The sequence below is a fragment of the Giraffa tippelskirchi genome, chromosome 6 (genome assembly GCF_054371585.1).
Source record: "Giraffa tippelskirchi isolate mGirTip1 chromosome 6, T2T-mGirTip1v1.2.pri, whole genome shotgun sequence".
NCBI classification, from domain to species: domain Eukaryota; kingdom Metazoa; phylum Chordata; class Mammalia; order Artiodactyla; family Giraffidae; genus Giraffa; species Giraffa tippelskirchi.
The window spans coordinates 125,929,047-126,035,404 of NC_137280.1; the positions used below are offsets into that span (position 1 = coordinate 125,929,047).

At 50.9% G+C, this 106,358-nt stretch overlaps 1 protein-coding gene, 2 long non-coding RNA genes and 1 other non-coding gene across 8 annotated transcripts; 1 reads left to right on the plus strand and 3 right to left on the minus strand.

Annotated features, from left to right (window-relative positions):
• Positions 1 to 38,703: 38,703 nt before the first annotated feature.
• On the minus strand, positions 38,704 to 43,474 carry LOC145511434 (uncharacterized). Its single transcript, XR_014057851.1, has 3 exons — positions 43,345 to 43,474; positions 40,659 to 40,714; positions 38,704 to 40,032 (listed from the first exon to the last, which is right to left on the minus strand). It is a non-coding gene; the product is annotated as an uncharacterized LOC145511434 (long non-coding RNA).
• An 8,569-nt stretch (positions 43,475 to 52,043) lies between these two features.
• On the minus strand, positions 52,044 to 78,592 carry PCDH1 (protocadherin 1). Of its 5 annotated transcripts, XM_081504639.1 has the most exons (6): positions 78,358 to 78,592; positions 68,893 to 69,755; positions 63,707 to 65,902; positions 58,172 to 58,391; positions 57,193 to 57,231; positions 54,984 to 56,066 (listed from the first exon to the last, which is right to left on the minus strand). In XM_081504639.1, the coding sequence occupies exons 1-5, from the start codon at positions 78,395 to 78,397 to the stop codon at positions 57,206 to 57,208; spliced, it is 3,345 nt and encodes a 1,114-aa protein (XP_081360765.1). In that variant the 5' UTR covers positions 78,398 to 78,592; the 3' UTR covers positions 54,984 to 56,066; positions 57,193 to 57,205. The 5 variants fall into 5 exon arrangements, with proteins under 5 accessions (XP_081360762.1, XP_081360764.1, XP_081360765.1 ...); XM_081504636.1 differs by lacking the exon at positions 57,193 to 57,231 and having other exon boundaries at positions 52,044 to 56,066; XM_081504638.1 differs by lacking the exons at positions 57,193 to 57,231; positions 78,358 to 78,592 and adding an exon at positions 76,067 to 76,230 and having other exon boundaries at positions 52,044 to 56,066.
• Positions 56,850 to 67,942, plus strand: LOC145511433 (uncharacterized). Its single transcript, XR_014057850.1, has 3 exons — positions 56,850 to 57,022; positions 65,099 to 65,295; positions 66,580 to 67,942. It is a non-coding gene; the product is annotated as an uncharacterized LOC145511433 (long non-coding RNA).
• On the minus strand, positions 74,131 to 74,203 carry TRNAC-GCA (transfer RNA cysteine (anticodon GCA)). The gene has a single exon. It is a non-coding gene; the product is annotated as a tRNA-Cys (tRNA).
• Positions 78,593 to 106,358: the final 27,766 nt, after the last annotated feature.

Genomic DNA, 106,358 nt, shown 5'->3' on the forward strand with positions numbered 1-106,358 from the left:
TTTATTAGCTATTATGTTCTTAGACAAAGTACTTTACCTCAACTGAGGTACTGAGTACTGAGCCTCAACTCCCTCATCTGTAAAGTGGGGATTCTAGTGCCTAGTTCACAGGGCAGTTATAAAGCTTTAATGAGATAAAATATCTAGCATGTGGTAGGTTGCTCAGGGTTGCTATGATTTGTCACTATTATTACAGATAATCATTTGTGTTGTTATTATATTCAGGCCCAGGCTGAGATGTCACCTCCTCCAAAAGTCTTCCCCCATCCCTAGGCTGAACCATTTGCCTCCTCTGGGTGGCAGTAGCCCTGAGCTTCCCCCGTCCCCATGCTGGTTCCTCCCCTGCCTCTCACAGCAGCCTGGGGCTCCATGAGGGCTGGCTGGGGTCTTGCTCATGACCGCATCCCAGGGGAACGTGGCAGAACTTGAATATCTTGGATTGAGAGCCAACATGCTGGAGGGTGATGTCCGTATACCCTCTTCACGTGGTCTGCAGATCTGTGCCATGGCACTGGGTCCTTCCACACAGCCACGGGAACTCAGAGTGCCCATCATGGAGATGGCTGTCCATCCAGCTCCCCAAGGCCTGGTCTCCCTTGTCTGCATCTTCCCCGGGTCTCATGTGCACTCTCTGGAGCCCACTCCTTCCTCCCTGGCTTCAGGGAGGTGCTCAGACCAAGGTCCTCTGGAATTAACTCTTCTCTCCCCACTTCTCTCTTCTTTCCTCTGTCTCCCTGCTTCCCCCTCTCTTCAGCAACTTCTGCTGAGATCCCAGGTCTCCCTCACCTGGATTTGGCCCTATGGGCAGATGGAGGAGGCTATCTGCCCTCTGCCTAGGGTGAGCATCCCTGAGTGTCCCTGCATAAGCCTAGGTTAGGCCCTTAACATCCCTGGCTGGGCAAAGCCATGTCCCTGCCAACTTAAATCCAAGTTCTTCTGGTCCTTCCCCAATGACACAGGGGCTCAGGGCCCCTATGTTGGGTCCAGGGGAGTATCTCCATTCTTGCCAGTCATCCAGAGCCCTGTCTGCTCTTTTTTTAATAAAAAAAATTTATTAAAGTATAGTTTATTTACAACGTTTTGTTAGTTTCAGGTGTACAGCAAAGTGATTCAGTTATACATGTACATATATTCATTCTTCTTTCAGATTCTTTGCACATATAGGTTATTACAGAATACTGTGTAGAGTTACCTGTACTATACAGTAGGTCCTTATTGGTTATCTACTTTATATATAGTAGTGAGTGAAGTGAGTGAAAGTCACTCAGTTGTGTCCGACTCTTTGCGACTCCATGGACTGTAACCAGTCCATGGAATTCTCTAGGCTGAAATACCTGAGTGGGTAGCCTTTCCCTTCTTCAGGGGATCTTCCTGACCCAGGAATCAAACCGGGGTCTCCTCATTGCAGGCAAATTCTTTAGCAACTGAGCTACCAGGGAAGTGTTTATGTTAATCCCAAGCTCCTAATTTATCCCTTCCTACTACATTTCTCTTTTGGTAACAATAAGTTTGTTTTTAAAATCTGTGAGTCTATTTCTGTTTTGTAAATAAGTTTATTTGTATAATTTTAAAAATTAGATTCCACATGTAAGTGATATCATAATGATATTTATTTTTCTCTGATTTACTTCAGTTAGTATGATAATCTCTAGGTCCATCCGTATTGCTAAAAATGATATTATTATGTTCTTTTTATGGCTGAGTAATATTCCATTGCATATATATACCACATCTTAGTCCATTCCTCTACTGATGGACATTTAGGCTGCTTCCATATCTTGGCTATTGTAAATAGTGCTTCAGTGGACATTGGGGTGCTTGTATATTTTCAAATTACGGTTTTCTCTGGATATATGTTCAGGAGTGGGATTGCTGGATCACATGGTAGATCTATTTTTAGTTTTGTAAGGAACCTTCATGCTGTTCTCCATAGTGGTTGTACCAATTGACATTATCACCAACAGTATAGGAGGGTTCCCTTTTCTCCACACCCTCTCCAGCATTTACTGTTTGTAGACTTTTTGATGATGACCTTTCTGACCAGTGTGAGGTGATACCTTATTGTAGCTTAGATTTGCATTTCTCTGATAATTAGTGACGTTAAGCATCTTTTCATGTGCTTTTTGGCCATCTGTATGTCTTCTTTGGATAAATGTCTGTTTAGATCTTCTGTTCATTTTTTGAGTTTGTTTTTTTTTTTGACATAGAGCTGCATGAGCTCTTTGTATATTTTGGGGATTCCTATCTGCTCTTGAACCATTCACATTCTAACATTCTAGACATAGCTCCAGTCCCTCTCTCTCTGATACACACATACAAACACACAAATACATCCATTTGTGTGTCACACAACCAGCGCTCTGATACTCAGTCACACAATCACTGTTGTCACAGGCACAGGGCTCAAAAAAGAAGAGGAGCCCCTGTGGACAAGGGGTGGAGGCGGGGGTCTGTGGAAGATCAGCTTACCTGCTGGGGGCACTGTCCTCTGGAGACCCCTCCCCAGCCAGCCTAAGGCCCCCTAGCAGGAAAATGAGAAGCTTGAGCAGAGGGGTTAATTTGGGGAAAAGCAGCAGCTGCTTGAAACAGTGAGGGTGGGCCCCAGGGCAAGAGCTGTTCTTGCTGAGATAATGATTGTAAGGGATACTGGGGTGGGGGCCACCCACACACTCCCCCAAGCCAGCACACTCCCAACTGCCTTCACGCTCAGGCAAGTTGTCAGTTTGGGCATGTACTTGTGCGCGTGCACACACACACACACACACAACAGAAAGAAGCATTCTAACCATCTGGGCGTCAGACACAGTCCCTTACACACAATTATATGAGCACTGTCCTTACTCTCTGTGTTTGAGTATAAACCTATTTGGAGACACAAGCTGCAGGCTGCCCTGGCCCTCAGAAGCCAGTGACACACACAGACACATACACAGACACATACACACCACGGCTTTCCAGTCTGTGTGTCAGGGTCTGACAGCATGCCAAAGTGACCCCATCACTTTTCAAGGTCAGAGAATGGCTTCTTGTAAGAATGAGCAGAGAGTTAGGGACCAGAGTGGGGAGGGCTCTCTGTCATAGCTCAAGGGACTGGCCAGGACAGCCTCTACATCTCCTTGGGTCTTCTTACTCCTAAAGGCTGTACCTCCCATAACATCAAACAATAAAGCACAGCCAGATCCCATATTACATATGATTTGTGTATAACCATATGAGTTGAGCAGCTTTGCAGTTGGCGTAATGTTCCATTTTGGAGACTTATATTAAGCATTCATTACTTGTGATTTCTTCTGTTCATATATGAGGTGATTGACATTTTTCAGCAGAACCTTCAAAAGTCTTTGGGCCTTTGGGTCTTGGCCTTTGGTGCGTGATAAGAAACAGAGCCCTGTGGGACGGGATAGTGGGCCTGGTGTAGGGGGCAAATTACCACTGGGTCTAGCCCCTGTTCAGTGACAGTAGGCATGGATAGGCTAGGGACCCATGGACAGGAGACCCTCTGGGGTCAGGGCCCAATTTGATCCTCACCAGTTACTGTCTCTCGGAGCCAAGAAAAGGGCTGAGTGAGGACTGTGGGCTAGAACTGCCACATTGAGACCCAGACCACGCCTGGACAGCTCCGTGAATGCAGACACCAATCCAAATGAACATTTAGATACAGGTCCCAACACATGCTTGGACAGATGCACACCCTCACCACCTGGAGACATGCCGCAACAGATGTGCATTACCCCAGCACCTAGGCACACACCTGGACAGACACAGGCTCCCCAGTGGACTGGCCCATAGACGGACTCTGGTAGATCCCCACCCGCCAAAATACAAAGACCCTCCTGGAGTGGCACAGAGGTTCTCCTGGGCAGAGTCGTCTATGGACACCCCAACATGGTACTCAAGTCCGCACAGCAAGACATACTCAGGCATATAACTACAGATACCCACATCTGACCATCTTCCCTTCCCCTTCTTCTCACACCCACCCACACTTGCTCCCTGTCCCGTCATGGGGAAACAGAGCATTCCAGCCCCACAGAGCCCAAGGGGCCTGATTAACAGGAAATTCTACGAATGCCAATTAGAGCAAAGTTTACTGAACAAATTGTTTGCAGTTGTGCCCCGGAACCATCATGAATTTTAATCTCGCATTGATTTGCACTGATGGGAGGTTTGCAGATGCCAGGGCCCTCTGTGCCTCCTGCTCCTCCCTCCACCCCGTGTGGGAAGAGTTATCACTCAGACTCAGGAGCCCCGGGGGCAGTCATCAGTCTCTGAGGGTCCAGAGACATCAGCCTTGGGCTAGCAACCCTAGCCCAGACTGGAGAGACCAAAGATACCTAGAAGATGGGCAAGAGTTTTAGAGATGCACAGGGTATACCCATATGATGTGAATAAAGAGGACCGTAAGTTTTAAGGACCCCAGTAATCTGGGAAGGAACTGGAGGTCTTGGAGCTTCTGAGCCTGGATACAGAAGCAAGGATGCAGATAGGGATATAGACACAATTTGTGGCTGAGATACAGAGATGGGAGCAGATGTTGTAATAGTTCCAATACCACCTCAACTAACATGTGTACAGTATGTATACAACCTCAGTCCAAATGCCCTCTTCCAAAATAAATTTGACCTTGCCCTCCTCTTCTTTCCACCAAATCTTTTCCCAAACCATTGCATGGTTTCCCACTGCTTTAAAGAAAAATCCTTGTCTGATCTGCACCACTCAGCTCCCTATCTCACACTTGTCTCTTTTCTCCAGCCACTATCAGCCCCCTTGAAGGAGCCATGTTCCCTTCTAGCCACAGGGCATTCTGTTCCTTTATCTGGAAGAGTTTACCTAATTAACAGCTATTTACCCTTCAGGTCTCTAGACTCCCTGGTGGCTCAGTTGGTAAAGAATCTGCTTGCAATGCAGGAGACCTGGGTTCAACCCCTGGGTTGGGAAGATCCCCTGGAGAAGGGAATGGCAACCCCCTCCAGTATTCTTGCCTGGAGAATTCCATGGAGAGAGGAGTCTGGCAAGCTACAGTTCATGGGATCACAAAGAGGCAGACACGACTGAGCAACTAACCCACAGTCCTCAAGGAATCTTCTTTGACCCTCTGCCTGGGTCAAGCCTCCTGTCACTAAATGCTTTCATAGCCCTTTCATCATTAGAGTACAAGCTCCAGGAGGGTAGGAAATGTACCTGTATTTGCTCACTCCTGTATCCCCTGTACTTAGTACAGGGCCTGCCATATAGTTAGCTTTTGCCATAAATAATTTTTTTTTTTTTTTGCCATAAATAATTATGTGTTACAAACCACTCCAAAAATTTAGGGTTCTACAACAAGGAGTTTTTCCTGCAGTCTGACTGGGTTTTGGTGGATCTGGACTGGGCCCAGTTGAGCTTGGTTCCAAACCATGGATTGGGTGCTGGTCTGCTCCGCGAGTCTCTCATCCATTTTGGACCAGCTACTACTTGAGGCATCATCTTCTGCAAAAGGCAGGAATGCAAGAGAGTGTGCCTAACCACTTCCCCTTGACCAGAGCAGGTCCTGAGGCCTTGGAGGGGGTGTGCATATATGGTCAAGGGAGTGAAGAACTGGGACCAATGGAAACTACCAGCTGCTTCACAAATAAAGTTGAGTACTAACTTTGTGCTAGGCATTGTGTTAAGCACTTTATATGCATTAATTTATTTAATTCTTGAACCAACTCCATAAGTATTATTAACCCCATTAAAAAAAGTTAATTGAAAAGAATAAAAACCTGCACAAAGTAAACAATTCAAACAGCACCAATTATATTCAATGAAAAGTAACTCTTCTTTCTACTTCCACCCCAGCTCCATTCCCCACAGGATTGTTCTGTGGGCTTTCTGATATAGTATCTGTATATCCAAGCACAAACACACATGCATGAGAGATCCCTGTTTAAAAATTCAGTTTGGTGCATATTATATTAAAACTGTTCTGCGTCATGGGTTTCTTCTGTTCTGCATTTTTGTTTTCAACAAATAATATGTCTTGGAACTCCTTCCTTATCAAGATTCTTGATCTGATCTACATTATTGTTTACTTGTCTCCCATCTTGCAGATGAGGAAACTGAGGCTTAAGTTAAGTTAAACTTGTCCAAGGCATTACAGCTCAAAAGAGCAGGACCGGGAATGAAATTTAAGTCTGCCTGACTTCAGAGCCTGTGTTCATAGCTGCTCTGTTCTACTATGTCAGTAGCAGTACCCGTGGCATCCTGAGCACGGCCAGGGTAGACCCAGAAAAATCTCTGGTCTCCAGCTAGGGGCACTCTCAGAGAAGGATGGCAGTGGGGACCCTCATGGTGCTCGGCCCACCAGTCAGCCAAGGAACCCACCAGCAATGGATCCAAAGAGTTGGGCCCTTGGCCCCAGCCTTCACCCTCAGACAACCCATCCTTCTTGCCATCCCAGCACTAGCTCTAGGCACTGGGTCAATCCTCATCTTCCCGTCCATTGCACCAGCAAGAGGCAAATGCCTACAGCAGGGAAACAGAGGCCCTGGGGCCATTCTTATCTCTGTCTCTAACTTTACTTCTTTGGGCAAGCCCCTTCCCCATCTCTGAAAGGGGAGAATAGTTGCCACCCACTCCTTTCAGAGGGAAGCAGGGAGACCTTGCTGAAAACTTGGAGTGAATGCAGCTCTAATTGGAGGCATGTGGGGTGTGGGTGCTATTGCCTGAGGTCTGATCACTGCCTGGACTGGGTTTACTCACAACCCAGCTTTCCACAGAGGGGGCCATTGTGCTATTAGGAGATAGAACAGATCAGAGGCTTGAATCCCGCCTCTGCCACTTATTGACTCTGGGGCCTTGGGTTCTGCTGATAATAGTTATAATATATTGAACTCTTGGGAATTCCAGTGATTAGAGCTCTCCATTCTCACTACTCAAGGGCCTGGTATTCAATTCCTGGTCAGAAAACTAAGATCCCACAAGTCACGTGGTTTGGCCAGGGTGGGATACGTATATATGACTCTTATTATGTTCCAAATGTGGGCAAACCTGCTTCATTTAACTCTCCTGAGAATCCTATGAAGTAAATACCATCCCGATCTACACACACAATAAATGAGGCTCAAAGAAGTATAAAGGATTTCCACAAGGCCAGGAAGTAGAAAAGCAAAATATTTTGCTTTTCTGAATCATGGTTTCCTCTTCTATAAAGTGGGTGCAGTAGTATCCCTCTCTCATAGTTGTGGATTAAGAAAATAAATGTGAGCCAACTAAATTGGCTTCTCTGCAGACATGCAGTAGGTGCTCAGTAAATATGAATTTCCTTCCCCATCCTTTTGGAGCTGGAGACTGGATTGGAAGAGTACTTTGGAATCCCCCGGGATGCTTTAAAAATGACAAGTCCTAGGTCCTTCCCTCAGAAACTCTGATGTAAGTGTAAGTTAGCCAAGACTCCCTGGCTGACTGGTGGGCCCAGCACCATGAGGATCCCCATCTTCCTCTGAGAGCACCCTCAGCTGGAGACCAGGGTGCAGACTGGGATTCCTAAGATTCCCAAGGTGGTTCTAATGTTCAGCCAGCATTGAAAACAGTTGTATTCTAGACCCTAAGTGGGTAGAGGGGGACATCATGGGAAGCCCCCTGACCTATTAGCTCCTGAAATAGCCTGCTCACTGTTCTTGCTACTTCTGCTTTCCTCCTCCTCCCTAATCCATTCGTCACTCAACTGCCAGAGAGATGATTAAAAACTTAAATTAGATCGCTCTCCTTCAGTAACTTCCCACTCCGCTTAAATATGAAGAAATAAAAAAAAAAAAAAATCCCCCCACCTTCCAAGACCCTACCCATCAGCCTTGTAGACCTGGCTCCCACTGTCCCCTCTGCCCTCACTCCCCAATCTGCTCCTGGCCATTCCCACTCCCCTTTAGGTCTTATATTACCCAGTAGTTCCACAGAGAGGTTTCCCCTGGCCATCCTTCTAGAGTTGGCCCCCTTAGTTTTGCTCTCCTGGAAATAGTTAAATGCATGATGGAAGGCACAGGTTGCTTTTAAAATCATTTCTTTATTTGTATGTTCACGTGTTTAAAGCCTGTCTCCCTCGGTAGACTCTTTAAGTTCCGTGAGGACAGGGTCCATATCTGTTTTTTATTTGTTTTTCTCTAGTGCCTTACATGGGCTTCCTTGATGGCTCAGTCGGTTAAGAATCCGCCTGCAATGTGGGAGTCCTGGGTTCAGCCCCTGGGTTGGGAAGATCCCCTGGAGGAGAGCATGGCAACCCACTCCAGTATTCTTGCCTGGAGAATCCCCATGGACAGAGGAGCCTGGCAGGCTACAGTCCATGGGGTTGCAAAGAGTCGGACACGACTGAGCAATTAAGCACACACACAGTGCCTTACATAGGGTCTGGCATAGAGTTGGTGCTTAATAAATATTCATTGGATAGATGCAATGGATAGATGTACCAGCTCCATAGCACCTTGGAGGGCTGGGTATTTTGGAATTTCTTAATTATTTAAGAAATATGTATATATAACTCCCATCTCGTGAGTACCTGTGGGGCTTCCCAGGTGGCTCAGTAGTAAAGAAACTTCCTGCCAATGCAGGAGATGTGGATTCTATCCCTGGATCAGAAAGATCCCGTGGAGAAGGAAATGGCAATCCACTCCAGTATTCTTGCCTGGAAAATCCCATGGGCAGAGGAGCCTGGCGGGCTACAGTCCACGGGGTCGCAAAGAGTTGGACATGACTGAGCAACTGAGCATGCACGCACTGTGAGTGCCTAAGCTGCCCCTCCAGCTCACTGTCCTGTTTATACTGTCCCTCTTCCCTGCCTTTCGGACTCTGGTCTGCAGCATCACTTCCACCTCCAGTGTCCTCCTTTGGGCTCCTCTGCAGGGGACACCCCCCCACCTGCCCATAGTCACAGCAGAGGAGTCCCAGGACTTCTTTAAAGACTGGGTGCACCAAGTATCCTTGTCGGAGCCCCAGTGGAGACTCAGGGAGAGGTGCCAGCTAGAGGATCAGGAGGGGATGCAGCCAGTCAGCACTTAGAGCATCAGTTAAGGTGCAGCAGGGGAAGATCAGAGCGGCGAAGGGGATTAGAATGAAAGCCACGGTCTGGTGGGCCTGGGGTGGTGAGGGAACAAAGAGCAAAGACCATCATACTGTGTCTTTAGACCCTGCTTCATCCTTCCCACCCAAATCTCCAGCCTGCCAACTGCCCCTGAGTCCTGCCCAGGTTGCCTAGTATTTGAGAGAGGCTGGGCTGTTAGAAGAAGCTCGAAGGAAGGGTAGCCATATAAAGGGTTCTAAGCACCCAGTTTCAAAGAGTAGTGGCGGGGGGGGCTTCCCTACCCCAACAACAACTCTACAACACCAGCTAGGGATCCTGTAATTCAATTCAATTCTGACACTGTCAGGAAATACCATCAGATTCCACAGGCCAAGGGCTCAGTCCTGCAAGACTGATATCCCCACCCCCACTTGAGCCACCAATGGAAAGTCAAAGTTGTCACCTGGTCTACAGATGAAAGGTTCCAGTGACCGCCTCCTCCAGTTCAATTACTTTGCTAGAGCAGCTCACAAAATTCAGAGAAACATTTTACTTGCTAGACTACTTTTTTTTGTTTGGCCACATTGCATGGCTTGTGGGATCTCAGTTCCCCAACCAGGGATTGAACCCAGGCCACAGCAGTGAAAGCTCAGAGTCCTCACCTCTAGACCATCAGGGAACTCCCTAGATCACCATTTTTTAAATAAAATACTCAGTAACAGCCAGATGAAGAGATGTATAGAGTAATGTATGGGGAGGAAGCGTGTAGTTCCCATGCTCTTTGCAAGCAAGCCACTTTCCCCAAATCTCTGCATGTTCCCCAACCTGGAAAACTCTCTGAACCTTTCCTTTGGGTTTATGTGGAGGCTTAATTACGTAGGCATGATTGATTAAATCATTGGTCATTGGTGATTGAACTCAATTTCCAACCTTTCCTCCCTGGAAGTTACAGGGTAGGGGGAGTATTAAGGGGAGTATTAAAAATTCCAAACTTTTAATCACATGGTTAGGTCTCCTGGCAACCAGCCCCATCTTTAGGTGACCAAGGGCTTTTCCAAGAGTCACCTCTTCAACATAACAAAAATATCTTTATGACTGCCACCAAGGATTTTATGGGCTCTGTGCCAGAAACAGGACAAAGACCAAATATATATTTCTTAGTGTAAATTACACTATCACACCAAGTCACCAGCATCTGCATTGCCTCTTCCTCATCCTCACCATCTTCATGACTGACAGTGCCAGGCACTCTACACACATCCTCTCAGTGTGGCAGTTACGTAATTTCACTGTGCTGTCTGATCTCAGAGCCCAGCTCTTAACCACAATACTATTCTTGGTTATAGCCTAGAACCATCACCAATTCCTAATCCCAAAAGAACAGCCTCCACTAAGGTGGGGTCTGCATGCCTTCTTCTCAAGATAATGGCAGAACAACTGAGCCCTTCCATCATTTTGATAGTAGATTTCCTTTCCCATTTAGTGAAGGTGCTGTAGTTACTGGGACCACCTTTGGCAAGAAGAAATCTAAAGGAAGACAGAATCATGTCAGTCTGGCAAAGACCTGATGGCACACCTCTCAGGTCCCAAGTGAAAAATAAAGAAAAAGGTCCACAGAGGCTTCCCACAGCCATTGGAAAGCAGCCATCTATATTTGCAATTCGGTTTTTCTTGATATTTCTGCCCATGTTCTCATGCCGGAGCTGGGTCTTTTGCAACCGGCCTACTTGCTGCTTTGTTATATTTCCATTTTGAATTTCAGCTCTCTTATCCGCAAGCCCCTGGGAGCCTCCTGCTCCCTCTCATTTCTTCTGTCTTTAAAAAAAACTCTCCTTGCCTGAGCTCCCTCCCATTGGATTTTGTCCTTTGCAGCTGGGTCTGTCACCCTCCCTCTCTTCCTTCTTCTCTTCCTTCTCCGACCCAGACATCTTCCTCTTCCTCATTCAGCAGGGGGAGCAGAACCATCGAAGGCCCCCCCCCCCCCCGGCTCCAAGTGCCCTCAACCCAGCAGGGGCCACGTGCCCACCCTCCCTGGTCTCAGGGGCGAGGGATGTGGGGGTTCTCTGGCTGTACTGCAGTGCCTCTAGCTGCAGCCTCCCCCACTCTCTCAGGGTTGCTGGAAGATTATTAGATAATTTTCAAATTTGTAAAGCGCCTTAAGCTCCTCAGAGGAAAGGTGGTATATGAGTGTAATAACAATAACAATCCTATCTGTCAGAGCCATTGAGAAAATGAATCTTGTTATCCTCAGGAACCAGCGGTAGGAACCTCAGCAAGAAACAAGAAAATAAAGTGTGGAGTGAGGTCTCCTGACCAATCAGAGGAGGGGGAAGTGCCACCCAGGGGCTGGGAGACCCTCCCCTCCTCCCCGTAGCTCAGTGCTGGTGGGAAGGGGCTCTCAGAAAGTTACCCAAATTGCCTCTGATGCTTCACCAATTAAAATGACTTTAGGACAAGTTGAAATCAACTTAGGGAGCAAAGCATTCTGATTTCTGAAACTCTCTGAAGGCGTCAAGGAAGACAAGTGTCTGAGCAGCTTGTCAGTCACTCAGGAGTAATGATGGGAAAATCCATCCCAGTAACGTGATTGAGTTTGGTGAATTAGTGAGGATGTTTACACTGCATGCTGGAAGCCAGAGTGGGGCTGGCTGGGCGGTTGGGTTTTTGACATGTGTGGCAGCTTCACTCCTAATGAGGTTCTCGGACTCATCACTCGTCCTGCCTGGACTCACTGTCGCTGACTTCAAGTCAGTCTGTCTCACTTTTCAAGCAAGTGGCTGGAGGCTGGATGGGCTCTGGAGTCAGATGGAACTGGGTTTAACTTCTGGCTCTGACACTACCAGCCCTGTGACCTTGGGCAGAACTCTGTACTGCTCTGAGCCTCAGTTTTCCCATAAATCTGTAAAAATCTGCGTGCTGATAGCACCCAATTCATGATGCTGTTGTAAAGGGAAATGAGATGAGCTTCGTTTTTAGTTTTTTATTCATCTCACCAAGACCAGCATGGTCATAGAGAGAAAAGACAGTTGGGTTTCTGTCCTCTTTTCTGGAATATTCACTCCTCTCAGAACCAAGAAGAGACAAGGAAGGTAGTCCATTTTGGCACACATAAGTCCTGACGCTGCATTTTGATGGCTTTGTAGTCTCAACCAAGTCACTTAACCTCTCTGAGCCTTGGTTTTCTCATCTGTAAAATGGGGACAACAATACAACCTCTCTGTGGGTTTCTGAACAGCCTTTCTAAAAGTTCTGAACAGATAGTTGTCAGTTTGCAAGTGGAATTGAAGTCTAGAAAGGGAGGACGAGAACAGATTGTCTTTCCCAGTCACCATGGCTACCTGATGGAGGAAGGGGAGGCAGAGGACCATTAGGGTATATTGTGAACCTCAAGTAGGGAGCCATAGGTAGGAGGGGCCCCTGGAATTCATAGGCCAGGCTTGCTGGGAACTCACCAGAGGAAATTACACGGGGCTACAGCATGAAAGACTGAAGTCAGATTGCAAACAGACTTCCAGACAATAGGGCAACAACAAGCCTACTCTTTCCTGGGGTCTTTGACTGTGCCTGAACAAAATCTCCCCTGAGAGAGAAGGGGGAGGAATGCATTCCTGGAAGGAATGCAGAAGGATGGACAGGGCAACCCTGAAGATGCTCCCCCACAGCCCGAGAAGGAGGTCATTGTGGTCCAGCAGGCTGCCCCCAGGCCTCTTTGAGCTGCATCCTCTGGAGGCTGGCCTTGTCAGAACCTCCCATGACCTTGAAGGGAAATTGCTGGGCCTTCTCCAGAGCTAGGGCTGTGTCCTCACAGACACGGCCCAGGTCAGCGCCAGGCCACAGCTCTATTATTTAAGGGTTTCATAAAAGAGTGAACCTCCGGGCCTGGAAGAATGGCCGGGATCCTGACTCTTCCTGCACAGGAAATGTAGCAGCTGTGCCCAAGCCCTGGCTCGGCCTGCTGAGGACTCAAAGCCCCTGCAGAAGTTTCCCAGCCGGAGGGCCCCCCGCTGTGGCTGGGCTGGTGACACCTGGGCCCAGACTGGGTCTGTCCTATTCCAGCCTGAGCTGAGACCCACCCACCACCGGGCCTACGGCTTATGGACTCTGCAGTGATTTTATTGTAATTTCCTCGTTGTCGCAGTTAATAGCATTAGTTTGTTAATTACTGTATATTTTAAAAGTAAGAGGAAAGGGAATTCCCACTGGAGACTTGTTCTTGGCTGAAACGCTGCGATGTGAGGGAAGGGAGAATGTGCACGGGGTAATGAGCTTGCTCTCCTGCTTTCTGCTCCTCTTGACAGGGCCCAGGGCCAGAGATGGAGCTGCCTAGCCGAGACAAGGCCTTCCCTCCTCTGCGGCACCACCTCTCAGCCCCCAAACCTCTACTTGAGCCCCCTTCCCCCTAGACTACACTCTGGTCAGATTGAGGCACTAGGCCCAAGGGGGAGGGGTGGCTACTGCATCGAGGGCCCTGGGGCTGAGGGAACTGGACCAGAGTGAAAAAAGTCACTAAGCAGACTGCAGGTGAGAGGGGCAATTGATTGAGTAGGATGAAGATTAAATGAAAACAGAGCTGGAATTTGGGGAGGGGCTCTCATGTTTAAATTCAGAAGGAGGCCAGTCCTAGAGGGAGAATGGAGGTAAAGATAGCACAGATCTAGGAAGAGGCAGGGTTGCTCACAGAAACCTAGCTGAACGGGCAAGCGGGGCTTGACACTCAGTCCCCACTCTGCTGGCTGAGCCGGAGACCTGGTGGGGCTGGATCAGCTCAGAGGAAGGGTGCCTTTTGGTTAAGTCTTCTGACTGCTGGGGCTCAGTGTGTGCTAGCCAGGGCCCTGAGTGTTCAGGCTTCTCCCATTTTTCCACCTGGAATCCTTATCAGAGACTGAAACTGGGACCAGCCACAGGAACCCAGGAGGAGTTGGCAAGGATGAAGAGCAGATAAGGAGAGAGAAGAGGAGAGAGGGAGGGAGATGTAAAGACAGAGAAGGATGGGGGCTGCGCAAGAACTTCATACCATCTAGAGGAGCTGATTAAAATCCTGGAAGAAAATGTGATGGGAAGACTTTCTATCTTCCTATTGAGACATTTAACCTAAAAGAAATGAGTTAAATAATTTATACAGAGAACGAGTGAAATTTGCTTTGATCAAATTAAAAAATATGACTCTGGAAATAAAGTGTCCGCTACGTCCCTTCCAGGCAGCAGAAAGAGCTGCCGAGAAACAAAATGACGAAGACATAAAAATAACTAACCCTAACCCGGCGAATATTAGTGCCATATTTTTTGGGAGATTACATGGCATCACTGTGGGCCACGCAGAGAAATCCTCTCTAAGCACCAACAGGAGAGGTTTTGCTCATTGAGGAAGCCCCATAAAAACCAGAAAATGGATAAAATTTTCCTTTGCAAAAGCCAGCTGCCTTCACTCAGGGGTTGGCCCAGAAACCACAAGGGATCAAGTTAAATTTCCCATTCGTGCCTTTCAGAAAAAGAAGAAAGTTCCTCACCTCCCCTCTTCAACTCTGTGTTTCTTGAAGCCGACCCCCTGTTCCTCTCCCGTTTACCCTTCACATAACTCTCACACTCTAAAGAAGCATCCCATTTAAACTCCAAGACTCCTGAGCAAGGGGTAAGCATGGTTCCCTTTAAACTTAACCTGCCTGAGCCTCAGTTTACCACTCTTTAAAATGGGCCTACAGCCCCTGCACAGAGTTGCAATGGGGATTAAAGGAGATGATAGAGCCTGGCCTGTGGGGGCAGTCAGTAAGTGCAAGGGATTATCTCTTCCTCTCTGACCTGATAAAATGTCCAGTAAGTGCAGAGCCCCTCACCTGATCTACACCTCCAAATGGACAGCCCACACCAACATGGTTAGTCCAATTCTGGAGAGTTAAGCCTCAGGGACACCAGTCTGTCTGTCTTTGGGGGACCAAGGGGCCAAGAAGACACTTAGTTCCAATATCTGGAGAGATCTGAGATTAGCCCTCTACGGCTGCAGTTTCCTGCTGAATTTAAATGCTTTGGGCAGTATCAGGTTCAGATCCTGACTTCACCACTTGCTTAGCTGCATGACCATGGCCTTGTCAACCTAATCCCTGTATTTGTCTTTTTTATCTGCAAAATGGAAATAATTTTAAAATGGATCGCATAGGATTGAATGAGATAAGGGGTATAAAGGGCATGCTTAGCATGTAGTAAAAGTTCAATACATATTATTTTTCACAATGACCTTGGGAGAGACATTCAAGGTCAGAGTGAATTTTCTTCCCAAGCCTTCAGTTATGGTTTCTGATCCCCAGATGGGAGGAGCTAAGACGCTGGCCTGTTCTGGCCTCTCCATAGGAAGGGCTGTGGTCCACTTTAGGACCACCTTGAAAGTCTCTGACTCACGTTGATGGCACAGAGCAGGGGAACCAGGATGAAGAGGGAACTCACCCCACTGACACAGGAGGCCTGGAGGACTGTTTGGCTGTGAGACTAGAGGTGTCAGGGGGCTGGAATGGCAGCCTTCATGTTCCCAAAGTTCTGTCACTTGCCAGAGGGGGTCTGACAGTGAATATAGGCTCTTACTGAAGCACTCTTGAATAATAGGAGTTTTGCAGCAATAAGAGTTTGCCCCCTCCTGAGGTAGTGATTTCCCTGTCCCTGGAGTAGGGAGTGGAAACAGAGGTGTCTGTGGAGGCAACCTGGCCCCAGGAGCAGGGAAGAGCATTTACTCTCTCTGTGCCAGTCATTTCTGTATCTACCTGGGGGTAGCATAGAGGGGCAGTGAGCATCCCCCAGGACAGCCCTGAACAGCCCCTGTGTAGCTCTCAGAGGGTGTCAAGCAGGTTCAAGGTCAGAAACCACCAACCTGTGGGGTCTTGGGGTTTTTTGTACTCCTCCTTTTCCTTCTCCTAAGGAGCTCTCTTGCCTTTTCCCACCCCAGCCCGCAGAGAACCTCTGAGAAAAGCAGAGACCATATGGGAATGGAGTCTGTACATATTGTGGGGCTGTTGGTTGAATGGTGTGAAGGTAAAGGAGGGAGACGCAGGTGATGTAGGGGTGTGTGTGTGTGTGTGTGTGTGTGTGTGTGTGTGTGTGTGTGTGTGAGGGAGAGAGACAAAAGGAAGGATGGGAGAAGAGGAAGAAGCAGAGAAAAAGCAGATACAGAAAAAGAGAGAAATACTGAGAGGGAGGAACAGAAATGAAAGAGAAGATTCAGAGCAAGAGGCAAGCCCGAGAGTGGAAGCAGCCCCGTGTCCGAAGCTGTGCTCGCATCTCTGGTCCATGACATGAAGTGGAGTAAGGTTGGGGGTGGGTCTGGGGAACACGCATGTGTGTGCACAGGCCAGGCCACAGAGCCACCATGTCAGGGCAAGCATGTCAGCCCCGGGATGGGGATGAGCTGGCTTTTATCTCCTCTAGCTGCGCAGGATTTACAAGCTTTTGAAATGCAGGATTAATAAGAAGAGGCCGGTGTTTTAATCTATAATGGAACAGAAAGTATCATTATTGTTAAATAATGCACAGCCTGTCGTTTATTAAGAATTAATGGTTTATCGAGTGCTCAGGTTGCTGCAGCCTCCTCTGCCCTCCCAAGCCTGGGCTCCTAGCCACTGGCCTGGCCACGCAACTGTGCCCCCCAGAGCCCAACTGGCTGCGGGCAGGCTGGAGGGGCCGCAGCTCATCAGTGCAGGGCCGCCAAGGCTCTGTGCTCTTGTACCCAGGCTTTTCTGAGGCCTTCTGGGCTCAGCTAGGGGTGGGATCAGGGCTTTAAAGTCAGGAAGACATGATGGGGAGGAATTCCCCTCATGTCTTCATTCTGGATCCACTTACCTCTTCTAGGGAGACAAAAACATGTCCTCATCACATGAGGCTTCCCCCATCCAACCTCTTTTTCTAGGCCTGTGACATTCAATTTCCACCTCTCACACCAAGTCCTCTGAAAGTGGTGATGATACAGACACTAGAGATGCAGGAAGTCCCTTCCCGCCTTCACCCCTTTGGAACCTGGAGGAAAGGATCACACAATCTCCAGGAGAAACAGGCACCTGCAGAGGCAACCTGACCCCAGGAGCAGGGAAGAGCGTTTACTCCCGCTATGCCAGTCATTTCTTTGTCTGCCTCATCACCCTAGGAGGTGTCATTTCTCCTTTTTATAGATGGGAAAACTGAGGTTTGGGGGAGTGAAGTAATCTATCCAAAGCCAGGCCACATATTCTATTTTATTGCAAAGCCATTTCCACTCTAGACCTGGAGTGTCAGTACTGAGCTCCATCTGAGCTCATCTGAAAATGGGAGACCTCGGGACAGCACTGTAAGAACTGCTATAGGGTCTGTCACAGGGAGAGAGCTGTGACCGTAGTAATGCCCCAAGCAACAGCATAGCCCTCGGGAAAAGTGACTCATGGAGCCAGTGAGTAGCTGAGGCAGGATTGGCAACCCAGGAGCTTGATGCCCAACTCAGCATCACAGCTGGACTCCCTCCTTGAGCCCCTGTAACACAGACTCCCTGTCTTTCCCTGCTACCAATCTGTGTAGATTGGGCCTCTGGCCAGAGGTACCCATGTCCAGACAAAAACTGACCATGTGTCCACCACATCTGAGGCTGGGATCAGAGTTGTGTGACCTAGGGCAAGTTAGTCAGCTTCTCTGAACCTCTGTCGAATGGTAATAGTGCCTGCCTCAAAGGATTATTGAAAGTACTAAATGAGAAGTACTCAGTGTTGATACTGGGTAGAAAGAGAAGCATTGGTGTCACTGTCATTAATTCCAGCGCATGCATGCTCCCAGCATCCAAAGCCCACCAGTTTTCACTTCATTCATTCAGACCACAAACATGTTTTGAGCACCAACTATGTAATAAGCATATACTCACTTAGCACCTACTCTGACCAGGCTGTGTGCCAGGGATAAGTGGTGAACAAGCCAGGAACTATGCCTAGACCCAGACATTCCCCATCTCATCCTTCACTGCCTGTTCCATCTTCTCGCAATTCTTTCTTTTCCATTTTACTCAATCCCAGCTGCCACTCCAATCTCTCATCGCTACCTGCTACCTTCAACCCCATCCCCTTTCCACCTGGCTCCCTCTAGCAGCTCTCCCTCTATCACCATCCTGGCCTCACCTCTGTCCCCAATATCTGCCATCTTCCACCCTCCATTTCCTCCCTTCAGCTCATTCCTTCTTCCCTTTAGCCTCATCCCTAAACTACTTCCTCATCTTTTTCTTCATCTTTTCCTCCATCCACAAGCTCAACTCCCCTCCCATCTCATCTTCATCTCACTCCAATCTCCTTCCTGATTCCCATTCTAGTCTTTCACTGCCATCTCTCTCCTTTCCCAGCCCCAGCCCCCGTGGTCCTGATGGAGGAGGAGACACTGCCTCCAGAGGCCACTGCAGAAAGGTGCACTCCGGGGGCTAAACCCCCAGTTTCCCCAGGGCTAGGACAGCCCCAGAACGTGCTGTGGGTCGAGTCCACTCAATCGGCTGGAGTGGGAAGGGCACTGACTGGGCAGCAAGCCATGTCCTCACTCCCCACCCCCACCCTTCCCTCTTTCCTCTGGGCGGGCCACCATGCTGGGACCTCGGCCCACAGCCGGGCTCCTCACGCGGCTCCTGTTTTATTAACCTGCCTGTCGCTGCTCTCGCCACTGAATGGGGCCTATGGGGGGGGGGGGCGGTGGCTGGCAAGGGGGGCCTTAGGCTTTGCTGGGGATCACCATGGAAACAGCAGCCTCGGCCAATCAGAGGGCCAGCAGCACCAAATGCAGCAGGCAGCTTGGTCTCCGAGCCTCGTTCAGCCTGCAGGCTGACTCCTGCCTGACAGCCCTCGCATTCCCAGCACAGGGAGAGGAGAAAAGGGGGGCACAACCCTGGGGGAAGAGGCATAGGCTGGGGAGTGGTGGGAGTATGAGGCCAGAGGATGCTGAGGGCCCGATGAGAAGAGGAGAGATGGTGGAGGGGATTGGAGCCTCCTGGGTAGGGGTTTGGAGGAGGAACCTCAGAGGCCTGGGGCAGAGGCTGAGTTTCTCCCCAGCTGCAGTCTTGGTCTCAGCCCAGTTTCTCAGCCTCGGCAGTACTGACATTTGGGACCAGGTACATCTTTATTGTGGGGGACGCAGTTCTGAGCATTCTAGGATATTTAGCTGCATCCTTGGCTTCTACCCACTAGAAGTGAGTAGCTTCCCCTCACCATCCAATCCTAACAACCAAAAATGCCTCCAGATGCTGCCCAGTGTCTCTTGGTTGGGGGAGGGGGGGTGGGTACATAATCGCCCTTGGTTGAGAATCACTGGCCTAAGCCCTCACAGGGTAGTGGTCATCATTTGTACAACTTGCTCCCTCTAAGCTTACTTCCCAGAGGGAAAGCAGGGAGGAGGAGGAAGAGGAAAATAGTGGGGATGAGAGAAAGGAAGAGGAGGAGGGAGCCTGGGGCAGGGTTCCTGGTGGGTGGGAGAGCCTCGGGGAAATAGGGATGTAGGAGAGAGCACCGCCTCGCCTCAGGCTGCCAATTTACATTACAGGGATTAAAAAATAAATAAAGTAAGAGCTCTAAATGCCTTTCCTTGTTGAAGTTCCTTCTGCTGGGTGCACCCTCTCTGTCCTTCACCAGCCAGGAATCCTATCCTTCCTTCAGGCTCATAATTGGTACCACATCCAGGAAGCCCTCCCTGATTCTCTCAGAAGATTAATTTTTCTTTTCTCTAACACTCCTTGCCACGTTGCTTCTATCTCCACGTTACCACTCACATGGTTCATCCTAATGCGGTAGTTACCTTTGCGGAAGTTTTCCTGTGTGCCAGAAGCTGCGCTAAAGGATTAAACATATGTTCTCCCCACAGCTCCACGGGCTGGCTACTATTAACATCACCATTTTACAGATGAGGAAACTGAGACTTAAGTAAAATAACTTGCCTAAGGTCACCCAATTAGTAGAAGCACAGTGAGGACTCAAACCCAGGTTTTCATGACTCCAGGGCCAGCAGTACCTGCCACTGGAGGCTGTGCAAGTGTCCATCTCCCCTATTACATTTGGACTCACTTGCGATGCCCAGCCCAGGGCTGGTAAGTGGTGGGTGCTTGAGAGCTGTATGGATTGGTTGGCGGTCTCTGGAAAGGTCTGAGTAGGCAGCTGAGCATTAAGCCTGAGGAGGCTGGGATGGAACTGGCTGTGGCAGGGTGCTAGGTGCCTCCTGAAGGCCCTCAGGTTTTGCTGTGGCCTGAATTTGCTGGGTCAACACCATGCAAGGCAAGTTTCCTGGGGCCACATCCCAGCCATGCTGCTTCACTGGGCTGCCTGAGGTCTCAGAACTGACCTGTCCCTCAATTCCTAGGGATGCTGCACCATGCCCCCCCCCCAAGTGGCCAGAGGGTCACGGTGGCAGGTGGTGGGAGTGAGTGTGCAGTCTGAGTACTCACTTACAGTCCAGGCTTCCCTCTGAGCCCCATTCCCAGGCTCCAACGCCACCCTTGGGGAGTTGGAGACAGAGGCCTCAGATGACCATATGCTTGTGGAACCTGACCCCTGACTCTAGCATGGAGGACAAAGCAAAGCCCCATTCCCCACAGAGAAAGAACCCCTCTCCCTCCTGCCCCATTTGAAGCAAAGGGGGTAGTGTTGGCAGAGGACTTCCATCTCAGTCTCTCCCACAGTGTAGACTCCACCCCCATGCCTGCCTTACACTCAGCAAGAGAGGGTTTGAGGCAGAGAGGTGTCAGCCAGGAAGCATTGCGTGATGCCACTTCCCTCTCAGGTTAGGGTTTTGATCTGGAATCCAGGAGCTGGAGTCCCACGGGGCTCACATCAGAACTACTCCCCTACCCCAGACATGTATCCGCCATCCTTCTCCTCCAGGAACCTGCAACACTGGCACCTCAGCTTTGAAGGCATGGCTTCTGACAGGCTGCTGTTGCCATGGCAACCCCATCTCAGGCTGCCCTACCCAGTGCTTCTCTCCACCCACCTCCCTCCACCCTGAACCCACATCACCTTCATTCATAGAATGAGAATGGTTTAACATTAGCAGAGTGGACACTCCTCTGTCTCCCCGACTCCTCTCTCTCTTTCCTCTCATTCAACCGAGATCCATGAGCCAGGGAGGGAAATGACTGAATGAGTGGGAGCTGGGGTGGGAGTGAGGCTGGACTAGTGTGGGTGGAAAGGTAGGATAGGAATGGGAAGGAACCATGGCTCAGCCCCCACCCCCAGCCTGTGGTCCCCCAAGGCTTGGGCCTTGGCTCTTCCTGTTCCCAGCTCTGTCTCAGTTCACGGACCTATGTCTATCTCAGCTCCGGCTCTGTGACGATCCAGGGCCCAGACAGGCTGCATGATGGCCCCAGAGAAACACAGGGCCAGGTCTCAGCCTCCAGGCTCAGGTTTTCTCTCCAGGACCAACCAAACTGTAGCTCAGAGGCCAGATGCAATGGCTCAGCCCTGGAACTCAGCCCAGGAGCACCAAGGCTGCTCCTGACCTGGCGCCTCTTCCTGTGTAAGACATTGCCTAGCGGGATTGTGGAGGGGTGGAGGAATTCCAGTTTACAGCGGGATTAGAGGAAGGGATAGAGGGGAGCCTCAGACCCCAGCCCTGGTTAAACAATGTGACTCTTTGGTTTCTGAGTGTTGGCAGGTACTACTGGAAAGTCAGGCCAGGCCAGCTCAGAGCAGGCATCAGTCCCATCCCTGCAGGAGGCCTTGAGTATGGTCAGCAACTCAGCCTCAGAATCAGCCAGCCTGGGTTTGAATTATAATGCCCTCATTTATTCACTGTGTGATACTTACCTTTTCTGAGCCTTGATTTCCTTATCTAAAAAAAGAGATAGTAATTATATACAGGCACAGTCATCCCTCGGTATCCATGGAAGATTGGTTCCAGGAGCCCCTGCAGATACCAAAATCTGAGGATGTTCAAGTCCCTTATATAAAATGGCATGGTACAGTGAATACAGCCAGCTCTCCATATCCTCGGATGTAAAACCCATGGTAGGGAAGGTTGTCTGTACAAGGCTAACATCTATGAACTCGACATCCCTTTCGGACACCATACTTTAGGTGCATTATCTCATTTTATTCTTATAAAAGCCCAGTGACATAGATATCATTATTGTTATGTGTCCTTTACAGAGGAGAAACTGAGGCTCAGAGAGGTTAAGGTGAATCACCTGGCAGGAGGGCAGGGCTTTATATCCAGGCAGCATGAGATAATGTATGCAATAAATAGGGAGTCTTATTAGTAAGAGTCTGTGACTCAAAATGGGGCTGTGCCTCTTGCTTTCATTACTCTGAGGATGCACAACCTTCTCCAGCAACCAAGATGGCATACTGCTGGAAGAGGCTTGGGGGTGGGGAGTCACAGAGGGGCCTAAGCTTGGTGAGGTTGGGGATGAGATGGATAATGTCTGAACAGGCAGAACTGTGAGACCATCTCTAGGTCAACCCCTCAACCGAGAAAACAGCAAGCATGTGAAATCTCAAGGAGGAAGTGACTTGTCCAAGGTCACCTGGTACCTCCCTCCTCGGGGCTTCCCGGCTGGCTCAGTGGTAAAGAATCTGCCTGCCAATGCAGGAGATGCAGGTTTGATCCCTGGGTCAGAAAGATGCCCTGGAGAAGGAAAGGGCAACCTACTCCAGTATTCTTGTCTGGGAAATCCCATGGACAGAGGAGCTTGATGGTCTACAGTCCATGGGACACTGCAAAAGAGTCAGAGGACTTAGCAGCCAAACAACAACAAACTTCCCTGCCTCAATCCTTTGTCGCCTTTGGTCAACACATTAAGGTCAAGGTCAGTAGCCTCAGAGGCTTGGGGTCCCTTGGGAAGGGTCAGGAGGAGTGAAAGGGAGCAATTCTTTCTCCTTGGGGGGTACTACCCTGGAACGCAAAGCCACTCAGCCAGATTTGCAGCTTCCCTGCATTCCACCCACCCCTAGCTCCTCTAGCTTCCATCCTTCCCTGAAAGGGTCCCCCACTCCCGAGCAGCCCGCCCCTCTAAAAACCTCCAAACACTGGGGCTTAACCATCCCCCCCCCACCTCCCACCTTGAGTGAATGTGCTGAACAAACAGCATTGTTCCCTATACAATGGATACAAAGAACTTGGGAATTCACAGAATGGTCCTGAATTTCAGCTTCCTTCCCCTCCAAGCCCCAGAGAGATCTATTGTCTGTAAACTCCACTTAAAATATGCACCGTTGCTCCAGCTGGGGATCCACTTAAGACGTTCGGAAGAGCCTCCCCCACTCCCACCCCCTTCCCCAGCCCTTTCAGAGCCAGGCCGGGAGGATGGGAAGAACAGCCACCGAGAAGGAAGCTGGAAATGACCCAGCCCCCACAGTATTCCTGAGTGCCTGGGGCCCCTATTTTACAGCTGAAAGGACTGATTAGCAGTGGGGTTGAGGGACCTGGTTCCCTGGTAGACCCCAATCACAGTACCTTGGATTCAGGGGAGACTTCAGGGCCCCCCTCTCTCTCTTCTCCTGTCTGCTTACAACAAACCTCCAAGGACAGGGAGCTCACTAGCTTATAAGGCACCGGTTCCACTCCTGAATTTTCTCATTATTAGAAGACCTTCCTTAGAAGGAACTTCACTTACCTCCTGGTAACAGCCCAGTCCTCCACGTCCTGGCTCCCATATTAATGTGGTCTTCCTCTAGTGTGTGACAGGACTCCTAGGATTTGAAAGCTGCCATTGCAGCCCCCTAAAGTTTTCTTTCTCCTGAGTGCTGTTCACCCACACCCCATTAGCCCATGGTTTTTAGTCCCTCCCCTATCCGATTCCTCCCTTGTCTAAGCTCATCCTGTTCCCCTCGTCTATGTGTCACTGAGGACTTGTACTGGTGGGGCCCAGAGCTGACTCCAGAAGCCATAAGTATTTATTCAGCAAGTATTTAGTAAGTACCTTCCAGGTACCAGGCACTGTACTAACAGCTGGGGAGACAGACAAGATCCCAACTCTCCTGAGGTTCCTACTGGTGGGGAACTCAGATACTAACATCAGATAAGCACAAGAATTAATGCATAATTACTAAATAAGATAAGGGATCTGACTAAAGGAACCTGATAATGTGAAAACATCTAAAAAAGGAACCTGATTAATTGTGGAAGGGTGGACCACCGAAGGCTTCCTGGCATCCAAAGGAAATAGGCTTTAACTAGAGAAAGACGGTAAGGAAAAGCATTCAAAGTGGTGGGCACAGATTGTGCAAAGGACCTGTGGCAAGAAGCTTGTCTTATTCAAGGAACTGAAGAAGCCAGGGAGATTGGAGGCCTGTTGGGGGTGGGGATAGGAGGTCTGTGTTGGGGGCGGTGGGGGGGGTATAGGCCTCATTGAGGAGTTGAACTTGATTCTGAGAGCATCGGAAAGATATGTGTACATGCAATAAGGGCTGATTGAAATTTGCCTCAAAAAGACATAAATAGTTAGAGTGGCTGGTCCCAAAGCAGTTCTTCTGTGCTTTTGCACTTATGCTCGTTTCCCAGATTTTTCTGAGGTTTAAGAACTTGCCCAACCCACCCAGCCTAAAGGAGCCCCCACCACATGGCCTGTCACTCTCCATCCCTTGTCTTATTTTTTTTATAGCACTTTCACAATCTGAAGTTAAATTATCTCCTTCCATGTCTCCTCTTGCTCTCTTCTTTCTCTAGAAAGTAAACTCTGTATGGGCAGGAATTTTGTCTGTCTTGTCACTGCTGCATTATAGCATCTGACCCTGCTAGCACATAGTAGGCCCTCAGTAGATAATCAGTGAACAAATAAATGAATTACTGAATGTATTTCAAGATAAAAGGACCAGTGTTTACCTGCATGTGTGCATGCTAAGTTGCTTCAGTCTGACTCTTTGTGACCCTATGGACTGGAACCTGCCAGGCTCCTCTGTCCATGGGATTCTCAGGCAAAATTACTACAGTGGGTTGCCATGCCCTCCTCCAGAGGATTTTCCTGACTCAGGGATCAAACCCTCCACCACCCCCCGACCCCGTCTCCTGTGTCTCCTGCATTACAGGCAGATTCTTTACCGCTGAGCCACGGGGGAAGCCCAGTGTTTATCCACAGAGACATATGTATGTAAATGTATAGGTATTTATGAGCAAGTGCATATGGACCTGTGTGAACCACCTCTCAAGGGGCCTCTTAGACAATCCAGAGTCATGGCCTGAACAGTTCATTGTTCTGTTTCAGCTGATCAGTACCCACCCCTCTGACTGGATGACAATATGTACAAGCACACACGTCTCAGATCAGCTAGTTAATCAAAGATGAGGGTGGAATTTTAAGTACCCTGTGGAAGGGCCCGGAAAGAGATTGATTCATGTGGCCTGGAAGTGGTCGAGCTCCTCACGTGCTCCATCTCTTCCCACCCCACCTCACCTCCTCCTGGGGTCCCAGCCCACCTCCATTGTTCCATGTGTGCTGTTCTGCTGGCAGGGGGATGGGGGTGTGTGTGGGGGTGGGGGGTGGGTCTGCTGGGGGGAGTCTGAACCAGGTGTTTTGTGGTCCTAGAACAGATGATTTAGAATTCAGTGAGATTTACATGATTTGGGAATTTGACTCACTGGACAACTTTTTAAACAAACATTTATTGACTTACTGAGTATCCACTAAGTGCAAAGTTTGGCTAGGGACTGCCACATGCATCCATAAAGCTGATTCAGGACAGATTGTGAAAAACTACTTAGGTGGAAACCTTAGGATTTGAAGCTTTGTGCTCCCAGAATACTCATGGGCTGGGGGTGGGGTTAGAGGGGCAGGCACAATTAATTCCTGGTTGGGGAGTTCTGGAATAGCTTTTTGGAGTATTACTTAAAATAATGACCGCATAGAGTACTTACTACATATTAGGCTCTTTTTACATGGATTTTCCTACTTATTCTTCACTATAAGCCCCTTCTGTGTGTGTGTGTGTTTGCACGTGCACATGATTGCTATTATTATCCCATTTACAGATGGAGAGACTAAGGCTCAGGGTTATCCAACTTTTGAACAGCTGTTAATGGCTGGGTGGATTTTCAAGCTCAGAAAGAGGATCCACAGCTCCTGCTCTGAGCCATAATGGTGGGCTTAGCTATGCCTAAAGCAAAGGTAGGACATGGGTGGGCAGATAGAAGTCCATTCTAGGAAGAGGATGCAGCTTGAACAAAAGCTGGTCTACAGTGCTGCCAGATTTGTCTATTTTTTTAAATCTCTGGTAGCCTAAGATCCTAGGAGGTAGAAAAAATAGCTCTTCTGACTTTTTTCTTTCTCTGGCCTTTAGCAAACTAGCCCTGAAATGGATTCCTATCCTAAGGTGTGCTTTTCTCTAGTCCCCAAACAACATTTTATGCAAGAGTGGACCCAGAGATTGGGGGACAGTGCTTCTGGTGATTGATCTTCCGACTCTGGCCAGGGATGGGGGCCACTTGGGGACACTCTCTGGGCCAAGCTGGTCCTCTGCCCATCTGCATCCCTGCCTCCTGACTCATTCCGTTCCAACCAATAGACTCATAGCATGCAAATTTAATGAATAGGCAAAGAAATGATTGGCTCATTTTCCCCTGATGTAATAATGCCACTATTCAAGTAACTCCTATGTACCCTACCCCCACCTCAATTCAGGGCATTTGATCATGTTTCTGGCAAGAATCCTCCACTCCTCTATTTCCCCTTTTCCCATTCTGAGTTAGCAAATCACTTTAAAAGGCCCGACTCATCTCCCAAGGGATGGGATGTGTGGAAGACCAGGAAGCCAGCACCCTTAGGCTCAAACCACTGTGGTCCTCCTGGGAGGCCCCGTATGCCTCTGCAGGCTGTGAGTAGCATCAAATCCAGGATAACAGAGCCCATTTACTAAGAGATTTTGTGAGAATCCATGTCCAAAGGCTTCCTGAAACCAAACCCCAGCATATCGGCTGTTCCTTTCAGCCCCTAATTTAGTAATTCTATTGAGAAAAAGAGATTGTGGGTTTTTTTATTTGGTGTGATTTATTCTTTATCATATAAATAATAATAATTTACACAAAGCTCTTCCCCAAACAGAAGAGAATCTGTACATAAAAATAAACAAAAATTAAACTGAGCTGGGCCTGGTGCCCAGAAAACCAGCCAATTCCAAACACAACCAGGGGGAAAATCTCCTCTAGGTCCTGGGAGCTCTGGGGCTTTGGGTGGAATTCTGGGTGGAGGCTCTGGTCGGGGGAGTCAGTGCCCTCCCTTCTGTTGATCCTGGGTAAGACGATGGCACCCCTGGCAGCTAACACCTGGGGAGAGCCAACCAGCAGACTCTTTGGGCTGAGAGGTAGGTGGAATTTGGACCCAAAGGAATAATCAATTTTTAAAACTCCTGGGCAGTGTTGCTTGCTGCTGGCATCCAGGGACTGTAAGAGCTGCTGTGACTGGGAAGATGGGATACTGGCCAACACCCAAAGTGGGTGGAAGCTGCCTGTGCTTCCATCTTTCCCTTGTAGCTCATTAGAGGCATGGGTTGAGCAGAATATTTTCTGATCTTCTGTTCCCTTCGAGCTCTGACCACCCCCCCATCCCTGGAGGCTTGTTATTTCTATAGATATTGAAAGATGACAAGCAATCTCCTTGGCCATTGATTAATTTCCCTCAACAGACACTCTGGCTGTTTGCAACTTCTCTCTCCCACCTTTTATTTCCAGAAAAGTCTCTAAGAGGGAGACTGCCTTTCTGCATTCTGGCTTTATATCTTTACTTGAGGGCGTGCGTATACATGGGTGGAGTAGACTGTAAGCTCTCTTCTCTTGTCCTGTCTCATCTCATGGCAGGAGTTAGGTTTGCGTTGGTCCCTAGGGACACAGTCCTTTGCAATTATGGATTTATACCTGGTGAAGGTGGTGCTGATGCTAATACGATAATGCTGAAGATGATGTTGGCAAAGATGACAGGGACGATAGAGGAAAGAGGGGTGCAGTAACAACACGGAGCCTGCCCTGTATCTCTGGGGATTATCTGGCTTAGGCTGAAATAAGAAATGAGAAAATGAGAATTGGGAAGCTGGCAGTAATGGCTACAGAGATGGTGAACATAGAGAACAGGAGAAAGGGAAAGTGAGGATACGTTATGAAGCTCCAGGTGAGGAATAGCAACACAGGGGAGGGGTGAGGAGCCAGATGCCAGGAGCAGACATTCTGGTTTTAGATTCCAACTAACATTTATAACACAATCACTTACACTTATAGCTTAGATTAGTTATTCAACCTCTCTGAGTCTCAGCTTCCTCATCTGTCAAATGAGGATCATAATATCAGTAGTGCCTGTCTTAGAGGGTTGCTGAAACTGCATGTAAAATGTCAGCTCACGGTAAACTGTAAGCATGTGCGGTGTAAGGGCAGACGGGTTACACCTATATCCACAGTCAGGGAAGCAGAGCACAGCAGGCAGCCTTGGAATATTCTAGAGACCTTGGTCAGGCTCTTCCACTTACTCCCTGTGACTCTCCCTGTCTAGGCCTTGCTTGCCTTGTAAGTGAAAGAGGAACTGGAGTGAATAATAGTCAGACCTCAGAAGTCCCCTGGAGCAGTGAAACTTTCTCTGTGTGACCCATTCATGGGAACATCCAGGCCCAGACAAGACCCTACAGGCATGCAGGTCCAGGTGCACACTTGGCAGACATGCCTGTCCCTGAGGTCAGACAGAGGCGGACGCTGGGTTGCACCAGACTCCTTTCAGAGGGAAGGGAAAGGTGAGAGGTCAGCTCTAGCCTATGGAAGGGGGCTCCAACCCGTCTCTTGCTCCAAAGCAGCTTCCAGGCCCCAAAGCACAGCCCTGAAGGGGACTGTGCTGCAGATTTCAGTTATCCTGTGATGGACAGAAGCAGCCCTTCCCAGTTCTGCCCCTTGTTCATATTCTCCACCAGTCTCTTCCTCCCCCTAGAGCTGGAGGACAGAAATAGAAAACAAAAGTCACTCATGCACAGTGCCTAAGGAATTCTTCACAGACTCCTCTTGCTGGGCTTGCTCTCAGAAGGTCAGAGCCCTCTAAGTCTTCAGAGCCAACAGGTGGCTCAGAGACTAAAGGGGAGAATCAGCCACAGGAAGTTCTCCCTCATTGCTGCCCCAGAGGGAGCCCCCACTTCCAGCTCATTGGTCCCTGACAGTGAGGGCTGGAGGAGTGGACTTGACCTTCTGTGTCTAGGAGCCTTTGCCAGTCCCTCCCTCTCCCCACTGTCAGCCACTTATCCTCCTGCAGGAGGGAGAAGAGACCTGTCATGTCCTGGGTTCCAGTCCTTGCATCGTCACTCACATCATGGACTCTGGTCCTGGCATGATTTGCATCCAGGAACCAGGCCTGCATGGTGGGGACTGCCCTCCAGCCTACCCCTTGCCTCACTGGCCTTGGGGACACAGGTATGACTGCATTTGATTGGTGGTGAGAAGACAAACTACAAATACTCACAATTCATCTATTGAGCTCTGGCTATGTTCTGGGCTTTATGCTAGATGTTCCACATGCGTCATCTGCCTGAATCCTCATTTACAGAAGAGAAAACAAGCTCAGAGAGGTTAGGTCACTTGCTCAAAGTCACACAGAAAGCATCAGAGTCTAGATTCACAGAGTTCCTGATGCCAAAGTGTGCCCTTACCCCCTAAGCTATGCACCACCCGCTGGGATGGACATGAGGTAACCCTCCTGACCCTGAGTAACCAAGGTGTACTGAGGACACCTCAGTTACACCTCACACTGTACTGAGGACAGTGTGAAAAGCCAAAGGGTGACCACTCTGTGGCCTCAGATCCACCTGTCCACCCATGATCTTGTCCACCTGAGACTGTCCAGGGAGCCTCCCAGGAAAGCTGGAGCAGAGCCCAGCGCTGCCCGGATAGCTCCAGGAGGCCGGCAAGTTTCTGCTGAATCAGCAAACCACCTCTACAGGCCCTCATCATGAGAACTCCCCCCAGTACCTCTCCCCAGCCCCTGTCCATTAAGTTGTTTCTCCTCCTACCTCCAGAATGTTCCCTGCAGCAGCCCCTGCCCCACTTGCCTCCTCCTGTAGACCCAGCTTTGTCTGGTTATACCGGTCCAGCCTGCAAATCTTCCAGTTGGGCTTCTCTTTGGGGAGTCACAGCTTCTGAGACATCTCTGCATCTTGCCTGTCCTTCTATAAATCAAATGAGGACCCGGTCCCCTCCCAGCTCCTCTGGACCCCCTCCTCCCTGCAACTTCTCCCTGCTCACCAGCTGCACAATGCAGGCAGGGGAAGGGGGTGGACTGGCAGAAACCAGCTTGTTTTTGAGGCTGGGAAACAGAACTGTAGGAAATTAACAGGCTGAGAAATGTCTGCTGAGCTTGTGTTTGTTTTGCACCCTCAGTCTTTCTGCAGCTCCCCTCCTCCTGCCCTGGCCACTTCAATCTGGCTCCCCAACCCCCACCACTCAGCGTGGGTGCCTGGGGCTTGGGGGTTGTGTATCTGAGGCTTTGCAGGAAGGTGTGTCTTGGTGTGTGCGTGTGTGTGTGTGTGTGTGTGTGTTTAGAGATGGCAGGCCTGCCCCTCCTTCTCAGGCAGCTTAGCCAGAAATGCCAGTGGCAGAGACAATTGTGCGAGTGGGGATGCTGAGCCCAGAGCCGGCAGAGCCCGCGGGCAGGCAGAGAAGCACCACACAAGAAATTGATTCCATTAAAAAGTAATCTTAAATTTAATAAAAGTTATGATTTGATTATAGCCACAGAACCTACAGGCAAGAGGAAAGGGGGGTGAATTCTAGTGATGGATAAACAGAAAGGAAAAAAAAAAAAACCAGAAGGGAGAGGGGATGGGGAGGAGAGAGAGATGCTAAGGTTTGGATGGATGAGAGGATGGAAAGACCTGGGGGTGGGGAATGAGACCATTTTCTCTCCCTCGGATGGAAGAAAAAAGCCTGTGGCTGGTTTCCAAAGAGGAAGCAGAGTGAGGAGTGAGTGAAGAGATTCAAGGAGCTCTCAGGAGACAGCACTAGGAGGAGGTTGTGGGCATGGAGGCCAGGTCTGGGAGAGGTGGGTACGTAGGAGTGAGGGCCTGGGCCCTGGGAAGTCGGCGAGGAACACAGAGCATCAATTTAACAGTCAGACAGGCAGTCCTGGGTTTAGACCCCATGTCAGCCTTTTCCTTGCAGCATGACTTAACCTTCAGACATTCAGTTTCCTCCTCTGTGAAACAGAGCCACAGAGATAGCACCTACCTCTCAAGGGGGTTGTGAGGATAAACAAAATTATGCAGGCGCAGTATCCACCGTCTCCCAGGTGCCCAAGGAAGGACAGTTCCCTTCCCATCCCTCCCCTACTGGGATCCTCACCCCAGCTCTGGCCCCTCCCATTTATTGACAAGCACTGGTCAGTCCTACTCCTCTCTGTCACCCTTTTTGCAGTGATGGGAACTGAGTGGCCTTCGTCTCCCATCTCAGTGAGGAGAGTTGGTTTTCCTGTGTGAAGTCTTTGTCCTATGCTCATCTCTGTAGAGCACGAATAAGGGCATGGGCACGACAGGAAAGCCACTCGCTCTAGGACCCACCTCCACAATGGGCTAAGGGACCATTTGACCATTTGGAGGATACATTTCCCTACCTAACCCCCCACCATTCGATGCAGAATCATGCTTGAAGCCGAAACTCTCCCAACCCCTAGAGTGAGACTACTTGGGCCCAGCCCTCAACCCCTATAATCAGCTCCTGTTATGCACAGCATTTGGCTCTCAGGCAACCCTCCTGATAGTTCCTTCCAGCATGCTGCAGCTCTGTCTCCTGGCTGGGCAGAGGGAGCCAGGGGCCTGCAGGGTCAGCACCAGCACACCAGCACCAGTGAGTGGGGCCTGGGCAGGAAGCCAGATCATCACAGGGAGATGCTAAGGGAGGCAAGAGCCAGAGATCTCAGCTACCCCGGAGTCCAGGAATTGGGAACCAGGAAATAGAGTCACGGTAACAGAAGTCTCCAGGGGACACAAGAAATCATTCTGAAGATAATGTGACCAGTTCTGCTCAGTCATCTCCTCCCCTTCCAGGCTGTTTTTTTAGCGAACTAACTCCACTTGAATTTGCTCCTGCCCTTTGGTATAAAGACACCTGCTGATCAAGACATTGAGGGAAATAGGACTGGTGGTATTAATGTCTCCATTTTACTGATGAAGAAATTGAGGTCAGAGAGGGTAACCTGTTTCCTCCAGACCACACAGCTTGTAATAGATGAATCTGGGACTGAAAACCAAGTGTTCAGACTCCAATTACAGAGTACAGCCTTACCAGGCCCCCACAGTCTCCCTGACTAAGCCATCGCTCATCCCAACTGCACCTGTGGGGCCCTCATCACCATGGCTGTCACCACTCTGCTCAGATCAGCCTCTTTTTTTGGGGCACGTGGCATGTGGGATCTTAGTCCCCTGACCAGAGATGGAACGCACGTCCCCTGCATTGTGAGGCAGATTCTTAACCACTGGACTGCCGGGGAAGTCCCAGCTTTGCCTCTTTTGGCACAGTCACCCCACTGGGCCCCATCACAGCAGCCTCTGGGCTCACATCCTCATCCTCCTCCAGAAGGGCCGCCCGGTCTTGGATACTCATGTCCCATGCGATCTCCAGGAAGAAACAGCCCTGAAGGTCGAGGGAGGGTGCACAGTGACCTGAAGCTGAGGGGCTCTGAGCATGGCCAGGGATCCCACTGGGCCTATGGACACAATCTGGCCTTTACCTCAAAGGATGGCCACGCCTGCCAACTTTCCAGACCCCTTCACAGGGCCACTCTGTCACTGAATGGAGGCAGAAGGGCTGGCTCCTGAGCCGGGATCTCCAGCAGGCGGCCCTGACATTTTCCTCAGCCACACATGTTGGCTCTCCAGGACAGAGATCTCACCTTGCCGCCCAACTGGAGTCCTGTCTGCTGTGCATGTTCTGTTTTGTTCCGTGTCTGTGCTGAGAGCAATCCAGTCATGCCCTAAAATAAAATCTACCCAGCCCACTCTTTTTCTTCCATGAGAACATGAGGGCAGTGGCTGGGGTGAAAGGATCACTTAGTGAAAGGTCCTCCAGAGGATGGCCCCAGGCTGTGTTCTCCAAAGCAGATCCTTTGCTTTACTTGAAATGGTCCCTATTTCCGAGAAGTGCCTGGGTGACCTGTAGAAGGAATCACTAGAGTCCTGACTCTGTCCTAACACTCTTCATAAGTCACTTCTCCAGCCTCTCCCCAGAGCTGTCCTCCCACAGTGAACACAGAAGGGGTCCAGACAGGGAAAGGGTGCTACCTCGGCCAAGAGTCTACTGTGTACCAGGCTCACGCTAGTAGCTTGACCTACAGGAAGCCAGTTGACCCGTGCAACAGCCTGTAAGGCAGCGCTTAATGGTCCCACCTTGCAGTTATGGAAACTGAAGCTCAGATAGGTTAAGTGACTTATCCAGGGTCACACAGGAAGGAGACGGGAGAGCCAGGATTTGAACCTGAACACATCTGACTCAAAAGCTCATGCTTTTTCTCCCCCAGGTGCCTTTCATCCCTGGTTCAGCCCCTTCACAGGAAAAAGGTCTCCACTTCAACTTGGCAGTACCTTTCAAAATGAAAAATTCATACACACTTTGAGCCAGCAATCTCTCTTCTAGGAATGAATCCTCAAGAAACACTTATACGTGTGCACAAGGTGTATTAGGTGCTCACCGCACAAAACATGTGAGATGTTCTTGTTTGCAACAGTAAAAAAGTCAGGTACAACCTCAGTGTCCATCAGTAAGGGAGTGGATAAATAAACAGAATTACCATGCTGCTGTAGGAAAGGATGAAGTAGATCTTAACTGGAAAGCATGGAAATTTCTCTAAAATCAGAGTTAACGGGGAGAATGACAACTGCTTGAATATTGTATGTATTTTTATATATTGAATTTCATATATACGCATATACTACATAAATGTATTTTTAGGTCATTTTTTAAAAAAAGCATCAATCATTTCCCAATGAGGGGAAGTGGGAGAAATGGAGAAAGGTAAAGAGAGAAGTAACTCCCAGGCACCAGGCAACAGACCCCCCACCCTCTCTTTCTTTAGGGCCGTGTCCTCCCTCTCACCCCTGACAGGCAGACATCAGTGTGTCTGGGACAAGGGAAGGGAGTTTCTTATCAGCACAGGGCATGATTTCCTCCCACCATGCCCATCTGCACCTGGCACCTCCTCCAAGCAGCACAGACAAGGCTCGAGGTTGGTGGTCCCCAGGAGGTCATCCCATTAGGTTATAATCAATGGGGTTTCAGCATATCATACAGTAACAGCAAGGAAAGCTGTGATAACCCACCCTGGGCTGCATCTGGCACATATCGGAGCCAGGCAACCTGGACTGTGGATGAGTCAAGCTTGTGACTTAGTTCCTCCTTCTGTGTCTCTTGTTTATCACTTAGTATCCTGTAAATCAGATGAAATCTGGGGACGTCTGATAAGGAATGGGTTGGGAGGGGCAATGCTGAACACACGTGATAAGCAGGGATTGGTTGAATGTTTTCATTTGTCTTTTAAGATCTGTTTTGGAATGAAGCTTGTTATATGTCTTAAGAGCTGTTAATAGGGACGTCCGTTGCAACTGGCTGCTGACTGTCAAAATAAATACCAACTACCCTTGCCTTCCTCCTCACCCTCTGTTGACCTATACCCTGTGCAGGCTGGGGGCTCAGGTGGACTTCTGTTAGTACACAGATAGACAGCCTATGTAGCAGGAAAAAAGCTTTCACCCCACCTCAGATTAACCCACCTGCAGAATCGTCTTCAGCTGTGCTTTCTTTCCAATAAACTCTGGTATTCCTGTTTCACAGCTGAATGTCAGTTCAGTGATCCTAATGGACCAGCCCTCCCCCTGCTTCACTTTCCTTTGCTCTCCTATCAGACTTGGTCCTCATTCCTGCAACTGTCTCTGTCTCTGGTGGTCATTCTGTCCTCCTGTTTCTGTAAGCTGCCTTAGAGTCTCTTTGATGTAAATCCAACACAGTCTGGCTTAAGTTTTACTCCTATAACTGAAAAGTCTAAAGTTAGACTTCAGGTATAGCTGGATCCAGGCACTTAGACAATGTCATCTGGCATCTCTCTTCAGCTCTTTGCTCTCCTCTCCTTTGTGTTGGCTTTACTCTTTAATAGTCACTCCGCAAACGTTTTAAGCAGCTCTAGGCTTAAACTTACCAACATGGACAAATCCAGTGGAAAAAAAGCACTCCTTTTCCAATGGTTCCACAAAAAGACCCGTTGCTGATCTTACTGGATCAGCTGTTACCAACACTTGTGACCCAGGGATGGATGGCACAGATGTGCCAGCTCCAGTCATATGCCACCCTAAGATCTCATGGACAGAGGTAGGGAAGCAGTAGTTCTTAGGAAAAATCTAGGAGTGCTCAGCAGCAGAAGGGAGATGGAAAGTAGTATGCAAATCAGTGTGATACTGACTTGGGCGGGGTCTTCACTTCTCTGGTCTTCTATTAGTTTCCTTGTGTGGTAAACTGGGTGTGGTGTCCACATTGGATCCCCTGCTCCTGGACATTTTCACAGCCTGGGTTCTTTTCCGAGCCTTGGGCAGGTGATCGGCAGGAAAGCAGCTCCCAGATCTTTTGGTGTCACCTCTACTGTCACCACTCCCTTCCCCATTTCTGCTCTTTGTGGAGACTATAGTGGAGAGCAGTACAGGGAGAGGAAAAAGAGAAAGGAAGAGACAGGCTGGGAAAGGAAGACAAGGGAAAAGCAACAGAGACAGAGACTGGGAGGGAGGCAGAAGTTCAATAGCAAACCTCTAAGGCTGTGCTGATGCTGGGCACCTTGGCCCACGTCCCTGCCCCCCACCACCCACACCCCCTCGCCTGGAAGTGGTGCATCATGGCTTAGTGGTGCCAGCACCCTGGCCGGGCTAAGCTCCAAGCCCCCGCTACTTTGTCAGGGTATCATTATCCCTACTCTGCAGCTCTTGTCACCTGGAGGTTCTTTCTTCTCCTCTGGCCCACACACCAAACCTGCACAGGTGCCTCTGTGATGGTCTCCTAACTGCCATCTCCTCCAAGGCCCTCTCCACAACACAGTCAGTGCCTTGCTCCTGTGGGGGCCATCCCTGCCTCAAGACCATTTCCCCCTCCATTGCCTCCCTCTGACTGCGTTCTCGACTCTTTGTCTAGAGAGAGCCAGGGTCTCTGCTCCAGGGAGTCTTCTGTCCTCCCTGGGTGGACTAAAATGGAAGGGGCCAGAGGTCAGAGGTGATACAACCGGGGACTGGGCACATCCAGTCAACTGATCACCCAGTAAGAATTGAGCACTCATTCAGTGTCCAGTGTGGGATGCCTCCACGGTCTTCTCCACAGCTTCAAGTTGGCTGATCCTTTCCTGGTTATCCCATACTAAGGATCCACTTTCCCTGGGTCCCTTGTCTTTGTCTAGGATGTATCGTACAACTTTCACTTGGATTTTAGGAGACAATAAGGGCCCTGAGATCTGCTCCAATGTACAACCCTTGAACAGGTCTCTTCACCTTTGGGTTGCTCCAGAATGAAGAGATTGAAACTAGATCAGGGATGTAAATTCTGGCACCCGTGCTACCATTTCTAATCCAGTGCCCATGGCAGACATTGCTAATCAATAATGACACTCTCTTCTCAGGACACACTCTAGGCAGCTGCTATTCATCATTTAGCATTAACTTGAAACTCCTTTGCCACTCCTGGACTGGCTGATCTCTAAGGGCTATTCCAACACTGACAGTCAAGGATTCTTTTGGCCTGGTTGAATCGATATCATCTCCCCCATTTCCCATTTCTCCCTCCAGCTCATTCTTTTGATTGTCCCATCCCTCTCTCTCTCCCATCTTGCCTTATGTCTAAGTTCCTGCTGCTGAGTCCATGTATACCCGAGATGATGTCTGGGTCTCCAAGGTTCTGTTTGCTGTCACTCAACTTCAGTCTCTTTGAAAGTTACATTTTCCAGGCAGTCACACTTACACATGTTGGGAGGTTCTGTGGCATTGGCTCAGGGGAGGGAGGCAATGATAGAGACACCAGAGGCAGTCAGAGGAGAAGCAGGAGTGACGTCCAGAGAAATATTAAGAAAGAGATAACAGGGTGGGCAGACACAGGGGCTAGAGTTAAATTTCTGTCTCAAGGCCATATGGGTAGGAGTGGGGAGGGGGGAGTCTAAATGGAATTTATCCTGGACCCCCAAGGTCAAGTAGGAGGGAGGATCAGGTAGAACCTAAAAGCAAAGGACAAAGGGGACATATAAATTAGTAGCTCAGCTGACAAACAGGAAAAGGGAAAGGGGATTCTTTGGTGGGAAGGACTATCAAGAATTATAATAATGAGATGGTATTTTAGTGGGTGCTTTATGAACATAAAAGCATCCCCTAGTTATTGATCAGAAGAGTTTGATACAGGAAGATGAGTGCTGGCCAGCAGCCAACTGGAGGGTTAAAGCAAAGCCTGACCCAAGTTGCAGGACACTCCCATCAGAATTGCTTGGAGCAGTTTTGGAATTTCAGGAAATGCTGCCAACTATACCAGAGGGGCCTGTGTACTTGTGTGACAGGCACAAGGGCCAGTCATTCAGGAGCCGAGTGACTATAAGAAAGCCACTTACCTATAGGCCTGGGTTCAAATCCCAGCTCGTTCGTGTACTATGAGACTTTTGCCTCAGTTTTCTCATCTGTAAGATGAGGATGAGTAGCATCTAACTTATAGGTCATGGAAAATACTAAATGTCTTTAAAGTACTCAGCACAGTATCAGGTTTGAGATTGATAATAGCCAGTAGCTGATAAGCTGGTAATGCTAGCAATAGTATTACCATGGGTGATGCATCTCAGGGGCCCCATGAGGGACCCCCTAATCCACTTACTGTATATATATGCTGGGTGCTGGCCTAAGTGTTTACCTGTATTACTGACTTTAATGGTGGGATTCTCCCAGGCACCGGCACACCATCAAATTCCCATGTGACAGATACATTTTGTCTAAAACCAAAAGGCTGCAATTCAAAATGCCTGCTCTCTGGTTTTGATTGTGTGTGGTAGAGGAAGAGCTGGACAGCTCCTTTGGGCCTGAGAAGAGGAGCTCCTTCTCTTTAGGGTCAAAAGCGAGGTATGGGGAAAAGCACCACGGCCAGGCAAGAGGCTGGGAAAGGACCCCAAGATGCTCAGCAGAGAGAGGGGCAGCTTCTCCAGTCTTTGTCTCCTTCTCTGTTGTGCTGTGGGTGAGCCCTGTTGAGGCTGTGGCCCCGCCCAGCCTCCCTCTGAAGGAAGCGGTCAGGCCAGTGGGGCTCCCGCCTGTGAGGCTGCTGCAGGAGTCGGACTGGCTGGGGTTAACAAGGGTCAGTCAGCTGTCAGGATGCCATTTACTAGCATGACCTGGGGCTGGCTCAGCTCTTGAGCAATCTGTGCCTCAGTTTCCTTGCCGATAAATTAGGGATGATAAAAATTGACTCCTGACAGGATTAAGTAAGAATGTAGCATTTGGACCAGGGCTTCCCAGGTGGCACAGTGGTAAGAATCCGCCTGCCAATGTAGGAGTAATGGGTTCAATCCCTGGGTGGTCGGGAAGATCCGCCGGAGAAGGTAATGGCTACCCACTCCAGTATTCTGGCCTGGAGAATTGCATAGACAGAGCAGCCTGGTGCGCTATATAGTCCATGGGGTCGCAAACAGTCAGACACAACTGAGCGTGCACACATGACACGTGAATATTTAGCCCAGGTTGGACACACAGTAAGTGCTTTAAAAAAATGTGAGCTATTATTCTTCCAGTTAATTATTATTATGGCTTGTGACGTCTTCAAATGTTTATTTTTACTGCTTGTGACTGCCTGAAATTGGGCAGTTACACAAATTCCAGCCAGGAGGTCCATGAGGGCCAGTGAGGGAGTGGGTCTTAGCCAAGTCTGGTATGATTTGGTCCCAGTCTCTCTGCCACCCACAGTCCTGACTCCAGATGATTCCATGGGGGAAGGCAGCATCCCACCTCACCAAGTAATTGCTGAGGAAGTAGGAGGGGAGCAATCACTTGTGAAGACAGACAGGAGTGGCCACAGGGAGACCCGACCCTTTCTGTTAGGGACCTTAGCTCAAGAGCCCCACCCAGAGGAGTGTTCTCCACTCCCCACATCCATCCCCCACTCCTACCTTCTTTCTCGTCAGGAACACACTGTGTTCCTGTGTTTACCTGGGAGGGTGGGGGCTGTTGTGTCTGGGTATTTCTCTGGACAGGGTTCTTCCTTGACCCCACCCGGCGGATGCCTGGCCTGGATTGTATATTTCCGGAGCTGCCTACTTGAAACACAGGCTTTTATTTTTAGAAAATTACAAATGCAGGGGGCTGGGAGGAGAGGCTTGGGGCCTCAGAACTGGGGTGAAGGGGAGAAACTCAGGGGTCTGAATATGAATATGATGACTCTGAAACAAGAGTGAAGGGAGGCGCAAAGGGGAATAAGTGAGATGGTGGGAAAACCGAGGTGAGGAAGTAGGGGGGGATCCCACACTCCCAGCACCCTGAGCAGGGATCAGAGTCTTTACCCATTTAGGCTTGGGAGGGCGGGTGGGGGAGGGGGAAGGGTCAAGGGTTACCTCTCTGGCATGTAGCTGGATCCCCAGGGAGGCTGAGGAGCCTGGGAAAGAGACTGAGCCAGCGGCTCCCCTCCCCACTCCCTGAGGCCTTGGGGACTGGGAGAGCAGCTTCCTGCACAGACAGCTCCTCAGTCTCCTGGGCTGGGGACGTCTTAACTCTTCTGGTGCCAGTATCAGGGAAAGCCGAGAGGAACACAGATATACTCCGAGGTTCTCCTGGGTGTGGCCCAGATGCTGGTGCCTGCCTTCCTCATGGTGTCTTGCTTAATACTCATCTCTGCTTCTCTGGAGTCCCAACCCCAAAGCCCCAGATGGCCTGAAGCAGCAAGAATTCAGCTAATTGTCTTCTCCCAGAGCCCAGACAGAGGGACGTGGGGGCACTTCCCCCTAGGGATGGTTGGCACAGTGTCTTTTCCTTCACTGGTGGCTGTAAGGGGATGTCAGACAGAACTTCGAGCTCAGAAGGTAAAGAAGTCCCCATTCTGCTGTAAAGGTTTCCCAGGTGGCTCGGTAGTAAAGAATCTGCCTGCCAATGAAGGAGACATGGGTCAGGAAGATCCCATAGAGTAGGAAATGGCAAGCCACTCCGGTATTCTTGCCTGAAAAACCCCATGGAGAGAGGAGCCTGGTAGGCTACAGTCCATGGGGTTGAAAAGAGTTGGATACAACTGAGTGACTGAGCATATGCTGCTGTGAGCCCCGGGTTGAGGGGAAACTTAGAGTCGCTTGTCCACATGTGACCTTGGGGGGTTACTTAACTCACTGGGCTTCAGCTGTAGCCTGTGCAAAATGAGGAAATCAGACCAGAGATGACCTGGTGTCATAAGGGGCATACCCTTCTCTGGGCCTTCATTCCCTGGTGTCCCCTGACCAATGCAGCCCCACATCCCTGGCACTGAACTTCAAGGCTTTCTTCTCCACCTGCTCCATGGGGACAGGAAAACGTTTGCTTTCTCCACCCCTAAATAAGCATGCCCAGCACAGTGCCTTGCACAATCGTTCAAACAGGCTTGTGACCGATGAGTAAATAGATGAACCAGCCACCCTTGATTTAGGGATAGGATGTCTCTTTCTCTTTCCATTGTCTCCTCAAGAGCACTAGACTAGGAGCAGAAGGACCTGGCCTGGATTCAAGTTCTGACTGTTACTCACCAGCTATGAAGCTTCAGGCAGGTCACCTTGCCCCTCCAAGCCTTGCTTTCTTTTCTCTGCAAAGTAGGGATTAGAAATAAAACATCTACCTTATGGACTTGTCAGGATAAATCCAAAAAGCCTTTGTAAATTCTAAAGCAAAAGAATTATATACAAAAAAAAAAATCAAGAAGTATGACCATCAGTTACATTATTGTTAATCCTGCACCCAGTTCAGGGGTAGTACAAAGTATGGTGGTTTTGAGGCTGAGGAGTCTTGATAGTCGTGTGACTTTGGGCAAGTTTCTAAACCTCTGTAAGCTTCCGTTTTCTCATCTGCAAAATGGGGATTCTAATAGTACCTACAGCAAAGGGTTGTTGAAGGTATAAAAGAGAGACTACATATAAATGGTTTCCCCAGTGCCTGATGCATAGCAAATTCCACAAATAATAGCTGTTATTATTTCAGCACCGGTCCCCAGCAATTCCTCCAGCTGCTTCAGCCCTGCCCTCCCACCTGGAGGAGGTGATGGTCTCACCCATACCTTCCTTGCCTGACACAGACATTCCCAAACTCATTTGATGAAAACGTATCCTGCAGAAGCTGCCTACCCCAAAACCCTCAGAGGAGGCAGAGCAGGAGTGGGTGCTGCTGACGGGAGGCCACAGGATGAGGGCTCTGTTCAGGGCTGTGTGGTGGCCAGGGCCGGGGAATGGAGGATCAGAGGCTGTCCCTGCACCCTCTCCAGCCGCCCAGGATTGGGGCCTCCTCTGCTTGCCAGGCTGGGCCTCATTGATGTTGGGAGCTGCTTATCAGGTTAGCGCGGAGCCGCTGTCTCTGGCTGTCTCTGCGTATTACCCGACCCATCCGTCCCGGCCCTCCTGCGTGCTCTGCCTGCCCCCAGCTCTGCCTGCGCTAACTAGCTAATTGGATCTTGGCTAACCTGGTTATGAGCCAAGTCAGCCCAGCTCCTCTGCCTCCAGAAGCACAGGTGGGGGCAGGGCAGAGCGGCTGTGCATGAGTGTGTGAGCGTGTGTGTGTCTGTGTGTAGGAGCCTGTCTTGGAGCCCTTGTTCTCATCTTCCTGGGATTCCCTGGGCCCACGGAGATCGGAGGTGAGCTCAAAGCACCCCAATCCGCTGTAAGTGGCTGAGGGCGTGAGGGCATACGCCCTATTCCAAAACTCAGCTCTGCCACTGTCACCATCTAGATGACTTCGGGGCAGCTGAGCCTCAACTTCCTCCTCTGTCAGCTGTATTATGGAATAATAAAATGTGCCACCTTGAGTGGCTGTGAGGACTAAGAGAAAACAGAAGACACACTCTAGTGCTTGGAGCTTAGTAGGCATTCTGGGAATGATAACTGTGATCTCTGACCACATTGTAATCATCATCGTCGTCATTAGGCACGCTGGGTTCCTGCCACTTCCCCCATCCTGTGGTGGGGGTGGGAGGGATCTCAGGGTGGGGGGCGGGAAAGGCTTTCATTCACAGTTCCTGGCAGGTGTTTCCTCAGAGGCGAGACTCCAATCTCCTCAATTGTTCCTTATGCAAATATTATGCTAATGATCACATCAGAACACCCTAGAGCTCGGGGAAGGTGAAGGGTTGGCTGATTCCCCAGGTTTCACTTCGGCCAGTCCTTCTCCCTCCCCCAAAGAGGAGCAAGTGCTGATCCCCACCAGTCCTCAGGGCAGAGAGAGGCAGAAAGACCCCGATTGAGAGAAAAACAAAGAAAGGCCCCAGTCTTGGTGGGAGATGGACAGCCTCATCATCGCCATAATCACCAACATCAAAAAGGCCTTTGGAAACGTCAGATTCTTCCCCGCCCTGTGCAGGCTACTCTGCAATTACAGAGGCGCAGCCCCCTGGCCCTGGGGAGCTGAGGCGGGGGTAGGGAGGAATCGAGGTGAGGGGGAAGGGGAGGAGGAAGGGAGAGAGCTAGGGTTTGCTAAAAGGCAAGGAGCCGCTCCCTCATTGTCCTTGAGGGCAGGGGCCTTGCTCAGGCTTCTCCCAGTACCCCAGCGCCCCAGCTCCAGGCTGAGGCCAGGCTCACAATCAAGTGGGGACACTGGAGATAAAGAAAGTGATCCTGAGTCAGCCACAGTGGGCTTTGCCCTGCTCTGCTTTCACTTTCTGACCAGTGAGGGGCCAGTCACCTCATAGTCTTTTCCCTCAGTGTTAAATGGGCATGATAATCCCTGCTTCTTTACATTGCTGTGAGAATTAAATGAGATGCTGTAGGCCTCACCCAAGGATGATCATAATTGGCAAGTAGAGTGAGACCAAAATAAAAGGAAATGCCCATCCCTGCTCCGTGGCCCACAGTAGGGTGGTCTGACAAAACCGGCCTCATTCTGTACCTGGCAACGTGACACAGGGTCTCCACTGAACATTTACCCTGCCCTCTGGGTTAATGTTGGACAAGATTTGCAGTTGAACCTTAGCCTTCTGGCACTGTCCTCTGTTAGAACAGAGATGGAAGGGAAGTGTACCTGTGCAGGCAAAAGTACTGCTGAGGCCAATGTGGAACCAGCCTCTTCCCTGAGGGAACTCCCAGGGCATACTGCCTTTTGCTGAGATGTCAGACCTGTAGGCAGCTCTACCAACCATGACTCCTCCTTACCCTGTTATGAGGAGCCCTGGCCCTTGGAACCTACTCCAGGCACACCTGGCCCTCAAGACTTAGAAGGTGCTCAGGGACCTACCTGGTGGTCCAGTGGTTAAGTATCCCCCTTGCAATGCAGCGGCCACGGGTTTGATCCCTGGTCAGGGAACTAAGATCCCATGTGCCTCAAGCAACTAAGCTTGTATGTGAAACTGCTGAGCCTGCACATCACAACTAGAGAGTCCCTGTGCCACAACAAAAGATCCCACATGATGCAATAAAGAGCCCACAGCCACAACTAAAAGGCAAATAAAAATTAAAATAAATATGTTTCCTTAAAAAAAAAAGACATAGTAGGCACTCAATATATACAAATTGGCTGGAATGAGGAGAGAGCCATGAGGACACTGCCAAATAAGTAACCAATTGTGCAAGTAGCAAGCCACTGTAATTAGACCAAGGAGGATGGTCAGTTATTAATATGAGACACGTGTGGCAGGGTTAACAGCCATTGAGGGTGGCTGTAACGACCAGAGAGAGGCGCCTGCTACGCCCTCAAGGCCCCCCCTCCCTTTTTGGCCTTCTAAAGAGGGCTGAACAGCGCCAAGTGAGCTCCCTGCCTCAGGATCCCCCTGCCTTCATGGTGGCTTCCAAGATGGTTTCTGTCTTGGTACCCTGCCATTAGGGTCCCTGCCTCTCCCATTCCTCCTCCCTCCTAGAATCGCCCCCACCCCAGCCTATCTGCACCTCTATTATGATGCCTATCAGGATGGAGCCCAATTACAGTTCTTTATGCCCAAGCCTTATCTCCTCTGTGGAATTCTAAACTCCCCAGGGCAGGATTTATCCAGTGGTGCCATTGCTGCATTCTCAGTGGGGGAGGGCAGCCCCTGGCCTGTAAAGGATGCTTAATAAATCCGTGTTGAAATGGAAAATTAGAGTGAGGAGGAGAAGGCGAGTTGGAAAGAAGGGAGAGAAAGACCTGAGAGAGGGAGAAGAAAGGAGAGAGAAAGGAGATGGGAGAAGGGATGAGAGAGGGAGGAAGGGAGAGGGGACAATGAGGAAACCATGTTGTTCTCTGACGGGGGACGCAGCCTAGCCCTCCTTCGGTGCTTATAGTCTACTTGGAAACATAAGGTGGCTACACAAAGGGTCCAGGCCCCAGTACTCTTGCTGTATTGCTGGCTTCTGTGTCCATGCCCTGGACCTGCTGTCTCTGCCCTGTCAGTCTAGGCTCCCTCATTCCCTGGCTCCCTTTGGCAGCCCAGCTCTGAGGAGGTGCTCCTGGGTGCCATCCAGGGGGAAGGGGCTGGGCAGAAACCATGCCAAGCCAGGGAGCACGGCCAGGAAGGAGTCGGCAAGGCAGATGCCGCCCCTCTCCTGCTGCCTTGATTAGAGAAATTGAGATGTTAATAATATTCCGAGATGCAAGGTGCTAATTAAAGTTAATTACTGTTTCCTTGTGAAGTAACCTCTCCTCATGTTTACCGGGAGCAAGGCTGCCAGCCGCTCCCCTGGCTTGTGCCAATCACGGTGCCCGCTGCTCAGTGTCCCCACACCCTCACAGGTACCCTCAGCTGCCCCAGTCCAGCAATCTGAGGTTCCCAGGCCCTGCCTCTTGGTATAGTACCGGACTAGCCCTGCCAAGGCGCATGGGGGCACACGGGCAGGAGTGTCACGTGGGGCCTGGGGATAGAACAAGTGGCCTTTGAGGTTGGCACCCTGTCCTTTGCCTTCCTCCCTCCTGCAGAGTCTTGCCCTATCTCTTTCCAGTTCCTAGACCTACAGCAAGTTACCTCACCTCTTAGAATCTCAGTTTTCACATCTGTAAATGGGGTTAATAATTCCTACCTTGTACAGTTGTTGTGAGGATCAAATGAGACTGCCTGTAAAACACTCACCACAATCACAGGACTGGGATTTAATAAGCTCTCAATTAAGGTTAACTGTGATTGCTGTTGTCTTTGTTAATAATCATCTCCCTCCCAAATCCCTCTCCTGTGTGGTCTGACTGCAGGACTGGCAGTGGGTGAGTTGAGTAGACACATCCTCTACACATACCAGGGACACCACCTCAGGGACACTCCACAAGCTCCCCACACCGACACCCTTGGGAAGCACACCCTGCCCCATCCCTGCCCCTCCCCCATACAGCTTTTTCTCACGGCTCAGTCCCTGGTCTCAGCCTCACCCAGGGAAGTAGAGAGCAGAAGTGGGGAAGCTGATAGGGCTCTCTCAGGGATAGAGTTCTGCAAAGCCGTGCGTGTGTGTGTGTGTGTGTGTGTGTGTGTGTGAGAGAGAGAGAGATAGGGCTCTCTCAGGGATAGAGTTCTGCAAAGCCGTGCATGTGTGTGTGTGTGTGTGTGTGTGTGTGTTTCCACCCTTGTGTTCCAGGCCACCCTCTTGGGATACAAGTCAGGTTGCCATGACAACCACTGCAGGTGCACAGCACCTCCAGTCTTTTCTGCTTCCCCCTCCACAGCCACTCTGACCAATGCTGGGGGAGACACCATCTCTCTGATGGGAGTCTCCCCATCCCCACCCCAGGCTACCACCCCTGTCCCTTTCCTGCGTTCTCAGGAAGCCACAGGGCTCAGGAGGGGGCCCAGGGATAAGGAAGAGCCCTGCGAAAGGATTCTTCCTTCAAGCCCAGGTTCCTCTAGGGTCTTAGTGCTAAGAGTTAATATTGCTGTCACCTTTGATTTGGGCAGATGGAGGATTCTGAAGCTTGGGTAATCAGAGTCAGGACACCCTACTGATTTTGTGTACTTCCCTCTCTCCTCCCCAGGGAAGATTCCTGGCTCTTTCTCTGAGGGCGTCAGCCCAGCCTGGGGCATTTCCTGTTTATGGGCTTAGAAGGGCAAAGGGAGGGGCCCTCAGGCTGGGCATCTGGCCCAGATTTCAGATGAGGGTGAGTTGGAGGGATACTGATGGTACCAGCAGGCCCTGGGAAACTCCCATGGCTCAGCTATTCCTGGTAGATTTCTGTGTTCCACCTACTCTGAGCCCAAACCCGAATTCCAAGTGTAGCTTTGCTGAGGGTAGAGCCTGTCCTAAGTTTTCTATTCCAGGCTTGATCTCTTTCTGCCCAAGCACCTGCCTCTAGCTCCTCTGGAGGCCTGGATCCCTTTCCCCAAAGCCCATGCCTCATGCCTCCAGCTCCATCTACCTCCACCCTAGCCTCCTCCTCACAGCCCCTTCTTCCCCAGTCTCCCTCTCATCCCCATCCCACCCACCTTCCACATCTTCCCCCTCTCCACCACAACCCTCTCACCTATATCCCTGTTCACCTGTCACCCATCCTCCCTCTGCCTCCCTTTTCTTGCTCAGGCTGTAGAAACCCCAAGCAGATTTCCTCCCATTCATTCATTCATTCATTCTTTGAGCAAACATTTTTGAGGGCTGCCAAATAAGTTAAAGAAGATTTTTGCCTCCTGCAAGCAAGCTTTTATTCTAGTGAGAAGAGACAGAAATTGAACAAGTAAACATAGAAATGAAATAATGACAGATTGGGCAAGGTCAAGGAAAAGGATAAAGGAGAACCTGTGACAGAGATCACAAGGGCACCTTCTAATCCCCCTCTTAGATATGGAGTCAGGAAAAGGATCATGGAGAGCAGCCGACAGGGGCCACCTGGAGGCAGAGATTTGGCAGAGGCTGTCCCTCAGCTCCTCTTTAAGCAGTAGACAGGGGAGCAACTAGATCCTGCTGCTCTCTGCCCACTCCCCACCTGCTCTCATAGATACCTTGCTCTTCAGTCAACCACGATGGACAGAGACAGGAAATCAGAGAGACCTCCTCCCTCTCAGCCCTGCCCCTGCCCCCGCCCTACCAGCTTTTGCCAACAGCGGCTCTCCTGATGGCAAGGGCATCAGTCCTGGGGCATCTAGAGGGGGAAACTGAGTATACAGGTAAGAAAAACGTGACCTTGTCAAAATAGTTTGTTCAGCCTCAATCCTGAACAAACTGCCACAGCTGTAAGAAATAAAATATGCACATACTGAGACACTTTCCTGGCTAGGAAAGGGTTCACTGTGGGCAGTTTCCCGTGGGGTACGAAAGGCACTGAGCATGTGGAACAGCTCCAAGCCACGTGGAGTCCAGAGCACGTTCACAAACACAGCTCGGGGACTTTGCTCTTCCCAGTGCTGCAGCCCCATGAAATATTTAGGCTTCTGGACTCAGCTTATCCCTTCTTGTCCCCCTCAGCAATGTGCACTTCCCCTACATCATTTATGGCTGTCCTTTTTCCTCTTCTTTAAGTCCTGCAGAGGACAGAAAACCAGTCTCCAGACTGGAGGAGGGTATGTCCTGAACCTCCCATCCTGGCCCCATGGGCGGGGGCAGGAATCAAGACTAACCTTCTATTCCCTATCCTCCTCACCCCATAACAGGGACAGCCACCCACAGATAGAAACCTTGAGAGCAAGGCAGTGGGGTTGAGTCTAGGAGCTGAGAGGTAGTTTGGGGGCCACAATAAGAGGGAAGAAGAACAAGAAAAGGAAAATGCACACATCATGGTTCCTGAAGGGCTCCAGGAAAGGAAAAGAGCTGGGGACTGATGATGATAAAAGCTGTGTTCATTGAGCTCTTACTGTTCTAAGCAGCTCACATGCATTATCCTTTTAAATCTACACTACAAAGTTAGGATCTATTATCCCCATCTCAACAGCTAGAGAAACTGATGCTCAGAGAGGTTAAGTTACTTGTCCAAGGCAATTCAGACAGTTAACTTCAGAGGTCAAGCTCCACATACTCCAGAAAAGTGATGAGACTTGGTTAGGGGTGGGAAGTGGGAATAGAGTTGCCCGTGCGCTTGTGTGTGTGTCTGTGTCTATGTCTGTGTGTGGGGAGTCATACTGGAGTAGTGTCTGCTCTCTTCCCTCTTACTACCAAAAGATGAGGCTGCTCTCAATATAATCCCATCCCCTTGCCCCTCCTCCACTCCAAAGTGGATCTGCCCCAGTCAGCACTCCTAAGGGCAAACATTGTTGGCCAGAGATTGGGACACCCTGAGGAAGGGGGAAAATGAAGGTGAGGAGACAGAGGAGTAAGAGCTAGAGGAAGAGACAGACACTAAGCAGAAGGCAGGTGTGTGTGAAGGAACATGAGTGACAGCTGGGTGGGGGGATTAGAGTGACCCACAGCCTGGACAGTTATAGACCAGCCCATCTATTGGATGGTGACAGAATGGATGGAAGGTGATAGAAGGAACTCCTGCTCCACTCCCCACCCCCACGGGGCTCCCTCTCCTCCCACCCTTCCCCCTTCACACCCCAGCTTGTCCTTCCCCTCCCCCACTGTCTTCTTCCGAACAATTCTAATTAGACTAAGTGACTAAGAGGTGGTTTCAGCCTGAACAGCCAATTAGGCTAGGAAGAAGGGAAAGAAGCTCCCTCAAGTCTCCCATCCCTCCCTCCTCATCTGCCTTTTACTCGGACCAAATATTCTGTGCCCCAAACTCCTGACTTGCTCAGGTTCTCCTGATCCTGCTCCTCCCTCACTGGCCACTGGGCCCCAGTTACCTGTGTTCAGACAGCTCTCAGCCCATTGCTTAGTGCCCACCTTGAGGCCCTCCATTCTTAGGCACTGAGAGTCAATTCATGTTTTCCTGGTAGGAGGTGCAAGGAGAAAGAGGGGCCTCCTTGAAAGGCTATCTTCCTGAGTCTCTTTATTTATAATGTTGCTCCTCTCTCTCTCTTTCCTCTTCCTCTGGCACTTATTTCTAACATCCATGGACCAGGCCTACTGGTTGCCATGGAGACACAATGTGCAGCTGGATGGTAAGCGGGTGAGAGGAGCTGTGTGCACTCTGCAGCATGGGTGGCTGTGTGTGATACATATCCATGTGCAAGGAACCTTTCCTCAAAGCCTCCCTGAAGTGAGACCCTGGCTGAGGGGGAGACTCCAAAGGGCCCCAATGACCTTCAACCTCTGCAGGTCAGACACTAAATGATGTTCAATCCAGGCCTTTGATCAAAAGATTCTGGAGGGGCCCCAAGCTGCCCCTCCTGTCCAAGGAGAGGATTGGGAACTCCAGGAAAGGAACAGGAGTGGGCAGACCTTTCCTGTATAGAACAGCTGGAGGGAAGATTAAGCTGTGCAGATGGACAGGCTGCTAAGAGGCCAAAAGCAACCCACCCCAACACACCCTAGTGGATAGGGGTGGGGAGGTTGGCCCAGCAAGCTGGAAATTCCCCTCCATTTCCATTTACTTCACCCCCACATTTATCTAGAAGGTTCTAAGAAGCGAGAGACCTTGGTTCCTGCCCATAGGAAGCTTAGCATTTTAGATGAATCAGGCTAAATTCCTTATCATCTCTCATCTCGGGGTGTTGGCAGCTGCACTTTTCTGTACTGGAATACTGTTCTGAACTCTGAAACTTAGGGTTCCCTTAGAGAAGCTTCCTGGGCCACACTGAGTAAGGCAGCCCCCACCTCTCCCCCACCTCCAGTTATCCTCCTTCATGCCCCACTGTTTGTTTCCTTCACAGCACTTTAACACAGTCGACAATTATCTCATTTGTTTGTTTATTGTCTGTCTTCTCTACTGGAATGGAAGTTCTAAGAGACAGTAGGGACCAGGCCTGTCTAAATGAGTGCAGCTGGCAAGGAGCCTGCCCCACAGTAGGTGTTAAATATGTGTTAAATAAAAGAGTGGACACATGGTTTCACTGAAGTCCCCAAATAATCCTCTCTGATGGTAAGCATTATTAGCTCCATTTTACAGATGAAGAATCCAAGGCTCAGTCACGTGCCCAAGCTCATACCACAAGGAAGTGCTACAGATAGATTTCTAATGTAGATCTGATTCCAGGCATGATGGAAGGACGTGGGGACTGAATTTCCTAACATACACTGTGCTGTGGTTCCTCTTCCCCACTATCTGGGGTGTATGCCTCCACCTCTACCCCAGGCATCTCCAGAAACCTGGGCAGAGAAGGCAAGAGGACAGTTAGAATCTGTAAAGAACACAAATCTGATCTCTTCTTTTAGAGGCTTAGAATCCCTGAGTGACTCCATTGCCCTCCTTAGGTTGACCAGCAGGCCCTGCTAGCTGGTCTGGCCCTGACCTCTCCAATTTCTCTGGCCCTCCTGAACCACCTCACCTTCTCCTGCTGTACCTTCGGGCCCCTTCTCCTGCTGTACCTTCGGGCCCTTGCACACATTGCTCCATAGCCTGGAAGGCAGACCCTTCCTCAGTGGGCTCTTCCCCATCTCTCCTTCAAAACTCAGCTCTGGCGTGACCTCTTCCAGGAAGCCTGCTGCAGGGTGCTGGAAGAGGCACCTCCTTTGGCTCTCCAGCCTGAATTTATGGCTCAGGGCAGGGCTGAACATATGATGTGGTCATTGTTTACCTGTCTGCCTCTCCCAAAGAGACCTTGAAATGTCTGTAGCATGAATGAACCAACCAGGGACAGGATTCTAGTACTCAAGTCCCTTAACCCTGACATCATTTCCAGGGCTTGGCCTCAACAGAAGGAGCTCCTCACCCCTCACTGTCTGGCAAGCTCAGAGGTGGAGATGACATGGGGCCCTCTTGCTGACTCAGTGCCTCCTCTGCTCAGGAAGTGAGGCTTCAAGGTTAGGCGCAGGTATCCCTGGCCACTGGTAGAGGGAGGGTTGGAGATTCTCTAACTGGAGGAAGGTGGGAGCATAGGGTTGCACACTGAGCCAGGGAGCTGATCTCACCCTTTGTGGATTCAGAGGCTGCCAGAGGGACCTCTGCCCTTCCTTTCAGGGTGTCCACCCCCGACCCCTCTGCCAGGCTTGCTTGAGCGCAACTGATCAGACTAGATCTTGGTGGTGTCTTCACTCTGCCCCCTCCCACTCTTCCCCTTGGTGCCGCCCCCACATCTTCAGCACAGCAGATCCAACCACTTGTCTCCGTTTGTAGCGAGGGGGGCGACAGTAGCGAGGGGGCGTGGGGTGGGTCCAAGCCCTGCGAAGCCCGGAGTAAGGGAATGGATAAAGGAGCCCCCACGACCCGCGCCGTACCCACGGTCGATCCGGGTTTACAAGGAGGCTCATCCAGGATTAGTCCCTGCGCTCGACTAATCCCAGCAGCTGAACCGACCCCGGGGTCTGGGAGTCAGGCTCATGCTGCGAGAGCGGGGTGGGGTGGGGAAGGGTGCACGCGGACTGAGCGGAAGCGCACGCGGGGGGAGGGGCGCCCCGGCAGGCGGGGCCCCGAAACCGGCTGATCCGGTCTCTGTTCTTCGACTTCTTCCGAGCTGGTGTTTACCAGGGAGCCGGACGGAGGAGGCCTGGCCACTCGGCCCGGAAGCGGACGGGGGTGGGGGAGCGCGTTAGGGGCCAGAGGCTGAGATCTTACCGGGTCCCCATACATAAGACTTCCAACCCTCGTTCCTGAGCATGCGACGGAGCGACAGACAGGTGTCCCCTGCCCCTTCTCCCATCCAGTTCTGCGATTTAAACTCTGCTAAATGAGGCGTAGCGGGAGTGGATACGCGCCCTACCGAAGACGGCAGCATAGCGTAACCCTCCGCAGCGCGGCGCGCCCTCCAGCCTAACGCCTAGCCTGCGCCTTAACTCCGGTGGGAATGGGTTGCCGGAGCGGATTGAGCCCAGTGAATGGCTTTAGAGTACGAAGTAGATCTGCCCTCAGTTTCCGTCCTCTTGTCCCCCTCCCTGCGTGGCGCCGATTAATGCCATTATGGATCTCGATCCCTCTTCTCCCGTCAGCGTCCCCCGACCCCCTCCAAGGTCGCTATCCCAGATTTAGCCTCCACTTTCCCCGGGACGCCGACCCAAGGGGCTGGAAGAAGCCAAGTGGGGTCCGGTTTTCACACTTTTATTGTAAAGCTCGGGAATAATTACACGGGTCTTTCATTGACAGCTCAGCAAACAAACCGGAAACGAACCGAACCGGAGGGGTAGGGGCGGTGCCTGCGCATGCTCGCGGCGGGGGGCGGGGGGCGGTCAGAGAAAGAGAAAGACAGAGAGACAGAAATCATTACAAATCAATGGGATTGTGCTCGCAGCGCCAGGGACAGGGGTGGAGTGGGGGCGGAGCGGGGGCCCTTCCCGGGAGGAGCGAGGCGGTGGGAAGTGGCACGAACCAAGAGAAACACGACCCCGGTGTGGGCACTCGACGCGCCCAAAACCCCCCTCCCTGATCCCCACCCCCCCAACACACGAGAGAGACACGGCCCCCCTCCCCACTCAGATAACCCGAGGAGACACAGTCTCCTCCTCCCCACGGGCAGACACACCGCCCGGAAACCCCATGGGCGAGACACAGTCCCCCCTCCCAGAGAAGTCCCACGTGGAGACGCCCCCTAAGAGGCTTTCTCTTGGCCAACACAAGCCAACCCAACACCAGGAGACAGCCCCCGTCCAGGGAAGAAAGGGCTCCAGAGGCTGGGCCCTCAGGAGAGAGAGGTATCCCAGAGCCCCTAGGAGAGAAGACAACTAAGAGCTGCTTAGTCTCATCCCAAGTGCTGCAGGTCAGAGACACACCCGGAGGAGGGGTGCGGGGAGGGCCAGAAACATCTCTTCCCAGACATGCTTCAGAGATAGCCCCCTTCCCTGGGAAGAGAGATGGCCCAAGACTGACATGCCTTAAGTACTCCCAGGAACCCTGGGAGGAAAACAGGCTCCCCAGAGAGCCTGGGTAGGGGGGAGACATGCTCCCGTGGTCTCCAGAGGGAATACATATCCCCCTAGAGACTCCCAAGGGGAGAGATAGGGCCTAGGGAGCCCCCAGAGGTGAGGGATGCCCCCGAGACTCTCCCCTGGGGATGTGAGACACGCTTCAGGGACCCTAGGAGAGAAGTGTCCCCATATACCCTCCCCCTACCAAGAGACATGCTCTGAAGTAGGGGGTGAGGACGGACTAGGTCCCCTCTAGGAAGACACTGACTGGGTCAGGCTGGGTTTGAGCGGGGTCTCCTCTGGCCAAATGTCGCCTATTTGTACATAAAACTGTACGCGACACAAGGCATTGGGGAAGGGCTTCACAGACGTAGGACCAACCAGAGTGGTCCCCAGTGCTGTCACCCACCCCCTGCCCACCTTTGGTTTCACCTCTCCAGTGCCCAGGTGGTGACAGACTCAGTGCCCCGACCCCAACCAGGGGGCATGGGGCTCTGCCTTCGCCTATGGGAAGGGCTCCTCTGTGCTTCTCAGCCCTCCTGGCCACCTGGGCCACTCTCTTCCTTCTGGCTTCTCCATTGTGCAAAGTGCTCCTCTGCCCTTCTACTTAGTGCTCAGGGGCCTCCAAGACCAGAGCAGGGTGCCCAGGCCACCAGGGGCTTCCAAGGGGAGTCTGCCGACCCCAGGAATGCCTCCTGTCTGGACCACCCTCTCCACCAAGCAAATGGGCCACATACCATCTTGCCAGAATCTTGAACTCCAGGACCCAGGACAGCCCTCAAAGCCACTGACCCACCAGCTGGGCAACTCGTGTTACCAACTCCACCACTATTGCACCTGCCCCGTTTGTGCAGGGAGAAGGGGCTGTCTCTTTAACCAGCCCCAGCCCACCTCCTGGGCCTCCCCAAGGGAAAGGAGCCTTTGGCCAATCCCTGGACCTGGTTACTGCCACCCCAGCCCACTCTACCCCCTGCCCTCCATAGAAGGGCTGTGGATGCTGGGGCCACCAGCCTAACAATGTTCTCCTTCCCAGCACTGTTACCCCAAGCCAAGTTAGGGGCAAGGAGCAGAGAATAAGGTGATTCTTCCGCCCCCTGGCTTTCAGGGGTGGAGGTGGGGTCTCTGGGGATACAGGAGTCAAGACCCCAGCAACACAGCTCCCAAAGGCACCAGACGACCCAGCAGCCTGTACCCACCCCTCCCACCCTTGGGCCGACCCCCTCAAGCTTAGACGAAGTCAAGCAAGGGCCATACCCTGAGTCTCCAGCCTCCCAGCCTGGGCCCCTGGGGAGCTGGAGAGGTATGGGCCAAGGCAGTGGGGGTTTCTGGAAGGAAGAGGGACTGAGGCTTTGAGATGGCCACAGTGGGAGACGGAGGCTCTGCAGGATGCCTCTCACACCCTGGCCCCCTGAGGTGAAGAAAAGAATCCCACCTCATCATGGCTGACTGGGCTTCTCTGCCCCCCCAACCTCCCCACCCCCATGGGACTCCTGACCCTGGCAAAGGGAAGCCCAACTGGAAGAAGGGGGCCTGGAGCCCAGGGTGCCCTGAGGCGCCCTTCCCACCCCCTGAGATCAAGGCAATGGTGGTTTTACAGGCTGACGGGTCAGTCATGGCAGGGGCTGGGGGTGGGGGGCAGAGAGGGGGCAGGGTGCAGGTACCCCCTACTGGGGGCAGCAACCAGCCACCCCCTGAGCAAACCTTCCTGCTCCCAACTCACCCAACCAGGCCAGAGGCACAGTCATCCCACCCCTGTCCAGCTGCCCCCCACAGCCTCAGGGCCCCTCTGTGATGCTCATCTGGATGTGGGGGCCAGCCTGAGCGGGGATTCCCCCCACCAGGGCACAGCGTAACAGTTCCAAAAAAATAGAGATTTGTATTCTTAAAAAAAATTAAATAAAAGCCCAGCTCTGCTGATAGGCGAATGTTACCCTCACCCCCACCCACCCTTTGTTTCCCTGGCCTGCACCCCCATCCCACCATGGCCCCAGGGGTATTTACAACATGGAACAATAGAGGCCTGGGGTGGGGGGCACTGCGGCAGGGAGGAGGGGGCATAGGGCAGGTCCCCCCCAGAGGGGTCCCCCAAGACAACACAACATCAACAAGAAAAGTTGCAAATCAGGCAGAAATGGGGACGTCATTCCAAGGTCCTTATATACAGACACTGCATGACCAGTGGGGAAGGGGCAGCCCCCAGATGGGACCAGGCATGGGCATGTGGCAGGCAGGTGGGCCGGCCCAGGAGCAGTACAGGAAGACAAGGCCTCTGCCCCACTCTCACCCCATCCCCACCCCACCTTTGGTAACAACAGCCCTTCGGGGAGCCCCTGGTGGTTGAATTTCCTCTGGGAGTTCCCAGGGAGGGGGGCTCCCCAGTTCAGCCCTGCTGCAGGGCTGGAATGGGGGCATCTTATCCCCGCCCTGGTCGACCATCCGGGAAACAGTTAAAAGTGTGCTACCCGCCCTTGACTCCGCCATCTGCCCAAAGTAAGGGGGGTGCTCCCTGGAAGTCGAGAGAAGGGAGCCTAGTCATCAGAGAGGAGCCCTCTTGGGCATCAGCTGGGAGGAGCCCCAAAAAGGGGACGAGGGGTCTCCCTAGGGTCTGGGGGATGAAGTGAGGGGAGAGGACCTGGACCCTGCATGGGGGAAGGGCCAGCGTGGTCATGAGGCCAGTACCCCACCCCCCACTCGGGGCCCTGGCCAGGAAGTCCACGCTGGAGGAGTCAGGAGCGGGGACCCTGGAATGGGCCCACCTGGGAGCTGGCCGGCGACTGGGGAAGGGATGGCCGGCCGGCCAGAAGGGGGCTCACAGGTAGATCTCGCGCTTGGCCGTCTGGGCAGATGCCGGTGTGGCTGTGGGTGGGAAGTCCGAGGTCTGGGTCAGGGGGATTTCCTCCAAGGTGGCCGAGTCCTTGCAGGAATCATGGCTACTGTGGGAGAAGGCACTGTAGGAGGGCAGGAGGCGCACGGGGGCCGTTTTGGTGTTCCGGTCTTCCGGGGGGCTGGGGCTGCCGGCGCCCGCAGGCTCCTGCCCTCCTCGGTCCTGGTAAGGCACGAAGGTGGAGAGTTTGAGGGCGCTGCTCTTGGTCCGGCGGCTGGGAGATGACTGGCCCGGCATCCAGCACGTGTCAGAGTGGCCAAACTCGCTACACTCGCGGGTACAGGTGCCCGTCATGGCAACGTCAGGCAGAGGGCGCAGGTCTGCAGGGAAGAAAGGGGAGGGTCCTCAGGCAAGGCAGCCTCCCAGGGCTCTGCTCCATGGCCTCCCAACGGCACCTCCACTCTGCCTCGAACAAGAGTGCACACCCCTTCCTGCCCACCAAGCTCACAGGCACACACACCCTCCCACCATCCACGGCACGCGCACTCTCACACACACAGCCTGTCCTCAAATAGACATTCCTTCTTCCATCCTCACCCATCCTCCAGCTCTCCTCACACACCCACTGTATCTGCCCTCAGACAGGTGCACAAACACACAACCCATCTATGCGCTCTGTCATCTACCTCCAGACAGGCTGACACATGCACATCTACCCTCAGATAGGGATGAGCAAAGCCCTGTCCTCATTACAGACACAATCTCTTTCTCCCTCGTCCCCCCCTTCCCCACACACACCCATAGCCTTCCCCTCAGATAGGCATGGACACACAAATCTATACCGGGCATCTCTATCCTCAGACAGAGGTGGGCACATATCTTCCTTCTGAGCCCCCTCAAGCCTCACCATGCCCCCAGCTGTCCTGGAACCCCACCTCAGCACAGCAAGGGCCCGCTACAAAGCCAGGGGTTCCCATAGAAGCACACACTCGCATAGCCACAAGCACGCTCATGCAGCCCCTCCCCACCTTACTCTAGCCCCTACAGCAACCACCACCCCTGGCCTTGCCCCGGCTCCCTGCCCAGAACACCCACGGGAACAGGAGTTGGCCACCTGACATCAGCAGTAGCCGGTGTGGTTGCTGGGCAGCCAGGGTCTCTATGGGAACGGCTGGGCCTGGAGCACTTCCTGTCACAGTTGCCCCCGTCCCGCCCTCTCTTGAGGACAGCACCAGGCGGTGACTGCCCCCCCCCAGGGACATGACTGAGTAGCACCGCCTGGGGTGGGGGCTCCCCTGGCACCACCCACCCTGGTTTGGCCTCCTGCCAGTTCAAGGTGAGAAGGGGACAGCTCTGTTGTTAACCCTCAAAGCACCCAGGCTCTTCAGCTCAGGGAAGAGTGGGGGACCCAACATGGCACGGAGCAGAGCATGGGCACTGGGTGGGCGGGGCTGGGTGCTGGGCCGAGTCCCACAGACCCCAGACCCCAGAGTAGCTCCCACATACCTGGCAGTCCGCCTCAGGGCCTGCTCCTGCCAGCCGGCTCTGCGCGGGCACAAAAAGGACGAGACGGGCGTGAGATCGCGCATGGACAGGCAGGGTGGGGAGAGAGGACACTCTGAGACCTGGGGCCTGGGAGGTCAGATAAGAACCTTGTGCCCGCGGGGTGAGGTGTGGAACCTTTCATCTTTTGGGGGGCTTCGGGACTTCAGCCTGAGGGAGGGGGTGAGACCTGAGGACAGGTCCAAGCTGGAGAGTCTGTCTATCCCAAGGGCAAGCTGATTTAGGCTCCCCACCACAGGCCACCACAGTTGCCTTCACACACACACGCACTGCACCCATACATTCTGACAACACATCCCCCATCTGTCCCCACACTGCTCCCGCCCAGACCTCACTTCTGCCATCCCTCCAAACCTCTCCCAGACAAGACTTTCCCCTCCCCAGCCCCACCACCCCTCTCCTCAGCCAAATGGTCTCCTGCTCCCCCAGGGGACCATCATACCCTTCTCTGGGCTCCTTAGAGCATCCAGGGTCCCTTCCCTTTCCTCAAGGCCCTCTGATCCTCATTACGTCAAAAGATTGCCTAAGGGCTCCCTCACCACTACCTGAGCCCTCTAGCCCCCATTCTTGGGGTCCCTGTTCCCAGGAGGCAATATAGAGTGGTGCTAAATGCAAAGTCTTTGGAATCAGAGAAGCCTGGGTTTGAATCCTTCCCAGCTTTGTCACTTCCTGTATATGACTTTGGGTAAGTGACTCAACCTCTCTGAGCCTCAGTTTTCTCCACTGTAAAGTGGGCACAATAAAGTCCTCAGATCAGAATGGTTATGCAGATTCAATGAATATATGCCCGAAAGCACTCTGCACAGTGATTACTGCTAACCACAGAAGAGCTCAAGAGATGGAGGCTGTTTTGTAAGGTCTTGTCATCATTTTCAGGCTTCTACTCATTCCTGGGGTGCCCGACCATGCCAACGCCCCTCACCATTCTCGGGGTGCTCCATCTCTCCTATGCTGCCATCAGGGGTGGTGCGCTCATAGTGATCCTCAGGCAGAGCCAGGGGACCCAGTCGGGGCCCTGACGACGACTTGCTGGATGGCGTCTCGGACTCCTCCAGGCCACTATCGTAGTAACTATGCTGGGACGGGTCCTGCAGCTCCTGGGCCTGGCTGGTGGCGGAGAAGGTGACGCGGCGGTGAGGTAACTGCAGGGAGAGGAAGCGTCACTGCTGGCCGGCCAGCCTGCCCCACGGGCCCACCACCACACCAGGCTGCAGCCCCAGCCAAGCCTACCCCCAGAGCTTCTAGTTCTCTAGGCCTCAGCAGCAACCAAGAAGAGGCCCAGCCGCCCAGCACAGCACAGCCCCCCAGAAAGCAGACACCTTCATAGAGGACTGCCCTTCATTCTAGGACAGCTCCCAGGACAGCCAGGACTACACACTGGAAGTCCCAACACAGCACAGGCCCCAGTGTTATGACAGCCCCCAGGCCAGCAACGATAAGCCTAATCCAGTACAACCACTTGTTAGAGCACAGCTTCCCAGTATTGGCACAGCCTCTCTTTCATTCCAGACAGCCAACACCAAAATAGCACAATACCAGCCAACTCCCCTAACTCCAGCATAGCCTCTAAACACCAGCAAGCCTCCAGTTTCTAGAACAGCTCCCTGAAAGCAGGACACACTCGTCATTCCAAAACAGCTCACCAATACCAGAACAGTTCCCTAATTTCCAAATAGCAGCCTCCAGACTCCAGCTCCTCACCTGTCTCATTGCTCCGTAACTTCCTACTGCCTCCATCCAGTGGGGTTGCTAACGGCTTTCTGAGCTTCTGTTCCTCACCCCTGGTCTGTAATGCCCCCTGGTCTGTAATGCCGTAGGCAGGACTCCCTGCTGAGTCCTCTCCCACTCAGCCCCTGTCCCCACTTGTTCCCCTTCAGAGAGGCCTGGGAGTGGGAAAAGGTGGGAAGGAAGAAGGAAAAGAAGCCTGATAACAAACCAGGGCACCTTGGGGGTGGGGTGGCAGAACAATGGAAACTCCCCAGCCCTCCACATCAGGAAACAGTATTAACTGGAGAGGGCAGGGCCCAGGAAGACCTGGGCATAGGAGGAGGGGCTGGCATCCATCAGGGATTCAGAAGGCTGGCTTCAGATGGAGACTGCTTCTAGGAAACAGGAAGGAGCTTCTGGGAGGGGCTGCTGGCTTGGTGGAGTGAGGATTTAGACTGGGAACTGGGGTCGGGGGAGTGCAACAGTGATAGGCTGCTCCCAGCCAGCAGCTCTGTCTGCCTGCCATGGGTTAATGATCATGCCAGGAACCTGGCAACCTCAGCCTGGCACTTGGCACAACCAACCAATCACCCAAACACCCACCTGGGACTGCCACTGGTTCTCCTGCCAACCAGAAATTAGGAGTTGTGGAGGGCGAAGACCAAGGGCCCCTGGAGGCCAAGGGTGGGAGCAGCCCATGCCCAGGGCCCTGCTGATGAGTCTCCAGGTTCCCTCTAATCCTCTGACTTTGTGGTGCTTTGTTCTTAAAACTCTCAATAGGAAGTCATCGAGATGGATGGTGGCCCAGGTTTGCAGACCCACCCTCCTGATACCCTACACAATTTGTGTCCCATTCAAGGCAGCTGGGGTGGGGGAGGGTGTCAGCACGGGGAGCTGCCTTCCCACCTTGCCTCCCACTCCATCTTCAGGCACAGGCAACCCTTCTTCGAGATTCATGTTAGGATCCAAAACACTGAAAGGTCTGGGTGATAACAGACAAGATCTCCCAAACTGACCTGACGACAGGTTCCAGGAGCTCTGGGAGGCACAGAGTAGCCTGGCTAGCAAGTGTTTTTTTCTTCACAGTTTTCCTTTTAGACATTAGCCAGCAGCCCTCCCTCCCCGCAGAACCTGTGCCTGGTAATCCAAGGCTGCGATCCTGCCTCCTGGAATACACATTACTTGGTCTTTTTCTATGATGCTTTTCTTTAAAATGGAGGGTTGGGTCACACTCAATACTAAATATTCCCTATAGTTCTATGACTATCAAATCTTAAAAAGTCTAGGGACTTCCTGGTAGTCCATTGGTTAAGATTCCACACTTCCACTGCAGGAGGCACGGGTTCAGTCCCTGGTTGAGGAACTAAGATCCCACATGCTGTGCACTGTGGCCAATAAATAAATAAATCTTAAAAGCCTATGTCCAAAATCTGTCTCAAACACCCTAGACCAGAAGGTCTAGATACTTGCTGGATATTTCTAGTTGGTGACCCCATGGACCCTTCAGATTCAACATGCCTGAAACCAAATTCTTTTTCTTCAATCAGCTTCTGCATGGGCAATGATCTTACATTATCCCCCTTATCCAGACTTAGAAGGATGGTATCTATCTGGAAATCTTGGTAGCTCTCCCCTCACTCCCCACCCCTACTTCCATATCCAATTATTCCTTGAGTCCTATGGGTCTTTTCTCCAGAATGTCAGCCTGATCCATCCATCCATCATTCCCTTTGCCACCATCCTTGCCTCGACCTTAGGGGTTCAGTCCTGTACCTTCACCTCTACAAACTTAAATCCACCATACACTCCAGTGAACTTTCTAAAACTCAGTTCATCCAAAATTTAAGAGCTTTCAGGGGCTCCCATTTCCTCTTAAGGAACTTTTGACAAGGCATCTATGTCCTCTGCAGCCTACAGTCTTCTGGTCTCAGTTCCCCACTCCATCCTCCATTCCATTCAGAATCTCCTTTCTGCCCTCTCCCTGCCTCCAGCTTGGTGACACTCACTCCTGCCTCAGGGACTGGCTCAGCCTCCTGTCCATCTCCTGCTCCTCACTTCATGAAGAGCTGGTTCAAGGTGCACAGGAGCCCACTCCCATGTCTTCTCATACTACATACACGCCTCAAAGAAAGGGAGGGGACACCATGGTCAAATAAATTTGGAAAACCCACAGTTATACAAAGCTTAACAGTTTCTCCCTTCTTGCAAAACTTTGTAGAGCCTTTATTAGGTTAATCTGAACTTAGTAAAAAAGTGCATAATGGAAAATAGCAGACTCTGGCAACCAGATCTCCTGATGATTTGAATTTGACTCCATCGCTACCTAGTTTTCATTTCTGTAAAATGACCTACTCACAAAGAGTTATGAGCGTTGAATGAGCTAATTCACATAAAATGCTTAGCATGGTACGTTGCACCTGGTAAGGACTCAAAAAAGAAAAAAAAAAAATGAAGCGAGTAGTGGCAGAACAAGTTGGGAATAGCTTTTCTGTGTGGCATTCTCACTGGTGAGAATCAACACCAAGATTCTCAACTGCCTCATCTTGTCAGTTGTATGTCTTGTAGAAATATGACCATTTTTTCCTCAGGGTCTAGCACAGTGCCGAGCACACAGTAGGGATTCAGCCTATGTGTTTTGATGATAACAGTGGTGTCGTGACTTGGTTATGTTTGAATGTGCAGTGTGGCTCCATCCCTGGGTTGGTCTGGAACCGGGTAAAGGGTAATCCCTCAGACTTCGGGAAAGAAAAAGAGATGAAGGAGCTAAAGGAACAGAAGAAAGAGGGAGAGGCAGTGGCAGCAAGGAGAGGAACAAAAGAGAAAGGATGATTGGTCAGGAGCTGCTGGAGGTCACCCTAGAGATGCTTATTTGTCCAGGAGAAGTGAGATGAAACAAGATTTCACTTCCCCATGCCCCACTCCTCCAAAACCCCCAGGATTTTTACTTTGGGGGTGCCCCAGGGCGTTGGGGAGTTTGTGGACAGAATCAGAATAGAGAGCTGGCGCCTTGGACCTCCTGGGAGTGTCTCAAGCCTCTTCAGTCACCATGGACACAGGTTGCCTCTGGCCTCAGAGACTCCCCCAGGACCTGAGTCCCCTCATTCTGACTTTAGCCTCCTCCTTGGGCACAGCCAGCGACAGGGCAGACCCAGGAGAGCAAGAAGTGAGAGACGGAGAGAGAGAGAGTGAATGAGAGCTAGCAGCTAAGGGTGGCCAGAGCAAGGAGCTGAAGGAAGGGAAGGGAGAGGGCCATATAGGGCGCCTCAGCCCGGGTCAGCAGTGGGGACACAGAGCAGGTTGTTTCACTGCACTGGAAGGATTCCCTCCCCTCTCCCTGGGCCCTCCCTCCCGGCAGCCCAGGCTGGTGACCCTGGTGGGAAGACAGGGCAAAGCAGGCTAATTGCTGGGTGTTGAGTGGTATTGGGATGAAGAGGCTGGGAAAGGGACTTGGGAAGATCTTGCCTCTAGGGAAGGTGCCTAGTATAATTAAGACGTTCTAGGCCTTCATCTGAGGCAGCCAGACTGCACTCTACCTACCCTACCAGCTGCTCTGGTCTGAGCTCTATTGGGAACTGCTCAGTGTGCACAGAGGGGAAAGGTCAAGTCTTAGCCAGCGGAGAAAGGGCAGGACTTGGGTGCCTCTCCACTTGCTTTCTTGATGAAGGGCATCATTCCCAGGGAGGCCTCACAAACCTGAGGGGAAGGAGGGGGACTTCCCTAGTAGTACAGTGGGCAAGACTTTGTGCTCTCAATGCAAGGGGCCCTGGATTCGACTCCTGGTCAGGGAACTAGATCCCACGTGCTACAACTAAGACCTGGCCCAGCCTAAACAAATAAATATTGTTTTTTTTTTTTAAAAAAAAAAAAAACCATGAGGAGAAGGATACACTGCTGGACAGCTCCATTTGAAGGGTGCTTCACCCACACATGGACTCGGTCATGGTCATGGGTGGGGGGGGAGGTGATCAATTAAGATAGGGTTGGCAGAGAGGTACAGGTCTGGGACATGGGGAGGGACAAACAGCAGGGATGGGGACATTGAGGCAGGACCTCCAGACAAAGGATTGTTTCCAGTCTCTCTCACTTCTTCTCTCACTTCCAGGAAAATAAGAAACCAAAACTCCAAAAATAGAGAACTTTATTATCAGAGGGCAGTGTTTGGGACTGGGGAAGAGGAATGGGAGGCCCAGCCCAGGAATCTGGGGTGGGGAAGAGGGTGACACACAGTACACAGAGAAGGCACAAAAGGGGAGGCCCCCCTCCCTGACAGAGTCCCCACCTGGTTACCCACCAGGACCCCAGGTCTCCCTGTTTCCCCTTTAGAGAAGCACCCATGGCTGGTCTCAGACAGAGACCCAGGTTTGAAGGAGACTTATTCTCCATTTCCCTCCCCGCTTCTGCCTCCAAACCCTTCTGCTCCCCTGCCCATCAGCCCCCACCTGCAGGACCCGGCATCTGCTCATGTCCCAGGATGTAACAAATTACAGGCCTCTCCCAGTGGAGAGGGGCAGTGGGTGGGGGGACACAGAGCACACCCTCCGTTTTCACTGGGCCCAGCCCTCCAAGCCTGGGTGAGGCAGCAGGGTCATTGCCGGTCCCAGCATTCCCTGACCTCCCACCACTGCCTTGGGCTGGTGAGCAGAGCAGGTCCGAGACACCAGCTCTGTCACTCCCACACCTCGGTCCAGATGGCCCCGTGGTAGGGGTGGGGTGGGGGCTGGGGCGTGCTGAGCCTCAAGGGCTGGCCTACCTGCTTGCTGGGGTATTTGGGGGGGTTGGTGCGGTAGCTGTAGTCGGAGTACTGCTCAGAGCCCGTGGACGTCGTGTCCCCGGTGCCCACGAATGTGTTTGCAGGCGGCAGTTCCTGCACCACCTGGTGCTTCTTGGAGGCGGAGGGCGATTGGGGCTGCAACTGGATGGAAGGCAGTGGGGAATTAGAGCGATAGTGGCGACCCAGGTCAGGGCTGCCTGGTGGGTAGTTGAGGGGCAGGTGGATGCGCGGACTGTCCCCGGGGGCGTCGCTCATCAGGTTGAACTTGAGAGACTTCTGCAGGCCGGTCTCATCCTCATCCTCCACCGGTTTGACGGGCTTGGGAGACTTGCTCTTCTTGCCCTTGCTTTTGTTGCCCTTGGAAACTTTGCTGCTGGGCTTGGGGGCGTACAGGTCCTTGGTTTCCTTCTTGCCAGCCTGGTAGCCACTCTTGGCCTCCCGTTGCCGGCAGTAGCGCACGAGCACAGCCAGGGCGATGAGCAAGGCCACGGCCACGACACCAGCCACCACGCCAAAGAGGATGTTGCCGCGCTGCTTGGAGCGCTCATATTCTGGGTCCCCGGCGATGTCGATGTCCAGCGGCGTGTCCAGGCTGTGGCCCAGTAGGGTCTCCAGCAGAGTGCGGTTGGCCAGGGTCTCGTTGACATACAGGTGGACCAAGGCTGTGCCGTAGCGTGGGGGCTTGCCACGGTCACTGACCTTCACGACTAAGCGGTGCAACCCATGGTGGCGGCGCTCAATCTCCTTCTCCAGGGTGATGGCACCAGAATGTGACCCAATCTGGAAAAGTCCATAAGGGTTGCCACCAGCGATGCTGTAGGTCAGCTCAGCATTGACACCAGAGTCAATGTCCTCAGCTGTCACCTGGCTGACCGTCTCACCCAGACGGGTCTGGGGGGTCAGCAGCCGGTGGGAGGTGTTGGAAGGGGCAGTGATAAAAGGCGCGTTGTCATTCTCATCCAGCACGTTGATGGTGACACCAACGTAAGCTGAGCGAGGTGGGACACCACCATCCACAGCCTTCAGTTGGAAGGTATAGGTGCTTTGCTGCTCCCGATCAAAGCTCAGGCTGGAGAGTATGGTGCCCGTGCCATTCTGGATAACAAAGTCACCATTGTCCTGCTCCACCGTGAGCTGTACCCGTGCGTTCTCCCCCTTGTCCCCATCAATGACAGTCACCATGCCCACCGGACTCAGTGCCGGCATGTTCTCCATCACCGAGAAGTTGTAGCCACTCAGCATAAACTTGGGGTCATTGTCATTGCAGTCCAGCACGTTGACAAGGACAGTGGCTGTGCCCTGGAGGCTAGGGCTGCCCCGGTCGGCTGCCACCACCTTCAACTCATAGCTTTCCCTCTGTTCCCTATCCAGGGATGTCTTCACCCGGATCTCTCCGGTTTCAGGTGAGATGGTGAAGAGGCCCTTGGCAGCTGGCTCAGGCTCCAGAGAGTAAACCAGCTCAGCATTGGAGCCCGAGTCGGCGTCACTGGCAGTGACCTCGGCGACCACTTCACCCGGCTTGTTGTTTTCTGGGAAAGCGACCTCAGTGACGCTCTGGGTGAAGACAGGTGCGTTGTCATTGACGTCCACCACCTGCACCTTGAGGGAATTGGTGCTGGAGAGCGGCGGGTTGCCAGAGTCCACGGCCACAATCTCAATGGTGTAGTCTTTGACCTTCTCGTAGTCGAGCGGGGTGGTAGTTTGCAGGAAGTACTTCTTCTTGCTGTCGCTTCCCGTCTCGCTGGCCTGGCGGAGTTGGAAGGGCACATCGCCTGCTACCACACAGGTGACAGCTGCATTCTCCCCCTCGTCTCTGTCAGATACCTGCACCAGGGCCACAGCTGTCTCTTCCGCCACATCCTCCGAGATGTTAGCCATCCCGTCCTGGTGTGTCACCAGCCCTATGCCACGGATCTCGATGGTGGGCGCATTGTCGTTCATGTCCTTCACAGTCACCACCACCTGGGCTCGGGCACTCTTGGGGTTGGTGCCACGGTCCTTGGCAAGCACCGAGAAACGCAGGGTGCTCAGGTCCTCACGGTCCACGGGGCCCTGCACAGTGATAAGTCCGGTGTTCCTGTCTAGTCGCAGAAGACGTCTCACGACTTCAGGCGCCTGGTGGAAAGTGTAGTCGATCTCTGCGTTGGCACCTTGGTCTGAGTCGTTGGCCTTCACCTACAGGGCAGGGGGAGAAACGAGGAAAACAGGGCTGGGTTAGCTTGGGAATAACAAATTAAGGGACACCATGGTTGTCTTTCCAGGGAGCACAGCAGACATGACTAATCTAACAAGGCAGCCTTTCCAAAAGCAGCACGTGTGAGCCCTGCCCTTTCCCAGTTCCTGACACTGTAGCTGATATTACTGATCTATTTTCCTGAAGAGCACAGATAACAGCCCACAAATCCTCGAAGGTGCTGCAGGCTTACTACTAGAAATGGGACGGGGCAGAACTGAACTCTACTTATCATCTCTATACTAGTCCACCCAAACGTGGGGATGAGGATCCAACTAGCAACCAGGGTAGCTCTTCCACCCAATTTAACTGGCCTTCAACCCTTCTGAAGAGCTGGGAATGTGTGAGTAGTAGAGATGGTGTGTATGTATGGCATATGTGTATAATAGGCGTGCATGAACATACACGTGTTGTGACTATGTGAGAAGGTATGTGTGTTTGTGTACGTGTGTGTTTGTACATGAATAGAGACCCACATGCCCACCTGGAGGCCACAGGTGAGGGGACTGCTTTTTTTGAAAACAGCCAGATAGGGATGTGGGTCAGAGGGAGCCCGCCAAGCCAGGCCACTACTCTTGTCAAACCGGGGAAACCTGTTTCAAGTCTCTTTCCCTCCCAGGTCTGGAGCTGGCTAGGCACCAACTTGAGGAATCCGGCTGAGCCTGCGGCCAAGAAGGAGGGACTGGTGCAGGCCACAGAGCCTGCTGGCAGCAGCCTGGGCTCCCGGCATCAAACAATGAGCTGTCTGTCCCTCTGCAGTGGGCACGCCCTCCCACGCCAAGGCCGACGCACACTCGGCCCAAGTCTACACAAACACGGGTGGTGACAGAGCAATAGGAACCAGGTGGGAATGGCCATGAGGGAGCACTGGTCAGGTAGAAACATGCGATCTGGAGTTAGGTCACAGGCCAACAGAATGTGATGGCAGTATGTGTGGGGAGATGAGCAGGGAGACCAGATAGGTGCCACTAGGCAGAGTCTCCAGGGAGCAGAGCAACAGTGTCCTATGTTCAAATCCCAGATCCACTACTTCCCAATAACATGACCTTGGGCCAATGATTTAACATCCTCAAGCCTCAGTTTACAAATGTGTAAAATGAGGATAATAAGAGAACCTATTTCACAAGGTTGTGATGAGGATTAAACGGGATGATATCTGTAAAAATGTCTAACACTGCCTGGCATGTGCCAAGTGCTCCCTAAATACCATGTATCTCTCTTTTTGTTCATCCATTCAGCTATCCATCCATTCACCTCTGAAAATCAGTGCTGACACTCTATGGGCCACTGCTAGTGTCTTTCCTTCCCATCAGGGGTTTTTTCTGACAGTAAAGACACATGGGTCAGGATTCCCAGCTGCTTGATCTCTACTCACTCCTCTAACAGTTTCTCTTCACCCCTCCATCCCCTCAATCTGTCACCGACTTTTCATTATGATTCCCACTGTCTTTCTCCCTGTCTCTAGCTCGGTCACCCACCTCCTTATCCGCCTTTCTTGCCAGCTTACCTCTCTCTCTGACTCTTGACTTCCGTCTCTCCCTCCCATCTTGCTCAGTTCTCCTGCCTCTTTCCCACTGTTGGTTCTCTCCTAGCCTCTCTTTTCTGCTCTATCTACCTGTAGCCTCGTCTCTGCCCCATTCTCCTGCTTCATCCCACTTCTCGACTCTTACACCCATGGGCTCTGAAGTCCAACAGTTTGAGTTGGACGTGGCAGAGGTGGGATCTGAACACATCAGATGGGTGATATGAGGAAAGTTTCCTAATCCCTATGGGCTTAGTTCCCCATCTGTAAAATGGGATAATGCTTACTTTGTACTGTAGGGATTAAATGATATAATACACAGAATGTATTCAGAACAGTGCCCAGCACTTAGGCTATTATTAGTCACCATCCCCGACTGTGTGTCTCCCTTCTCTCTCTCAGTCTGTCTTCTACAGGTTCCAGAACACCAGCCACTAAATAAAGGTCCAGACTCCCCCTGTGCCCTGCTTCAGTTTGGGGATGTAGAAGGAATGGTTTCCCAGGACAGCTAACGGTGTGCAGGGCAGTCTGAACCCTCCTCAGCTCCCTCACATCAAAGACAGACAACTTCAGCCCATGGGGAAGGAGAAAGGCACTGGGGCTGGCAGGAGGCCAGGGCTGAGATGACAGCGCAAGATACACCCACCTGTCTACAGGGACGCTTTCTTTGCTCCCTCCCAGGCCCTGGCCCCACCAAGCTGCCCAGCCCCTGGGGCAGTTCCCATGGAAAGGGGTGCTGAGAACTGCAATAGAGGCCACCAACCCCCTAACTGTGCCTAGCACCCCATACCCATGGGTGCCTCGTGCCTAGGGGAGGAGATGGCTGTATAGACATCTGAACACAGTTTTCTAGAATTCTGAGGATTCACCTGGCTAAAATGATTTCATTTGACTATCAGGGATGGGCAAAGGAAGGCTCTGTTCTTCAGCCTCGGGAAACTCTCATCTGGCTAACAGGCCCCTAGTTGGGAAGATATTCTCATCTCTGGAGAGAATCTACTTGGACAAAAGGTGATTCATTTGTTCAGCTCGCTTGGCTGGGGAAGAGAATGTCATTTGACTTGGGAGGGGGTTTTACTTTGCAGAGGTTTCTCCAACTTGACTCTGCCTCAGGGATGGGGGATCACTGTTCTTATGCTGTGTCACTGTCACGTAAATAGCTTGACTGAGGAAAGTCACTCCCCTGCTGGGGTGGGGTAGGAAAGTCTCACCAAGCAGGGGCTGGGAAAAGAGATCTCACTGCAGTATTTTGACCGTTTTGCCCTTAAGTGAAGGGAATTCTCACGAGCCTGGGGTGGGCTCCCATTTCTAAATGGAAGTTACCCACAGGGTAGAGCAGGGAAGACATAGGGTAGAGTAGACCCAAGGTAGAGTGGGTCACCCTGACAGTTAGACAGAGGGGCCTCTCACCTGGATGACTGAGTGGCCTATGGGGCTGTTCTCAGACAGCTCAGCCTCGTAGGACGGCCGCTCGAACTTGGGGGCATTGTCATTGGTGTCGAGCACAGTGACCCGAAGCAGGGCGCTGCTGGCACGTGGGGGGTTGCCACCATCCTGCACCTTGATGGTGAGGTCGTAAGAGTCCAGGCGTTCCCGGTCCAGGTTGCCCATCACGATGAGTTGTGGCTGCTTCCCCTCCTGGTCCTCTGCCACCTGCAGCCCAAATAGCTCCTGGGCCTCGGGCCCCACCTGCAGCTCATATGACGCCACACCGTTGGGGCCAGCATCTCGGTCTGAAGCCACCGGGATGGAGAAGAGTGAGCCGATGTTGGTGTTCTCGGGGATGGGCAGTGTGATGACTGGCGAGGCAAAGTTGGGCGTGTTGTCATTGATGTCCTGAACCTCTATCTGGCCCTCCAGCAGCCGGGGGCTGCCGTTCTGCACAAGGTCCGTGATAGACACCTCGAATTCCAGGATGCAGGGCTCACCAGGGAGCTGGTTCTGGCATTCACGGAGCCCCTCACGGTCGATAGAGGTTTCGGTGGTAAAGATGTCGCCCGTCTTGCCATCTACCCGCAGGTACGGGGCGCCTACCTCTAGTTTGTACAGGTGGCCCACGTCGGGAAAACCATAGTCGGCGGCAAGGCTCCCGATGAGGGTGTTGGGCGGCTGTTCCTCAGCCACCTTGTACACCACCCGAGTGGCATGGCCCGGGGACGGAGCCAGCAGCAGCAGCAGTGCTAGCAGCAGGGTGGGAAGCAGCAGACGTCGCTCCCCGGGGCCTGGGCTGTGCCTCAGGGGTCCCATTGGGGCAGGCTCCAGAATCAGGAGGGCTGTAAGGGGGAGAGACAGAACAGAGTGGTCAGCTGGGAGGAGAGCCCAGGCCCTGAGGGCTGCCCAGAGCCACCCCCAACTCCCCTTCTCCCACCTACACACTGATCTCCAGGAGGGAGCTCTGCTCCGGTACAGAATACCCATTCCAGGACCCAGAACCCGAATACCCATTCCAGGACCCAGAACCCGGAGTCTCACCCACAGCCCAGTGTAGCAGCGGTGTCTGCTCCAGCTGGAGGAGCCGGTAGGCGCCGGAACAGGTCTAGAGCAGTTCCCGCCCCTGGAACGCCCGGACCCACCTGACACTCCCTCCCTCCCTGCTCTCTACTCTGTGCTCTGCCCAACACCTCCTTCTCACCAGCATCCTGCCTTAGTCACCCATGCTAATTACCCTGATACTGAGATACGGAGAGACAGCAAGTGCAAGGGCGAGACCTGGAGCCCCCCACCCCCTGCCGTGAACACAGTAGGAGAGAGACACAGGAACCCTCACATTCCCCAGACCCCGAACATCACCACCGCCCACACTGAGGGCCGCATAAGTTGGCTGCAGGCAGAAGGGATGACGTCACATTCCTCTCCCTTCTGAGATGCCAAGTCAGTGTGTGCGTGAGGTAGGACATCTCAAATCCCCTTCTTCTGACACTAATCACCCTGCTAACCAGGGTGCCCACCCCTACAAAGGGCCAGCTTGAACAGGGCCCCAACCAAGGCTTGAAAACAAGGTTGAGGACTAGGAGTTCTCCCTCCCCGATCTGCTTGCAAACACACATGCCCCTGAGCACGGACACCTGTGTGTACACACATAGTTCCTCCACCCTCGCTCTCCACAGGGGGGTGGGGAGGAGAGACATGAGGAGGTACGTGGAAGGTAGCAGACGTCAATACTGGGGTCAGGACAGTGGTCAGAGCTGACTAGCCCTGGAACTGGCATTGGGAGCTGCCCTGGCCCGTCCTTAGAAACTAGGAGTCCAGCAGGTCTAACTGGGACAGGGCTGCCGATGACACGAGCAGCCTTGCCCAGACCACTTCCCACACGTCTGTTCAGTCTCCCAGTGTGCATCTGGCCCCTACCTCACACCTGGCCCCTCCCGGCCTTAACCGGTCCAGCCCCATCTCATACCTGCCTCTCCCTGCCCACCCCTAAATCCTTCCAGTGAGAGGCCCGTATGCCCCAGCCAACCACAAGCTGCACCACAGTCACAACAGCAGCTTGCTTCTTCTGCTGGTCTCCTCAGCTTCGAGCTGTGTGTCAGCAGACTTCAGCTCAGTACCAGTCTTGACTCCTACCTCTTCTCCAGCACCACCATGCCACAACCAGCCCCACTATTCAAATCCAAAGTCTTTGGCCCGGCATCTTCAACAGAGGCTCAGGCTGGATCTCCTGTCCCCAGCTCCTTGCCTGCCCCTGGAATAGGTACCCCGAACCTGGAAATCCTACCCAGACCCTGTCACAGGCCACACCCACCCCACTGAAGGCAGCCGCTGGTCACCCAGGAAGCCTTCCCAGGCCTCTTCAGCCCACAGTGACCTCTCCTTCCTCCAACTCACAGCCAGCTTATTGTGCGTACCAATCCCTCAGCAATGAATCACCGTGCAGCCGGGGACACCGCCCGCCCGTGTTATTCAGTCCCCATATTGTGCACCTAGTCCTGTGTTCTCCAACTCCCCAAGCATCCCGAAGGAAGGGACAGGGCTCCCTGCACTCATCCCCCAGCCCAGACCTGTGCCCCTTCCCAGAGCTGGGCTCACTACAGTGCTCATTCGTGCTTTCAGGGAACATTTATTGGGTACTTAAAATGTTCCAGGCTTTATCCTGGCCAGTGGAACAGAGAAGTGAACAAGACAGATGCAATCTGTCACTGTGGAGCTGACAGTTCTAACTCAATGACTATTTGTCACTTTTGTTGGGTTGTACCCATTTGACAGGTGTAGGGCAGTAGGGTGGAGAAGAGCAGGGACTGTGACATCAGGCAGTCTGAGGCAAACCCCAGCTGCCCACTTCCTGACCGTGTGAGCTGGAGCAGTTGATTTAGAGCCTCAGTTTCCTTGTCAGTAAAATGGAAATAATACTACCTCTTTCCTAGGGAGTTTGAGATCATGTGGGCTGAATGCCTAGCACATGGGCACTCAACAAATGCTCCCTCAAAGCACTTACAGTGGTAGTTAGGTAGCCGTTTGGGGAATAATTTGTGAATTGTTTGTCTTTCTGTGAGCAGAAACTAAGAGAGCCTCTGCTTTGTTTACTCGTATATCCATCCTGAGGTCCTCGCCCTGGACCCTGCACACAGTTGCTGCTGCTGTTGTTTAGTCGTGTCCAACTCTTTTGCATCCCCATGGACTGTAGCCCACCAGGCTCCTGTGTCCATGGCATTTCCCAAGCAAGAATACTGGAGTGGGTTGCCATTTCCTTCTTCAGAGGATCTTCCCGACCCAGGGACTGAACCTGGGTCTCCTGCATTGGCAGGTGGATTCTTCACACTGAGCCAGCAGGGAAGCCCCTGCACAGTACAGTAGGTGCTCAGTAACAGCTCATGAATGACTGATTATTTTAGCTAACCTATCCTAACCTATCCTCCCCAACTTTGTGTGTGTTCACTGCTTGTCCTCACCCAGTTTCTCTACTCCACCGAGAACTCCCTGGGCTCCAATCTAACCCTTCTTGTGTAGGTTAGATCTCAGCAAATGGTCATTGAATGCAGATTCCTTACACAAGCACAGCCCCTCCCTGGTCATTTCTCGCACTAATAGGCTCAACACATGTGAGGCTGTTATCAGATGAGTAGTGTGTGTTTGTTCCCAGCTGCAATCTTAATCTCTTTAAAGGAGAGAGGAGTTTATCCGATGCTCTATTTGGATCCATCCTTCAGCCATTTCCCATCTCCGAACAGACCTGGCACTGGGCTCATCTTACCATCAAGCCCCAACCCAAACACACCTATCTCCAAAGAACCTCACTGCCTTCTGGGCACCTTATTCTGCCCTCCCTTGCACAGCACACACACAATATGGGATCATTGTGAGCACCAACTCCGTGCATAAGTCTTGGCTGGCTGAGGCCTAAACCTGACAAAGAGGAGAAATAAAGCAGTGACGGCCTGCCTACACTGACTCTCTCCAGATCAACAATTTGTAACCTTTTGGGGTCACATCCCCCTTTGTGAGTTTTATGAAACTACATGGCAGATTTTTCCAAAAAAATGAATGTTCACAAATTTTGGCTACAACTTCAGAGGTCCGTGGTCTGGCAGCGTCAGGGTGACTTTGATTTGTAGCTGCTCTAAGAGCTACAGATTAAACACCAATCTCGGGGGCTTCCTTCCCCATCTCAGGTCACAACCAGGGGCTCTGACCCCTCAGGCCTCCCAGGCAGCACAAACATAGCATGTTTGTGACACATTCTCCCCACCTCCCGCCTGCCTCCTAATACTCATACACATTCTTTCACTCACAATGTCACCCTTGCTCAGTTGTGTCCGACTCTTTGCGACCCCATAGACTATAGCCCACCAGGCTCCTCTGTCCATGGAATTTTTCAAGCAAGAATCCTGGAGCCAGTTGCCATTTCCTTCTCCAGGGAATCTTCCCCACCCAGGGATCAAACCCACGTCTCTTGCATCTCCTGCATTGGCAGGCAGATTCTGTACCACTGAGCCACCAGGGAAGCCCCCGTCACCCTTAGGAGTCAGGAAAGGATTGTGGCATCTAACTTCTGATTGGGAGGAACACTAAAAAGGAATATCCAAGGCAAGGATGGTTGGGGGCAGGGGGAGTTTCCAGGGGTTCGGAGAGGGTTGCCCAGAGTAGGATCAAGAGCTGAAGAAGGTTAGGCTCTTTAAGTACCTGAAGAGTCCCTTTAAAATGAGTACTATCTGGCCCTACCCTTAGGAATTCTGATTCTGTAATAGAGACCTGGAGAAACCCCCCAGGCAGCAAGGTGGAGGCAGCAAGGGTCTGGAACCTTCTGGGAACAACTTTGAGGTACTCTAGGTCTTTGGAATTAAGAATGAAGTATAATTTCTGTCATCATCACCTTTACTACCATCATCTCTCTCCTCACTATCATCATCATCGCTAACACTCCCAGAGATTCTATTACATTTACATCCAATTCCCATTTAATCCTCCCAACCCTCTGAAATGGGTCCTGTTTATTATTACATGGCTTTCCATAGTACAGATGATAAAACTGAGGCTCAGAAAGAATAACTGCCTTAGGTCATAGAAATAGTAAGCTGAAAAGTGAAAGTGAAGTTGCTCAGTCGTGTCTGACTCTTTGTGACCCCATGGGCTGTAGCCTACCAGGCTCCTCCGGCCATGGAATTTTCCAGGCAAGAGTACTGGAGTGGGTTGCCATTTCCTTCTCCAGGGGATCTTCCCGACTCAGGGATTGAACCTGGGTCATCAGCATTGCAGGCAGACGCTTTACCAACTGAGCCACCAGGGAAGCCCCTAGTAAGCTGAAGAGTTGGGATCTGAGAAATAAGAATGCCTCCCCACATGAGTTGAGAAAAGGCTGGATAGGGAAAGAGAAATCAACAGAAGTCACTGGTTGCTATGTACCACCCCTGCCCTCCGAACACACACACACACACACACACAATCCCTGGGCTGCCAAACCTTCAGGGCAAGGAGTGAGAGAGAAAGAGAGGGTCTAGGGTTCAAGGATGGAAGGACGCCAGGCCTCCCTGGATGCAGGGAGAGAGAACAGAACAGCCAGGAGTGGCAGTGAGGCAGCCCTTCCTACTCCTGCTCCCACCATCCCTGAACTTTGTCCTGGTGGTTGGTTACAGGGAGTCATTAGTCCCAGACGGCAGCCTCTGAAGCCATTAGTGCCTTATCTGCCCTTGCCCAGGTACTGGCTGCCTTCCCGGCAGGGGTGTCCCCACCTCCACCTAGCGACACTGGGCACCCAGGACCCTGAGCAGCCAGAGCCTCAGGAGGGTCAGTGACTCATTCTTCTCAGGCTCCACGAGCACAGTGAGGTGGGAGGGCACAGAGTCCAGGGAAGGCCAAGGAAAATGCCATCTGTGTCAACATCTGGGCAGGAAGAAGGACGGCTGTGAGGGTCACCTGGAACCTTCATTGCCAGCCCACCTCAGGGACCAGGGGCCATTTCCTCCTGAATGCTGTGGCCAGAGAGGAAACACACAAGGGCAGATGTCACAGCCCCAGAGGCCAGGTCAGCTGTGACCCCCACCCCTGCACCGTAACAAACAGCCACCACCACTGTGGGCACAAAACACTGAGGGACAAAGCAAACATCTGGGAGAGGAGGGTAAGCAAGCTGGGCTGTGTGGGGTGGAACTGTTCAGAGGCTTCCCACAGTGAATAAGTGCGCAGCCCTCAACTCCTCTCCCTTCTCTTTTACAACCCTCTATTAGCCTCTGTGGGGTTTCCAGGCACCTGCATTCTTGAGTCAGATTGTCAGAGTTCAAACCCTTGTTCCACCACTTGCTAGCTGTGTGACCTTGGCCAAGTGACTTTACCTCTCTGAAGATATTTCTATATGTGGAATGGAAATAATCCTGCCTCTTGAAATTATTTGGGAGGATTAAATAAATGGGAGCTTATACATTAAGGTCTATTGTAAAGGAGAGATATCTTTCTATCTAAATGGAGCATTTCATTTCCAGCATCAGGCACACAGTAGGGGCTCACTGGTTTCATAAATAAGTGAACAAATCCCTCGCCAGCTGGGAAAACCTATGAAGGCAAGGATAGTTGTGTATCTTACTACAGTATTGCATCCTTATCACCCACCATGGGCCTTGGCAGACAGTAGAAGCTCAATACATGGTTGAATCTCTGCAGCACCAACTCTCCTCTCTCATGGTAGGGGCAGCCCTCAACCCATATGAGGATCTCCTCCTTCCCCATCTCCTCTCCCCCAGCCCTGACTCCTGCTCAGCTCCTCCCTCCATCCTCCCAGACCCTCTCCTGACCCTTCCACCCACACTCTGCAGCAGTTAGCTCACCATCTCTACCTAGCCCAGGTCCCCTGACCAAGTAGCCACAGCAGCAGACCTTCTGCCAGGAGGACGCCTTACCAGCAAGATGCCCCTTTCCAGCTGAAATCCCTTTTGGGGGTGGGGATTGGGTGGGAGGGGAGGGGAGAAACTAAATGCAGCCAGAACTGAAACCAGACCTGCCCCCCTGCCCCCCTGCCCCGGCAGTCTCTGGAGGCCCTTCTCATCCCTCTCTCCTCTATCCACTCCATGCCCTGGTCTAGTTATAATTACAGATCTCAATCCTCTGAGACCCCCACGTCAAGAAAGTAACACTTGCCCCACCCCTAACCCCCACACACCTAGACCTCTGGCTGTCACAAACACCTTCAGGGCACCCTCTTCCCAGGCAGCTACCAAGGGTTGGCTCAAAGCAGGTAATGGAAGGCCCTCGGCGTCTTCCGGCACGGCGTCCTGGACTCAGCCGAACCGGCCGGGGCGGGCAGACCCCAGCCTACACTGCTGTGGTCAGTGGGCGCTCGCGGCACACACCCTGCGCTCGGGGCATCTCCTCCCAGAGGACACTGGAGAGAGTGTCGGGGGTGGGACAGCGGCAGTTCCTCCAGCATCCTCCGGCTCGCCCGGCCCCACCCCACCCCCACCCTCACCCCCGCGGCGCCGGGCCTCCCCGAGCTCGAGGCGAGGCGCGAGTGCGGCGCCGGGAGAATGCGCCTCACCAGCGGGCCCCCGGTTCCCCCTGCCCTAGGGGCCGCCGCGGGGAATCCCTCCTCCTCCGCACTCCGGGTCTCAGCCTAGGGACCCCCACAAGCCGGCGTCGCCGAGAGCCGCGCCGCGGGCGCCGGGAGGGGGCAGGGAGGGAGCCGACGCCGGAATCACAAAGCGGCGAGCCCGGCCCGGAGGAGAAATTCTCGTAAAACCGAGCCTCTCGCGGACAGCAGAAAAGGGGGCTTTACCCCACTCTCAATCATGAAAGACCTCAGAGCCGCCCCGAATATTTCCTGCTAGAAGGAATGGTCGCCGGCCACTGCTGAGAAACAGAGGCCAGAAGTCTGGGCTCCCGAGGGTAGGTGGGGGGAAGGAGTGCGAGTCCTTGTCGCCTGCCAATGCTGCTCCTGCGCGTGCCGCGCCTGCCCTCCTGGTCCCAGGGCCTCGCCCGCGCACACGACTCTGGCCTGCAGCCGGGACCTGGCGGAGGGGACGCCCAGGTGTGAGAGGGACACAGGTGTGTGGGACCCAGCTATGCTGGGGATCCAGGTGGTTCGGAGAACGCAACTGAATGGTCCGAAGAGGGTCGCAAACACTGCCCAAGGTTGGCACCCTTTGCAAAAGGGCCTAGTGCCCCGGAGCTTCGGGGAGGCGGGGTGGCGCGGCCTGCCAGGTCCAGCTTGTTCCGGGAATACCCGGCCGGCCAGCCCGGGAGTGGGGGTGGAGGAGGCGCCAGCGGGGAAGCAGGTCCGACCAGCCCGCCCCTAGGGTTCCCGCCGGGCCGATATTTACACTGCCTGTATCGTGATAAGGGGAAGGGGCGCTCGGGGCTCTCCCGGCGGCTTCCCAGGAAGGAATCTGGCCTCTGAGGGAGAGGTACAGAGCGCGTGTGTTTGTGTGTACACCCCCCAAGGTGTAATGTGATATTGTTGGTGGAAGGTGTGTGTGAAATCCAGTGTTAAGATGTGGGAAGCAATAGACTCGGTGTTTGTGACCATGAAGCGCTGTTGTGGGTGCCACTTGCTGTGTTAGGGTGTGTGCCTTCAAGGCGTGTGCGGAAACACTGGGTTCTGTGTTTATGGGTGCAATCGAGGGGTGCAAGCAAGACGTGTTGTGTACCTATTTTCTGGCCAAAGAGTGTAACATAATTTATGTTAGGGTGTGTTCCTTAAAGGAATATGTGTGTGAAGCTGGGTTTTGAGTGTTCATCTGGCGAACTGTGGCCGTGACACTCGTGTTTTAGGGCACGAGATTGCGTTTGTGTGTCCAAGTCGTCGAATGTCACACCTGGTTGTGTTCTATTGCTTTGTAGGACCACGGGTTGTGTGTCCGTGCTGCTGAGCGTGCAGGCGCTGAAGCGGATTCTCAGCTAGTGACGGTGCCCCAGCGGGCGCTGGTGTGCGGGAGGTATGCCTGTGTGCACATATGTGTGTATGTGTGTACATATGTCCGTGGTCTGGCCCTCCGGGTGCCCGCGGGGAGCTGGACGCGCCTGAGTGATCCGAGCTGGTCGCCCAACAAGTGTGTGTGTGCTTGTGGATGAGGGTCCTTGCTTGCTACATCCTCGGGGAGTGCCCCACCAACTGGGGGCTGCGCACTTGCCCCAAACTAAATCCATCTCTCGCGCTCCCGGAGCCCCTTTATCCCCACAGCTCCAAGCGCACCGGGGTGCAGGGCGCCTAGGCTGGGGTCCAGTCCAGCACTCCCTCTCCTCGCTCGGCTTCTTGCGGCGGACCCTGGAGGCCAGGGTGCCCCGGCCTCAACCCCCACTCCGAGCTCCCAAACGCCCCCACTTCAACCCCGGCACGCGGAGCACCGACTGGGCCCCCGTGGCCTCGCTCGGCCGAGCGCCCCTCCCTCGGCTCCCGCCGGCCATGGCCGCTCACAGGCGGGAGCCACCGCCGCCTCCACCGCTACCGATCCTTACCCGACTCTGGGCAGTGCCGGCCACGGGCCCTGCAGTCCATGAGCCGCCACCGGCCCCGGCCCGGGCTGCGACTCGGCACGGCTCGGGCTGGCGCTGCGGTTCAGGCTTGGCTCCGGCTGGCTTTGCGCGCAGCAGCCCCAGCGGCTTCGCGTCCGCGCCGCGCTCCCGCTCCCGGAGTGTGTGAGGCGGCGGCGGCGGCGGCGGCGGCGGCGGCGGAGCCAGCAGCGAGCGGAGCGCACAGCCGGGCCCGCCCCCTCCCTCCCCCTCCCTCCTGGCCCGCCCGCCCGCCTCCCGCCCGCCTCCCTGTCCCCCTCCCCCCTCTCCGTGGCCGGGAGGTGGAGCTCGGGACCGCTCTGGTTCTGCTGGGAGGGGACCCCAGCACCGCTCCGCAAAGCCGGGACCCCTTTTGCTATCTCCTCGCTACCCGAGGCCCGTATATGCAGATTGTCCCCCTCCCTGGCTCTTCTGTTGACACTTATCCCACCCGTGCCCCGATCTGGAACCCCTCCCGAATTCCTTTCCCAACCTCATTCAAACACCTGTCCTTTACTCTGCCCCCCTGGGAAGTCGGAAGGCACGGGAAATGTCTCCCGATGCCTTCTCTGGGCATCTGCTCCTCCAGATCCACCTTCTTCTGCCCAGACCCCCAGAGCACCCCGAATGGCCCTGCCTTCCCACTGCGCTCTGGGGAAGTCCACCCCTCCCCCTCTGGCCGAAGCTGCAGAGCGGTCAGCGTCGGTGGCCGCAGCAAGTCTTGGGGGTGGGGCTACGGAGGGGACCGTGGAAGGGGGAGGGTAATGGGACCCGGAAGCTCCCCTAGAATGAGGACTGGGGAAATATACAAGTGTGAGGATGAGGTGACGCGCCTAAGCTCGGGCTATTAGAGGGTCCCCCAATCACCTGTCCTCTGGGCGGCATGGAGCTGGGGCCCCAACACATTTACCGGTGACAAAACATATTCACACTGAGTCACACGGGTCCCTACCCCGCGAAGCCGGGCGGTGTCATGGCCTGTGTCACACGCCCTCGCAGTGCCACACTCTCTGTTACACTCACACTCACCGACTCACACACGGTGTCACACGCAGTGTCTCACACACTCGATAACTCAGTTTCTCCCACTCAGTTTTGGCTCTCTGGCGCCATCTAGAGGTGGCTGAGCGGCCTGGGAATTCCTTTTCCTTCGCTCAGGGTTTGGTACCCGAGGCTCTTAAGCACCCCAGTCCAGTACGACCTCCAGCCTTTCGCCATGGATAAGCCAACGCAAGGGTTGAAGGTCAGAAGAGTGAGAAAGACTGTGTTCCTGGCAAGGCCTGGCACTGGGTGTGGAAAGGTCTAATACGGGATGACCGATATCTGCGCTCTATTTGCCTTGGCCTCTGACTCCTCCTCCCTAGCCACCCGCATTGTCCCATCCCTACCACTCTTATACCCCCTTGTCTCTTTCCTCTGCTACCGCCCCTTCTGACACCTGGATTCTCGGTGGAGCCCTCCTCAGGGTAAGGGTGGGCTCTCGGGCCAGCTAAGGGCTGGCCAAGATCTCTCCGAGAGCAGCCCCCTCTCCATTGGACTCCCTTTCTGGCCTGGGCCCTGCTCTAGTCTGCACCCCTAGCCCTCAGCCCCAGAATCCCAGGTTGGGGGCTCTGGGTGGGAGATGGGGTGAGCTAGTAGCAGGCAAATCTGTCCTTTAGGTGGTTTCTCTCTGTCCGTTGCAAAACTCACACTCTCCCCATCATTGAGCACAGCTTCATGGGTGGAATCAGTGGTCCAGAGACAAGAAATCTTCCACAGAGGAGCTGCCCCAGCCTCCCTGCCCCCAGCATGTGCCTGCTGCCCGCTGCAGCAAACCCTCCCCGGTCTGCTTGCTGGGAGCCATTCAAAGGCTCCTCTGTTCTCCTCCCTTGCTCAGGGCTGAGCAAGATAGGCAGCCGCAGAGCTGGGCAGGAAATGCTAATCTCCCAGATGTTCTCCTCCGTCCTCCCTACTCTACCACCATCAAGCCCAAATCCTGCACCAAGTGGTGGGAGCAGAACTGGGCCGGCACAAGGCCAGGGTGTATCTACTCTTCTCCCTGCTCTCTATCCCTTCCTAACCCGCTGCCAGGCTGGGCACTCTGAGGGACCTGAGCCTGGGACAGTGTAGAAATGAGGATGAGGCTGTTTTCCCTAAGAAGGAGGGCAGGCAAAGGGCAGAGACGGGAAGGTTACATTTGAGCAGAGAATCCAGGTTCCTGGCCCCATACCAAACTGGGAGGAGGACCTGATTGACAAGTAGGATATGGGGTCAAGTTCTAAACTGATGGTGCTTGAGATTCCAGCTGAGACTATGGCCGGGGATTGGACCCTGGGTGATGCTTGGTGTGGGAGTGGTTGGGATGCTTGGGGCCTAAGGCTCTTGCTGTGATATGTATGTGCCTGGGATGGACTGTGATTAAGAAAGTTAGGATGCTGTAGATCCTGACATAGTAACACAAAAAAATTGTTGCCACTGATAGCAGCTGGGACACTGTTGTGATGCTATGATGCTGGTGTGCCTAGGCTATCGCCAGAACAATCAGATTATCAGAGAGGCTGTTGTGTGTATACATGTGGAAAGGAGGGCTGTAACTGAAATGCTGTAAGCCTTGAAGCTGAAGATATGATGCTGGCATACCTGAGACTGGCTATAGCTGAGAAGCTGTTCTCTGTTCATGACGTAGGTAGAACTGTAGCTGGATCCATTGCTTAGGTCCTAGGAGATGAGAGGCTGTTGCTAGGAGCCTGTACCTGAGAGCAAGGCTGTTACCTGGGATAAGAGCAGAGCTACTGTTGTGTATAAGGCTGTAGCTGGGATGCTATTGGTCCTGAAACTATAGCTGTGATGACAGCATACTGGGGATTGGCTATAGCTAAGATGCTGTTGCCCAGGCTTGTGGCTGGTCTATTACTGTGTGCAGGACTCTAGCTGGGATGCTGTTATGCCTGCAGCCATAGATCTGAAGCTCAAATGTAGCTAGGAGGCCATTTCCTGGTAATATAGCTGGATCACTCTTGTGTGGGGGATGGAGTCCAGACTCTGTTGCCTAGGAGATGAGAAGCTGTTCCCTGGGAAGCTGTTCTTGGAGGGAGGATGCTACCTGAGATGGGAGCTGATCTTCTGTTGGAGCTATCTACTGTTGTACTTGGGACGGCTCCCGAGTGGCTGTTGCGTCTGTGGCTGGCTGGGTGGGGGAAGGCGAGTGAGTTCTGCCTTGAGGTCTGGGAGATGCCAGGAGCCCAAAGCTGGGCGGGGGCTGCTGCTCTGGGAGGCTTCAGCAGCTGCTTTGCTGTGAAGCTGGGAAGCCTGTTTTCATTACTGTTTTAACTCTTTTTTTAACCTTGTTTTTCTCTCGGCTGCACTTTTGCTCACTCATTAATTTTGGTATTTTTCTCACGGTGCCTCAGCCCCTGTCACGGCTGCCATGGCAACAGGAGGCAGTTTGCACAGCGCCAAAATATCTGATCAAAAAATAACCAAAATAAGCAAACACCAAAACGACTGTTCTGGGGGCTCCGGCTGAGGGAGAGCCAATGGCTCAAGTCCAGGAAACTCTAGGCTCCCAAGGGACCATTTTTCTTCCCCAGGGAAGCTTTGCTAAACCTTCTGATAACCTCAGAGGCTCCTTCCCAAGGGAATCCCTCCCCCCAAATTCTCCCAGAACTCTGAGATTTCCAGTGGTCCATGCCTAAGAAGTATTGAGAAGATGTGAGGACTGGGGTTCACTTCCCAGGAGCTGAGTCAAACCTCTAAGAAGCTCCCTCCCTGCCCTCACCATACATGTCTGCACTACTCCATCCACCCCTCTTCTGGCCCTCCCTCCTTCCTCTGGCTTCTTTTACTTTCTCTCCTCCCAACCCCTGCTTGGCCACCTCCACTCTCTTCTTTTCATACCCCAGCATCCTGACAGGTTGGATAGAGGGGAGGAAGCTGCAGCCTCCAGACCCACCCCCAACTCTTCAAGGGAGATATGAGGAGAGAGGCCACAAAAGCACCTGACTCTCCTAGTCTCTGGCCACCTCCAGCTCCAGCTGCCTACAGGAAATTCCTGAACAGCTCTGAATACCCACACCCACTCTGATTTTCCCCCAATAGCATTCTAGTTTCCTGGGGACCTCCTTCTCTCAAGCGGGCATGTTCCCAGGAGGGGTGGAACAATAGAGCCTCAGGTGGAAAAGGCAAGGGCAAAACTCTTGGTACTACCTGTTTCACTTCTTCACCCACTAATTTCCCCTCTGACAGGGCTTGTCTAGATTTCTGGAGCAATAAGAAGGCGCTCTTCAACTCTGCCTGAGTCACATCACAAAATTATATTTCTGGCTTCTCTTCTTCGTGCCCCTCCAGCAGTGAAAATCTTACTCCCAACAGGTCTTTGTCCCCCTCTGAGAGCTAGAACTCACCTTCTGCTCCTTATGTCCAATTCCTATAGCCCTCTCCCCACCAAGAGCAGTAGTGGCCTTGGCCTCCTGGCAGAGCCTTCCTGGGCCTGTTTCCATAGAAACCAGATAGTCTGTGCAGTGTGAGATGGGGAGGGGAGACAGGAACAGGGAGGAGGGACCAGACCTCAGGGATAGCCCTAGAAGAAGGGACCTGGGCACTGAGAGAAGGAGGAAGCTGCCCCATCCAAAGGGAGGGGGGGCCTTGATTTGGAGAGGGGAGAGAGAATCTTTATAGGTTCTGTCCCCACACAGCTTTCTCTGCTGCCTCCCAAGGAGGCACACAACTGTCTCCTCACCTGGCACAGAGAAGGGGAGTTCCTCTTTCCCCACACCCCTAAAATCCTTCTTTACCAGGAACTTTCTGATCTGGGATGATTCTCTTTCCCAGGAGGCACCAGTCTTAGTCTAAGACCAGGATCATAGGATACCTTCCCTCCCCCAAGAGCTATGCAGTTACCCCAGACCAGTGACTGTGCTCTGAAGGCCGGGCAGCCCTGGGACCCGGTGGCCGCTGCTGACCCCGTGGCGTGCGGCTCTGAAAGGCCCCATTCATCTCTGGGGGTTGAAGGCACCATTGTCCCTGACGGGGGGTGGTGTAGGCAGTGGGGGGTCTCGACTCAGAAGGAAGGAATGTGTCTGGAGAAGTTGCCCCTAGGGCTCCAGTCTCCAGGTCCCCACCACATCTCCATTGGCACCCCTTCACGACCCCAAGCCCTCTCCCCCACTGCTCCCGGCAGTCTTCGCGCTTCTCCTAAGGGTGGGAATTGCCGCGGTTTGGGGTAGAAGCCTCGCCCCAACCCTCTGGCTCTCTCTGGAGAAATCTTTCTGGGGCTGGGAGCTGTCCAGCAACTCGGGTCCTGACGGACCAATGATTCGCCTAGGTGCCATCACATCAGAAGGGGCTCAGGGCCAGACTGAGCTGGCTGGAAGCTTGGGAGTTCTCCTCCACCTAGGATAACACTGCAAACCACACCTAGCCTGAGTGGGCATGGGTGCAGCTCTGGACATGAACATCCATGGGTGTTGAGAACTGATCTAGGGAGAAACTTGACTCCTGCCCTATCTGAGGAGAATTGAAGGTTCAAGTGCCACCAGGCCACTCCCCTGGAATGCTGTCTCTGATAGAGTTAAAGAAAAAACTGTGAGAGGTCAGGCCTTGCCTCTCCTCCCCCCATCTCTGCCTTGCCTCTGTTTCTGTTTTCCTAACTCTCTCCACCCTCCTCCTCTCTTTCCCTCCCTGCTGGGTTGGGGGCTGCTGAATTATCATTTCCCAGCTCTGCTAATGTGCTCCCTGCTGCGGGGAGGGATCATAATTCTGGGAGATGATTAAGTTTCAAATTGTTTTTCTGTGTATTGTTGAAGATGAGGCTTTAATATGGTCCCTCCCCAGATAGGGAACCTGGCCTGGCCCCAGCTGCTTTCCCTATCCTCCTTTGCCAGCCCTCTCCTCTCTGATAGACCAGGTCTGAGAACATGACCCTTTGTGTGCCCTCTGAACTTATACAAGGGAACAGGGGGTTGTGGACCTACCTTTGACTCAAACAGGAATACTTATGATGTGGTGGTGAGAAATACTGGTTTTGAAGTCAGACAAGTCAAGATTCAAGTCCTAACTCTGCCACTTACTATCTGTGTGATCTTGGATGAGTTAAACTGTCTGAGCCTCAGTTTCTTCATCCATAAAATGAAGATACTTTAACAGTTGCCTCATAGAGAGCTTTGTGCATTTAAATCCATAATGCATGTCAAATGCTTAGCAGAGTGCCTGGCTCATGGTAAAACTTGATAAATATTAGTGGTTATAAGTACACACATACCCCATCCTGTGTGATCCTGCCTCCCCCATCCTTCCTAAGTTTGTTCTTCATTTTAGTAAATGTGTATCTAATGCCTGCTGTTTTCCAGGCACTGTGCAATAGAAATCAAGTTATTCAGGAGTGAGGAGGTTGGTTTTCTCGCTTATCTCCCCTTAAGTACCCCTTCATTCGCCTCCTTTCCTCTTTTCAATTTAAGTTCACTCCCATTTTACTCTCCCACATACTTCCAGCTCTTCCTTCATTATTCCTACTTCATTCTTTCTCTGCAGTCTTATCACTTCACCTTGATTCTTATCCTCCTAACACACACACACACACACACACACACACACACACACACACACACATCTTTTACCTTCTACATGATTCTCCATCCCATTTGGGGCCATCATACTAAATAAAGGGGGCTGAATTTTCAAGCTAGGAGAGAGAATCCTGAGTCATGTTCTGTGTGTGTGTGTATGCGTGTGTGTTTGTATCTAAGGATCACACACATTCAGTGTGCATTCAGTGGTGGATCTGTAACAGACTTCTGAACTCACACATTTGAACTGTGTACTTATTTGCCTTCTATCCCCTTTGTATAAGCCTTACAGCCCTTGAAATATGTCTATTTCTTTTCCTACCTATCTACCTACTCCGCCCCGCCTCTATCTTTGTTATACTGTAATTGGGAAAGCCTACTGGTTGTCAGTAACAGAAGCTGATTTATGATAGTGTATTTTTGTTTTGCTCAACTAGTTTCCTACCTACCCTTTATTATACTGACCAGTTTGTCCAAGAAGTCATTTCACAACTCTTTGAGGGCTTGATTCAGTGCAGGAAACAGAAACTACTCTAGGTGTTTTAAACTGAAGGGAATTTAATATAGGGAAATGAGTCCTTACAAAAATATTTTAAAAGACTTGTGGCGTGGACTCCTAGAAGCTGTACCAAGAGGGCTAGGACATATTCCATAATCAGAAATGGGGGCTCAAAAGGCCACCATTGGAACTACTGAATTAAAGAACACATTGCCAAAGCTTTGCCATCGAGGAATTGGGAAGAAGAGACCAGGAAGCTGGAATAAGTGTTGCAGGAGAACTGCATCTCTCCAGAATCCTGCTTACCAGCAGAAAGCCCGGAATAGTAGAAAGAAGGCCTTTTCCACTTTTCTGCCTTCCAGTCACATAGTACACTTAACTGTAAGGGAGTCAGGGAAATGTAGTCTAGCTTTCTAGTCTCTAGAACACAGTAGAAGAAAATAACAATAGAGGATGCATGCCCACTGACCCTATTCAACACTAACTTGGACCTTGCCCTTTAGCAGTTCACAGACTAGAGGAGAAAATACCAGGATCAATGCAGACTAAAAAGATGAGCCAGAAAGTATCTGTGACAGACCAAATTTCAGCCACATGGGGTCTGGGACCTTAATGGTCTTAAACTGAGTCCAGACTTACTTTGGAGCTCAGGCTCTGCTAATCACTGGAGGAATAAAACTGAAGTGAGCACACGAGGGAGAGGTGGGGAAAGAAGAGACCATGCCTTAGTGTCCACAAAGGTTCTCATTTTCTAGGCGGGGCTCTGCACAGTAATCCAGGACCCTAAGTGAGATCCCAAGAAAACAGAGCCCACGCTCAATAGTAGATCCTCCCTCATACTGGCTGGTTTGGGTTTATGTGACCCTGCGTGGCTCATCTGTCACTTACCTCAAATCATCAGTCTAAAATAAGCCCTCAGGATCACCACTGGGAGAAGAGAAGTCCAGAGGGAAGGCTAAAATGGGCCCGACTTTCAAGCAGGAGGGCCTGAACCCGGGCATGTTTTCCTGGGGAATATCCAGGAACTGGCACCTTCCAGCAGTATGTATCTGCTTCCTCCTGCAATTCCAGATGTTTTGGCATCTTTCCTCTTCTTTGACTCTAGGAACCAGGAGCTGAGTCTAGGTGCTTCTAGGACAAGATCCCAAATAAATCCCAAGTTTATAAATGGTGTCAGTTTCTATCTTCTGAGTAAGTATGAAAGTCTTAAGGATAAGGGGTAGGCTGGCATTTCCTCATGGGCTTAAAATTGTTGTTCAGTCACTAAGTTGTATCTGACTCTTTGTGACCCCATGAAATGCAGCACGCCACACTTCCCTTTCCTTCACTATCTCCCTGAGTTTGCTCAAACTTATGTCCACTGAGTTAGTGATACTATCTAACCATCTCATCCTCTGCTGCCCCCTTCTCTTGCTCTCAATCTTTCCCAGCATCAGAATTGGCTCTTCACATCAGGTGGCCAAAATATTGGAGCTTTGGCATCAGTCCTTCCAATGAATATTTAGGGTTGATTTTCTTTAGGATTGACTGGTTTGATCTCCTTGCAGTCTATGGTCCACTGGAGAAGGAATGGCAAACCACTTCAGTATTCTTGCCTCGAGAACCCCATGAACAGTATGAAAAGGGCTTAATATGGAAGGTAGTATATCCCGGTGGGTAAAAACTTGGCCTCTAGAGTCCTGTCCTGAATCAACTGCTTCCTAGTTTGGCCCTAGGTGACCTTGGGCCAATGACATAATCTCTCTGAGCTTGTTTCCCATCTGTAAAAGGGAATAATACATACTTGCCTCTCAAGACGGTTGGAGGGGACTTCCCTGGTTGTCCAGTGGTTAAAAATCTGCCTTGCAATGCAGAGACTGAGGGTTCGATCCCTTGTTGGGGAACCAGGTACGGATGCTGCAAATCCTGAGCCCATGTGACACAACTAGAGTCCAAATGCTACAATAGAGGACCCTGCATGCCACAGCTAAGACCTGAGGCAGCCAAATAAATAAAAATTAAAAAAAAAAAAAAAAAAGACGGTTGGAGAACTAATTGAAATAATTATATATGTAACTATTATTAAGTGCTTGATTCAGTTGTTGGCACATAGTAAGCTTTCAGTAAATGCCAGCTGTTAGTATTTTGTTATTATTATTGATGTTGTACATTCTCAGCAACAAACATCTTCCATCTTATTTACCAGGAGACATCTAGAAGAGGGGCTTCCTCATACAAGGCTTGCTCTAGAAGTATGAGTTCTTAGTCATGATTGGGAAAAGTGCGGAGCCAGACCAGGCAGGATGCCCCTCAAGCCTGTTTCTTCTAGCTGAGAAGTCTCTGTCACCTTAAATCCTAGTGCTGTCCCTGTGTGGACCCATTCAGACATCTTAACATCACCCAGGGATGTGGACCTGATGTCACTCTGGCAGGTTAGGAAAGGCAAGACTAGTGATATTCACAGGCCCAGGATTTTAAAAGTTTGGAATTATCTGCTCCGACCTTTTGTGCCCCCTTTTCTCCTTTCCTCAAACCCTCCAACTTCATTTAAATTTTATTGAACATCTACTATGTACCAGACAACATCTTAGGCACTGGGGGTACAGTGAAGATCAGAGAGAAAGACAGCCCCTAACCACTGGAGCTCTCAGTTTATTGCAGCCACAAACTATATAACTATAATGACACAAATAATCATTTAATTATAGTTATAGTGGATGCATCTAAGGAAAATGACAGAGAGTAATGAGAGTGGATGATGGAGGAACTTAACCTCCCTTGTTAGTCTAGAGAAAGGGAGAGCGGGCAGGAAAGGCCAGATCAGACCTGAAGAATGAGTAAGAGTCAGCCAGCCACGCAGGGGGAAGTGCCCTGGGCAAAGGGAGTTCCTGCCAAAATGTTAGATGATAACTTTATGGAGTGTTGCCTTGACCAGAGGTATTTGATTCTTGACTGGGGACTCCCAAAGGGATAAATATTTAATGGTGGGATTTTTGAGAGACATGTGACCAGCTGATAGGGTCAGGAGGCCTTCTCAGCAGCATTTGAACCACACCATGTGGCCAGGAAGCCTATCTCTGGATATGCGTTCTGTGTTGGAATGTAAATGCATGTTTGAGACTGTGAATGTAGGTGCAGGTGTGTATGAATAAATGCAGAGCTATAACTAATAATTTTGACATCTGGGCCACGCAACAGGAACATATCTTTAAATCCAGGGATATGCCAACTCCTGGGGGAGTTGCAGGGAAGCCAAGGAGGGAAACTTCCCCTGTATGCACATAGGAGCCTCCATCAGTTAAAACCCCCACCCTTGACCTTGGACAGCCCAGATCATCCATCTCTGCCAAGTGTCGGGGCAGACTAAGCAGCCCTGGTAGCGAAACGTTGGTATTGAAGGTGGGGGAGGAGGAGAGGCTTTAAAATTTGCACAGTCTTTTAGATTGATATTTAGAACATCGGCATCCTCCATATTTTTGTTCCTGAGCCCTTGGTGAGTGCCATGTACTCAGTCATGTCCAACTCTTTGCAACCCCATGGACCGTAGCCTGCCAGGCTCTTTAGTCCATGGAATTTTCCATGCAAGAATATTGGAGTGGGTTGCCATTTCCTTCTCCAGAGGATCTTCCAGACCCAGGGATAGAACCCGCATCTCCTGTGTCTCCTGCATTGCAGGAAGATTCTTACCTGCTGAGCCATTGGGGAAGCCCCTGGTGAGTGAGCATACCCTTATTGAGACTTTGAATGTATGCATACGTCTATGCATACTGTACGTGCTGTACTATGCTGACTGTACGTGCTTATGTGGATATGAATAGGTGTTTGGGACCAGTGTCAACTGTGATAACTAAGAGTCTGGGGCCAGCAGCATGTTCCTCTGTGCCTCCTCTCCCATTATGCCTGTCTCCACTCATCTCATGAGGTGCAGAGGCTAGGATTATCTTCTGGTCAGGGCCGAGTCCTTTCATATTCACAGACCGAAAATGTACTGACCACAAGGCAAGCAGAAATAATATGCTCACCTTCACCTCCATCCCATAAAGCAAGTGGAACCTGGGCCTTTTGCAGTGAATGAGCTCAATAATTCATCCCAGCTGCGGGTGTGGTATTGACATAAAGCTAATTTAACACTGGGGAAGCCAAGGGAGGTGAGGAGCAATTATGCCTTCACCTGCAGCCTGGTCACTCTGCTAGTTCTCTGATGCTATGTTGGAAAGCAGAATCCTAGAGTGGGAAAAGGTAGGGGAGGTCACTTGTCCCTTTCCCTCCTTGTAGGCAGTTGACTTTCTGAGGCTGTTAAGATGATATTCTATTTTCTTCTTGAAAATATTCTTGAATAGAGACCTCCCATCCCCATCTCAGGACTTGAACTTCCCAAAAGTGACAGAGATGTTTCTTAGGTCAGACCAAGTTCTCCTGTATCTCTTTCTGAGGAATCAAAAACAGTGGTACTTTCTATAGGGTGTGATGGGTTTTGGAGAAGTGAAGTTGAGGGTTTTGCTGGACAGAGAGGGAATCTATGGTAAATGTTTTAAATGACATCTGCCAACTCCATTTGATTTTCTTTCTCAAAAATAAAAATCACTCATTCAACATCCAAAAAATGTTCATTGAGTTCTTTTCTTCCTTTATTCAATAAATGCTTAGTAAGCACCTACCGGTACTGGAAGAACCAAACAGTCTGCATCCTTGCCTTCATGTGGGTTTATAGGATAACAGGAGAGAGAAACATTAAACAGATACACACATAAATAAGTGCAAACTGTTGCTAATACTGCTTATTTCTATTCATTCACTCATTCAAATACCAATACAGTGAGGGAGAGTAATAGGGAACAGCTTTGGAAGAAAAGGCCTCTCTGGAGCCCTGAAGTTTGAGTAGCCTGGGGAAGAGAGTGGGAAGAGTAAAGCAGGGGGAGGGAAAGGCACATGTTCAGTGCTTTGCTTCTTGCTGCAAGTAGATGATGACGCTTTCCTGGGGCCTGATGGGAGAAAAGGAATTGGAAAAGAAAGAGCTGAGTTCAAATTCTGCCTTTGCCACTTTATAGTTAGGTGGCCTTGGGAAAGCTGCTTCTCTCTTTCAAGTATCAATCACCTCTTCTGTAAAATGGAGATGGTAACATTTCCCACTTTATAGGACTGTTGTGAAAAATTAAGTAAAATAATGTTCTAAAGTGCTTACCAGTGCTTGGCATATGGTAAGTGTCAATAAATTACTATTATTGCTATTATGATTATCCTCAAACGCTCCAAGTTCTTTATTAGCCCAGGCTTTGGCAAGTTTGTTCCCTCTGCATGGATCACACCCCACTCCCTTTACTTGCTTATATGCATCTGTCAAGTAACAGCTGAAATGTATTTCCCTGGAAGGACTTTCCTGACCCTAGATCAATGGCTCTCAAACTTTAGTGCATGTAAGAATCATTGTGTGTGTGTGTGTGTGTGTGTGTGTCAGTATGGCTTATTACAAAGCAGATTCTCAGTCTGACAAAGTACCGTGGTAACATAAGATGAAACATCATGGGAAACGGAAACTGAATGGGAGATACACAGGAACTCTCTCCTATCTTTGCAACTTTTCTGTAAATCTAAGATTATTCTAAAATATTAATTTAAAAGTTTATTTAAAAAAAGATTCCTGTGCAAGTCACAGCATAATGAGATAACACCACATACTATTAAAAAAAAGAGAGAGAGTAATAAGTGCTGGCTAGGATGTGGAGAAACTGAAACACTTGTGCACTGTTGGTAGGAATGTAAAATGGTACAGCCACTTTGGAAAATAGTATGACAGTTCCTCAAAAACTTAAAATAGAATTACCATGTTCCACCAATTCCAATTCTGGTTATAACCCTGAAAGAATTCAAAACGGGGTCTCAAAGAGATATTTATACACCCATGTTCACAGCAGCACTGTTCACAATGGAAGCAGTCCAAATGTTCCTTGATGGATGAATCACTAAACAAAATGTGGTATATACATGCAATGGAATATTACTCAGCCTTAAAAAGGAAGGAAATTTTGACATATACTACAATATGGATGAAACTCGAGGACCTTAATGCTAAGTGAAATAAATCAGTGACAAAACAATGAATGCTGTATGATTCCATGTATACGAGGTATTTAGAGTAGTCAAAGTTATACAGATGGAAAATATAATAGGGTTTCTAGGAGCTTGAAAAAGAGGAAACTGGAGGTTTTTTTTTTTAATGTGTATAGAGTTTGTTTTGCAAGATGAAAAAATTTTGGAGATAGGTTGCACAGCAATGTGAATATACTTAACACTATTGAACTGTACACTTTAAAAAGTTAAGATGGTAAATTTTATATTATGTATATTTTACCACAGTTAAAAAAATTCAGATAGCAGATTCATGGGCCCCATCTTCAGAGCTTTTGACTCAGTGAAGAAATGGAAAAGCTGACCCTAAAATTCATATGGAATTACAAGGGACCCTGACTAGCCAAAATAATCTTGAAAAAGAACAAAGTTGGGGGATTCACATTTCCTGATTTCAAAAGTTACCATAAAGCTACAATAATTAAAATAGTGTGGTACTGGCATAAGGATAGACATATAGATCAACGGAATAGAATTGGGAGTTCAGAAATAGACTCATATATCTACAGTTAATTGAGTTTTGACAAGAATGCCAAGAATATTTTATGGAGAAAGAATAGTTTCTTCAACACTTGGTGCAGAAAAAACCAGAGATCCTTATGCAAAAAGAAAGAGGAGAAGAGGGAAGAGTAGAAGAGAAGCTTGACCCCTACTTTACATTATACATAAAGATTAACTCAGTGTGGATCAAAGGCCTGAATATAAGAGCTAAAGCTATTACACTGTGAGAAGAATGCATAACAGCAAATCTTCATGACCTGGGTTTGGCAATGGTCTTAAATGTGACACCAAAAACACAAGTAACAGAAGAAAAAATGGACATATTGGACATCATTGAATTTAAAACTTTTGTGCATCGAAAGACACCATTAAGAAAGTGGAAAGACATTTTGCAAGTTATATATCCAACAAGATTCTATATGGAACTCTTACAACTCAGCGACAAAAAGACAAATAACCCAATTTAAAAATGAGCAAAGGGCTTGAATAGACATTTCTCCAAAGACTGTACAAGTAGCCAATAAGTACATGAAAAGATGCTCAATATCATTAGTCAGGGAAACGGAAATCAAAACCACAATGAGATACCACTTTACATCCCCTAGGATGGCTACAGTAAAACAAAACAGAGCAAGCAAACAAATGAACTCACCAAAACCAAAAACAACTGTTGGCAAGGATGTGATGACCTTGGAGCCCCCCTGTACATTTCTGGTGAGCATGTGAATTTGTGCAGCCACTGTGGAAAACAGTTTGGTGGTTCCCTAAAAAGCTAAACATAGAATTAGCATGTGACCCAACAATTCCACTCCTAGGTATATACCCAAGAAATTGAAAACAGATACTCAAAACTTGTGCATGAATGTTCACAGCGACAATATTCACAATAGCCAAAAGGTGGAAACAATCCAAATGCCCATTGATGGATGAATGGACAAATAAAATATAGTATATTCATATAATGGAATATTATTCATCAATAAGAGGAAATGAAGTGCCAGCATATGCCACAAGATGGATGAACCTCGGGAACATTACAAGTTGAAGAAAACAGGCACAAAGTGTTATATTTCATATGTGTATAATTTCATTCACATAAAATATCCAAGCTAGGTAAATCCATGGAAAGCAGGTTAGTGGTTGCCAAGAGATGGGGGAGGGAAACATAAGGAATGACTGCTTGATGGATGATGAAAATGTTTTGGAACTAAACAGAAGTTATGATTGCACCACTTTGTGAATATGCTAAATGCCACTGAAATGTATACTTTTAAAGCTGTTTGTTATGTAAATTTTGCTCCGATGAAGAAAAAAGCAGATTCCTGGCCCACCTTCAGAGCCTTTGACTCAGTAGATCTGGTATGAGGCCCAGGAATCTGAATTTTCTGCAAAGACCTTAGATGCCTGATGCAGGTACAGGTACATATTTTGAGAAACGGCACTAAACCGTCTTAAGTCTCCTGTTGATGATACTTTCCCAAGGACCTAAGCTTCTCCTTTTGTTCATTGCTTCATTGTTCAGTGGCTAAGTCATGTCAGACTCTTTCTGACCCTACAGACTGCGGCATGCCAGGCTTCCCTGTCCTTCACTATTTCCCAGAGTTTGCTCAAGCTCATGTCCATTGAGTCAGTGATGCTATCTAACCATCTCATCCTCTGCTGACCCCTTATCCCCTTGCCCTTGATCTTTTCCAGCATCAGGGTCTTTTCCAATGAGTCAGCTCTTCACATCAGGTTTCTAAAATATTGGAGCTTCAGCTTCAGCATCTATTCAGGGTTGATTTTCTTTAGGATTGACTGGTTTGATCTCCTTGCTGTTTAAGGGACTCTGAAGAGTCTTATCCAGCACCACAATTAGAAAACATCAATTCTTCAGCACTCAACCTTCTTTATGGTCCAGCTCTCACATCATACATGACTACTGGAAAAACCATAGCTTTGACTATACGGACCTTTGTTGGCAAACTGATGTCTCTGCTTTTTAATACACTGTCTAGGTTTGTCATAGCTTATCTTTCAAGGAACAAGCCTCTTTTAATTTCGTGGCTGCAGTCACTGTCCACAGTGATTTTGGAGCCCAAGAAAATAAAATCTGTCACTGTTTCCACTTTTTCCCCATCTATTTGCCGTGAAATGATGAAAGTGAAAGAGGATAGTGAAAAAGTTGGCTTAAAGCTCAACATTCAGAAAACTAAGATAATGGCATCTGGTCCCATCACTTCATGACAAATAGATGGGGAAACAGTGGTAGACTTTATTTTGGGGGGCTCCAAAATCACTGCAGATAGTGACTGCAGCAATGAAATTAAAAGACGCTTACTCCTTGGAAGAAAAGTTATGACCAACCTAGACAGCATATTAAAAAGCAGAGACATTACTTTACCAACAAAGGTCTGTCTGGTCAAGGCTATGGTTTTTCCAGTAGTCATGTATGGATGTGAGAGTTTGACTACAAAGAAAGCTGAGCACCAAAGAATTGATGCTTTTGAACTATGGTGTTGGAGAAGACTCTGAGAGTCTCTTGGACTGCAAGGAGATCCAACCAGTCCATCCTAAAGAAAATCAGTCCTGAATATTCATTGGAAGGACTGATGTTGAAGCTGAAACTCCAATACTTTGGCCACCTGATGTGAAGATTTGACTCATTTGAAAAGACCCTGATGCTGGGAAAGATTGAAGGCGGGAGGAGAAGGGGATGGCAGAGGATGAGATGGTTGGATGGCATCACCGACTCAATGGACATGAGTTTGAATAAACTCCGGGGGTTGGTGATGGATAGGGAGGCCTGGCGTGCTGCAGTCCATGGGGTCGCAAAGAGTTGGACACGACTGAGCGACTGAACTGAACTGATGGGACCGGATTCCATGATCTTAGTAACATACTTCATAACTGGAATTACATTTCCTTCAGCTCTTTCCCCATAGCCTGCAAATTCCCTGAGGGCAGAACCCCTGTCTTCCTTATAGACTGTAATATTCCCAGCATTTAGAAAAAGTGCCTGGATGTTACATGCGCTTGATCAATATCAGGTGAATGGAGTTACTGAATTGGATTAACTAGAAAGGGTCAGAATAAAAGAGGGAAATCCTAAAGAGTCTCTGGCTTAAGAACCCACAGTCTATGCAGTGCATCCAGGGTTTCAACTCCCTTCTCTCCATGAGTTTCACTGCGTGATGAAGTGTATCCTCCCTGATGTGGAAACCAGCACACTCTGGTTGGAAAAGGCCTTCCCCAGGACCCAGATTGGGGTCCCCATGGGAAGGCACACAGCTAGGGAGCTCCTGGCCAAGCCTGGGGACAGCAGTTTCGGTTCTGGGACCCTCAGACGTGGCATCTAGAGGTACACACCTGTGTTGGCATCTCTTGGCTGGAAGACTTGGCCAGGTTTTCCCAGCCTCCTGGCTGATCCCAGTGCCTTTTGGCTGGGTGACTGCTCTTGTTCTTGGCTGCTTCCATGGTGCCTTAGAGCACACTGTCAGCTGAATGGCTTCCCTCGCTGTCACTCAGCTGGGCCTGAGCCATCCTACTGTCACCTGTGCAGACTTTTGAGGCCTCACCACACTGCAGGAAGCATGATGCAGCCCAGAAGGTGTAGGTGAGACACCCCAGGAACTGGCCAGAGCCTCAAGCCTAGACCTCTCAGATGAGGCCTGCAAAATGCAGTTTTCTCCTCATTGCTGTTTCCCCTCCCATCCAGGCTCCCTAGGGTTACCCTCCCCTCTATGTCTTCTCTGAGGGGGTGAGTGAAGTTTCCCAGCTCTGCACTAAGCTTATGACTCTCAATTAACCCTAAATCACCAACCACCACCCCCCACAGACTTATATTTACATACCAGATATCACAAAAATAGGAAGGCAGTGTGTCTCAAAGGAAAAACCAGAGTGTTTAAAATTTTTATTACTGGCTAATTATGTGGCATTTCTCCAAGGCCCCCAATATTTCCTTCAACATGAAAAAAGTCACTTCCTTTGAGCACATACTATACACTAGGAAACAGAGCTTAATACTTCCGTGCATTACCCCATTCAATTCTCACAGGACCCTACCAGGTATATGATGCTTTAGAAGCTTAATTGTAAAATATAACAGATACACAGAAGATGTCTAAAACATGTATATGAACTGTTTGACACATACTTGTCCCCTATAATATATTAATATAATAACAATATTATAACATCAGTAGACCATGTATTATTATCACATATATCTGTGGTAAACATTCCCTTGTTTTTCTTTATAGTTTTATTACCCATGTATGCATTCCTAGGGCTTCCCAGGTGGCGCTAGTAATAAAGAACCTGCCTGCCAATGCAGGAGGCATAAGAGATGTGGGTTGGGAAGATTCCCTGGAGAAGGGCATGGCAATCCACTTCAGTATTCTTGCCTAGAGAATCCCATGGGCAGAGGAGACCGGCAGGCTATATATATAGTCCATTGGGTTGCAAAGCGGAGAAGGCAATGGCATCCCACTCCAGTACTCTTGCCTGGAAAATCCCATGGACAGAGGAGCCTGGTAGGCTGCAGCCCATGGGGTCGCTAAGAGTCGGATAGGACTGAGCGACTTCACTTTCACTTTTCCCTTTCGTGCACTGGAGAAGGAAACGGCAACCCACTCCAGTATTCTTGCCTGGAGAATCCCAGGGATGGCGGAGCTTGGTGGGCTGCCGTCTATGGGGTCACACAGAGTCGGACACGACTGAAGCGACTTAGCAGCAGCAGCAGCAGCAGGGTTGCAAAGAGTTGAACACATCTGAAGCGACTTAGCACATGCATTACTAAATCGTATAGTTTTCTTTTGTTTCTTTTAAAAATATACATGAATGGAGGGACTCCCCTGGTGGTCCAGTGGTTAAGACTTTGCCTTCCAATGCAGGGAGTGCTTGGTTCGATCCCTGGTCGGGGAGCTAAGATCCCACATGCCTTGCGGCCAAAAAACCAAAAACATAAAACAGAAACACTATTGTAACAAATTCAATGAAGATTAAAAAAAAAATAAAAAGATACATGAATGGAATAATACAATATATATCCTCAAAATATTTTTTCTTATCATGAATCTATGTGGAATTCATTTATGTTGTTTCATATATCTGAAGTTAACTGGTATTCATTGGTATATATTCCACTATATGAAATACCACAATGTATATTTCCATTCATTATAGATGGGCATTAGGGTTGTTTCTCCTTTTCAGACCACACAGACATTCTTGTACATGAGTTCTGGTGTACATGGGTCCATAATTCTCTAGAGCACATATATGTGCTCTAATTAGTAATGGAATTGCTGCATCATAGAATATGAGTCGGAGAAGGCAATGGCACCCCACTCCAGTACTCTTGCCTGGAAAATCCCGTGGACCGAGGACCCTGGTAGGCAGCAGTCCATGGGGTCGCTAAGAGTCAGAACACGACTGAAGCAACAGCAGCAGCAGCGGCAGCAGAATATGAGTATCTTCAGCTGTAATGAACAAGCCCAAAGATTGTTTTTCAAAGTGGTTGTGTTTAGTGTTGTGTTTATCCCTCTTATTTTACTGATGAGGACATGGATACTCATCAGTAGCTCAGGATCACTGGTTCCAAGTGGAGGGGAGCTAGGATTTATACCACGTCAATCTGACTTTGAAGGTCAGGCTCTTAACCAGCTCACTACCTACCCTCTGCTCTAATTAAGGTATACTCAACTGCTGTAACTAGAAAACCAGTAATAACTCAGTAACTTAAAATATAAATCTCTCATATAATGGTCTGAAGGGAATGTTTCAGATCAGTAGGCAGTTCTGTTCCACAAGCCATTAAGAAATCAAGGTTACTCTAGGACTTTGTCATGAAATACATAGTTGAGGCCAGATTGCTGCCATGTTCAAGATCCAGCTGGTGAGAGAGTGGAATCATGTGTAAGCCCTACAGGTCCAGTGGCTAAGACTCCACACTCCCAGTGCAGGGGGCCCAGGTTCGATCCCTGATCAGGGAGCTATATTCCCCATGCCACAGCTAAGAGTTTGCATGCTGCAGCTAAAGATCCCAGAATCCTAAAGATCAAAGATTCCATGTGCTGCAACTAAGACCCAGCACAGCCAAATAATAAATAAATAAAGATTTTATGTACATGTAAGGTTTTATGAATTTGGCCTGAAAGTGCTCTATATCACTTCTTAGTCACCTGGCTATACCTAGCTGTGATGGATGGTGCAAAATATAGACTGACTAGACAGACATGCTGCTGCTGCTGCTGCTGCTAAGTCGCATCAGTCGTGTCCGACTTTGTGCGACCCCATAGACGGCAGCCCACCAGGCTCCTCCATCCCTAGGATTCTCCAGGCAAGAACACTGGAGTGGGTTGCCATTTCCTTCTCCATTGCATGAAAGTGAACAGTGAAAGTGAAGTCACTGTTGTGTCCGACTCTTAGCAACCCCACGGGCTGCACCCTACCAGGCTCCTCTGTTCATGGGATTTTCCAGGCAAGAGTACTGGAGTGGGTCGCCAGTGCCTTCTCCGGACTAGACAGACATATCCCAGCTCAAATCTATTACCATGGAAGAAGGGGAAGATGGATTTTGGTGGATAATTAGCCTCCTCACCACAATGTATTGCCTCCCCTCCCCTCATTATTTCTAGAGTTGTTTCTTTCTTGCTTATCTTACTAATAATGTTTCTCTTCTTTTCTATCTCATGGCAATCTCAAGGATAAATTATGTAACCAAGTAGTAGGTTTCAGTTCAAGAAGAAGGTAATGGGGGCCGGGGTGGGGGGTAGCGTCTTGCCTGATAGCTCAGTTGGTAAAGAATCCTCTTGCAATGCAGGAGACCCTGGTTCGATTCCTGGATTGGGAAGATCTGCTGGAGAAGGGATAGGCTACCCACTCCAGTATTCTTGGGCTTCCCTGGTGGCTCAGCTGGTAAAGAATCCACCTGCGATGCGGGAGACCTGGGTTTGATCCCTGGGTTGGGAAAGTACCCTGGAGAATGGAACGGCTACCCACTTCAGTATTCTGGCCTGGAGAATTCCATGAACTATACAGTCCATGGGGTTGCAAAGAGTCAGACTCGACTGAGTGACTTTCACTTTCAGGTAGTTGCTGAGCAAAGTGAACAGAAGTGCCCTTCTATACCATCTCATTCTCTTTAATAATCATATTTTGAGGGCTTTTCCTGTAAGGTACTGAGCACATACAGAGACATCAAACATGTCTGTTTATCATGTAAGGGAGTTTCAGAAAACAGCTTGTGTGGATGAAGAGTTAAGGACATGTGCACCTACAGAGTGAGCTTAGAACCAATCAATCACAGAGTCCCAGATATGTAGCCATGTCCTCCCCTGCAGGGAGAGCCCCACAGAGCACATGCAGAGAAACTTGGACTGGATGGAATATACTTAGGGAAGGAATATGCTTCATAAAGGATGTGCTGTGGAAAAATCTCACGCTGAGTAATCCCTCCCTTCTACTCAGGACAGAGATACAGCCTTGGGTCTTAGCAACAAGGGGTCTTAAGGTGCTCGGTCTGTGGAAATCATGGTTTGTTACATTCAAATAGTCCCATTCAAGGGTCTGTGGGTCTCCTGATACCTAGAGGCACCCTCAAATAGAAGGGGCTATAAGGAGGTGAGTTTTCTGTATCTGTGGGGAAAGTCTGCATGGATTAGGTGGAAGACAGGATGAGATGACCTGTAGCTACTGCTCAAATCTGGGCCTGTGTTCTAAGGTTAGATGGATATTGTTCTAAGATGTCAGACATCCTGAACCATAACTACTAATCTTCTCTTCTGCCTCATGGAAAAGAGGGTGCCCCCTTTCTGCTCCAAATGGCCTATCTTGAGAAACCTGGAGGAACAGTGGGGCAAGAGTTGGGAGTGAATAGGGTGAGGATCAGAAAGACATAGGAATGTGTCCTGGCTCCAAGCTAGTCAGGCAAATCTCTTAACTACCCTCAGCATCAGTATCTCATCTGTAAAATGTAACTGTATCTGAGGAAGAAACAATAATCATCCCCATTTTACAGGCTCAGAGTAGTTTTTACAGGCTCATTTTAGAGGCTCAGAGTAGTTGAGGTGCCCAAGAATTCACTATACAAAGTGAAGTCAGGACTCAGATTCAGGCAGTCTGACTCTAGAAGTGAAGCTCTAAGAATCACTACTGGGGTGGGGTGTGCAGGGGCAGAGGTAGGGGGGACGAAGAGATATTCTCTAATATGTTTAATGCAGACATCCACTGTTAGATGGAGAGTAAGTGCCTTGGCGTGAAGGGAGGGCAGTACTGTGGGTGGGCAGGAGGGAGAAGGGACAGACTGGAGTCTCTCCTGCCGTTTCTTTGTCAGGTTTGCAGGCACCAAGCAGGGCAACAGCCATGTTAACGGGGCCTAGGGCGCCTGCCCCGCCCCCCGCCAGAAGAGGACCTGTCGCTGCCTTCTCCACGGGGTGCCACTCACTCCCTTCCTCCTGGCAGCCAAGGTGGAGGAGGGGGGAGGGGTACAGCGGTGGGCACAGTTTATGCTCCTCCAGAGCTTCGGAGCAAGATTTCCCCAAAAAGCCGTATTAAATAAATAAAAGGAAATTCAGCAGATGGAAACATGAATCAATGAAAACTCCCATATGAGTGCAAAGATTTATGTCAAAAAACAAAGCATCAACATCTGGGAGCTGCCGCGTCTCCTCTTGGCTGCTCGTTTGGAATGGATTCTCGGTGTCGCTTTCCGCCCTTTCCAGCCCTGGGAGAGGACAGAAAGAATGAAACCCATTTTTAAAACAGTCATTTTTTAATCAGAAATGAACGCTGTTTTCCCCCTCAAGGCTGGAGGGAACGTGATCCGGACTACGGGGGGCATCGCCGGGAGAGAGGACCCTCTGCAGGACGCGGAGGGGCGCCCCTCCTTCCCCACACCCCCGCGGCTCTCTGGGGTCCGGTACCTCCGGATTTCACAGCCGCCGCGGCAACGCTAGCATACATACCAGTGCCCACCGCACTGCGGCCGCGCTCCACGACTCCAGGCGCCCGCGCCTCGACCCCTCAAGTGGGTGGAGGAGGCCTGCGTGCACAGAGGCGGCTGGGTGCCCGCCCCTACCCGCAGTCCGGCCCGCCGCCAGGGAGCTCATCTCATCGGGGCGCGAGCCTCTGCGTGAGTTCCTCCAGTTCCCAGGAGATGGACTGGGGACATGCTGAGAATAAAATGCAGGCTTTGAGGATGAAGCGCACGGATCGAAGACGACGTTTAGCCCATAGGTTGGGCCACGCAGGGATTAAGAGGGCAGGCATTGGCATCCTGATGGTTCAAATCCCACATGGGTCACTGCCAACCGGATGACCTTGAACAAGTTAACCTCTGAGCCAGGGTTTCATCATCTGTAAAATGGGAACAATATCACCAGCCTCCTGGGGGACTGTGAAAAGTAAATGAGAAACCATGCATAAAGTTCTCTATTCAGTACAAATATACATAAAATTGAATAAATGTTAGCTATTATCATCAGGATAAAGGCTTAAATTATCATCATAACCTACAAGGCTCTGCATAATCCATGCTCCCACCTCTGTGGCTTTGGAGAAGCCACTGACCACTCCATCCTAGGCTCCAGTCATTAACTTTGGCACAGCAGCCTAGCTCCCTTGCACTTCAGGACCTTTGCACATGCTGTTTCCTGTGCTTGGAAAGCTATTTTCCACCTTCCACTTCAACCCAGGCTGCCCACTCTTAGGGTTTCAGTTTACTTGTTACATCATTCAGGAAACTTCCTGATTCTCCATTCAGTTCAGTTCAGTCGCTCAGTCGTGTCCGACTCTTTGCGACCCCATGAATTGCTGCACGCCAGGCCTCTCTGTCCATCACCAATTGCCGGAGTCCACCCAAACCCATGTCCATCGAGTCGGTTATGCCATCCAACCATCTCATCCTCTGTCGTCCCCTTCTCCTTCCGCCCTCAATCCTACCCAGCATTAGGGTCTTTTCCAATGAGTCAACCCTTCGCATGAGGTGGCCAAAGTATTGGAGCTTCAGCTTCAACATCAGACCTTCCAATGAACACCCAGGATTGATCTCCTTTAGGATGGATTGACTGGATCTCCTTGCAGTCCAAGGGACTCTCAAGAGTCTTCTCCAACACCACAGTTCAAAAGCATCAATTCTTCGGCGCTCAGCTTTCTTCACCGTCCAACTCTCACATCCATACATGACCACTGGAAAAACCATAGCCTTGACTAGACGTACTTTTGTTGGCAAAGTAATGTCTCTGGTTTTAAATATGCTATCTAGGTTGGCCATAACCTTCCTTCCAAGGAGTAAGCGTCTTTTAATTTCATGGCTGCAATCACCATCAGCAGTGATTCTGGAGCCCAAAAAAATAAAGTTTGACACTGTTTCCACTGTTTCCCCATCTATTTCCCATGAAATGATGGGACCAGATGCCATGATCTTAGTTTTCTGAACATTGAGCTTTAAGCCAACTTTTTCACTCTCCTCTTTCACCTTCATCAAGAGGCTCTTTAGTTCTTCTTCACTTTCTGCCATAAGGGTGGTGTCATCCGCATGCTTATTTAACTTATATGCAGAGTACATCATGAGAAATGCTGGGCTGGAAGAAACACAAGCTGGAATCAAGATTGCCGGGAGAAATATCAATAACCTCAGATATGCGGATTCTCCATTACCACCCTCAAATGTAGTCTCTGCTCTGATACTCTCATAGCAGCCCTGGCTTCTCATAGCAATTCTCCAGTTGTAATATATCATCATTTTTGTTATATGTTTAATGTCTATCTCTCCCTGGACAGTTCACACCATGAGGCCTGGAGCTCATCCTGTTCCATTCATTGTGGAATCCCCAGCCCCCAGGACAGTGACTGATGTAGGCCCTCTATTTGTGGTGAAACGATGGGACTCTGAGACCAGAGAATCTTGAATCTTCTATATTGTTTTACCACTTCCTTCCAACAATAAATGTATTTATTAAGCAGGGCACCAAGGGCACAGATCCATACAATTCTGTTGCTGACCTACTAGAGCTTATAGTCCAATAGCAGAGACAGACATGTAAATAGAGGACAGCACAGATAGGGTAGAGACAACAGAGTGTGTGGGAGGGATGGGGAAGACTTGTGTCTGCAAAGATAGGACCCTTGGTTCCAGGTGGTCTAAGTGAACTAAGCTTCATGCTTGACCTGCATTATCTTACTAAAACTCACAACTATTAGATAGGCCTATTATCATCCCTGTCTTCACCAATGGCTCAGTGGCTAAGAATCCTCTTGCAATGCAGGAGATGCTGGTTCAACCCCTGGGTCGGGAAGTGGAGGAGGAAGTGGCAACCCACTCCAGTAGTTTTGAGTCAAAACTCCCATGGACAGAGGAGTCTGGCGGGCTATAGTCCAAAAGGTCACAAAGAGTTGGACATGTTTGAGCGAGTGAGCAATTATCATTCCTATTGTACAGATGAAGCATAGAGGTTAAACAGCTTGCCTGGGATCACAAAGATAGCCATGGCAGAAGTGGCATTCAAAGAGGGGTGCATTCTGCTTCAGGCCCAGAGCTCTTAACTACTTGGCCTTTGCCTCAGAGCAAAGGGCTCTCAGTGAGGTTACTCTTCCTGCCCACGACCCCAGTTCTGGTTCCGGACCAACTGACAGTGGGGCACTGCCCCTCACCATATTCCTGCTGGTAGAAATCCCGCCACCCAAGCAGCAGAGAGGGAGGTGGGAGCGCCAGGCTGAGGGGCATGTGAAAACCATACACCCTGTTCCACACAAGAGCTTAATGAGGAGTGTTCACAGGGCAGCAAAGGGGACATGCAACAGCTCAGCTAAAAACAGTAGCGCCTCTGGCTTCTGTGCTACTGAGCCCCAACTCTGGAGAGAGGCCCCAGCCTAAGCCGGCTCAGCGCCCTGAGGGTGTTGTTCTCACCTTTCACACCCACCTCGAAGCTCCACTGATCCTGATACTTCTCCTCTCACCACCCCCGGGGCTTTTTTTTTTAAGGTTGGATTCACATCCTGCATTTGCTTTCTTAAAGGCAGCCCTGCCTGTTCTCCCAGATTCCAAGAATCAGCCAGCTTTTGGAGGGTTATAGGGGAACTGTTCTTCACTCTTATCTGCTTAAGCCTGGCTGAGGCTAGGTCAGAATTCCTTTGAGGATCTGATGAGACCACTCCTCTTTTTCAGCTTCCCCCTCCTCTAGCTCTCAGAAAGCTGCATCTTTCAGCCAGTGGCTCCTGCAAATTCTGACAGGAGGACCTGAGGTCACAGCAGGACATCCAATGGAAGAGACTAGCTGGTGATGTTAGGAAAGAGAACAAGGGTAAGGCTCCATGTGCAGGGGTAAGCACTTCATGTGCGCTTGCCCAGTGAATCCTCACATCAACTCTTGTTAGGAAGGGACCTGTATTATCCCCACTTCACAGACAAGGAATTGAGGCTCAAAAATTCAAGTAACTTTCCCAAGTTCACTCAACTATAAAGTGGGCTTGGGGGGGTACTTCCCTGGTGGTCCAGTGGTTAGGACTCTGTGCTCCCACTGCAGGAGGCATGGGTTCAATCCCTGGTCCAGGAACTAAGATCCCATATGCCTTGGGGCAACTAAGACCAGATGCAGCCAAAAATAAATAAATAAACACAAACAACACAAACAGCAACAACACAGAAAGTGGTAGGGGATTCAAACCCAGGCCATTAGGACTCAGGAATTCAAGCTCTTAACCACTCTACTCCTGTTTAGGAGTCAGCAGCCCAGGATAGTCAAGCAAAGAGCAATGGACAGAGAACTGAAATGTGGTCAGTGCTGTTACTCAGTGTCAGGAGGAAGAAGCAATGGCAGAAACAGTAATCAGGAGGTAAACAAACTCAGGAGATCCAGTACAAGAGAAGCTGGAGAGGAGACAGATTCAAGGACCTGACACAGAAGATGGCAATTTTTACAGGACCTGTGACTTGTGACTAGCTGGGTGTGGGTGTGTCTGACACTCTGGGGTGCAGATCATCCCAAAAGTCTCCTTCTGGAGAAATCTAGAGAGAGAGAACTCACTTCATTGACTCCAAGTCTACAGTCCTGGGCTTTCCTGGGCTTCAGCTGCATCCTGTCTTTGGGGCTCCATTAGCTGTGCCCTACTCCTCCATATTCTAATTAGACTTTTCTAAAAAGCTAGCTTCAACGAGTTTCTAATATTTGCAGTAAGACTCAAAAGTAATGTGGGGGTGGGCAGAGAAGGGAGCAGAAGGAACCCTGAGTTCAAGGTTTATTCCTGAATGGTTGGGGGAAATGATCCAGTTGACAGGAATAAGAAAGAGAGATGATGAAGCAGTTTGGTATGTGAGAGCTTAGGAGTGGATGGTCAACTGAGTCAAATGCTCTGGGTCAAGGAAACTGACTGAGCAAAGGCCCACGGGTGGTTAATGAAGTAGTCTTTGATGACCCTGGTGACAGCTGGGTCAGAAGAACAGCAATGGAAGCTGGGAGGCAGCTGAAAAGTGAAGGAGTCAGGAAGGAATGGGAGGCAATGTGTGTGTTAATTAAGAAATCTGACAGTGGAGAGAATGAAATAGGAGCTGAAAAACACAGGAGGATCAAATAAAGGATGTTCTCCAAGATAGGAAAGGCCTGTGTATATTTCATAGAAAGAAAAAAACTAATAGATGTATGCTTGTCATGAGGGTCAGGATAATTATAGAGACAAGGTTCCAGAAGAGACAGGAAGGGAATGGGACCAGGAACAAACACAGAGTTTGGCCTTAAGATAAAGAAAAGAGACAGACCTCTTCAAATGAGTCTGTGTTCTTGTCATTTCCTTCGACTCATATTCATGCCTTACATTTATTTGGACAGTGTGCAGCTAAACATCCACATCTGTGCTCATAGCAGCTCTTCAAGTTAGAGCCGTCTTCATATCACTGTTTGTTGACCATGTGCCAGTCAGTGATGTGTTACCTCATGAGAAGGGGACAACTATCATTGCCATCTTACAGATGAGGAAACCAAGATAAAAGATTATAATTCACTTGACCACGGTCACTCAGCTGGTAAGCAGGAGAGATGGATCGGAGGCCAGTCAGTCCCATTCCAGTGTTCTTCTGTGCTCTTCCTGAAATTTTAAGTTGAAAATGGTTGCCTCTAGGTAGTAGGATGAGAGGGTAGAGAGCTGTGTGTGGCACGGGTCTGCAGGGTTTTGTTACAAGCTGTATAGTACTGTTTGACTTTTTACTGGAGTAGGCTCTCCTTTAACAGACCATTTCTTAAGTAAGGGGTAGAATCCACTGAGCCTGGCACAGTCCCTGCTCTCAGCAGGCGAGCTCTTCCTTAACACAGTTCACCGTTAGGCATGAACTGTTTGACGACCTG

Coding starts and splice junctions, on each gene's coding strand:
- PCDH1 (XM_081504636.1), bottom strand. CDS start 78,397: ATGGACTGCAGGGCCCGTGGCCGGCACTGCCCAGAGTCGG. Junction 58,392..63,706: donor CCAAATACCCCAGCAAGCAG/GTAGGCCAGCCC, acceptor CTCTCCCTGCAG/TTACCTCACCGCCGCGTCAC. Junction 56,067..58,171: donor GATGGAGCACCCCGAGAATG/GTGAGGGGCGTT, acceptor TCTTCCCTGCAG/ACCTGCGCCCTCTGCCTGAC.